Source organism: Plectrocnemia conspersa, unplaced genomic scaffold (genome assembly GCF_051122295.1).
Source record: "Plectrocnemia conspersa isolate PC_06_02 unplaced genomic scaffold, ASM5112229v1 ptg000005l, whole genome shotgun sequence".
Classification (NCBI taxonomy): domain Eukaryota; kingdom Metazoa; phylum Arthropoda; class Insecta; order Trichoptera; family Polycentropodidae; genus Plectrocnemia; species Plectrocnemia conspersa.
Window position 1 is genome coordinate 11,637,288 of NW_028277169.1, and position 144,179 is coordinate 11,781,466.

The 144,179-nt window shown below is 30.3% G+C and overlaps 7 protein-coding genes across 11 annotated transcripts in view; 4 read left to right on the forward strand and 3 right to left on the reverse strand.

Moving 5' to 3' along the window:
• Positions 1 to 4,610: 4,610 nt before the first annotated feature.
• LOC148234846 (uncharacterized) lies at positions 4,611 to 5,978 on the reverse strand. Of its 4 annotated transcripts, none has more exons than XM_088185483.1 (5): positions 5,895 to 5,978; positions 5,582 to 5,658; positions 5,453 to 5,513; positions 5,287 to 5,375; positions 4,611 to 5,220 (listed from the first exon to the last, which is right to left on the reverse strand). In XM_088185483.1, exons 3-5 carry the CDS (start codon positions 5,502 to 5,504, stop codon positions 4,663 to 4,665), a joined length of 699 nt encoding a protein of 232 aa, XP_088041609.1. In that variant the 5' UTR covers positions 5,505 to 5,513; positions 5,582 to 5,658; positions 5,895 to 5,978; the 3' UTR covers positions 4,611 to 4,662. The 4 variants fall into 4 exon arrangements, with proteins under 4 accessions (XP_088041609.1, XP_088041608.1, XP_088041606.1 ...); XM_088185482.1 differs by having other exon boundaries at positions 5,731 to 5,962; XM_088185480.1 differs by having other exon boundaries at positions 5,839 to 5,955.
• A 1,623-nt stretch (positions 5,979 to 7,601) lies between these two features.
• Positions 7,602 to 16,993, reverse strand: mle (dosage compensation regulator mle). The gene is made up of 17 exons (XM_088187123.1): positions 16,880 to 16,993; positions 16,223 to 16,497; positions 15,464 to 15,723; positions 12,531 to 13,050; positions 12,339 to 12,461; positions 12,128 to 12,276; positions 11,783 to 12,060; positions 11,456 to 11,694; positions 11,160 to 11,390; positions 10,945 to 11,100; positions 10,753 to 10,883; positions 10,505 to 10,674; positions 10,234 to 10,430; positions 8,629 to 8,892; positions 8,367 to 8,558; positions 8,148 to 8,306; positions 7,602 to 8,082 (listed from the first exon to the last, which is right to left on the reverse strand). The coding sequence occupies exons 1-17, from the start codon at positions 16,953 to 16,955 to the stop codon at positions 7,723 to 7,725; spliced, it is 3,780 nt and encodes a 1,259-aa protein (XP_088043249.1). The 5' UTR covers positions 16,956 to 16,993; the 3' UTR covers positions 7,602 to 7,722.
• Positions 16,994 to 17,829: 836 nt separating this feature from the next.
• Positions 17,830 to 70,229, reverse strand: unc80 (unc80, NALCN channel complex subunit). The gene is made up of 56 exons (XM_088186004.1): positions 70,063 to 70,229; positions 66,558 to 66,712; positions 61,901 to 61,927; positions 61,147 to 61,167; positions 60,719 to 60,864; positions 56,398 to 56,560; positions 55,732 to 55,939; positions 55,571 to 55,668; positions 55,272 to 55,367; positions 55,016 to 55,203; positions 54,785 to 54,961; positions 54,351 to 54,714; positions 54,137 to 54,288; positions 53,743 to 53,772; positions 51,080 to 51,218; positions 50,832 to 51,023; positions 50,580 to 50,765; positions 49,543 to 49,685; positions 49,242 to 49,480; positions 48,996 to 49,180; positions 48,783 to 48,931; positions 48,584 to 48,710; positions 48,318 to 48,534; positions 47,968 to 48,258; positions 47,717 to 47,907; positions 47,308 to 47,650; positions 47,062 to 47,242; positions 41,551 to 41,707; positions 40,851 to 41,109; positions 39,878 to 40,137; positions 38,034 to 38,153; positions 37,200 to 37,363; positions 36,032 to 36,158; positions 32,680 to 33,135; positions 32,429 to 32,615; positions 32,207 to 32,370; positions 31,623 to 32,145; positions 31,358 to 31,551; positions 31,146 to 31,291; positions 30,691 to 31,081; positions 30,408 to 30,626; positions 30,200 to 30,345; positions 29,959 to 30,133; positions 29,190 to 29,339; positions 28,917 to 29,120; positions 28,604 to 28,855; positions 28,191 to 28,539; positions 27,945 to 28,129; positions 27,405 to 27,594; positions 27,201 to 27,329; positions 26,996 to 27,133; positions 24,542 to 24,691; positions 24,275 to 24,471; positions 21,528 to 21,721; positions 18,816 to 18,925; positions 17,830 to 18,725 (listed from the first exon to the last, which is right to left on the reverse strand). The coding sequence occupies exons 1-56, from the start codon at positions 70,142 to 70,144 to the stop codon at positions 18,613 to 18,615; spliced, it is 10,539 nt and encodes a 3,512-aa protein (XP_088042130.1). The 5' UTR covers positions 70,145 to 70,229; the 3' UTR covers positions 17,830 to 18,612.
• LOC148234849 (glutamate receptor 2-like) lies at positions 19,709 to 21,534 on the forward strand. The gene has a single exon (XM_088185908.1). The coding sequence runs from the start codon at positions 19,709 to 19,711 to the stop codon at positions 21,521 to 21,523; it is 1,815 nt and encodes a 604-aa protein (XP_088042034.1). The 3' UTR covers positions 21,524 to 21,534.
• LOC148234850 (glutathione S-transferase-like) lies at positions 36,311 to 37,215 on the forward strand. The gene is made up of 4 exons (XM_088187124.1): positions 36,311 to 36,487; positions 36,557 to 36,724; positions 36,793 to 36,932; positions 37,001 to 37,215. The coding sequence occupies exons 1-4, from the start codon at positions 36,346 to 36,348 to the stop codon at positions 37,169 to 37,171; spliced, it is 621 nt and encodes a 206-aa protein (XP_088043250.1). The 5' UTR covers positions 36,311 to 36,345; the 3' UTR covers positions 37,172 to 37,215.
• Positions 70,230 to 100,568: 30,339 nt separating the features above from the next.
• Positions 100,569 to 104,244, forward strand: Mlc1 (Myosin light chain alkali). Of its 2 annotated transcripts, XM_088186888.1 has the most exons (7): positions 100,569 to 100,808; positions 101,028 to 101,055; positions 102,437 to 102,594; positions 102,660 to 102,810; positions 102,882 to 102,968; positions 103,238 to 103,308; positions 103,713 to 104,244. In XM_088186888.1, exons 1-6 carry the CDS (start codon positions 100,689 to 100,691, stop codon positions 103,261 to 103,263), a joined length of 570 nt encoding a protein of 189 aa, XP_088043014.1. In that variant the 5' UTR covers positions 100,569 to 100,688; the 3' UTR covers positions 103,264 to 103,308; positions 103,713 to 104,244. The 2 variants fall into 2 exon arrangements, with proteins under 2 accessions (XP_088043014.1, XP_088043013.1); XM_088186887.1 differs by lacking the exon at positions 103,238 to 103,308.
• Positions 104,245 to 139,729: 35,485 nt separating this feature from the next.
• The window catches only part of fray (oxidative stress responsive kinase frayed), an 11,998-nt gene continuing 7,548 nt past the window's right edge, over positions 139,730 to 144,179 (forward strand). Inside the window, exon 1 of the mRNA XM_088186836.1 lies at positions 139,730 to 139,894. The gene's annotated coding sequence lies outside the window, so the exon portion shown is untranslated. The remainder of the gene's footprint in view (positions 139,895 to 144,179) is intronic.

The window sequence follows — 144,179 nt, forward strand, 5'->3', positions numbered from 1 at the left end:
CAATGGTGGTGCGGAAATGAATAATAAAATGTCTGTAATGATATATATTAATTGGTGATAAAAGTAAATTAATAAAGAAAAATATAAATTAAGAAATTACAAATGTGACAGCCCTATTCGTTTATCAAACGTCTCAAGGTCATTTTGTCCGTCGGCGATCCAGAATACGCTACGTTTTTTAATATGCGTCACCTTCTCTACTTATTTCATTACTCTATGTATATAGTATATGTCAAGTGTCAGACTCGTAAAGGACCTTATAAACAAAAACAAGCATCTGAAGAAGTGTCTTTATGGTGCACTTGAACACCATTTTTGGCTGTTAAATAATTTTAATGCTTCAACAAGTGTGCAAGACGTTGAACCATTGGCCCAAATCGAGTGAAATAATTTTTTATAAAAACAAATTTCCAAATCCGATAGAAAAAAAATATTACGAATTATAATTGTCATTTATAATTTATAATCGACCCAATAAAGACATCCAATAAAAAAAGATAATTGTTGGTGTACATTTCAAATCTCAGATTTCATTGGCTAACGTATTCAAATGCACACTTATGAATAAGTGTGCGGCGGATTGTGACTGGACCTCGAAACAGTTACTAGTAAATTAGTAAGTTTCCGGCCGATTAAGTGTGAACTTGTAAATTGGACATTAGCTATTAATTAGAACATTTGTACTATTATTACAGAAGTAGGTAATAGTCTACTACCTATTTCTGTAACATAATATTATTATAAATACAATTATCGAATGTGTTTTTTGGATGCTAGTCGTAAGCAGATTGGAAAGAACGAGCAGATCTCATAACACTTACTTGAGCGTTCAGACAAATTGAATTCGTTGGTTCACAGAGACGGTCGTGTATCGTCGATGCTATAAATAGCAGCAGCGTCACCAAATACGATTTGATGCGACGCTTTAATGACAATTCCATTGTTTCTATTTACACAATGATTATATAAAATATTTAATTATATTTAAAAAAAGTTGTAAATTTTCTTAAAATGGGGGTGCTATATAATGTTGCAGCTCTTATACACCATAATAATTTATTATAATTAGCCATAATGTAAATAAAAGTATTTTGTCAAAGAGTTTTTTAGCCAGAAAAATGTAAAAATAAAATCAGCGTTATATAAAAAAAGCCAGAGCTTATTGATAAAAAACTAATGACACATATGAAATCAGCGTGTAATTTTACATCTATATTGAGTTTTCTTATCTTTGTGTCAAAAATCTTGTACTGATTCGACATTTTTAAATATTTAGCAATTACCTGTTTTTCCATAAGAACATCTGACTCCTGGAAAGATGAAGAAGTATCGTCCATATCCAATTGAAGCACGTCTTTAATGTCGTGAGTTTCTGAAAGTATATGTCTATACTTAGGTATGCAGTGCAAAATAAATTAGTACTGCTTCTAATCTATTATAATTTGTCTTACCTATTTCAATCATATCATCATTTTCGATAGCATCACTGTTTACGGGACGATCTTCTATTTTTATATTATTAGACTGGAAAAAATGTTTTTGTTTTTAATATATAACTATGCGTAATTTATATATAATATTAATTTTATACCTGTACAACTACAGACTGGAATGTATTAAATACATCAGATTCTTCATCCATAGATTCATTTTGTTCGTCTGGTTCTGAAAAATCCATTCACATTAATAATAAATAATTATTTGAAGCGCAAAGTACGATATTGCAAACGCAAAGGTGGGCGAGCGGGCGATTTTGGAACTAAACACTTATGCATAGACACTAGCGCCACATTATCATTGAACTACAAAGCAATAATTAACGATTATTTTTTTACAAAATCTTCAATATTTTTGATTATCGATTTGCGATGCGCACTTAAATACGGAAAAGAGGTAAATATGCAATATTGAATGAAACATTGCATTCTGTAAACCTGTCAAAGGTACTTGCCATTGTTTATTCGATGGTTAATACGCACATATTGTTAGCAATTATATAATTTTCATTTTATAATAATGTATTAGTGACGCCATACCGGTTTTTATTGCGGAATTAGACATTTCTCCGATACAGAGACAGGTCCCGAGCACGATTGACCGATCGTCAATTTTAATCTTAACACTAGTAATTCTGACCATTAATACAAGGGAATAATATCGAATAGCCCTTGAAAATTAAATAATGTTTGCAAAATTCTTATAAATAATAAAACTAATGTTTTAATTATTTTATATTATTATTACAAGTTGTTCATTTACAGATTGTCTATTTAGTTGAATTAGGAATACTCGCAAATGGAGCTAAACAGGAATATAAAAATAAACTAAACAGTCGATGCCGAAAGGAAAACAAAAATCATCTCATATTTATTAAACTTAAAAAAAAATAATACATTATATTTTACATAAAAATTATAAATTAGAGAAATGCATACAAAATGTTTTTTGCTCAAAACTAGACATATTTTGCTAGAAATTATTTTAATAATATCAGAGTGTAATTTGTTAAGCTAATATTGTCTTCAGTGTTGATTTTAAAATTTCAATTGTTAATCTCGACCTGTATGAAGTCTTCTTAATCTTTAAAAGAAAAAAATAATCGTTCACACAAAAAATAATAGTACATGTATGTACTATCAAATATTTCCAATATTTTTTCTGCAAACATAATCGTTTTAATCAAATGTTTTGGCAAGTAAAAGTCGAAAACAGTGCATATTTGTTAAAATTACAACTGTAATATAATTCATTATATTTTTTGCATGTAGGGAAATGAATTTAATTAAAATTTGTAGTCGATTTTTTCAAGAAATTTTAAGTATTATTTAAATGCTTTTATGCAGTCTCACATATAGTACATATGTATGTCAACTTTATTTTGACTCTTATATTAAATATCCAATGAAGACTAAATCATGCAATCAATTTGTATCTTCAAGTTATTTTACTGACTTTCCTTCCATTTCCAAAAACATTTTAATTTCATTATAAAGTTCCTAAAATTCTATCAAAATTTTATAACAGAAGAGCTAACGTTCTTCTATAAAAATAAGTAGAATCTCATATTCAATTTTTATTTTTGAAAATAATGAAGAAACAAACATTGATTAAAGTCTCGAAAACGTATAAAATTTATTTTCCTAATAAACTTTAGCACCTATTTAGCTTTTATAACTTTAAAATACACCACTTCGTTTTGAATACAGTAGTTAGGGAAAATTTGTTATTGGGGTAAATTTCATTCTGTTCAGTTCCTGTCATTGATTTTGTTCTGTATATATCTCACTCAGCGAAGCATGCTTGGGCCTGTGTTGTACCTGCTGCACACTGCAGATCACCCAAAGACAAAAATTACTATGGTGGCCACCTTTACTGATGACATGACGACCCAACCTTCGCTTCTAGTATGCTGCAAGAAAGCCTTAATAATTTTCAGTCGTGGCTCAAAAAATTGAGGATAAAGGCAAATGAATTTAAGTCGGTACATGTAACATTTTACCACGAGAAGAAAAACCTGACCAATAGAAGCGAGAAAAAACAATTCTTTTTTAGAAGTAAAAATCCACATCGCAGAAATAAAATCGTGCCATCGCAAGCGACGGTACGATTTTATTGCTTTTGACGTGGATTTTTGAATTGCCAAATTCAAGGGGGGGGAGGCAAATACGAACTTCCCCCCCCCCCAAACAACGTCCCTGTAAATCGCCAGAATTTTGAATGAAATTTTCGTAATTTTTCACTTTATAAAAAATGTTATTTACCACGGATGGTCACCCCCTCTTGTCGGGCCTGCCGATTGCAATTCTTTATATTTATCAAGTCTTTATCAAAAATCTACCAGTCGCTCTAATGTGCCTAGAATCACAAGTGCCAGCATTGCCAAATCTACAGCTGTTTGAATCACGACTTTTACGCAAAAAGATGTTATTATTAGATAAGTAACAGATGATATCATAGCATATTTCCGCATCGAAGAATTGCATTGTGCAGACAGTCTAGATCAGTAAGAAGCGAAGCACATCCAGCAGCGAAGTCTGAAATTCAAAAGTTTAACCTGATCTTTGAGACGCCTTAGTTTACGTGAAGCAGAGGGCTATGAGAATAACACGAATTTATTATATTGTACAAATCGTACCTGATTCTATACTGTTGCGAAAACAATAATAATCTATAAATTAATAGCTTTGTATTCTATAAAAATAACCGCAAATTATTAAGCAAGATAAGCTTAATTAGAATAGATAATTTTTTTACAAATAATTACTAGCTTATTCGTTTTTAAGTTCTGGAAATGATAAAATCAGCACATTTATTGTTGAAGACCTTGAAAGATTTATTGGCAAATTGTTTCTGTTGCGTAAAAGCTTAGAATAAATTTCGTAACAGCAGTTTTTTTAATTCACTTATTCAGATTCAACTAATGACTTTAGTTGATTGTTAACAATTGAAGAAAGACACCCGAAGCGTTCTTGAGCATTTTTGAAAATTAAAAAAATCTTATGAATTTTTAGTTGACCATCGTTGTTATAAGTGATACAATTTTATTATAACCAAATCATAAGTTTTATATTCTTTCTTCAGTGTCCATTCTTAGAATTAAAAGGCAACAATTTTCAACAAAACTTAATTTTATTAAACATAACAATTAACCACAACCACAATTTACGTTTTAATTTTAGTATTCTTCCAATCTCTATGAATAACCGAATGCTGCTGAAGGGCCTGTTTAGTTTTGAATCCCCTTCCACACTTTTCGCATTTAAAATCATATGTTAAGCTATGACTCAATATATGTTTCGAGAGATATTGTTTTGTTTTAAACGCTTTACCACAATTATCACATTTAAAGATGTACGAATCTCTATGAATAGTCATGTGCTGAGTTAGGCACTGTTTAGTTTTTAATACTTTAGAGCACATGGAACATTTGAATATATCTGGATCGGTAAGAGACTTGGCATGAAGACTGCTATGCATTTTTAGTGCGTTTTTTGTCTTGTAAGCTTTTTCGCATTGGTTGCATTTAAAGTCGCGTGCTATACTGTGCGTCTTTAGATGCTTTGCTAGGTACTGTTGAGTCTTGAACGCTTTACCGCAGATTTTACAGTCGTGCGTTAAAGAATCTCGGTGAATAATCTTATGCCTGGCGAGTAAGCGCCTATTTCTGTATAATTTACCACATTCGCTGCACTCTATTCCTTCAGATTCGGTATCGATATTCTGAAAATAATCACGATTGAGTTTTCAACGTTGTACTGAGGATTCGTCACAAGCCTTAACAATCACCTGTTGTCCTACGTGAAGCGTCTGTTCGAAACACGAAAAAACCATATCATCCACATGTCTATCGAGCGGATCTTTACCATCATGAATTTCTAAAAATGTGTATCAAACCATAATTAAGATGTTTATAAATGTAGTAGTTTATAGCTTATAATACTATTTTCCCCACCTGTATCGTGCATTTCATCAGTATCGTCACTACTATCGTTTTCTACTTTCATGTGTTCGTCCTTTGAAAGAACAAACAATGTTTATAAGTGTTGATGTTTCTTTTTTAGCATCGATTTAATATGTATACCTTAACTCCACACAGGACGGTGTTAAACGGAGGTATATTACAGGCATAATTTTCGTCCTCAGTTTTATCTTCTTTTTCTAAAATTTAATTAAAGACAAGATAGTAAAGAAGCAAAACAAATATCATTGTATATGTGTATGAAAATTTACGAGAATCAAAGTAGAATATCATTAATAGTCAACAAAGAGGTTTTAACGTTCATTTAGGTACTTAGTAAATATTTAAAATGAATATATAATTGATTATTAAACGCATACCGGCTTTAATAAAATGCGAAAATGACATTTGAGACCTAGAAAATAATAGATATTACCCAAACTTGACACCGTCAACAGACGGGCTCATATTTTATTTTATTTTTTGGTCTTAACACCGCGACTTTAATCCATGCTTTTACAGAAATAAATTTTTTTGACGTTTCGAGAAAAAATATTTTATATTAAAAATAAAGGTATGTTTTTATTAATTTTATCTTAACATAGCAAATAATTATAAATTTTACGTTAAAATACACGTAAAAATTAGTTTAACTTTTCTGATATTTTTAATAAGAAGGATGGGTAGTGGTGGTAGAATAAAAAAAGCTTGCCCCCGTGCAATACCAGTTACGTTTGCATAATTTTGTTCACTTCATTTAAATATTTTATATACACTTTATTAAGGTGACAAGAAGTTATTAAAAGTAAAAAGGCCATATCGGAAATATTGTTACGGGAGCTCAAATAAGAATATTTAAAAAAAATTGGTTCAAAGAGAAAAAAAGGACAACGATTTTGAGGAGTACAATTATTCTCAAAAAAGAACGTCTGGTTACCTTAATTTCGCTCATTATTTTTATTTACCGTCATTTTTGTACATAAATAGTCGCTAAATGTCGTTTGTCAGCATGACAAACATACAAAAAGTCAACAGTTTTATGATATATCTTGAATTGTATTTACTATATATAAGTTTTAGTCATAATAATGGGACACCCTAATAAATGTGGTTTATCTTATAAAATCGTGAAAATACAAATAAAAAACGGATTAAGGATGCTTAAAGTGTTTATTTTAAGCTTATTTTTAATATTTATTAGGCCCTTCCTTAGCTTTAATTCCAACCCCTTTTGGCATACTGTCAACTAATGACTTGCAGGTGGACGGAGACAATTTTCTCTACTATTTTTCTCGCATCTCAATTTTGGATTTGGAATTGTGTTGGGTAACCTTTCCTTTTAATTTTGCCCATAAATGCTCTATAAGATTTAGGTCTGGTGACTGTGCAGGCCATTCTAAAAGCGCCAAATCATTTGATGCAAACCAATTCCTGCTTTTTAGCGAAGAGACTTCAGCAGACAGCTTTGAAGATGTTTTTCGAAGATTTTTAAGGGACTTGTGAACCAACATTCGATCTTCCTGGGCAGTTGTTTTTCGTTTTCTTCCAGTTCTTGGCTTTGATTTGTACGAACTCTTTCACTTAATTCGCGTTTTTATGGCACTTTTTTAATGTTAATGTATAATAATATTCGAAATATAATATTAAATAAAAAAATTATAACGACAATGGCCGAAATCACGCAACCAAACATAATAGTCATTTACGTGAGACTAAACAATTAGACTTTCAATCCCTTTTTAAAACTCGAGTGAGCAATTAAAAACGATATATTCCTTTGTATAGTTTTCAGAATTACGGTTAAAAGTATGTGCTAAAATATTTCAGTCATACTAGTATGCTTAAAGTTTTACACATCATTTTAAGGGGTGCCCCATTATTATGGCCAAGGCTGTAAATCGCATATTAAGAACCTTAATATGCGATAAATAATAATAAATAATTTTGTACGCCTCAAATGTCATTATTATGAATCACTCATAAGATACCGCAAGAAAATACTAAAACGCTGAGGATGCCAACTATGAAATATATTCTTCAGTTCTTTAACCAATAAACCATAGTACATGTATATTATACAAAGATGCTGGAACAATGATTGATAACAGAAGTGAAAAGGACTTTAATGAAATAAAACTTAGTATGAGTATTCAGTATTGTATTTTCATTCCAATTCTAAAAAATCAACATCATAATCTTATTACTACCTTGTTATAATAATTAAATTTTAAATTAAGGGTAACATCACATGAAAGCAACAAAAACTAATAATTGGAATTTGGGCCGTAACCACCTCGAAAACCGCCATTGTATCCTTGACCACCTTGGAACCTGCCGCGACCACCAAAATTGCCACGACCTCCACCTCCGCCAAATCCTCCCCGCATTCCACCTCCAAAGCCTCCGAAATTGCCTCGATTGTTAAAAGGGCCACCACGACCGCCTCTAAAGCCACCTCCTCCTCTAGGATTGAAGCCTCCCATGCCTCCGCGATTAGTCCACCCTTGCGGAGGTTCAGAGAATCTTGGTCGTTTGGAATCAAAATGAGCGTTCACGGGCATCTCTCGAGCGATTTCAAAATCGCCAGCATTCATAAAGCACAGTTTTTTAACAACCGACAGTACCTGCAAAAACAAATTAATATGAATATATTTTTTAATATATAAATCATTTAATGATGTATGCTTACTTTACTATCTGTGGGGCTCAATTCTAGAGCTTGTTCTGGATCTTGAGCTGCGTGATCTATCAGCTGTTCTAGAGCCGGACGCAAAGCTAAGATAGCCGCTGCTTGATTAGGATTCATTTGAAAATTGATCCAGTTATCAATTCGAACTATTCCATCGACCTAGAAATATTGTTGTATTAGTTTAATATTCCACGTTGGTTATATTATGAATATCATTACCCATTCAACTTTACGGCAACCGAACAGGAGTAAATGTAACGGAGCGATCATGCTAGTCTGCTTGCAGCTGACGGCTCGAGTCCTTACTTTTTCGCCAAACACAAAGAACGGCGATGGGAACTTTTGATCCAAATTGCTGCAGTTCACAGACGTCTTGTGAAGCAGCGCTTCTTTGCCCTCGGTTGTTAATACCTACACGCATGAAAATAAATATGTATATAGTATGCATTAGAGAAAAGATATTTTTAAATATCACACCCACCTTTCTTTTGCCTTGATGATAGCAAACATTTGGATAAAGACCCATGCACATCAGCGCTATAACTATATCTAATTGCGGTTCAGGTCCACGCGCTTCCCAATTTCGTTGTGAAAAGCACTCTTCAGGAAAACCGGCTCCAACCAGAATGCTTCTTAGCTGGAACTTTGCTTCGCACGTCACTCTCATGGTGGGTAATTGAAGTCCTTTCCATTCACAGAAACGAACTTCGGCATCTTCACTTTTCTCCTTTTCACGCTCCCATAACTATAGTAAAAATGGTATAGTATACTAAAAAAATCTAAACGTCATTGGATGATCACCATCCATAAGGATGTTTTATTAGATTTGGGGATAGGCTGGGTTTAATAAATAGTAAGGCCGTTGGCATAAATTAGTCTTTTCTCCCTAAAACTTCTATAACCCTTTGTCACCACTAAGCAATATATTGTACTCATCGAGACGCATGGTTAAGAAAAAATACCTTCTCATTCATAACAAATTAACACTACTTACTGGTCACACCAATTGGCGTCCTGAGCGTGTTCGAACGTTAAATACCGCGGACGCCAATTGGCGTCTTTTATATATGATGGTCTCCATGGCAAATTAAAAATTTATGCTTAGTGTGTTATTTTATTTTTTTAAGACATAACTAAATGTATCTATAAATTTTAATTTTATTTAAAAAAATAAATATTTAATTATATTTAGACAAATGTGAAACTCCATTTAAAAAAAATAAATTATGTACATATATTTTATATTTCTTTTAATTTTGCCTTTTTAAAATATTCTTTAATTTTACAATCAGGAAATTTCGATATATGTACTAGCTATAAATATCAATGGCTTACTGGAAGTGTCAAATCTCAGAAATGACAGATTTTTTTTATCAATTAGCATGATGTACATAAAAACTTATGGATAAGATTTCAGTTTTAGTAATGCTGTTGTGTGAAGCGCATCTTGTTTTCGTGTGCTCGAGTGTATATTCGAAAAATACTGTTTATAAAATATAGTCTTACATATATAGGTACATATAGTAAAAACTGAAAATAATTAGTGTATGTTATATAACATAGTGTTAAATATATATCTGACGACCACACATATAGGCACATTTAGAAGGGCGATTGTCTCATTGTTAATGACCGTCACCAAAAACGTTCATTCATTATCAATGAGACAAACATCATGGCACAAGAGGGATTTCTTTTGACCACACCCAGCATGGGTTGAGAATTAAGAGAATCCCTTTTGTGACAAAACGGTACATACGCAATCAATCCCCACAATGCAAACCCTTTCTGAAGAATTCGAAAGTTTGGAGCCAAGCAAAAAACTCGCTTTCGAGAATACGCATCCGATTTCTCGAATTCTAAGAAGCCACTGCAGCGAAACTGCTGGTTAGTGAAGTGTTAATTTGCGTTGAATAGATATATTTTTGGATAACTACATTAGAAAAGTACTCATGCTTCATTAGTACTTCTCTAAGGTAGTTATCTAAATAAATCTTTTCCTTATTCATGCTGCCTGAAGATAACATATAAAAGGATTCGCAAGAATTCAATAGTAAATATCCTATTATAATGCAGTAAACATTACCTGATAAGCAATCAACATTGCCACGTAATCCGAACATCTATCTCCAGCCAAGGCTCTTTGATGGAACGACAGTCGCCGTTTACCATCCGTAAGTGCAAATATTTCAGGGAACGTACTGCTGTGTGCTGCCATACAAGCCAACGCATCTCCCACCATGAACATTGCTCCCAAAACCATCATTTTTCCGAGACGTGGCTCTGCATATTTTAAATTATATATAAATATATCACGAGGATCGAATTGAAATGAAGTAATGAAATAACAATAATACCGATGGGTAATTTGGCCAAGATTTTTCCGAGAGGAGTGAGAGCGTCTTCTGAATCTAAGCATCTGAGGTCTCTAAGGATGGCTTCGGCTTCAATTACGGCGTCCAATGGTGGAGGTTCGGGAGCTTTACTCAAGAATTGTCCGACGGCACCAAGTCGCAATAGTTTTATGCTATAGATTACACATGATATATGAAATAATTTCTTGATAATAGTTATATTTATGTATTTATATGAAAATTATATATACCTCAACGCTAATTCGTGCAGCGGAGTACGAAACATTTCTGGAGTTTGATGTTCATCCAACGCTTTGAAGCGAGCTTTCGAGCAAAGTGTGAAGCAGTATCCGGCGATGACTCGACCGGCACGACCTTTTCTCTATAAAATAATTAAGAGATAAAGCAATGATGCATTTTTTAAGTATATAATAATGGTATACCTGTTCTAAATTAGTTCTACTGGCCCATACTGTAGCGTAGCTTGTCATATTATTGTGAGAAGTGAACAGTTTCATGCGAGCTTTAGTAGAATCGATCACAAAGACGACGTCGTTGATGGTTATGGACGTTTCGGCAATGTTCGTAGACAGAATGATCTATGTATGGAATAGTTTTAGTATTGAGCTATAGAAATATATTTATTTGATAGAAGTACCTTTGTAATATGAGGTGGAGGAGTGATGAAAACTTTCTTTTGATCTTCTCGTGGAAGTTGAGAGTGCAACGGTAAGATTTCATAGTCTTGTCCACCGAATATGGAATGTTGTTGCAAATGTTTCATCATGGCAAAGATGAGACTCCAACCAGGAAGAAAGACGAGGATGGCTCCTTTAATGTTCAATGATTTTATATATTTCAAGATGGATTCCACAAGTTCAAAGCTGATCTATAATGAAATATTCATATGATTATTGTCGCATTATCTGTTAAATGTAATGTTTTTTTACGTACATCTCTTTCGTTGAGTAATGGCATCGTTTTACTAGTTGTTTCCGAGTAACCGGGACCTAGTGGCGCTTTGTTTAGATCGTCGTCAGCTTCATCGACAGGGCCGCCTTCTTCATCATCATCGTTTGCATTGTTAGAATCGCGGTTCTTTCTCTTTCTAGTATCGGGGGGCGGAACAAAGTTGCACAGCTCGACGCAGTCCTCCAAGAAATATTGCTTCACAGGATACATTCTTCCAGGTACTATAATTAATTGTTAAAAAAATGAGTTCCACAATACAATTAAATGGAGCCCGTAAGCTGCAGCTATACAAAGAAACAAATAACGCACTTTCAAGTACTGGACATCTTCCAAAATATTCGCTGAACAGCGTCGTGTCAATGGTGGCGCTCATCAGAATGATTTTCAAATCAGGATTCACGTATATCATGTCACGTAGGAGGATCAACATGAAATCAGTGCCAACGTCACGTTCGTGAATTTCGTCGACGATCACGTGAGACACTCCTCGCAGTCCGCCTTCCATGCGCCTCAAGAGCACGCCGACTGTGCAGAATAAAATGGACGCATACGGACGAGGCAGAACCGATTCGAAACGTACAGAATAACTATAAAAGCAATACATTATTAGTAATCTTATATGAAAAAAAAATCGTATTTGAAATATTTCATTACCCCACTGTTTGACCGATGTCTTCACATCTTTCATTAGAGACCCTCTCCGATACCGATATAGCGGATATTCTTCTCGGTTGTGTAATGCAAATGTTGCAATAAGCGCCCTGTCCACTCGCTATATAATCATCCAAGATGAATTGGCCAACCTGATTATATATTTATTAATACATATGTGAGCTCAGATATTATTTAAATTTAAAATACTCACTTGTGTTGTCTTTCCACATCCGGTGTTACCTCTGATGATTATCACGGAATTATCGTTGATCGCTTGCATGATCTCCTTCCTCTTATTAAAAACGGGTAGTTGCTCCCGTTCTCTTATGCTTTCCTGAATATAAAAAATAAAGTTGTGATCATATCTAAGGGGTGGTAGTTAATTTAATTTTAAGACACGTACCATGAGCATGGTGTTGTTTTGTATTGCGTCCCGATGATCCGAAGTGAGCTGCTCTGACAAATCATCCAGAGACATCGTAGCCAAGGGGCCTTCATCGATATTGCACCCCGTCCAAGGATTCCAATTTGGCTGTGGCGGTGACCACGAAACGACACCAGCAGGTTCTATCTTGCCGCCGATGAGCTGCTGAATGTTTGGTGGATTTAACAGTATTTGTGGCACTGAGTCGTCAGATTTTGGATTGACGCAAATTGGCTGAATGTTCAGATCTTTCAAAGTATCATGTAGCTCATCTTCTAGAGCAGGACTTATGGCTACTTCGTATGGCTTCATGTTTTCTGAGTTTTTGTCCTTTTTGAGCGTGCCAGAGAACGGCTCGATTATACCCAAATGAAAAAGTTGTCTGACTAGTGATAGAGCGCAAGATTTTGAAGCGGTCTGTTTATTCGATGCTGTCTCTCTTCCCGTGATGGATCTTCCAAGTTGTTTTATGTAAAGGGTCAATTCAGAGCAAAAGGTTCTGTAATGTAAAATATTTTTTTTTTAGTTATACCTATATTAAGTATGTAACTATTTCGTACATTTGCATTCTAGGAAAAAAATCGTAGGACTATTGGTAGTATGCCACTAAAGCTTGCAGATATAATTAAAAGTAATTCTTTATTTAAAATTTAAAGCTTTTCTACTAAACTATACAGTATACAATACATATGTATATGATTATATTTATGAATAGTAAATTAGCAACGCTTTGTCAATCTGCAAGATTTAGTTACAGCCAGTTAGATTACAATTATTCAAATATTGAATAGCAAAATTAAAAATATTCGAATAGTTTCTTAACTATGAAAAGTTAATTTTGAATAGTTAACATAATTTACGTTATTTATAACTATATTAAATAATTTATTGTAATTTTAAAAAATATAACGCTTTGAATGTTTCATATTTTAAATTGGTTCTAAACTTTGTCTTGATTGTTCCTACTATTGGAAACACATCCAGGAGTGTTTTAAATATTGTTGTTTAAATCATGATACTTTTGTCATGTACTAAATATTTGAGTATTGAATAGTAGAAAAACGGCAAACGTATTCGAACATAAAATATTTGGGTTGAAATTTACTTTAACAATTTAACGTCTATGGACTCATGTATAAGTACTGTGTCATGCGTTTTCTTTCATTAAAAACATACTGGGATATCATCAAGTTTGCCTCCAGATGATACTATTTCTATACATGAAATAAAAAATAAATTATTAATTTACTTCAAATTTTTGTAAAATAGTTGTCTTATATTCCACTGTGTTTCAATGCAATGAGCCGTCGCCTTTTTGAGACACGTAAATATTTTTAGGAAATCTATGAAACATAATTATTTTTTTCATCTAAAAAATATTATTTTATGTTAAACAGGTTTTCAGGGTCAAAACTATTTGGCTAGGTAACCATAAAATCAATCCAATCAAACAAAATCGGGACAGCAATTAACAAAGTTTTCCACTTGAAATTCTATATATTATTGCAAAATTAAAATCAAAGAAAAAGCATTCATTAATTTACAAACATTTTTACTGGGTGTTGGAAAACAACAACGATCCACTCGATTAAGAAACCAGAGAAAAAGTTACAATTCCGATAAATTATCGCCCAATCAGTTATTGCCGTCATTAAATCGAGTATTTGAAAAGAAATATTATTGCGCTTAAAATAATCATGAACGAATAAATATTTTTTTTCATTCCTAATATTCCATGTCAATTAAAAGTGGTTGCAATGGTTACAAACCGATACCTTATAATTTAATAATATGTATGTTTAAATACCTTTGTAAATTTATATATAACCTATTTATTAAAAATATCCATCTATAATATAATATAATTTGCACTCAGTAAATTTTTAGTTAAGCTGTTAAGTATGAAAAGTTAATTTTGATTAGTTAGCATAAATCACATTATTCATAACTACATTAAATAATTTATTTTAATTTATAAAATAAAAACACTTCATATTATAAATTGGTTCTTAACTTTGTCTTGATTGTTCCTACTATTGGAAACACACTCACAGTAATTGTAAGGAATGTTTTAAACATTGTTGTTTAAAACATGATATTTTGTCACATACTAAATATTTGAGTATCAAATAGTAGAAAAAGGGCAAATGTATTCAAACATCGAAGATTCAGGTTGGAATCTCTAGCAAATAGTATTGAAATTTTCTCGAACCTTCCTAATGTAATATTCAGATATATAATTTTTAAAAGCACTCATGCAAATAAATAAGTGCAGATTATAAAATCATTTCAGACAACTCTAAGATTTGATAAAAAATAAGTTACTTACCAAATTTCGACGAAGAATCGCCCCAGAAACAATTCCTGAATGGAAAGAAAAAACGAAAAGTTTGATAACAATGAAAATTCAATAAAGTCAAACACCTCAAATAATTCTATTGATTTTAAAAGCTCAATAAAATTATTTTATTTTCTATAAATCGTCAGAATTGAACTCAGTTCAATTTGAACATTTCATGCAAGTCAACATGATGCAAAATCGTTGTCTCTGTGATCAGATAACGTTTTTGCCGTCATTGAAGAATCAAAATGTGAATTTTCATTGCTACAAACAATTCGTTTTCTTTTCCATTGCTAAGAACTAAATATTGTGATAGAATTGCAGTAAGCAGAAGAGATGCTAATAAAATCATTTCTGTATTGTGATCATGCATTATACATGTTTGATATAAATAATTCAGTATTCAGAGATATCACTAAATACTGAACTACTTCATGCAGTTTTATTATCAACACAAATTCAGTATAAGCGCATCTCTCCCGAGCTTACTATACCATAATTTTCCATCACATCTATGCAGACATTGAGAACCTATTTTTTTTTTTACTGAATTACAGATAAAAAATCAAACCGTGTATGATGCGGTCCGATCGCTTTAAACACATAATCTGAATTAATTTTATTCGACTGCATGTATTGGTGTAGTTTTGATTTAGCATTCTCGATTGTCCAGTTTCCGTGGATAGCGGCGTTCACATCCAGATCTTCCGCCTCTTCCACTTGCTTCGCCTGCTGCATGCGATCCACGTATGTGAACGGTCTTTGGTTTTGATGATTGTCTCGGTTCCATGCGCGGTACGCCTGACCCATTTCGTTCGGCCCCATTCCATCCTAAAATTTACATTAGGAAATTAATGTATTAATTTATTTATAGTAGATCTCATAATAGGCAGTTAGCCCAATGCATTACAATACTAAGTAATTAGTCAGATTTTATTAAATATTAACTATTTTTACAGTTTACAATCAATAGATAAATTTAATTTTAATTATTCATCACGATATTCATCTTTTAGATTAGGAAAAATTAGAAAAACCTAATTTGTAACGATGTATAAAAATTGAAATTATATAATAATTTTAATTCTGATCTCCCTGACACGACACTAAGGTTCATATGGGATTTAAACTCAGGTCTTTCAGGTACATTGTGCTAGTTAAATGTTGAATACGGTTGGTACAGTTACTTTGAACATGAATGTTTAATTTTAAAACTAGCAGTAGTGCATTTAATAATGTAGGAAATGATGAAAAATATTTAGCAAAAAAAAAACTATTACTAAAAAGTGTTCAAAATCGCATTTATTTAGAAATTATAGGTTAATGATACCTGAAATACAGGTCGGTTTGGTTGGGATTGCTGTTGATAATTGTTGTGATTATCAGGCTGATCATTGTCGGTGGTCATTAATGGTTTAATATCCAAGGCAGTATCGATACTGGACAAATCCTTTTGGTCCACATGCTGATTTCGAACCAAGAAATTCACAAAATCTTTGGAGGCGTTGGCCTGCGCTTCCTTCTTTGTCGTCGAGTTACCTGCGGCGACATAGGTCAGCGAGGGAACGCGCACTTCGCATAAAAAGCGCTGTCGATGTTTAGGACCTATAAAATCACCAAAAACTATTAAAATATTGTTTTTGTTATTTCAAATCAATAAAACACGGTTAAGATTGCATTACAACTATTTTTTATGTACATTACAATTTTTGGATCAAGGATCAACATAACCATAAGAAATATATGTACATATATATAAAACAAACCGAAAAACTATAATAGCTAACGTATGTTTTAAGGTATCATTAAAAGGCAAATCAGTTTCGTAAATTAAGTTCAAATTTAAGGGTAAATTATGTTTTATATTAATAATTACCGGCGAAAAAGGGGTCGCCATTTTGAATTGGCATACAAAATCGATATGCCGGTTAGCAAATTCAGTTTTTCAGGATATAGGAATAGTGAATAGTTAAGAAACATTTCTTACCGGTGGCCCGCACCTCGAAAGTGGGCGTAAAACCTTTTTTGTTGCACCAAGCGTGCAAAAATGATTTTGCGTCCATTTTAAAACGTCAATTCTAGCAAGTCGGTGTTGCTATACGACGTTAGTGAATGAGAAATTTGGCCATAATACATTATATCTTAGTCAGGTCAACTATTTTCTTAAAATTTTATTTAAAAAGCATTTTTAACTAACTTATGATTTGGAAACTTAAGAATTTTTGATCAAATAAAAAAAATCGTAATGATTGTGTTATTATAACGGACCGTATATGAAGTAATTATAGAAGCATTCTTGCCGGAGCAGGATTATTTGGCGAAGTGCGAGGTTTGTTCATTGATTCGTTTCTTCTGTACGAAAGGCATCATCGCTAACTTGTTTTGGTTTATGGCTATGACATTTTGCACCCGCAAATTTAAAGCAGAAAGAAGTAACATTCACTATAAAAAAGAGTGGAAGATCATTCGTTGTCACACATAAAATCATTCAAAAAAATTAATATAAACATTATTTGTGAATAATGTCGTTCGTATTAATTTATAATATAAGCTATTTCGGGTTTTAGGCCGAAGGGGTGTGACTTTTCAGTCAAGAGTCGGAAAGCTGGTCATTATTTATTATGTTAAAGTACATACATATACCAAAGCAAAATATCGAAGAGTTGTGTATTATTTGTTCCGAGCGCTGATGAAGAAGTTGGCAGAGGAATGATGTCCTTAGGATGTCCCTCTGAGATCTCTCATTGCTCGTCTTAACTCGTAAGGCTGTCTCTAGTTGCAGGACTGTCTCTGGACCTTCTGGAGCGTCTCTTCGCCGAAGAAACTGTCTCTGCATTTGTCTGCATGTGGATGGAGGCCTCCCACATTTGTACATTAAATCGTAAATATAAAATTTATGGATTTTATAATGTAGATATTTAATAAAATAACAATATCGTTTATTCCTTTATTAAAAATTTGGCACTATTTACTTATTTATAAAGTAACAAATTAATATTTCATAGCAAACGATAAACATAACACATTTTCTGAAAATGATATAATCATTTTTTTTATTATTTTACAATGATACAAACACTTCAAAGATTCAACACGACTATCTAACGTTTTTCTAGGCACAGAATCATAAATACTTACGTATCGTAAACATTAAGTAACACCCATAATGTATATAAATATGTGTATAATTCATAATGTAAATAAATATGTATTTTTATCATATAAAAACATCAATTCATAAATATCATAACATCAACGTCATATTGACAATTTTCATTGCATAAGTACATTTTTTCCACTAAAGTTACAACATCCATTTTTATATTATAAATATATAATGTAATATTAGTAATAATATGACAATCATAATAATCATAAAATCATCTTTACTAGTGACGGAATCGTTCTATGCTATCATAGTGCACCGGTAACATTTTATCACATACTATCAGAATTTCATTATTAAAAATCTCAAAGACTACACACTGGCAACATTATGACGATAGATTATTAAATAATTCCAAAATGGACTTGAATACTTGTTAAAATTCACAAGAGTAGTATTTTTTGATAATAAACACAGTCTACCGATTGAAGAGCTATTTTCTTGATTTGCGAGAACTATGATATTTTAATACACAATTTTATTATTTAAGTTTGAATCGATGTTTAGGTTCCGTGTGCGCATTTTTAAAATTATTTAAATATTATTTATCCATTTTATATAAGGGTATCTTCGTCCCTTATGGAAGGGGGAGATCTTGGCGAGAGTCTTTGATCTCCCATTACAGCAGTACGTTCCCCTGAAGATGAACCATTGAAGCTGAAAGAGCCTAAAATAAATATTTTTTAATTAACGCGTGTTCGCGATCTTACAGAAATGTCGTCGACTCCAAACTTTTATTTTTTATATTTAATTTTACCGTTAGGACTGTGATGATGAGACAGAGTCGCTGCACTGCTCGTTGATTGATCGTGTAGTTCTGGCGATGCCAATGGTGGTGGGATTCGAGTTTGGAGACTGTAACTTTCTCTGAAAATATCAATGTTGCTATATAAGAAGCGATTTTAAATTTATCAAATTATTTAAAAGGGAAAGTAGGAGATATATGTATCATTTTTCTGGGCAAATGCTGCTTCCCTAAATAACGTCCCTGTATTCATGCACTTTTAAGCGTTGTAGTATACGCAGAAAAATATAGACTCACAATAGGCATTAGCATATCAGCGATGTATTATGAGAAGGGGAGTATAATATAATAAGTAAGCCTGAAAATAAATTTAAATCACATACATATATTGTAAATAATTACAATACGGTAAGATTATCATATGTTAAATACAATATAAAGCGTGTTGTGCATTTTTGATCAATGATAAGAATAAACCAGTATCCATTAGTGTTTGTATCGTTAATGGGACGTATGTTATTAGCTAACATTTGAGTCACGCTCTCATATATCAGTTAATAAATAAGGGTTGCATCAAATGTGAAAATAAATAAAACATATATGATCCTATAGCAAAATCATTGATATTAAAAATGTCTTACGACGATTTAGAAGTATGTTATTTTCATTAGTACATACATAGGAATAGTATATATATACTACACTATGGAAATTATTTGTATATATACGTTTCAGTTAAAATACACTGAAACGTTCAACCCTGTTTTTGTTGAATAGAAATATGCGAAAAAGTTTACCGCTTCACATAGTGTCGGGTTATCAAACACAGCGTTAAAATGAAGTGCTTAATACTTCTCCTCTTCGTTAACTATCTTCCAATATCGTCTTCTTCTCAGGATATTATCATGGAGAGGATATCGAGCGCTGAGAATTACTACGAAAAAGATAAAGAAGTCAGCAGATGCGCTTCGGAAATCGCAAGAATTTTCTTCTATCGCCTTCAATATGTTCCGTTGATAAAAGCATTCGAGAAAAAGTCAGATAGATGCAGAGTTAACGACGAATCCATATTTCAAGAATTAGTCAACTATTTAGTCGATTACTTGACGGAGTTCTCTTGTTTGACTATCATATGCGATGAAGGCGCAAACAAATTGTTGTCGTGCGAAAACTTTATCATAGTCACTGAGAACGTAGAGATACTGAAAGAAAATATGGAACTGGTACCCATGAAATATTTTGCGTACACTGCCAACATCGTGATTGTGCTCAAGACTGATACTTCCAACAGAGAAGAAAACTTAAAGATCATACAGAGTATCTTGAATTATTGTTGGGAGCTCAGAATGATCAACGCTTTGATAGTGACGCATTTCGATGGTTTTACATCCATATTTACATTCTATCCTTATGACGAATTAAACTGTGGCAAATCAGAAGCTGTGCTAGTAAATAGATGGATCAACGATACGTTCGAAAAGGAGTTGGATCTATTCCCTATCAAGACTTTGAACATGTTCGGTTGTTTGGTCAGAGTGACTACCTTAGACCGTTTTCCTCATGTTATCACACGTTATCTAAAAGACGGGACAATTATTTTGGAAGGCGTGGAAGGATTTTTGATACAAACACTAGCTAAGCTTCTAAATTATTCTATTCAGATAATGTATCCTTTAGATACGTATTCATGGGGAGGTTATGTGAACGGACAATGGAATGGCGCCACTGGAGATCTAGTGTATAACAGAGCCGATATAGGGATTGGTGTTTATTATCCATCAATTACCAAAAGCGAAGTGATTGATTATTCGTATGGATACGACACTTCTGAGATGATTTGGGCTATACCGAAATTGGAGAAAAATTCTGCAGCAATGAAGCTCTTTTTGCCGTTTAAAATTGTTGTATGGATATTGACGATCTCAACGGTCTTTATAGTTACTTTAGTATTATATTATTTAAGATTCAAGATTAGAAATAAAAGTTTGCAAGTCGATGAATTATCTATGTCTATATGGCAGATAACACTCGGTATGGGTATCAAGTACATGCCGACTGGAAGATTTGTCTGTTATGTGTTTTCCATCTGGATATGGATGTCTATGGTTTTAAGGAATATTTATCAAGGATCATTGGTAGGATTCTTAACTCATACCTATTACGATGATTCAATAAGAACCATGAAAGATATGTTAGATAGAGGTTTTGAATTTTATGGCACTCAAACCGTGGTAGATATTATGACAAATGTAGAAGATCCTGTTGTTGCCGAAGTATTGAAAATCTTAAACGTGATTGAGACGTCAGCAGAGTATGAAGAAAAGGTTGAAGAAATTGCTTCGGGAAGTATGCTGGCAACTGTACTATATTATAAAACACGTATACCTGAATTTAACTATAAATATAAAGAGCAAGGTTATTATTTGGTCGTTGTAAATGAAGTATATAGATCTCAAACGATCGCATTAGCATTACCCAAACACTCCCCGTTATTGAAAGCTGTTAATTATTACATACACAGAATATCTGAAGCTGGATTATTAGATAAATGGATAGACGATTATCAAAAGTTAACTGTTCCGGTTAAAGACATACCCAAGACTATCGAGTTGCACCATATCGTTCCGTTGTTTATAATTCTACTCTTTGGCGAATCGTTGGCATTGATCGTTTTGATTGGAGAGATTTTATACGACCGAAGAATTAGATTAAAAGAATAAGTACCTGTACCCGGATGTTGAAGATGTTTGCGACACTTGGCTTTCACTATCCCAAGACAAATCGGCAGGAGCAGGGGAGAATTGTGGATGTGGCAGATATTGTGTTGGACGTAGAGCTGGCGGAGCTGATAATGGAGCGGCTGGTATATCTTCATGAGGACTCGACCCGCCGTCTGACTCCAACTTTATATGGGATACCTAAAATTAATAAAAAAACATATGAAATAGCAGATTATTTATGTGAGAATTAATATAACACTGTCATGTAATAGGCGTACAAACGAGTTCTAGTATATTTTTGTTAATGTAAGTTCACTCTTTCTTAATATGGACATAGCGTTGTCGTGCAGAAAATCACCTCTTGATATGTAAGTGCTCATTTAAGGCATAGATTTATAATTCAACAGTTGTAAAACTCACTTTTTGACGCTTGTCTTTTGGGTGTTAGTTTTGATCATGGTATTTAATCTCCCATCACCTTCAGAGCTATTCTTCTGATAATATTAGTCAATGAAATTTACTACAAAAAATACTTTAGTGTATCTGTAATTCTTAAATACTGTTTTTTATTTGAAGAAAATGTCAAAACATATTTGGTTGCGTAGCACGAAATTTTTACATGTTTTTTAAACGGGGTTAGAAATTAAAAAAAAAATATTCTGTTTTTTTATTAAGAATTTTGTTTTACCTTTATTATGTTTTAATTTCTGTTTAAAAGTATTTTTTACTATGTTAATTTTTTCTAATATGTTTTTAACAAGGTTACGTTTTTTTAATTTTCATATTAGTTGGCATTTTAAAAAACGATAATGGATTAGGTAAAACTAAGTATTTTATAAATTACCCGATTAATAATTAGAATTTACCGATGTATTTTAAAAAAAATTAAAATATTAAACCAACAATTTTATAACTGAAAGTTGTAAGTTATGCATTCTAGATACATTTCTAAGTAATGTTCTCAAGTAATAAAACTTATTTGAAATAAAAAGATATGAAATTTTAACTTTTAAGCGTTTTCATTATAAATTTTTGTAAAGTACTACACCTATTAAATATAAAATTTTAAATTTGTTACAAAAATTTTCACTTGTTTCATAGTTAAAAAATATATGTACCTTGTAAATATATATTATTTTATATTATTATAGAATATATATTCATTTTTATATATAAATGTTAACATTTTGTAGGGGAGCGTTATGTCATGTGAACGTTTTGTCATTAACATTTTGTCGTTAACGTTTTGTCTGTTAGCGTTTTGTAGTGGCACCAGCTAACAAACTTAGACGAGATATTTGCAAAATCTAGTTCTTAACTCGCGCATTGATATTAATCGCAGTGAGATATTTTTTAATATAAAAATCTAGCTAAATATTTTATTTTTAAAGTTATCTGGTTGTTATTATAAGTCAAATATTCCCTTTCTTAAAAATTTACTCGCTGTTTGAAATTTTGATTAATAAATATAAGTGAATTTCTAAAACGAAATTTTAATTTACTCTCTTCGTTGATGAGAAAAGAACGGGATTTTCACCAACTAATAAAAAATGACCAAATGATTGCATAGAAATTATTCTTTCAGCTTGCTATTTTATCTAACTGTAAAAAACGTACAGAATGAGGAAATATACCTGCTATGTTTTTATTTATCCCCAAATTGCATGTTATTAGGAGTAGGATTTTTTTACATAGTTTTTTTATGTGCAGCTGTGCCTCGAAATTATTTTAAGTATATTTTAAGTATATTTTTCATGGCCTCCATTCCATTCTTCTCATGGTCGCGATTTTTAAACCTCTCCGACGTTCAATGGGCATTATTGGATGCCTAAAAAATTACAAAGCGACAAAAGTGCGCTAGACAAAATAACTAAGAGATAAGAAATATATTTTAAAAAACAAATTTTCATCGTCTAAAAAAGTATTGATAATATTTTGTATATTTGCTTTAAATTAGCTTCCACCAACAAAAAATATTTCAGTGCCTCAGCTGATCTGTAACTCTATTTTATACTCTTTTTTAATTTATTAATTGATAAACATTATATAACATAAAATAAAATTGATTTAAAGTGTTTGTTAGCTAAATAAGTATTGTTTTTTATTTGATTCGTAATTTAGTGATAAAAAATATTGGGCATCTGTAAACTATGTTTATATTATATAATAATTATTTTTATTACATCACTTTGCCCTTGCGCGCTTATGTGGAATCGCGTTTTTGTTTGCGCGCTTTTGTACGCTCTACGGGACGCCGTATTATTATAATGCACGCAGAGGCGTAACTGGAATGAAGAGGGGGGGGGGGGAGAGAGTGGACCGCCCCAGGTGGTGTATGCTTGGGGGCGGCATTTTCGCGATGGAAGGACCGAATGCGTTAAGAGCCAAGTTGAAATGTGAAAACAGTAAACAATAGTTTAACAAATGCTGATGTTATAACCCGGCCGGTCATAAAATACCACCCCTATAGAAAGATAAAAATATTTTTGGCCCGAAAATTTGAGTATTTTCTTAGAATCGGTAAAAGTTGAAGTTACATCAGATGTTTAATATTAATTGTAAGGTAGATAAACCAAAGAAAATATAAAATAAAACTCATTTATACGTCTAATTAATTCGCATATTAAGTTAGATAGTTGCAGATGTATTTTTGTGCCTCATATATCGTTGGGTTAAAACGGATTTATTATTCACAGATTTTCGTGCTATAAACTAATTTCATGTAGTGATTAATCAAATTAATCTACTTACTTCTACTCGATTGCGTCTGCTTCTTCTCAGTCTAAACGTGTTGCGAGATTGTGCTTTGCAGCGCTGAAGTCTGTGCTTTTCACCAGCTTCACTTCCGCTGCCATCTGCCACATCACCATCTCCGACCATGGTTTTGGCGTTGTTAATTGGGCTATCGTCTCCGCTCCCTGGAGACAATGGTGTATGTGTAGTTTCACCTAAAGGTTCAGCCACACGCAAATATATCACATTTTATTCGTCGGGAAAAGTACTATGTTTAAAACGAACCAGATTGATGTCTGAACTCTACCGAAGACACAAATCGCAACTTAGGTTGTGACGAAGCTTGCGTTATGTGTTGTAAGTGATGAGGGGTGCCTTGTGACTGGTGTGGTTGAGATAAGCTGTGCGGTAAGCCGTGACGTTGTCGTTGCACACCTGTATGTTTATATAATAATGATTAATGTGCATTGACAAGATTTTGATCCTAGATCTACTTTAATTAGATTGTTGAATACTTACCACTAAAATTGTATAAGGAAAATAAACATGTTTGCTAATATTTTACTGCTAAATAAAAACAATTATAAAACGCTTTTGATGGGTTTAATTTATATAAAATATATTTTCAGAAATTATACATAGTCTGATTGTTATTTTAGTACGGAATATACGATACTTTAATCTGTTGATATCGGATGAACAGTTAAAAAATAAATTAAAGGTGTTGATTCAAATAGTTTCATACAAGCCCTTTTCATTATTGTAAAGGAAAATTAAGATTTCGACCCTTTATTCATCCCTCCTTTGCCTCTCCATTACCTATTGGCAAAGGACCAGTAGTATAAATGTATATCGATGATTAATAACTGTGATTATTATATAATTACAATTTCGAATGATCATTACAGATTAGGTTTTCTTGAATTTTTTAATCTGACGAACATGTATTGATTTTAAGCTGTAATACTATTAATAAAATATGTCACTGATTTTAATTTCAATCTAGTGTCTCACTATTAACTCGTATATATTGCTTGTATTTACTTCGTTGTAATGCATTGGGGTAAACGTCTGTCATGTTACAATGAATGATTAAAAAAATCTCTAGTCACAAAGCCTTGTACTGTGATGTACACCGAGTGTACATGCATATATTTTTTTATTTAAATAATAATTAATGGAATGGGATGTTAATAACTTTCGTTTAGTTTTCGTATATGTAGCTTTAAATACCTACATATAAGCAGTTGATTCTGAAAGTGGTTCAAGTCCACTTATTTTATATATTGAGATATTTAAGGGTTTGAATTTGAATCAATCTAAAATATTGGCAAACGTTAATCAATTCGAGTAACGCTTTAAAATACTTGTAGTTATATTAAAATCAATAGATACTTGTAGTTATATTATAATAAATTTATAAATAAACAAATAAGATAACTGATAATAACAAAATTATTAATATTTCAATTTTCTTTTTTCTTTTACACTTATGGTGAATATGTGGCATGTGAGGTAATAAACTCATTCTACTTATTCATATTACATTTGCAATAAAAACATTTCAGTGTAACATTTTTGATTAATTAATATTGTGCAACATTGACTGTGATATAAAGATGATATTATTTCTCATTTTTTTTTCAAAAATGGACTTATACCACTTTAAAAAAACCGGCTCATATATATATTTATTTTTCCTTTTATCTTTGTATATAATATATAATAATAATAATAATACTTTTTAATTAAATATGATCATTAAATAATACATTTCATTGATTATACATATAAAAATAAAAAAAACGTATAAATTAAAAAAATACGAAATTTCGACATTTAAGGTATCATTCATTCTTTAAAGCAATAGCAAAATTTTAGCTCGTTTTGCAGTTAAACAAAAACATGCAATATGTACACAATTTTACAACTAAATACTTTTCAATAAATATAACCATCTAAGAAATGGAATAATATATTATTAATTAAATAACTGAGATAACATATTATACATATGTTAACATCGTTCATATTTCAATCTATATATTCATATTTAAAATCGATAAAATTTTGCATATGTGGCAACAAATATCTCAGGTAGCTCAAACCTAATACACATTAATAAACTACTTATTAATAACAGTAAATGCTACATATTATGTAAGTATGAAAATAAAATCAAAGCGTAGAAACGTATGTCATTTACATGTTTAGATTCGAATGTTACACCATGAATTTCTACGACATCAATCAAAGGATTAGGGACTTTACAATACTTTTACTTTACAATACTGACTAAGAATCTGATTTGATTGAACATTATTTGCAACTTTACAGGATAGTATTTTGCAATCAATCTAGGGGGCACTATCTATTATGTTTTTAAGTAAATGTAAATGAGCAGGGATACATTTATTAGATCGATTTAAATTTTCACACTTACATGGCTACAAAAAGCAACATCCTTTTGGAACAAAAACGAAGGATAGGTTTACAATAAAATAATCACCACGATAAATCATTGTATTTTTTAATAAAAATTAATCTTCCTATGGCGTTTTTGTTCACTGTCAATCATAATTGCAGTACTTCAAGAATAGATTAGATAATAAAACATGTATGACTGTTAAGCAAAAACTTCATAAGAATATACTATAAAGCACTCTTTTGATATATTGTACATGATATTATTACTTGTATTATCTATATCTACTTTTAGATCTTTAAAAAAATAATCACCTTGATTAAAGTGCTGGGAACTGAATATGGCTCCAGAATCATGATTTGAAGCCATGGAACTACCATTTATATTTTCAGTGGGTCCGTCGCTAACGGAAGCATTGGCTTGGTTTACAGTTGAGCCACTAGAAACTGATTCTAAAAATCCATAATATTTAGAATCTTGATGCATCTATTAAAATATATTTTAATAAACTATATATACCTCTTTGAGCTGGAAGGGTTTGGGCTCTGGTGGCACGGGGACCATGACCACGCAGGGATGCCAAAGATGCTCTGGAAGGATCAGGAGCTCTTCTGATAGCATTAGCTGCAGCTTCTTTCTCATCTTGCTCTGAAATGACAAAGATTAGTAATTTAAATACACAATGAAATTCTTTGGAAGATCATAGATGGTATATAAATGTACCACAACGCCCTTCATCAAGTTCTTCTCGCAGTTGTCTAACTTCTTTAGCTAATTCTGCTAATAATGCTCCACGACCTCCACCTCCACAGCCTCCAGTCATCACTCCTCCTTGAACTCCACCGCCTCTGACCTTTTCTCTTATCACAAACTGCATATGTCTTTCGTGATCTCCAATTGGTGGCTGAGATAGCTAAAAATATAATTTAAAGTTTAAATGATGTTCAACCCGAGGCCCGCGAGCCGCATGCGGCCTATTTTACGGCCGGATCATTACACATAAACGGCACAAAATATTCATAAATTCTAAATTTAGGCGCCGCTTAATCCCAAGCACGTTTGTTACTCATTAAGTGTTACAAACGTAATAATTTTCCTGGTTTCCAGAAATATTTTCAAATCGCAGATTCTTCAAATACTGGGAAGTAAAATAAATGATTTCAAACAAATTTAGATGTAGCATTAATTAAAAACACGATTAACAGAAAAACTGATATATACATAGAAATCAAATGTCTATACAGTTTAGTATATAATACATACTTTGTGAATAATGAATGGCAGTAGTAGTATATATAAAGGTGTTCTATTAGTAACGACGAATTCCATGAAGTTCCAAAGTACTGGAGCTGCTTCGTTCCTCTTGCCCAATTCACGCATTGCTCTTGCTATTCTACCCCATTCTGCCACCAGCTCACTTTCGAAGCACACCATCATTATCTTTAAGGCTACAAAAACATTTTTATTAGATGATATAGTAGTGTGAAGTATATATGATTAATATATCACCTAAGAATGATACTCTGTAGAGCGATACTGGAATTCGCACAGCTCTCTTAGCTTCTCTGCTGGCAGCAGTGAAAGTCAGTGATGGTGCTCTGACATCAGCAACTCCTCCGCCCTGTCCTCTGACTAATCCAGCAGCAGCGATAGCAGCACCTCCGCCTGGTGACATGGCTTGCAGAACAGCAGTAAGGGCGAATGATATATCTGATTGGCGCATCTTTGGAATGTCTTTCCTTCCACTTCCGACTCTCAAACACAGCGGCATAAACAAATTCATGAGAATGTTCTCTGCTTTCTCTTGAGTTGGAAATATAGAACTACCCCCGCATATTTGCTCCAAAGAATAGCTTTCCTAAAACATGAATTTGATTTTATTACCATATACATACACTAAAAGAATAATTTATCATCTATACCCCTGTATTTAGAATTTGAAGAGCAATCAATCTGACAACTGTGCTGCAGAAATGAGGAGGTGGAGGCTGAGCCATCAGAGCTGCTGTAGCAGAGGAACAACCCTCCATACATAGATTATCTGACACTATCAAAGTCTGGCAAGTGTTTAAAAGAGTTTTAACGTGCTGCCAATGCATTATGTAAGGACACTTTGTCATAGTCTCATAAACACCCTTCAAAAGTCCAGCTGCTGCATCCCAATCAGTATTTCTCTAAAAAATACAGAACCAAATAATTTCAAACTTCAAATGTATACTATTTTTTTCTAATTACCCTTATGCTAGGCTTCTTAGATATCTTCAAAAATAACTTATCTAGACGTCTCAAGATAGTTGTTAAAGCTGGACGCATAGCGTCATTAGACCATTCGGTGGAAGGTAGAATGAATGACATATATCTTTGCAGTCCTCTGCATGCCATAGATTCTGGATCATAAGGAGATACTTTGAGTAGCGAATGAGCTATATCAGCTAACCTCTGGAATTAAAAATATTTATAGAAATCAAGAATGTTATTAAATATGATATTTTAAGATCTAAGAATTACCACGTGAGATCTAGTATCTAAGAGTTCTACTGGTTTTCCATCTTGTGATTTTTTAGCCAATTCTGCAAGACGCACTGTACATCTACCTATAAACTCTCCAACTAGTGATAGAAGGACATCTCGGGGTCTTCTATATTCTGCTCTAACAACCTTAAATTGAATGTTGTTATAGAAAAAGATCTCAATAAAATATTCGAATTATTCGCTCGATTTTCAACTAATCAAATATTCGTTTATACTATCGCGAATAAAATTTAGAAAAATCTTATAATGAAACAATTTGTATACTTAAGCAACAACTTAGTCCTTTTTACTCTCAATATACTTGAATGACTAGTGCTGCTTCAAAATCCATGGTCCTTAAAACGCTTTTTTTGTTGTTTAAGAATTCGAGACAATAAGACGCTCCGTCATAACAAGACAATACTTTTTTTAAATATAATGGTTGCCGGCTGTATCTACTATGACCGAAATTCGCAGAATTCATTGTTGGAAAAATCCCACCATTTATTATCGTTTAGCACGTATCTCAAAAGCAGATGTGCGTTGCAAATTTTTATGAAGTTTAAATATTTGTGAATAGAATGTTTGTGGTGTATCTACTATGACCGAAATTCGTAGAAGAAGCAAAGATTCAATAATACTAACACGGTTAATTTATATAATATATTGGAATACTTCATCCATTTTTTATTAAATATTTGAATAGTTGAGAACTACGAATAATTGAGAACGCTAAACTTAAGTCTTAACATATGATTTCCTATACCTCAGAATCTTCATTGGTAGTATCAATCGGAGGATGCGCTCTAGAATGATCGCTAACATATTTGGAATGGGATTCTTCATCAAAATCATAGCCTGGTGAATAAGGTCCACGGCTGAAATTGCGCTGAGAAGAACCTTTATGCTCTGGAGAAGATCTGTAAGGTCCGTTGTAAGATCTAAAAATGCATGTGAGTTTTTATTTAAATTTCTTCTAAAATATTAGTAAAAAATGCAGCGTTTACTTTGAAAGTCCTTCACAGTTGTTCACTAGAGTCTTGATAGCAACAGCTAGTTGTTGAATTATTTCTTTTTCCGTTTTACCTTCTCTGTTATAAGAAGGACTTTGGATTTGCTTCACATAGCAAGGTAAGATTGCTTCCAAAATGATCTAAAAATTGATCAATCAAGAAAATCATTATGATCGACTGATTTTAAATAATGTCTACTTACAAGCATTTGATATCCTCTAACGCTTTCAGCTGAATAAGATACAACCATGACACATAAGCTTATACAGTCCAAGACAGTAACCATTTCATTTTCGTCATGATAGCAAAAATCGATTGCTTTTAATGGTTTTTCTTCCTTCACCAATTCAGCAATGTTTAAAGGATCTGGTGAAGGAGTCTCCAAACTTAATAGTAGATTAAAAAGACAGCTAGATTGCACCTAAAACATACATATTTATATTAGTATATTTATTACAGTACTTTTTCATGTATTTATTAGTCACTTTATGAGCATCTCCATATTGTCCTTCTTCATCAGTATCCAAAATTGCCGATACTGATCCAAACATTTGTAATATGAATGGCTTTCTGTTCATCATATAGAATTGCTTTACTGCATATTCGATGGTTGTGGTGATCAATTTGTTGGTTTGGTGATTGGAATAGATTTGTAGAAGAGTTGGCATTATCAGTAGATATCCATTGATTGAAAAAATATTTTTAAAGTTGAATGCAGCGTTGATGTAAGTCGCCATGACGTATCGCAAAATACAAGCATCTTCACTATGCAATATTACAGCACCATTTAGAACATTAAGGAATAGATGAATATCTCCAGAATAGGCAAAATTTCCAGCCATTGCTTCAAACATTCTTGCAATGAGACGAACCCACCTACATTAATAAAAATAAACATATAAACGACTGCTTATTTGATTATGATTGAAATAGATCTTACATGAATTTATGAAGAACATCTAATCCTAAAAGTTGTTCTCCAATTTCGCCACCTTCATACAAATCTAGATCGCATTCTAAAGCCTTTCTTGGGAATGACGGTAGTTTCATTAGTTCTTCATGCAGAAAGACCACTCTTTGTACGACCTAAATATAATATGATTGCAATTATATTTTTATTTTAAAGCTTTAAATCTAAAAATAAGATATTACCATGTCAACGTTTTTTAAGATTGCCCAAGTCAGATGAACTTTACCAATCTCTAAAAACTTATGAAGTAATTCTTGTCTTTGAAGAGCTGCTCTCGCTACTGAAGGTTTCATATAGACTAATTGCAGTTGAGGATATTGTGATCTCTTAAAAAAGTACACATCTCGGACGTATCTCAATGGATTGTGGATTGAATCTATATCATTAAAAAATATTTTTATATTAAATCAATTATAAATTAAGTTTGTTTAAAATTAATATACTAACGAGTTTTATAGTCTATCAATACGAACTCCTTGTGTTGATTTTCATCAATACCAAAAAAGTCCAGCGATTCTCTCAATATCTGACAGAACTGCGTATCTTCTTGCACAGGAAACTGAGAAGGTATTCCACCTTCTTCTCGGTCTTGTGGACCATGGACGATTATCTTCTTAGCTGATGGTACATTGGCAGTTAGCAGAATAGAAGCGTCGCACTGCTCCTTTCTAAGTATCTGCTTTAAATCTTTAAACATTATCCCATGAACGCTATGAACAACCATCCATAACACAGAGAGTGCAGTTCCTATTAGCAGCTGTCCATCTTCGTGCGATGATCTCACATAAAACATTATGTATCCGATTATGTAATTGTACAAAGCGAACGCTGCCTGTTGAGGTAGCTTTGGCACAAATCTGATCAAATGCCTCAACAGTTTGAACATCTGCTCTTGCTTTTCTCTAGTAAGTCTTTCTAATACGTAACGTAAAAATAGGGCGGAATCTTCTACCAGACAACACCATATCACCTGAAAAGTAGCAATGATTAATAATAAAGAAGATCTTAGTTGAAATATTATAACACTATACCTGATAAGCAACTTCATAAACAGCATTGCCATCTTGAGATACGGCAGCATCGTCTAGCAGTCCTACAATGTGTATCACAGCAGAGCATAGACAGGATGGAAACAACGAATTTACAGTTTGGGCATGGTGTGCTGTATTTCGAATGCCTTCTCCGGCTTCATCATCTATAATTTACACAAAGTTCAATATATTGATTGAGAGAAGATTTTTTAAAAACTGTACCTTCAACATGATCATCTTGAGGATGTTCCAAGCTTGGCTCCCATGCAGCCTGTCTAGTAATTGGTATAGTAGTTATCAAAAATCCTTCTCTCTCGGCTCTTCTTTTATCTTCGCGCTGCTGGAGAGCTCTCTTTATAGCTTCCGTCTGTTGTTTCTTTCTAGTTTTTGTAGCTGTCACTAATGATCGCTAAAATAATTAAATTAACATAACAATTAATAGAAACAGTTATATAATTAATAAATATACTAACGTGTCTTTCTTGATTCAAAGTCACTTCCATGTCTTTCGTCTTGACGTGTGGACTCCAAGGAGGATCGACTATAGGCAATGATTCAATTCCAATTTTCGGCGATGGTAGTGTGAATTCGATTCCTGGAGGTGGTACTTTGAACGATACTGATGCGCCTTCTTCCATCCTCGGCCAAACCTGATATCGCAACTTCCACATGACTTGGAATCTCAGGATGGCGTTGATTCTAATACTGGCATCGGCGTGTTGTAAGTCTTGAACCATTATTTCTGAAGCGTATTGAGGCGCTTTTACAGCAGCTAGGATAAAAAAGGAAGCTGCGCTGGCAGCTACTTCTTGGCAACTGTCCAAGAGCAAGGTCCAAGCGCTGGGTAGAGCTCCGGCGAAGTTATCTTCTGTCATTACCATAGCTCCTTTTATAAGCAACGCCAGAGGGGAGTGGAAAGCGTTCCTAACCTATGTTTAATTTTGTGATTAGATCATTGCTACATTTTATTATGGTTGCTTGAAAAGTTCTCGGAATCAGATATATGTAATTTGTTGACAGTGAAACAGTGAAAGCAATGGTTCAATTTATCTATTGTGAATATCAATCAGATTTAGAAGAACATCACAGCTCATAAGAAGATTTTGTATCAATTTAAGCAATATTAATTAATTATGTTTAAAAAAAATCGGTAAATAATACAGTTCTTTGATTTATTATTAACTGAAATATATTATAATACAAAGTTTAGTTATTAGACTTTAGATTAAAACTGTTTTTTTTTACAGTAGACAAAATAAAATAAAAAGTTTTTTTTAATAAATTATTAAGTTATTAGAAATATTTATTCTAAATTTTTGATTTCTAAAATTACTGGCAAAATATTAATCTGCTCTACTTGTCATTAAACGGTCGTGCGTAAACCCACTCATTGTCAGTAACGACGACGGTAAAAAAATATTTGCGGACCGCCCCGGGCGGTACTTGCTTGGGGGCGGCATTTACACGACGTTTGTGTAATGTGCTTCTTAAACTGAATGCGCTCAACGAATATACATATATACATGTTAAATTAAATATATGAAAACAATAACAAATGCTGATTTTATGACTCAGCTACTCATAAAATGCCGCCCCTATAGAAAAAATATATTTTCGTCTGGGCCGAAAGTTTGGCTTTTTTATACATTTTTTTATATTAATATAATATGTGAAGGGTAGCGTAACTGGAAGGAGGGGGGGGGGATTTTGCCTATTAAAAAAATTTGGCATATTAAAAAAATGCATTGAGTTGATTTTAAGAAAGATTAGATTTTGAATTAGATAAATTGTATGGGGGAGGGCAGGGGAGGCGGCAACGTTAAGGGTCGCCCCGGGCGGCACAAATCTTAGCTACGCCACTGGGTTATTATTCTTTACGACTTACGAACAAGTGTGTTTGTTATGATTACGTCCGTGACGATCAAAGATTCAGTCAGATAAGATAAATGCATCTTTAGATGGATCACTAATAAAGGTCGTTCAGTACTTTTACGTATTGACAAGTGCCAATTCAGTAAATGCGCTACCTAGATTACAGTTTACAGCGTTGCCAAATCTCTAGTTGCTCATATAAAAAGTAAAAAAATAACAAATCTTATTCCCCTGATTGTTTCATCGTCAAGAGTAGACAGAAAAAAAGGAACTTAATCATCAGATACTTCCATTAGGAATACACTTCCGCCAGGCACTTTCATCAAGAATTTCAAATAGATACTCCAGATTATTTTCATACACATATTTAATAAAAGTAACATCATTGCCAATTTTGCCAACTTTATTATTTGTAGTTAAACTAGGTATTTATTGTCCAGACAAGAGAGTTGTACTAGCTCAAACACTTCATTAAGAACCTGATAATGAACCAAAACATCACTTTTCAATAAGAGTAGACAATAGTTCATAAAAATTCGCACGAAGCATGAAGCAAAAAACATAAAAGGTTTCCACTTTCCACTTGATGTTGCTAGCTTAAAGGCTTCGATTTAAAAACAAGTGGCAAATTTTTGTGAGCTTCACTGGTGGCGAGCTCAAGCGCTAAATCTAAAGCATAGTCCGAGGTTGGAAATACCTTGTTAGCCGATGTTCTAACTTTTTAGAGAAGGGGGAGCAAACATCGTGGGCCCTCATCTTCATAATTTTAAAAGAAGCAGGTAGGAGGTATTGCTAATTTTTTTCACATAATTGCCCAGTTTAAAGTGTTAATTGAATAAAAGTTTTTAGCTAAGCAAAATAAACTAGAGAAATTGTCATTTTGAAACACACAAAAATAGTCTCCTGCGCCTTGCGTTTTGTTATAAGTATCATTTTGTCATAATCGAGAAGTGACCACAATGGTTTCGTTTATAAAAAGCCACTAAAACTAGTCTTGCTTAATTAGAGAGGTTGTATATTAATAGGTATGGTGTACAAAGTACTAGACCCTTGCCTACATCAGCATTTAGAAAACACTGCTTGAGTTCCGGCTCAGGAAAGACCCAAGAGAGCGAAAAGAGCAAACGATTCAGATCAGTTTTATACTTATTAAAACGCTAAATATATTTTTTTTCAAAAATCATCATTTTCAAAACAATAATATACAAAAAGGATTTTGCAAACTTTTAAAACATAAACGATTAGTTATAAACAAGATTCTAAAACTTACTGGTTAATCCTAACCTATAAACAAAAACAACAATTATTACGCCGAAACAATACACATTGTACTCTCGCAGTGTTGGAAAGCCCCAATAATAATAATACAATAATACAAGTATTTATGGCCACTTAGTTATTATCGCTGACCACCCATAACAATACCAATCAATTTCGAAAAATTCAGGGTTGATTTTTAGTGTGTGGATCTCTCTTTCTATCTAATTGGGCAAAATAAACGTGCCACATTGATCCCGAGCAGTTGCTACAACACTTTATGAATTCATTTATATTTTGAAATAAACTGTAAAGCATACAACTTTTGGTTCAATAATTTGGCAGAAAAGACCAAAAATTTCAATACAGACAAACATATTTTTTAATTAAAAACTGTAACATCATATTCATTCTTATTTATAACTGGTTTGCGCTAATAAACGTTCATCAAATTTGGGTGGAATTCCTTTGCTATTGCCAAACAATGCGTCGGATGGCTCGAAAAGCATTTTTCTTCCTTATAAATTCATCCGTTATCATGTGCATTAGCATAAAAATATGGTGCAATTATGATGGGTGCACTAAAATTAATGATGTACAGTGCTATTCAAAATAAAGTATATATATTTTTGTTAATATTTGTTTTAATATATCCGGCTCTTAGAACTTAGTTACTGTAAATATGTTTATGAATACCTGAGTTTTTATGTAGTTTAAAATTGGAGAAGAGGGTGTAACGGATTGTTGCTTTTTGATGTGACCAAATCTACCAGTTGTAAAAAAGTCACTTCTCATTCCTCCGTCGATGATTGTGCGATCCAACCTAATAAAATGTTAAAAATATATTATAAATAAATTTTAAAATACTCGAATCATCGCTGTTTACTTGTTCTGATTATTTTTTATTGTCAGACTTACATAAGTTATTTGCTGATAAAATTTAATCTGGTGTATATATAATACATAATAATTTTCAGTCTTAAGCGTAGTCTTAGATCGAACAGTCAAGTATGGCGCCCATGTATAAGTTGACTTATTTCGATATAAAAGGGCTAGGAGAATGTATCAAGTATATTCTGCAGTACAGGAAAATCGAGTACGAATGTGAAACAATAAAATTGTTTTCTGAATCGTGGTATAAGATAAAACCAAGTAAGTTCAATATGCAAATTTAAGCATATTTGCATCAACCGTCTTGTGTGATAACATTGTTTGTTATAGCATTCCCATTCGCCCAGTTGCCAGTTTTAGAGATAAAAGGCAAGAAATTGTATCAATCTCTAGCCATATGTCAATATTTGGGCAATGTGCATGACTTGAAAATTGGAGATTCTATGGAAGACGCACTACTACTTGCATTGGGCGGTTCAATGCTGGATTTCATTCATAGTAATAATTTATTAAAATATTTTACAAAACTATAATAATATTATGTAATATGTGTATGTGCTTTATAGGAGTGGCTAATTTTTTCTACAGTGAAGAACCAGATCTAAAAGCGAAGATAAAACAAGAGGTGGAGATTAACGATGTGCCTTTTTACTTAGATCGCTTCGAAAATAATTTGAAGGCAAAGGGAGATTATTTCGGTGGAAGAGTAAGCTCTAATTCTTACTAATATAGTATTGATGTATTTTTTTTGCCATTAACATGTTTATATTTCAGTTAACTTGGGTTGATTTCTACATTGTCGCTACTTTGGAGACTATAAACGGAATGTTGGACGCAGATTTGATCACAGATGAATATCCGTGCTTGAAAAAGCACATGAAGCGGATTTGGAATTTACCTGGGATTAAAGACTACATAGCGACTCGACCTCCATATAAGCGTTAAAATATAATGTATATTTTAAAATAAATACCTGTCTTTTTTGCCCACGCTGTCTTTTCTTCTAATTGGAGAAGTTTGCGAGCTCGTTTGATCGGAGACTTTTCTTCCTCTTCGATCCTTTTTCAGCTGCTGCTTGTCTAGTTCCAAGTCGAATGGCATGCTCTCTCCAAGAACTCCAAATTTCTCTCCATAAATCTATAATTTAAACTTGGGTATGTATCGAATTTCGCATTTTTTGCGTTGAAATTTAATAAAGTACAAATTTAAAAAAATACATTTCGCAAAGATGTTACGTTTATACAAAGGATTTATAAATTGTAATTGTACTCAGTGATTGCTGAAGTAGTTAGTTTTAAGTATAATTCTCGCAAAGTAATGCAACTAACAATTTGAGGCAAAATTATTGAATCTTCAACAAACAGCATCGTATGATTTGGAATTGCTCAAATTAAGTGTATGATTATATAATCTAAGAAAGATACAATTGATTCAAAGAAGGTGCTCTGGAGAGCCAAAATTAAAAAGTATGTCAAATTCGTTCGAATGTCAAGGTTCTCCTTGCTGCTTTCTTTGATTATAAATTTTTACGATTGTGTCATATTGTCAAAAATAAGTAATATCTTGCAGTTTTACGCCATCCATAGAAAACGACTATAATTTTGTGTATACACTGCCAAAAACGTTTTTGCACATAAACCAAATAGTGCATTCCACAAATGTTTTGTTGATTGATAAGAACGCTATTATATTTGATAGAAAATACTTTGGAAAAGACACGATATCGATAATAAATATTATTATGTAAACTTTTTTTGTTGTTTTGTTGTTTTTATTTTTATCACAGCTCGTATATTATCATACTGACCTTTCGAACTGATGTAATGAGCCTTGAACTTGCGCGCATGTTCCTCTTGTAGCAGAATGGATGACAGAAGTTTTGATGGGAGCAGTAATAATTGAAGGAATTGACGAATTGCACCACAACCTATTTATTATAAAACATTTAATCGTAGCATATTACTGAAAGTAGTTAAAATTATATTTAAAGAGCCATAAAATATATAATATATTGTGTAATATGAGAATTTTAATTACTTAATCGATGTGATTACACTGGTTTGTTTTTTTTGCTAACATTTGGCTGTTGTATCATTTTTAACTATTAAAGAGTAAACGTAGCTCATTTTCCCCCTTAGATTTAGCTTGTGTATACAAGTAGATAAAACAAAAATAAATATAATCTTTGTGTCAGATCACTCTTCGCTTGGCGTGCGATCATAATTGGGTGTACATTTTAAAATATAAAATTTTTGCATTTTTTTTATAAAAAAGTTTTTTTTTGTAATAAGCGATTATTCAATTTTAAATTATTCTATATTTACTGTTAATAATAATCTTATATACAATACAAATAAAAATATTTGATATTTTGCTTAAAAAAATTGGGACCTAACAAAAAAAAACACTGGATGTGTAATTTTACTTATTAATTGGTAATTTTATTTTTATGGCAAAAAAAGTGAGCATTTTTTTCTCAATTGTGCTTTAAAAAAACTAGCGACCATTTATGTAAATCGATTTTTTTTAGCAACTTTTATAACCAAAAAAATATTAATTATTTATAATTTTAATAAAAAAACTAAAACTCAGTTTTAAATGAAATAATTATACTTTTTATAATTTAATTATCAGGACCACTCATAATCGTTGCATCGATTTTTTGTTGGATTTTATAAGAAACGGAGTTTTTCTCTACAGCGTGCTAAAAAGTCGTGGTCGTTTTTTGTCGAATATGACGATAACTTTTAGCGAATTCTTTTTTGTCACTGTCGCTTTGTATTGGCTAAAAAAAATTTCGGCATTTTTCTTTAAAATATATATGTTTTTGCTAAATGATTTTTTCGAAGTAATTTTATTTGCGATCAATACAATTAACACCATTTTATTTTTATTTATTTGCAAGTATGTTGTTGCTATTTTCTTTACTTTTGAATGTACTATAGATGATAAAACTTATTTATATTAAAATTTTTTCAACGTTTTTGTTTTGGTAATAGACCTTTAAAACGGTATCCATAAGCATTTTCGAACAAATGCACAAAAAAATCAGTACCAAATGTGTATATGCATAGAATGAAAAACGTTTTTAATTTTGACTCCACTGTACGTTTTTATACCCGCTAGTGAGTTTATTAATATGTATTAGATAATAATAAAGAGTCTGGTTCCGTTCCGAATGTCTTACATTAGTCAGAAAGATGTTGGTCTATAAGGCAAAACACAGTCGCAGTGTCGAAAGACGAAAAACTATAAGATACTTCAAAGGACAATGCTGCGGCAAAAATTTTACAGTTAATATTAAGTAGTGAAAAAAAAAGAATTCGCTAAAAGCTAACGTCATATTCAACAAAAAAATGACCACATATAAACGCCGTTAGAATATTAGAAAAAAATATTAGAATGGAAGTGCAAATTAGAAATAATTGAAGTAAGATTTTGGCAGCTGACCTAATTTTCGGACGTGCTTGAGAGATAATTAATTAGTTGTTTAAGTTTGAAATGATAATAAAGTGTGTATCGTACAAGGTATATATAATTCCAATGAAGTTTTTGCTTAATTCAAGACATCACCAGAACGGAAGTTGACAAAATGTTTACGGGAGAAGGATAAGACTACTCTGAATGATTTTTTAAGAAGATTTTTTTTACCTTAATCCAAGGCATCCCTTTGCAGTTGTCATCTGTGTCATTGCTGTCAGGGCTCTCCGGTGGGTGATCATGATCATCGCTCAATACACCTGGGCTTTCTTCACCGCCGCTGCCTTCTGTCGGCGCTGCTATACCTCCAGCCATAATATTGCTGATGCCAGCTACACCACCTGTTCCTGCCGCATCTGAAGTGTCACTTCTATCAGACAATGAACTCACTTTCCGACGAGATTGGATCGAATCGGCTCTTTTCACAAGATCTAGGGGGAACATTTTACATTTTAACTCACCATGTGAAAAAAAACCACCAAGATTAATACGTCAGTTATGTCAAATCAGCGGTGTGCTAAAATCGCTAAAATATACTCTAAAGTCAATATCACAAAATACTATGAAGCGTTGGAAGAACAATCCTGGTGCACTATAATGTATAATTAATTCACAAGTCTGTCGATGAATTGTTGAATGGTATATATTAATTGTATTTGAGTAATAGTAGAATTTTGCTGAAGAGTGTTGGGAATTGTTTACGCGTATAATAGTCAGAGATAGATAGATGCAAGTAGTATGTTCAGTCATCCACCGAAAACGACTCTAAAAGGTAATTATTTGTCAAATATAAATTAAAAAATATTAGCATCTGTGAACTGTATAAGCTCAGTTCAACAATTTAATTCAAACTCAAATGTATCAAGAAGCTGACGAAGGATGACTGTTAAAGCAGAAGTAAGTCTGAAAGTTTTGTCATGCATCGTGAGTAGTGTCATTACTTTGAAGCGATAAAGAAAGATTATCTATGTTGCAAAGTAGTATTTAGAAGAGTTTCAAATGTAAATTAAATAGTATCTACGGTAATCTAGCTATGCTGTATTTTTATTTAGCTTTTTTTTTGTATACACACACAAGTTAGGCCCAACACTTTTAGCAATTTTCGGTTTCGTTGGTGGTCCGATTGGTTTTGAGAGCTACTTACATTCCTCAACTTCTTTGCCGTCTTTGGTGTTACGCCTGAGCTTGAGTGATTTGCGTTTAAATGAGCCTGTGGGATGCGGATGGACATGGGCATGGGCGTGTGCAGGCAGAAGGGGGGCTGGGGTGTGTGCAGGGGCAAGTGCGGGGGCCAACCCTGAACTTTGCTGTGTACCCCGTCTTAAGAGGAACGGTCTTCCTGCTGGTGTGACGACCCTGGCTCGGGGCTTCTTCTCTTCGTTGACAGGTGTGCCTTCTTCCAACTGGGCAAAGAAAATGAGAGCACAAGGCAATGTTAATATTCCAATAATAATTTGGGATCACAGACTTAAATAACCTTTGAAAGGATTCAGCTGATTGACAGACTATACAATAACATTTAGAGGTCTAGTCATAAGCACGATAAATTAATGGCATAGGTCGGTACGAATCCCATATGATTTTTTTATCCCAAAATTGAATAAGCACAAAAAATGTGGTGATCCAGCGCTTTTATTATTTACTACAACTTTATGCAATCTGATCAGTCGATTATAACAAATATCCACTGTAACCAATTAGATAAAATGATTAGGAACAGTTGGTTCTAATTTTTATTTCGAGATGATACGTTTTTTAAAGGGATCAGATAATCATTGTACATATAAGAAAAACACCACGCGCCGGGCCTCTACGTAGAAATAATTAAAGTACAAAATACTCACCGTTGCGTTGCTGCTTCCTTCAGATTCATTTTCGGGCTCATGCAAAACGAATGATATCTTTCGGTCGGCATCTCCAGCAATGGACTGCAGGCTCTGAGCGGAAGCCTGCGAATGGCCCATGCTGGAGAGGGCCATGCTCCATCTCCGGTTCGCCTCCCTGATCCAGTATACGGAAGGTGATAAATTAAATTTGGCTGTAAACACTGGCAAGGCGAGAGCCGTTGTTGCATGCTTTCCCCTTTGTCAGTATGTGTCATGTATCTTAAAAGTTTGAAAATTTGGGCAAGATCTATTCTGCAGAGGTGACCATGAAGTCACCGTTAGTGAAAATATCCAAAATAATTTTAATCTGAAGATTCGACTTATAGAAGCAATAAAGGGTTTTTGGTATTATAACAATAATACCTATTTTGAGTAAACATATTATAAACATAATATACCCTAATGCATTTTGCTTATTACATTTAATGTGAAATTATAAAAAATATTGTGTATAGCAAGATACTCAAGTTCTTAATTAAAATCTTTACTTGAGTAATCATCGTAGATTTTATGTAGTACAGATTAAAATAAAACTATGTATATTTGTATTTAATAAATAAGCAAAATATTAAATTTAACTACTGGTAAATAGGAAAAGATCGCCTGTCCCTATCTACCAATGAATGTGTTTCGATGTGTGTATTTTATGGTAATACATCATATTGTTATGTTTTATACACAGTGTGATAAAAAATGATTTGATTTTTATATTGGACGCGTAGTTTGTGTTTAATAGAAGAATTTTGTCACGTATAACGATTTATTTTGAGAATGACAAAATAAAGAATTTTAATTAAAAATAGAGTACAGTCCAGTGGAGTGTTGCTATGTTAAAACATAATCTAGAAAATTCACTGCCAGCAATTAATCGCTAGCAGTTTACCGCTGCGTCAATTGGCCACATGAAAAATTTATAACATACAAATGATCGCTAGTATATTTTACTTTCTAGAAGCAATGAGTTGTGCTTATATAAATTCGCTAATTCATATGGTTTATTGATGGTGTGGCAAGTTCATAGTTCAAAATCATATTTTAAGAGGTTTAAATTATATGCTGTTCTAAAATGTATATGAAACTCAATTTGACAGTTAAAACCCAAATCTAACATAAACGAATTAATCGAATGGAAGTTCAAAAAATATAATTAGGTTAGGTTTGGGTTTGAACAGCAAATATACGATTTGCAATTGTTACAGTGCAGATTTGCAATGGTATGAATATAATTTTAATTACTAGGACAGTTGAAATGTATCAAACAATTGATTTATAATTTTAGTGGGTTCTAAACCTTATAAACATTATTTATAATTCTAAATGACTGATATATTTATATAAATTATATGTATTGGCTGGCGATAAAATATGCTATCAATTATTTGTAAGCTATAAATTGTTAGCGATAAATTGCTGGCGGTGAATTGCAGGCGATAAATTTTCCCGACCTCGTTAAAACGAAAGGTGAAAATTTTTAAAAATGCTTAGTTTTCACTGAAACACTATTAACGAGATTGCTTAAAAAGTTGATATCTCGTTAATTTTCAATTTTAAACAAAAACGGCATCGTACAAAAATTGTTAAGCAATGTCTACGACGCTGTTAAGATAACATCGTTTCAATCTCAATACAAAAAGCACGTCAAGTTCGATTGAATATAAAAGTTCTTCTTACTATTTTTATATATTAGTCAGTCGTATAGTCAATGAGGAGTTTTATCTTATTTTTTTACGTTGTATGCGTTAGGAAATTAGAAGAAAACGACAAATAAATCTTAGATTTAGCGCCAAATTTTTGGCCAAATCGTAATGTTGCAGCTTCTGTGACTTTTCCTGTTTTAGAAGATAAAGAAGACATTGAAAAGATAAGAAAAGCGAGCTTAAGACTATATTAAATAGTGCAGTCTACAATTTTTGTTGCGGATTTGAAGTACAACTGGATTTAGTATTTTATATCTAATGAGGATTACTTTGATATAAAAATAAAAGTTTTCATAACTTTTTGATCACACTTTGTATGTTTAAGAAATGATATGTGTTTTATATGTATGTTTTGTGTTATTTGCATGTGTTTTTTTAATAAAATGTTAAAAAATAAATAAAACATGTCAAAATGCAACAAACAACGCGACTTAATCTATTGGAAGCATTACAAACCTGTTATCCTCGTTAGTCATCATATGCTGTACAAAATTTTACAATGGAATAAACATTCATAAAACTATATAAATAATATACATATGTAAGGTATATGTACATAAAATTATGCCAAAAAACATTGTCATTAGGCTCAACATGTCGATGATTCATTCCGATGATTAATAAATAATGATATCGTATCATACAGATGTTTTACAGAAGCATCACAATATTTCACATTCGCATTCAAAACATTTTTTTTTCCATTCTAGATAAATATATAACATATTTATATACTGCGACACAAAAGTTCGTTGATTGATTCTAAAAGGTGCATTTTTTAAATATAAAAGCCATGACCGTTGCAATATGAGAGTGAGAGAGTATACATGGGCAATTTATCAGTCTATATACTCGTTCTCTAAATATTACGACAGCCGCAATATGTATTATTTAATATATATAATATAAAGGAACAGTCATCGTTTTTTGTGTCGCACCGTATATTATGGGCCTCGAACGAACTTCTATCCAGGTTAATGGTTTGGAGTTTGAAAGTTTCGCTGATAACCTGGATATAATGGATGTGATAGGTGTAACAAAATTACATATGTTTATATGTAAATTTCCTGTCTGTTAGGAAAGTGTTGATGGTGAATATTTGTCTTTTTATTTATTGATTAATATCTTTATTTAGGCGATTTTAATTTAGCAGGATCGGTCTATTTTATATGTAAAAATGTGATATTTATTGTTTAATCATAATTTATTTATATAGTCCGAACCTGTTGTTAGTTTAGGGTAGTGTTTGCAGAAAAAAAAATATTTTTTTGTAATTTTTTAATATAGTTCCCACGGGTTATTGGATTTTTATGCCATAAAAATATTTTTATTCAATTTTATTATTCGCTCTCGAATTATTCTGTCTGATATTATTTTAATATTTATAATGATATTTATTAAATTAAATAAATATATAACTAATTAAGAGCTAAGCTTTTCAATACAAATATAGGTTTTAAACTACAAGAAACTTATGTTTTACTAGTATGGAAAATTTCGTTACGATTTTTGTTTTAAGATTTAAAATTATCTAAAACATTTATGGCAAATAAATATAATTTACTCATCATATTATTGTATATAATCAAAATATTATATTATATTTTATAAAGTAGTAACTTTTCTAAAGAGCAAAAAATATACATTATATTTTATAATTTAGTTAAAAAATTCTAAATTATCTTCATTGATTATGGTAAGCGTGAATAAGTTGACAACTCAAAAATATCATTTTTTCAGGGTTTGAAAATTCGTGCAAATGCATTTGTGATGTTTATATTATTTATTTGTAGGAATTATCCGCAACCGTTGTAAAGAAATTAGTTCCAAATATTTGCTATAAGCTTATTTTTCCTCCTCAAACATTCTATGAACGCATTTGTTTATAAAAAACGATTGCATATATGAGAAAAAACATGTTAAACAGATTTATAGTATTTGAAAAAAAATCTGAATAAAGTCGATGTATCGGTGCATAATACGAAATAATCTAGATTTACATTCAAATCACCAGATCTTAATCAGATAATAACAATTAGTCTGGTTCTGCCCCGAATCATTTCAATATCCAAACAAATAATAACTAGTAGGGCCGATGGACTTCATTTATGAAGGGTTTATAAACCAAAACAAAACAATTCTAAATAATTTTTTTTAATTACTTTATTTAAACACTACCATAAAAGGCAAGGGCAGTGCTAAATGAAAAATAATTCAAGCCTTTCTCGGACTCATATGACAACGACGTTTTTCGATTTTACGCAAATATAAGGTCGTAATCAAACAACAACAAATAGTCTGTTTCCACCCTGAATCGTTAAATTAGTAGGAGTACCGATGACGACAAGGGGGATTTCTGAAAAACGTTTAAGCTAGAACACGGCAATTCTGAATCACTTATTTCAAGAAATTTATACAAAATCTAAACAAAGTTCAAGGCCAGTGTCTAGTGGAAAAAAAATAATCATTTCGTGGACTCATATTTCATATAATGCCGGTTTTGCCAATTCCATTGATTTTCAAACAACCGTTACGCAAATACAATATCTTAATCAGACATTATCAAATAGTCTGTTTCTGCCCCGAATCATTGCATTGGCCAGACGAATAAAAACTAGAAGGAGCGTTGAAGTTCCATTAATTATTAAGGAAATATATGCCAGAACATGGAAATTATGAATCACTTTTTCAAATTAATTCAAACTTGCGACTATCTTAACAATAGGCAAGGTCAGTCGAATTTCCGTTACGATTCAGATTTTAATAAGACAATAACAAATAGTCTGATTCTGTCCTGTATTATCGCATTGGCCAGACGATTGAGAACTGGAAGGGCCGTTAAAATTTTCCCAATTCAGAAAGTTTTATATGACAGAATCAAGCAAATATGAGTCACTCTTTTCAGGAACTTTCATTTAAGCAAAATTTGCACTAAGCGGAGCTAAGGCGAATCGGCTAAAACGACACGTAGCAGCTTTTGCATTGAATTTCCGATTCAGATAAGCAATACTTTAATCCAAACTACGATACGATTGAAACACTACGTGTTAGAGAAAGATGTTCAAACTCATACATCTCGAGTTGTCAACTTATTCACGCTCATCTAAGCTAATATCGTATATTAAACCAATATTTAATGACCTTCGAGATTATTTTCAAATAAAAGTAATTATAAATATCAGTATTTAAAAAAAATATGGTTTGTAAAAAAATGTATTTTTTTCTGCAAAACTTTTTTTAAATTATGAATGATATTTAGATGCAAAATAACATTTATTAACAATGCAAAAATATATTGCATTCTTTCAATAATGAGATAAAAACAAATTGCAATGCAAAATGTCAAATAATAACAAGATGCATACAGAGTTTTTTCTCATTTAGATTAAAGTAACATTTTTTTTTTATGTATTTTTAACATTTTATTTAAATTGTATTTTATTTAATTTATTTTGTTAGGCAAATGTTTATTTAATCTAAATCATTTTGGAGACGGCACACAGAAACACACGGTCAATCCATAATACGACATTTTTCAACCATCTCAATGTCAGACCGAGTTCCCTAAAATTTTTCCGAAATACGTCTCGTAAATGTGCCTAAATGTGTCTAAAGAAAGTAATAATAACTGTAAAAAATATTTGTGTATTTTTTTGTATATATTTTTGAAAAAAGGTCTGCGTCGGTTTAAGGTTGAGAAATGTTTTTGAAGTAATAAGGGGAGAAACATATAACATATATACATCTATGGCTCATTTTATGTACCAACGACCTGTAAATTCGCTCCCATGGCGCTGGCCTCTCCTTCACTGATGCTCTCGAACTGATCTTCGGTAAATTTTGGTAAGTCTCTCTCAAAAAAGCAGTTATTTCCAATAAAAGCATACAAGCCACGAGACGCAGTGCCATTGGGCATTCTGCTCCAATCGGACCACCAGGCAATCGAATACTTGCTATAAATAAAAAAATACAATAAAAAATAACTTTAAAGCAATAAAACGTAATAAAAAAATCTTACCTTCATCTAAGAAGTCCTCCTCTTCTTCTTGTTTCAGTAACTCTTTTGCCTTTTCAGGATCAGTAACTAATGACACAACCTGTTGCATATGTTGCTTATCTTCTTGCATCATCTCTTCGAGTCTTCCAGCAATTGCTTCTCCCCATTGATAGAACATCTTTCCGGCTGCCCTCAATCTTCTAATACCAGGATGAGAAGAAACTCTTCCAGGTATTGGAACCGAGGGTCTCAAATTCGGAAGATCTACCTTCATCCACTGAGGCCACTGTCCTTTATTACAACTATGCACCAAATGGGCGCATTCTAATAACATACAAGCTCTGGATACTACAGGTGTGTGTGGCTGCAAAATTTATTTAAAGCAATTTACAAACTCGACTAGTAAAATATATTATATATAAATATGTACCAAATCCAACAGTGCTGCCATCAAATGGGGATCAGGAATTGAACCAGGCTGACACGTATCAAGCAAGAACGAAAATCTCAACATCCCGCTGTAAACTGGCTCCAATTGCACCAATCGTCTTTCTTTTAAGACAACTACTTCAGATTCTCTAGTACTGTCTCCCATATCGAATGAATTCTTACGACTCACCACTAAAAATATATTCCATTAGACACACCATGATTATTAAAATGGAAAATAATTATAATTACAATTTCTTGGTGATTCTTCTAAGCTTCCATCGCGTTTTTTGCCCATCTTTCTAAAACCAAGTCTTCCTAATCTATCTTCCACTCTTCTTTTAGCGCTTTTTAACGTTCTTCCAGCTTTAGAACCTCCACTGCTGGCTCCACTAGCACTAGAACGTGTCCTGACACCCATTTGTCCTAATGGCATCATCGAAGCCTGTCGGATAAGATGAGGTGGTGCTTCACTTGGAGGAGAATCTGAATCACCATATGAAGTCGAAGAGCTCGATCCGTATGGTTTTCGAAACCATTTCACTAAAATATAAATACATATAATACTAAGATAAGATTCAATAAATATGTTTATCCTTTACCTATGCCTCCAAACTTTTTTGATTTAGATGAAGTAGATTTATTTGATGTCGTAGATTCTCCCATGGCGCATAAAGTACGTTCACTGTGCCTTGGTGTAAGTGCATGATATGGATGAGGATGTTTTTTTCGAAGATTTCCTAAAGGACTTTGACTAGCTTTGCTACTATCATCACAAGCATCAGTCTCCAATAAACTCTGTAAATGAATGTAAATAGCCTAGTGTGAATTAAATAATATACTTGAACGTTATATTTGATTTACTTACAGCACATGTAGAAGAAGTGCTCCTTTTTTTGAACAAAAACTTTCTGTTAGCCTTCTCATCTGTTACAAAACTAGAATCTCCTCCGGTATCAGACTCCCTTTCTTCAATATCTGAATGGTGAATGTGCCTGAATATGATTTAATAATAATTTTAATATGATCCAGAAGCAACAAATAAATTAAGAATCTCAAAAACATACTTAATCACTCTAGTTGTTTGTAAATTACTCTCTGGTTTATTGTACGCTTCGGCTGAATCCAATAATCCGCTCAACGCCACGATCCGGAATACACCACCATGTGCTTCTTTTACGTAAGTCATCAAGTGTCTGATGTCTCTGTATAGAACCTAAAGATAGCCAGATGATTTTATAATTTGCTCTATTTGAATCAGATTTTTTTAAATTTCTTACGACATCTTCTTGAAGTTTCAACTCTTTGCTCTCATGGACCAGCCTTGTGACGAGAATTTTGAACATGCACTCTATAACTTGACCCTCTACGCTCGGACCCCCAGCAGATCCAAGACCAGCGCCAAAATTTGTGGCATAGCCTCCGTGAGTCGCATCTGGTGATTTGACATTATTCCTTTTTTGATCTGAATCAAATATTTACGTTGTTATTGATTGATGGGTTTAGTTTTTATAAGATAAGCATACTTAGAGGGGATAGAAGTGTACTAGGGTCCACGCAAAATGCGAGATAAGCGTGTAAGAAGGGCATGAGTTTGGTTAGAGGTTTTCTGGCGGCCGCTGCTCTCAACAGTCTCGAAGTAGCCGCTGGAGCTGCTCTTCTTGCTCTTCCCAACAAACATCTGGCTTGAACTCTCAGGCACTCAGCAGGAGGTCCACGAGCTGCAGCGCCACATCCTTGACTGCATCCGAGTTGTTGAATCACCCTAAAATATAGGAGTAGTAATCATATATTTTGATTAAAACTAAACTATATTATGAAGCATACCTCATGATGATGTTCAAGATCAAATAATGAGGACAAGCAATGGTTTCAGCTGTGATTTTGGTAGCATCTTTCTGTTGCTCTGCAGATCTATCAGTCGTTGGAGATTCTTGACTTTGGCTCATCATCAAACTAATCTCTTTGATCTTAAAAATATTTTGAATCAATTTCTGTGTGATTTATTATTAATATATAATGGCTTGACCAAAAAAAGTGGAACACCTAAATACGTACTGTTTTTATCGCAATACTTAACAAATATTAATAAAGAAACTACTATTTTTGGTATATTATTATACTGATTAGGCTGATCCAAATCCTTTATCACATTCGAAGTAAAGTTAGAAATATTTTATATTTATGCTTTACTAAACACAAATGTTTAGTAAAGCATATTTAGGGAACTATTTGGGCAAAAATATGTCTGAACGAAGATAAAAATGCACAAATAGTAGAAAGAAATTCGTTTATGCAATACATGATTTTGTTTTTACTTCGCCAGCCATCCCTATCATATAAAACCGGTGGCGCGGTCATTTATCTGTTACGTAACTGGAAGCTTCTAGGTACCGTTAGATTTGTCTGAGATACAGAAAATGTATTCCCTTTATGTTGACACTCAAAATCACCCAAAATGCCATTATTGATTGCTGCGGTGAATTGACCACAGAACTTCCACTTCGGTTCCGAGTTCAGTAAAACTGGCAGATGGCGGAGTTACGCCGAAACTACGAAGACTTACAAGCCTGAGAAAAGAGGTTGTCTTCATTTCGTACGTCTTATCTGGTCCAGCCAAGCTGTTACAGAGATTCTTTAAGAGTTCAACTCAATCTTTGATACGATTTAAAAACTACAATGAGAACAAACATGTAATTATAAAAATGATCATGTAGCACACCTTTAATTACATCACAGTTTTTTTTTGCATATTTAAAAGCAAACATATATCATTTTTTTGCAATCATTCCGTAAGATTATGTGCGCTTTAATGGGTGCCCCACTTTTTTTATCATACGCCTATATATTATGTATTCAAAAACCTTTATTTCTTTGCAGCAAGAAAATTCTGTAGAAGCATTTGTGTCTTTGTCTCCGTGGTTTTTAGAATGGCAGCGACCTAGTTTCAGGACTCCGACGTCTAAGAGCACTTCAACTAAATTCAGCATCACTTCAATGACTCTCACTGTCCAACACAAGTTTTCTCGCATCGCCGTAAAATGTACAGCCTTAAAATAATAGCACGTATATAGTACATAGTGTAATAATAACAATAAATAATGACACAATCTTACTTTTAAAACAACCAAAAAATCGATATCTCCTTCTTTAGTGATGTAGCATAGTGATCCAGGCGCTTCTTGTATCTCATCAGTAACGTAAGTGATGTTAGAATCAGTCTGGGATCTGGTGAGACTTGGTTTTCTTTCTGGTGTGATGTGAGCACCTTGCATGCTCACTGAATCCAATTGTGACTCAATGGAACCCTATAGATTTAATGATATTGTATAGTGTTTTAGTAACTCTAAAGCAGCAAACTCACCTGTCTTGTTTTCATATAATCTGGTGAAGGTATCGGCGTATGCTCTGTGACAGTGATGATCGGATTTTGGGTTGAAGATGGTTGATTGTATTGAAAATCGAACTGTTTTCGGCGCTCGCCTCTAATTTCTCCGATGTACCTAATGTCAGTACAATAAGCTTAGATTATTTTGTTAAAATTTAATAATAATATTATAAAATAAAACATGCTCAAAAAGCATGACTCATAATATTTTTAATAATACATGCCAAAAATACATTGATTATGTACAACTTATTTTATTAAAGTAACTCAACAAATATTTGTGTAAAGTACTACAAAGAGATATTTAAAATATTAGTAAATTCCAAATTAAAGTTTACCTACTTAAAAATATGTAAAAAATAGTAGTAATAATTATATTACAACTTAATAGTAACGAAGCATATTAAAATATTTAGTGAAAAACGTAATAATATTGTATTATGTGTGTAATATGTAACGTATAGTAAAAGCCTGTATGTGTGTGTGTAATGATACTAATTGATTCGTCAGTCGGTGCTTGTTGTGACACTTTTGCTTTGACTAAAATACTAGAAAATCAGTTTAAGTGATAATATATGATACATTTTATATGTAAAATTTAAAATTTAAATTAAACTAAATAGTTTAAAATAAGTTTGTCTTAGTTAGTATTTTTTTTGGAATATTTGACAATTTTGTGTTGGCCATGATAATGTGTATATATTAGATTCATTAAAACACATTTTTTTGTCTGTAAATTAAAATTATGATTTTTTAACTTATGTTTGCAATAGTTTAAAAATTTTACTAAAACTAAATATTATTGAGTTCCAAATCATAAATATGATTTTTTAAACTAGAAAATTTTTTGTATAAAAATTGCTTCACGTTTTTATTATTTTGTAGTGATGTTACAGTGAACGTGAATTTTTTGTTAAAATTATATTTTCACTAGTAAAAATATAATTTTATTAACTGTTTTAGTGATATCATATCCGATTACATTTACACCGTCAGATATATATTTATATTAGCGAAAATATAATTTATATAATAGGAGCTAGCAAAATTACATGCTGCTCTACTATGCCTATGAAACTTAATTTGACAATTCCGAAACGTTTATTTGGTGATTTATGATCCAAAATAACCTAATGAAAGTTCAAAATACGTATTAAAACTTTCATTAAGTCAAGTTGAGTAAATCTGTTTAGTTTAGGTTTGGGTTTGAACAACAAATGGATGTTTTGCCTCTGTTATATTTTCACCAGTATAAATATAATTCTAGTTAAAATTTATCTAAATTTCACTGGTCAATATCAGTAAAACTGTATTTATTTACCGCGCGGATGATACACGTACGTTCGAAACAGTTTTGCATTAACATTTTATCTACCGGTCACACAAGTTGGAGTCTTGAGCGTGCGGAACGGTAAAGACCGTGAACGTCTTTTGTATATTAAGGCTTCCATGATGCTTAGTGTTTTATTATTTTTTTTAAAACATGACTAAATATATGTATGAATTTTTATTTGATTTTGGAAAAAAAAAATTTAATCATATTTAGACAAATGCGAAGGTCCAATTAAAAAAATATTTTTATACATATATTCTTGCGAGTATATTTATCATACCATTAACCATTAGATAATGTTGATTATATTATAGAGAATAGCAAAATTGTCAGATTAGTGAGATTCTATTGTATTTTTTTCTGTCTTGTAATAAGAAAATTTCTACATATTTTTTGTAAGTAAATATTATCTACCATAAGTGCCGAATCTCAGAAAGGATACATTTTTTAGAAAGTAAGAATTTTTTTCAAGGTATCAATTAGTAAGTTGTACATCAAAATTTATGGATAATAATTCAGTTTCAGAAGCACATTTTGTTTTTATGCGCTCGAGTAAAATTCGAAAAATATAGTCATATATATAGGAACATATCCGGGACGGGCGGTGAAATACTTTTCCTCTCGATCGCTCGCGTGTTAAGTAGCGAGAGTGAATGAGCGATAAAGGCATGCTAACCGCATGCTCTTATCTCTCACTCACTCTCGTCACTAAACACGCGAGCGATCGAGAGGGAAGTTATCTCACTGACCGCACCTGATATTTTTATTATTATATTATAAACGATTGTGAATTAGCGCATAATTTTACATATAAGATTATTGACTATTAAAATTTAATTTAACTAAAACTATTCTTAGCTTTACGATTTTTAAATCTACTATTCACAGACAACATCAAAGCGTAACAATAAAATCTCAATATTAATAGGAAGGTATATTGAAAACTTTGAAACTTTATCTAAGGTATTGAAAAACGACCTTCAACTAACTAATAATAAAATACTTTGGTTTAAAAAATAAGAACAGACCTTTAACAAATATAGAGCTCAACCTTTCAATGGTTTTATTGATTAGAAAAAAATCTATAACTCTGTAGGATACAAAAAAGATTAATCCTCTCTCCTATGCTACTTAAAATCTGTGATGTTTTTAAATATGTATAAAAATATTTTTTTAAATGAATACCGACTGACGTTCTAATTGAATGATGATGTGTTACTACTCGGCAAGCTTTCTACATTAAAATCTGATATTAGTTTTAAATAGGTATTTTCTATATAAGCGTTTTTCCCATTGTGAAACTTACCCGCCAGCAGTCAGTTCGTCTATCAGACAGCTGTTTGTATTCAAGAGGGAATAAAGAGTGACGATAGTAAATAGAGTTATATATACAGAAAAATATAATATAGACAAGAGTTTGATATGTACATTAAAAATGCTTCTATATAATAAATATCATTAGAAATTTATTCATTGTGTAAATAGATAAATATAGAGAGAAACCAAGGAATTCAGATTTAAACTCTATAACATAGACATATAAAATAGACCGCTAATAGACGCACCTAGATTTGAAATAGGATACATGCTTTTAGAACATGAAACTAGGGACTAACACTGTATTTTAATATGACCTGATTTTATCCCTGTTATATTTCGTTTTATCTTATATTGGTGCTGATAAAAACACAGTTATTTACCTTAAACTTGGCATGCTTTTCCCTTTTACAAGATTCGAAGGCATTGCCATAACTTTATTCCTATTGACAACTGGAGACAATGGTGGGAAATTGCGGCTTAGAACTGAAGAAGGCCTATCTACATCTCCCGTGTCCAAGCTTCTGTGATATTCCTATTAAATACATAACAATTATGAATTTGCAATAAAAAAAAATAATCGTAAAAATATCTTACTAATTGCTCATAAAGCTTAGAATCGTCCTGTCCAATCTTTTCTAGAGCTTTTTCGGATTTAGACATCAACTTTGTCTCGACGAATGCTTTCAAATCTGCCATCTTCATTCTCTTCTTGATTTTTTCGCTTGCTCTTCTTGTGATGCTAACAGGTTCTTCTACTACTTTTGTGGTACATAAAGGATTTTCAGAGAGAGGTGAAGTGTCTTTTAATTCGGGAACTTCCATGAAGTTCTTCAAAGACTCTCTCTTCTTAGACTCGGGACTTTGATACAAAGAAACTTCAATTTTTGGTATCGGCAGGGAATTGCTTCTCTTTCTTGGTTGGCTTTGATTCGAAACATCATCACTGATATCGCGTAATCTGCAAAAATATGTATTAAATTAATATAAATATATTTTTAATTATATGTATCATATAAAACCTTACATACCTATTGTAAATATAATGTAAAGCCCAATATACTCCTTCTTCTTGCCACTGTGATACGAAAAGACACCTCAAGACAGCGACATCTAAGAAAGTTGCAGCTAAGACATCTCCTCCTTTAGAAGAAGGTGCGGCGTGAGGTGATTTTGCGCAACTGTCTACAGATTCTTTATCTGAAGAACTGTAAATATAATAATTAGATTGAGAACTGATTTTTCTGTATGATATGTTTTACCTTAATTTTTGCATTAGTGGAGTAGTTTTAGCACCAGACAAAGGCGGTTTAGAAGTTTCATGAGTTGATGAAGGAACTGAAGCTTTACCAACGGGTTGATGAAGAAGACTAGCATCTGCTGTATATATAGATGGATCTCGGAGCAAGCCAGATGTGTTGTTATGTACAGAAGGCAGACGGAATATGACCTTAAATAAATATATATAGCAAAGAGGTAGAGCTAAGCATTTTTATTATGATATGAAGTAGCTCTTACGAGATGTTCTTCTTCGGTACTGGAGCTTTCTTCTGGTATAGTTTCAGGAAAAACAGTGTCTTTTGGCGATGAAACCCAACTCTGACTTACATGAACCTAGATTTAATTATAAATAAAAATACGTCAGTATTAATATAATATTTTTCTTATCCTCTTATTTTTTAAAGACTTTACGCGTGTACCTATTGTTTTACGCTTCCTTTTGATTATCAAACAATGCACGAATAAAGAGGCATAAAAGAAAAGCGTTGCTTTGCAAAGCTTTGAATATAACAATACATTTTTTAAAAGGTACTCACTTCTTCTTCGGCCTTCGTTTGTTGCTCGGAAAATGTAACGTTGACCGTTTGACTCGGAGGACTTTCAGCCGTCATATATTCGCTTTTGGTTGTTTTTGCTGATGATTTTAATAATACATAAGCATTTATTTAAACTATATAATGAGTTTAATCTACAATACCTATAAATACATCTCCGCCTCCTCTGTGAGCCACAGCAGAACCCAAAGATTTGGGTCTCGGTTTGCATAGAGCTGTGAAGCAAGACGTTTCAGGTCTTCTAAACTCCCATAGAGCCTGCCATATTTTGAGGCCATTTTCTAGACGGAAGTTTTGAAAATCTGATTCTTTCAAGTGTTGAGCGATCGGTGCGAATAAATAGATGAACAACTGTAGATATAAAAAATAAATGACATTATACACTTAATCTGCAAGGTGTCGTGGTGGAGTGACGCTAGATCGTATGAGTCACATGCTGTACGTAGATGTTTATAAAAATGCTGCACTTTGACACCTTGAATGCGTTGTAACTATCTTAACTGTTTAGAATTAAGCCTTTCACATATTTTTTCATTGATTGACAGAATAAGTATGTGCATGCGTGTGATTGAGTCGTTTAGTCGCGAAACTTGTGATACAACGTTCAATAAAAGTCTCGTAGATGTATTAAAAATAGGTTTTAATATAGCAAAACATGAGTCACAACTCTCGAGACGGTGCTTAAAAAAATGTTTTTAATGTCATAAAAGATTAACTGCGAGTCTTCGTGCGAATGTCGTTACGAAAAATAACTTGGGTGCAATAAAAAAAATGATTAAAGCGCAACACAAAAGGACGGCATTACTCACCGATAAACTGGGTATGGAGAACAAATAGTAGAATGGGTTGTTGTGCAAAATTCCATTATCGTAATCAGCCTCAGCACATTCTTCAGCCGCGTCCAGGATGATCCAATGGAGAGTGTAAAGAAGCTTGGTTTCCACTGCTCCCAAGCCCTGCAAGTCTTTGACCCTGTTAAATTTAAGCGTGGTGTAGTGATATTTAAAGGGTGGAAGGCTGTTAAAACCGCTGGGCTATGGTCAAGGGGAAATGTGGCATTTGGTAAGTACTTTGGAAAGGGTGAAGGCTCTTCATGTGCTCTTTAACACGTTGGTTATGTTTAATTTAAGACGGTTGAGGTGGTGTATACAAAATCAATTTTATATTGATGCATTTATTATGCAATTATTATAGTACTTTTCATAAGCGTTATTGTGAATCTATCACTTCATTATATGATGGAATTTGACAAGGAATAATTGTTTTATACAATGTACTGGTTCATGCTGTGGTATGAACCGATGCATTATCGCTAAGAAGCAGCGGGTGTTATTTGTATTGCTTCAGTTTACCATTGGTGATTTTTGACAATTAAATTGTTGTTGAAGTGCAATAATTACTACACGTTTAATTATACATATATAAGAAAAACATATTTTTTTTAAATATAGCCATTAATAATTTGCGTTATTTGATCCTCTTTGCTGATTATTAAATAATATTCAACACTGATTTTGTTAGTCTACTTTCATATGCCAGTAAATATATATATATATATATATATATATATATATATATATATATATATATATATATATATATATATATATATATATATATATATATATATATATATATATATATATATATATATATATATATATATATATATATATATATATATATGTACATAAGTGCTTTGAATGCTATGAAAGTTTCAGATCTCAAATAAATTCTAGTCACATTGAACAACTTTTTTGACGAATCCCGGAATTATTAAAATATAATTTCAAGATTTCGGAATTGTTTTTTTTTGTCAAGAATAATCGAGTTGCTCTTTGAAAAAAAAAATTGAATGTTCGATACACCTGCACCTGTAACGTGCGGGATCGTCAAATACTCAATGGTGCAAATCGCAATTATGTGAGTAATTTAATTTTTAAAATTAAAAGAACCATTAATATTGAAACGAGAAACGATAGCTCATTAATAACTGACATACTATTAAAAAATAAAATTTTGTATTTTTTTCTAAACGATTTGCCATTATTTTAATATTACTCTATTCTTTATCAAAAGTTTAGGTACTTAATTAAAAAACAATGTCTTACATATTGATCATTTTGCCTTATTTTATAAATATTATTCAGTATATATTGTAGTATACACATGTATAATACATAAATATAACATGAAATTTCGATTAATTTTTTTGCATGACTAATTTTTTTAGGATTCTCAATCGAATATTGGAATTATTTTCAACTATATAAATATTTAAATTATTGATTGAATATTATTTTATACTATCTCGAATGAAATAAAATAAATCTTTGCATACTTGAGCAAAACAGGTAGTCGTTTTCTCTCAACATACCCAAGTGACTAGTGCCGCTCCAAAATCCATGGTCTTTATGCGCCTTTATTTTGTCTCAAAATGCGAGACAATGAAACGCTTTTTTAAAAAAATGCATTAAAGCCATCGAAAAACATTTGTGAATGGCGGCATTAACGGCCGTATCTACTATGACCAAAATTCATAGAATTCGTTCGTTGAACGAAACAAAACGTAAATAGGGCGATCCTTTATTATTATTTAACTATCTTTATGTATATAAAGTTCATTCCAAACATTATTGGCTGTATATACAATAAATTCGATACATAAAATGTTCCATCAATTTTGCTTAATTAATTCAATAGCAGCGGACCTTAATTCTGATGATTTAAAAAAACTGAAATGACGTCCATAATATGCGAATATGAAAGTAATTAATAATTAGTTAAAATAATTATTATTATGCAATATTTTATTTTATTAAATAATATTTTACAGGCAATAAATTGATTTTTGCATTTAGTGGTTAAATAAAAACGGTAAAAACCGAGAAAAAAAAATTACGAATATTTCATACATTTTTTATTTAATATTCGAATAGTGCAGAAATATTAATAATTAAGCACCTGAATTGTATTACAGTAGCAGTTAAAATGCAGTGAGAGTAAAATATGGTTAGTTAAAATATGCGATATTCTCAAAAATCATTTCATATTGTCTTTAAATATTTATTTTACTTTCAGCATATTCATATTATTTATCAAAGTAATTGGGTAAGGTTTGGATAAATAATATCTAAGGTCTATAATGCACCTTTATTTTGTTTTGAAATGCAAGACAATAAGACTCTTCTGCTAAAAAAATGCTTTAAAGCCTTCGAAAAATATTTATGAATTTACTGTTTATCAGCCGTATCTACTATGACTAAAATTCATAGAATTCGTTCGCTTAACGTAACAAAATATTTAAAAGGTCCCCCTTTATTAATGTTTACTAATATTTATGTGTAATAAATACGTTCCAAATATTATTAGCTATTGTATACACAATAATTTCGATAAAATTATGTATTTAAATGTTCCATAAACATTAACCAATTAATTAAAAAAAGTTTTTTTAAAAAAAAAAAACAGTTTTCAATGGTTGAAATCTATAGTTATTACTCACTTTTATACATATGTATGTGTTTTATTACGTATATTACAATTTGCACATTTTAAGAACGCATGACACAGGCAAATAAATCGATCTTTTCAAATATGCACATTTAAAAAAAAACTTTTAAGAAACGATTACAATAATAAATTAGTTGAAAAGTGTATGGTAAGTTTTTTAGTGATAGTGCATCGATAAAATTTTAAATTTATGTTTACTGACTCTGATTTCTGAACAGAGTGTAGTATCAACTGTGTAATTTTTTTGAAACATATTACAATTAAAATGCATTTTATTTAAAGCATTAAATTATATGTAAATATATGGGATAACAACATCTTTGCTGTTTCATACTGTATGGTATAAATAGCTGTTGTGTGAAAAAGTCCTTAGTATTATAGATTATTTAAATTAAAAAAAAAGTGGCAAATTTTTGCATAATAGATTTTTTCAATGGCAAATCACAAATGTTTAATAGTCACCACAGAAAAGCAATTTGACAAACATATTCATGAATGATGATTTTTTTATCTTTCTAAAGTAAAAATATTATATGTTCATGATAAAGGATAAACAAAGGATAAATATATAAAAAAATATATAGTTTTTTACAGGAATTACTTTAAATATGCCGAGGGTGCTTATGAAAAATATAATATAAATGTATACTTATATTTAAACACAATATGTGTCACTATTTTCTGGACAAAGATAACAAAGATTTTAATACTTTTTTTTACGATTTTCTCTGAAATTTTTTACAAGATTATATGAATTTTGATACAAGCAAAATCTTAAGAAAAAGGAAAAACCCGCAATTGAAATCGAAATTAAAAGGTAAATAAGACTAAATAAAAGAGACGACGTGAAAGCAGTTTCAAATACTTGGGAACTGTTTTTAAACCAATTTAAAAATGAGTGCACATGTGCAACAAACAAGCAAACAAATTGCAAACTCATTAAGTCCAAGACGATGATCCCATCTCGGTGGTCGAAACGTTGACAAATAAGTGCAAGTAAGAAAAGTATGTACCGATTTCGAATCGATCACACGCAGTTATAATATATGTATTAGACAATAACAAATAATCTTGTTCAACACTAGTTCGATAATAGAGGATTAGATGAATCATTGGATTTACCCCTAATTCTCAAGGGTATTTATGTCTGTAATATCACTTCACTTCCGACTTGGAATCATGAGAGTTCAGTTGCATTCACACCAGTCAGAGCTACGTGTAATCTACAAGAGTTTTACTCGATATTCCATACGACTTGTACAGCTACTTTTCAAACTGTTATAAATATATATTACCAAAGATCCTAGCTTAGGTATCATATCCTTGCAAAGCAAAATTCGTGTTTGTTTAATGGGTATATATTCTAATTTATCAAATCAGCGTATAGGGTAGACTTTTCGTTGTCGTTGTGAAACGTGCGTGAAAATTATCGTGTTTTCACACCGGTCCGAAATTGACCCTTAGGACCCCTAATTTGCACGAACAAACGCGGGATCTCCCTACTGTGTTCGTATATCTTAATTTTTGCCACGTATGTCAATGTTTTTAAATTTATGACGCACAAACACCATACAACGTCATTCTTAATACATAATTGATATAATATTCATTGCATACCTGTTGTGTAGAAATGTGGCTGAAGCGTGCATCACGTGTGGAAGAGCAGCTTGAATCAATCTCCATCTTGGTATAGATTGGATGGCTTCGGTGAGACTTGGTGACAGGCCGAATTGAATATTTTGCACCAAGACCTTCTCGAAAGACTAAAATAGACGCAGAATATATATGTATAAAAAATAGCCTTAAGGGAGCTCCATGGAGTATATTCCCATAGCAATAAAATATCAAAGAGCGAGAGATAAGTCGCCAAATTGTCCCTAAAATGTATCCTTCGTGAGACACAATTCCCTATACGAGATGATTATGTTTTATGGAGCATTCAGAGTTGTCTAATATAATGTTATATGATTTTAATCCTATATAGATAAATAAAGTGGTAGTATTATTGATATTTATAAATTAAAACAGTATAAAACAATACTTACTTTGCATGCCTCTTTCGTTTCCTTTGATGCAAAATATAAAACATATTTATTAATGACATTATAAATACGATGTATTATATATGTGGCTGGTTTTTTAATGATTCGTAATTGTACATTTTTTACAATAAAAGCGTAAGCAAAGCATAGACTTTATGCTAATATACAAAAAGCATAGTGATAAGGATTCAAGCTTCCAGTGATTAGCATGCATTGTTGTGTTTATAATACACTTATGCATATAATGTACATTTAGAGCAGATTATTGTAAAATTTATCCACTGGTCTTTTTGATCCTTTGATTCAATTATGTATAAACATAAAAGCGAATAATTTGTCCCAAAATATTGCATATTTAATATTCGTTTAAAGCATTTCGTCGTAAAAAATGATTCGAGGCAACACCGAGGTTTCATTCGTTAACCTTTTACGCTCACGCATTTTTTATGAGAAAATTAAATTAGCAGTACGTAGCATTTTATTTATTTATTTTCCACCATCCATTGCTCTGATTTCGAATCTGTTAAATATAAAATATTACTATCGTTTTCTATGAATTTGAACATTAACAACATATATTCTACTGTTTATTTTATTAAGTAAAGCAAAACAGAAGAATGTATATGATACGCTTTTATTTAAAATCGTTGCTACATGGAACATAACCTAGATGTGTAAAAAAATTTCCGAATGAAAAAACCTCAATGTTTCAGCGAATCGTCGCTTATAAGGACAAAAGCAATTAGTTGTTACTCACGTGATGTCCAGGAGCGTGCTGACAGAACTGTGTCACGGTGACAAAACACACAAAACACAACAGCCAAACAGTTGGGATGAGACATGGATACAGCGACGAGACATGGCAACAGGATAACAGCGATTGTGGGGTAAAACAGTTAGAACATCATGAAACATGTACATATAACATGAAAAAACACATCTAACCTAATACATCGTCATAACCTAGAAGCGTGATTTTTTACATTTTTTTTCAATGAAAACACAGCACACATGAATATTTTTGTATATAATATATAACATTTATATTTATATAACGTATGTATTATATATGGCATACATTTAACATACATCTATTGCGTTGCAAAGGCATCGATTTTGAGGTTATTTTATGAAGTAAGTTTGACAAAGTTTACTCGGAGTGGTGCTTTAATATTTCATTATAAATTAATTTAGCTTTATACATACATACATTAATACGATTTGTACGCATTTATTAATGTATGTATCCATAATATTATATTAAGATTGTATAATGATTTTACATATTTTTTACATAAAGATAATATGACTTATATATAAAATTACATACCAAATTAATTTGACAATATAATCAACAGTATTTAGTATTTTATTATTACTATTATTATAGATTAGGATAAAATTATATGCTTTCATAATTTATAAACTATGTGGTAATTTTTAGTGAAGAAAATGCTAATTTTTTGGTAAGAAATCACTATTTTAACAATATTTCATATTTAATATTTAATTTATTTGAAGTTAAGTTTCTAAATAATATGTAAGATTTTTATAGATTATTGTTAAAAAGTTTTTGCTTAAAAAAATCTTTCGATACTTTATTGAATTAAATATTTTATATTTAATACATATTTTTAGAATTTTTCTGTTAATAATACTATCATATTTTCTAAAAAATCGTCAGTTTTTGTAAATTAAGTGATGTATTATATTTTATTTATATTATACAATTGAGTTTAGAAAATATATTATTAATGTTTCTAACTTAAATTTACGGTAATTAATAATTTAATAATGTTGTAAATTTTCATTGTAAAAATACTTTTGTTAAAAAAATCGCCTAAAAATAAATGAAATATTTCAAATATTTTTAAGATTAGTATCTAAAATAATAAGTAAGATTTTGAGATTATTGGTAGAATATTTCGAATCGAAAATATGACGCTTTTAAGTAAAATCGTAATTTTCGTTATGGAAGTGACGTATTCTTTTTTGTTTAACAAAATTTAATACTGCAGTTAAATTATTAATGTATCTTACTGAAATTTTTAAAGTATTACATAATAAAATATTGAGCTCTATATTAAATTTTTTTATTGTAGAAAAAAGTAGACTATTTGCTAAAAAATACATTTTAGTATTTTTTGCGTTTTTATTTTTACGTATTTAATTAATTAAAAGTACTAGTCTCTTAGATTATAAATATGATTTTTAAGTTGTTGATATGTTTTTGTTCTGTAGAAAATATATATTATATTAGGTTATTTATTATATTCATTAAAAAAATCGTAATTTTTGTATTTGTAGTGATGTATTTTATATTTATTTATTGCAATTATTTATTGCAAAAGTGGAGCAAATTTTTTATTTATTTTCTGAATCTGAATTAACCAAAGTGGTAACTAATTTAAAAATAAGTCTTGAGCTCTATGGTTAATATTTTTATTGTAGAAAAACTTTTGTTAAGGAAATTGCATTTTTGTTAGTTTTTTCTGAAAAAAATATAATGTTTTTTTACAAAGTTTTTTTGTAACTATTATTTTATTTGCTTACAAAAATTTTATAGCAAAAATAAACTATTTATATTTTCAACTATTTTTTTCAAAGCACTAACTGATTTACAATGGGTTTTTGCATTTTTATTATTACATAGTTTTAGTATCTGCGAATAAAAGAATGATTTTTATTGAATATTTGTAAAAAAAAATCTGCAGAAAATATTTAGTATGTTTTTTTTGTAGAATCTAAATTTTTGGGTTTCTATGTTGGAAATTTTTATCAAAAAACCTTTATTGAAGAAATTGAATTTTTGCTGATTTTTTTTAGTACATAATTAATTATTAAATTTTAAGTTATGTTTTAGTATATAAGAATAAAAGTATGTTTTTTATGGAATATTTGTAAATTTTTTTTCTGCAGAAAACATTTATAATGTTTTTTTTTACAAAATCATCATTTTGTGTATCTGTAATGATGAATTATTTTTCTATTTGTTTAGTAAAATTTACTAGCATTTCAACTAATATTTTTAAAGACATAACTAATTTATAAATGAATTTTGACTCTATAATAAACATTTTTATTGTAGAAAAGATCGATTTTTTGTTAAAAAATCGCGTTTTTTAGTATTTTTTTCATTTTTATTATTTAATATATAAAATTTTTAGTTTTATTATTTCGTATTTAGTTAATTTACGTTTTATACTAATTTACATAATCAATTACATTTTCTTTTTAATTTTGAATAATGAAAGCAATAATCTGATTTTTTTATAGTAATAAAATAATAAAGTAATCTTCGATTTTTTTTATAGTAATAAAATAATTAATATAAAATACGCAATGATCTAATTTATATTAATAATTAATGGTGAACTAGTTTTTAATTTGTTACGTATAGCTTTTTTTGTAAATGGCAAATTTAGATTACCAAACTGATTAACCATAACTAATAAAATATAAATGCATTAAAAACAAATAAAATATCAGAATTGTACATATATTATAAATCAGATTATTTAATATTTAGGGTAAAAACAGGTCAATCTAAAACATTGTTATATTAAAAATATACCAAAATTACAGTTTTTTTAATGATTTTTATACTCAAATATTTATTGATATACTATCTAGGTATCTTATCTTTATGACTGAAATATTATTGTACATGAAATAAAAATAATATTTAAAATTTTATTTATACAAAATATATATTTGAATAATAAATATAGAAAGCTGTTTGTATTTTTAACTCAATAGTCATAATATTTTTAGATTTTAATTAACCCTCCACTTTGACCTTTTAAACTTATGTATACTAACTTACATACATATGTACACAGTATATACATTTGCATACATCTCGTGGTTAAATCTGGTACATTATCATGGTCCACTGGGACCCGTACGTTACTTTAACAACCAAACTCTGGAGGTTTAAGGGAAATAGAATGCAAAAATTTCATCCGGAGCTTAAAGCGTAATATTATAAACTTACTTTAATTATTATTATTCAAGTTTAACTTCGTTGTATTTAATAGTGATAATAATGTATATATTTTTAGATGTGTTGGATACTTTACATTTTTCCAACAAAAAAGAGACCCTTGCGATTACCTTTTTTATTGTTACACTCGTATAAAACTGTCCATCAAAAATATATTACACACACATAAAAGTTGAGCGAAAGCTTTTAAACACTCATGATGCGAAAATCCGCGGTTATGACAGGTTTCGGTCGCTTGGCGATTATTTACAAGCCATATTTACATTTACACTTTTATTTTATTTACACTCCACGTATTTCCACCAAATTGATTCTAAAGCCCATAAAAGTCGCATCGGAGAGATAGCCTCGCCTATATTTCGTTATCGAAAATATCAACCGACTCCATTATCGGAATCGTTTTCTGAGAGACTGTCCTTTGAGGTTTTTTTTATGTTGACGACCAATTACTATAATTGTGTCATAGTGCTATATACACCTATATCTATCTATACACACACACTGGGTGCAGGGTAAACAATGCCAAGCACAACAGAACCCACCCCTGTTTGTGAAATGGCAGGGTTCGACATTGCGACGCCATTCCCTTATCTTTGTAGGGAAATGGCTTTTTAATCATAATTATTGTTTAACAATGAAAATGGCACACCTTTCAATACTTAGACACAGGGTGAGAAAATTACGATGTCGTATTAGATTTAAATAATGAATTAATCCATATTTAACCGTGATTTATCACATATTTTTAAACTAAATTGTTATTGGTTTTGTGTAAATTGTTACGAATAGATGTTTCATCAATTAAAAACGTTAAAAATATGGAGGATAGTTATTTAAAATATTGATGTTTTTATGAGGCGTTTACTAGCTTATCTAGTATTAACAATAATGCGTAAGCTTTTTTCATCTTTTCATTATATTTAATCCGATATTGCCGATTTATACAAAGTGAAGGAATATAAAATTTTGAGACAATTAATCATAGTATTTGAATAGCTATTTATAAAGGCAATTTCTATCTTATAAATCGTTTATACGACTTGATGCGCATTGGAAATTTGACTAAAAATGGTCTATTCTATATCTGTGGATTTATATAAGAACAACTGATATCAAAAGACTTATGCTTAGCTATTTATTTTATGCTGTACAATGTTGTAAATTATTTAAAGCAATATCATTGATTGTTATTACATGGATTTAATCATTTACAGTATGTATTATTATACAATATCAGAAGTCTTTTACAATTATATTACTATTTATTTCAGATCTGATGATTAGTTATTTAGTTTGATATTTTATTTGCAACACGTATCGTTTTCTACACACCCTGTATCTCATATTCTATCCCATATGATTTTTGTAATCTTGGCACGTAAAGTTTAAGTGGAACATCCTAACATACCATGCACGTCGCTTCGTGTAGCTTTCCAAGCTTCGGCCTGATGAACGGAGATATCTGCCTCCATAGGAATATCTGTATAGGAATTGGCAGGACTTGGTCGTTGAGGGTGTCTTCTTGTGATGAAGCATCTTTTTGCTTCATTTTTTGGCTTTTATCTGTAATAAAAATGGCGGAGAAGCTATGAAACGAAAAAATAGACAAGCAGTAAACGTACATCAAAAGTGTTAATTTATAACATTAAACCGTTGGAATAATCATTATTTATTATTGTTATATGAAGTGTGTTAAGCATCTTGCCAAATGCATAAAGTTCATATATGTGTTTCTTAAGATAATTAAATGTAACTAAATTTTCATTATATAATAATGTATGTATATCGTTTCACAGAAGAAACAAGAAATCAAGTTTTATTTTTAATAAAAACTTTTTTTTAATAAGAAAAAATATTTTATTAATCATATATGACATAAATGTGAACCCAGTGAAATAATCAGATATTTTAACTTTAATTGACTATATTATAAAATAAAATATGGAGGAATTTTTTATTGAAAAAATGCTATTTTACTTTATGAAATTTTGTGTAACTGCTTTTAATTGATACATATCTCATTAATGTTTAACATATAAATACCACACTTAAATTAAAATTACTATAGGTTTTTGGAGAAATGCTGTTGAATTTTTGATTCACTATCAAAATATTTTAAATATTTTTATTAATTCCTCACCTTAAATTGAAAAACACTGCAGCTTTTGAAATTTTATTGTTAAAGTAAAATTCAATAAATGCATTTAAAAATGTTTTTAACCTTAGAAACACATAATTTAATCAATAATATTGTACACAATTTAACCAAAAGGATAGATCAGGGAATTGAATTCGAATCATACAAGAAGCTAGTGGTTTTCAATTTCTATCTATATAATTATAATTTAGATCGATTATCACATATTAAGATTTTTCAGATTTACCTAATCTTAAAGATGAATATTCTGATAAATATTTAAAATAAAATATAACTAAATCGTGCAATAGTTGATTATTCATAAAATAGATCATTCAACTTTGTGTTGATTGTATTTTCCCCGTATTAGGCTAACGCCTATCGAGCTTAATTGTGCAAATGTTACAGTAAAGGTATAGTGTTAATATAATTTCACTAACTGTTTCAGTGAAATCATATGTGAATACGTTTATACCGGTAGATATATATTTCTACTAGCGAAAATATAATTTAACTGATAGCTAAGAGTGAAATTATATGCTGCTCTTAAATGTCAATGAAGCTTAACAATCAACAACTATTTGCTGTTTAAGCCTCAAATGAATTAACCTATAGAAAGTTCAAAAATTGTTGTTATTTAAAAAAAATATTATTAGTTTGGTTATCAAATGGACGTTTCGCAACTGTCAAATTGAAATTTTAAAGCTGCATATAATTTCACTAGCGGCTATCAATTAAATTATAAACTAGCTAAAGGAAAGTTTTTTGGTTAATTCATTTATACTATATTTGCGTTAACACAGTCAGTTCGAGAGCTATCCATTTCATTATTATACATAATTGAGAAAAATATTGCAAGTTTGGGTTTACGCCCTACTGTTACTTCTAAAGCACACGATACGGACATACGCTCGATATTTTTATCATTATTTTATCATATAAAAAATAATGTTTTCCCTTATTAACCATTTGGCTGCTTTCAAAAAATTTCATACAACATCCGGCTTCCCCCTCCTCCCCACCAGAAAATGACGTCCCTGTTTAGAATCCACGTCAAAAGCAATAAAATCGTAAATAAAGTTTTATATTAATATTAAAAATTAAATAAGGAACATATAAACCAAATTTTGTGCAGTGGAAACGACAGTGACGGCACGATTTTATTCCACTGCGACGGCGCCGACACGATTTTATTGCTTTTGACGTGAATTTTTGACTTTTGAGGAGTGATAATTGTTTTTGCGTACACCTATTGACCAAAATTTGGTTTGAACATACTTTGAGAAATACATTCATATCAGAAGTTTTTATACTCTATTTGCGTTAAGACAGTCAGTTTGAGAGCTATCCGTTTCATGATTATTCATAATTGAGAAAGAGATGGAAAGTTTGGGTTTACGCCCTACATTAGCTTTATAGCACACGATACTTATCATTACTGCGATTGATTGATAAATATTTAAAAAATGTAGTAATAATTTTAATTTTTATTAATTTGTTAAAAATATAAACAGAAGTTTGCTTTAGAGCTATTAGTAGGGGCGTAACCCAACTTGGCAAATCTTGTTGGCATCTCAAACTCTGTTAGGTTAGGTTAGGTTAGATTATCATATTACAGCAAATAGACGTTTTAAATCTGTTAAATTGAGTTTCATTGTCATTTTAGAGTCGAATATAATTCCACTATCGCCTATAAGTTAAATTATATTTTCGCTAGTAGTAATGTATTCGGGTATGATTTCACTGAAACGCTACTAAAAATATAACTGTAATGGTAATACACATTCACTGTAACATACATACATATGTAATACAGCCCATAGAATATATCATATATGTATTAAAAAAAACACTTGATAAATATATTATACCTATACTATTTTTTAGATACTCTTAATGACTCAAATTTAATATAAGGAAAATAATTACGATTCTGTAAAATATATATAAAAATACAAGTCAAGCTAGAAGAAAATTATGCTGTTTGAAGATATACTATATATACATATATGAAAGAAAAATAAGTATATTGTTTATGTTTATCAATAGTTTTAGTTTATTTTATATAAAGATAAAAGGTCTTAGATATATTAACTTTATTCAAATCTTCTATAGAAAAATATAGGATAAAACTATAATATCTAAATTTTATACTGATCACAATATTCGGTTATTAAAAAAACAATATGAAGTAATAATTTAATGATTATTTTTTCTCAAATTCATAAGGATATTTTTTATATTCTAAAGCTATATTTCTGTTATGAAGTTCTATCCTTAAATTGATCTAAAGCAATCTTTCATTAAATTTGAAGTAAATAAATATGTTACGGTAAACATATAAATCCATTAACAGAGTTATTAATAACACATAGAATATAAAGCTTAGTGAAGCATCGTTAATATTAATTTGCATCACAACACAATCAATAGGTATGATCACCTTTAGATTACGTAAATCACAGTAGACACTGTTATTATATAACTCGTTAAATATGAATGTCTTTTTAAAATATAAGATTATCTACACAATCATATTAACGATTGTTTAAAACAGAAGATTATTACAGTAAAAAAATATTAAATGTATAATTAAGTTTATTTTTTGCTGAAAAATACTGAATTTAATAATAAAATAATAGTTTTTCCAATACAAATAAATAAATAATAAAACAATCGCTAATTTGATTGTGTAAACACACGCTATAATCACCCACAGTGATAAATCGCCACGCTTACACTTGCACTTAACGGAAATCCTATGGATCAGACTCACGTTTTTCCCATGGTGTATTAGCGGCAGTCCTCTCGGCTGGGTCTTCAATCTTAGAGGGGGCGGCGGCTACGCCCCTGGGCATCGGGGGGCGTCATCCCGGCGGAACGGGACCTCCGAGCGGGATCCGGGACACGTCTGTCCCGCGCAGCCGAAGCCTCCGTTTGCTCTCTCTCTGTATACTCTCTACCCATACATAGTAGGGGTAGACGAACACACACACACACATACATAAGGGTGAGTTCACACAGCCACCCGGGCCCGTTCAGCTGAAAACCTGTAATCTAGTACGGCTGCGCGATTTTCAGACATTTCGGAGTATTTGACTGGCAGTGGTGTTTTTGATGGATATTATTTTATGGTTTATAAAATTTGTAATATTTTTGTATAATAAAATATATAATATATGAGCTTTTGGATTATTTATAAACAAACTGGCAGTACCTGGCATAGCATGTGCTATGAGCTTATCGGCCGAAATATTCGAGATGATATTTTACACATTCAGCCGGTACGGACCGTTACAAAATATTCTATACTGGTTGTTAGTGCCGTTATTTATTTTTATCTCAATGTCGTTAGTTAAATACATACCCAGCTTTATCGATTTTAAGATTATAACTCTCTGACATCAAATATGGGCTTAGTAAATTTAATCTAAGTCTAAAAGCTTCTTACTTCATATTTGATTTTATTTTTTTAATACAAATCTGACCAACATGACTTGATTGTACACACCGCTAAGATCGAAGAATCTCCAAAACCTTCCGGGATCACTGATATGAAAATTTCCACATTCTCGGTAGCATGAGATTATCCTTATCTTAGATTGGACCCGTAAGGCTCGAAACTCTGTTAAGGCAAGCGGGCTTCTTGATGCTTTCCAAAATTTGTGAAGACATGTTTCCTTTTGAGTATTATGATTACGTTTCTAGAAAATCATTTTGGGTATACCTTACATCCCGTGAGCTCGTTTCCTGTGGAAGCATTGATCGAACACACCGTAAATTTCGTCATATAAATCGGTAAGGGTTTCATCCAAGCTGTCCTTATTTTCTTCCCTCTTTTTTTAGGTAAATAATAAATATTCTGCAAAAAATAAAATTGTTATCCTTAGAACATTTACTACAAAAAACAGTTTTTTTTATAATAAAATAATATTAATATTAAGCAATATAAATCGAAAATCCAGGACCCATCCTTAAGCGGTCAAGTCAAATTTGATATCTTTAAAGGGTAGTGAAAATAGTCTTGCACATACTTGGCAGAATTTATACGTGCAGTTTTTATCGCCGGGTTATCTTAGTTCCCACTTAGTTCGTATCGAGTTGAAGTCTTTGTAATTTGGGATAACTATTAGATTGGACCAGATTGTACGGTCAAAGTGAAAGCGGCTGATATTCTTGGGCTTCTAAGGGTCGTATCGATCGATTTACCCTTGCTCCCCTTGGTGCAGGTCGGCTTCACTTTTGTTTATTACAATTCAAAGTGAAGTTCTGCTTATATTGTATTGCGAAAAGGAGAAGTTCAACGTCTCTAATATATCTCAATAAATTTATTTTTGGAATGTTACAATTCAGCGACACATCTGTTCGGTAATGATATCCGTAGCTGACCGTATTTTGTTAATTTTTTGTAGATAGTTTCGAATGATTCAAATTAATTGGCCTACACAACTGATATCAATGAAATGATTATAGGTCATCTTGGATATTATTGATTTCGTTAAAAGTTTTTAAGATTTTTTCAACACAACGGTTATGGGTAGTTCCGACACATTTTATTAATATATTTATTTTTATGAAAAGATTTTTTATGCTTACCGGTAATATCGGTATTGAGGATAAATTACTCTTCGATACTACCGTTATTACAAAAGGAATTAGTTTTTTTTAAATATTTTTTAGATCAATGATTGAAAAACAAAAAATTGCATATGTTAAGGCAAATTGTTTAGGACTAAAAATTGTCTAGGACAATACCGGTAATACCGTTATTGAGGCCAATATTACCGGTATTACAAAAAGAAATACTTTTTTATAAGAATTTTTTTTATATGCTCATATTGCTTGAAAGCAGAAGGGAACAATAAAATAAAGTTTATTGTAGGGGATTAACCTAATTAATATTGAAAGTTTTTTATTAAAGCAAACTTAATTTATATTTTATAATTTTAAGTAAACGAATATGAAAAATGCATTTTTTATTGCTGTTGTAACAACTAAATATTATTGCTTTTTATCACCTTATATCATTGATAGTACATACAAAAAGTTTCAATTTTTTAAAACACGATTTAAAAACAAAAAAGTGGATATGTTAAGCCAAAATATTTAGAAATAAAAGGGCTATGCAGTATTCATGTCACTTTTACTCTATAATATTTTCATAAACATTTATATCTCATGTTACTTTTAACATGCCTAGAAATAAATAAGTATACGAGAGATAAATCATTCGAAATTAAATATAATTGAGATATTCTAAAATAAATATTTAATATGCAATAATATAAATAAATCATCGATCATATAAATATGTTTTTAATTAAAAATAAGTCGCTTTGAATAAACGGTTAATCGTAACTGACAAAAAATAGTAAGTAATATATTTTATTGGAATAAATTGGCAAATAATTCTTTTGTTGCCCTAAATTTATTGTTCCAAGTCAACAAAGATTTGGGGCCATAATTTTCTAAAGACTTTTTTAGTAAAAATATATTTGTGCCGTTCTGTTTTTTTTAGATCACGTCGGAAGTCACCATATTTTAGAAAAAAAGTGTTTTAATTAAAATATTCGAATGATTTGATTTTTATAATCAATAAGCACAATGAATCATGCGAGCGGTATTAATTTTTCGAGCGATTAATTAAAATAATAATAATAATGTCAATACCGGTATTGCCGGTATTGAGAGGTCGAAGAATTTTTTGTCGAGGAAAATAAGTGTATAGATAAAAATATGTATATAAATTAAAATAAAATATGTGTACCACGATACTATATGTAAATGAGCAATTTTTTCGCTCCCACAAAAAAAATTCTGCCTCAAATTTTATACTTATGAACTCGATAGTTATTTTATGAATGTAATGTTATTAAACATATGCTTACATTTCAGAATATTGCAATTGGCAAGGGTGCTCGCAACCTGTTCAGTGATAATAAACAGGACTGACCGCTTTTTTTTGTAGTACGTTCTGATGGTTTTAGGTGAATGTTCTTTCGGTATTTGTGTCGACAATATTGGTTTCGTTATTGGATCTCTGAGCAGAGATGTTATACTTTCCGCTAAAGTGTGTTTTTGATATAATATGTACATATTTCGATCAAGTAAGCTATTAAATCATAAAAACAAATTTATAAATCGCGGATTTTTCGCGGATAAGTTAATGTTTGTAATCAAGTGAGAAAACGCTGGAAAACAATTTTAATAGATAAATTGACTAATGATGAAATTCGGATCGCATGAACTATTAAAACGAACACTAGTACTTTATTATAAAAATTACTATATCACTAAAAAAGAAATGCAGAGAATTTCACCAGTAAAAATTGGAAAATACACTGGTGATAAAAACCAAGGCAAGGCAATATTAGTTAGCATTTTTTGTCTTTATAGTGTATCATATGAGCTCACTTACTATATAAATACAAAAGTAATAAAAAAATCATAAGGATAAGAAACATATAAATACGTACAATATCTATGTGAACAACCATAGGGTTTCAGAGAAAACCATTCCACTGAGACTGCATTTCAAGTATTTAGTTATAAATAATTGGTTGTTAGCCAAAGATACAAACAAAATCATTGAAGCAGTTTTCTTGGATTTAAAGAGAGCTTTTAAAAAATTAACAAAAGAATAATATTGAAGAAATTATAATTTTAATGGTTTATTGATTATTAAAAAAAAAGAAAGCAAAATGTTTATACAAATAATGAGTATTTCAAAGAGAAAATAATATCTCACGGTGTACCTAAATTAGGACCATTGCTGTTTATTTTATATAATAATGATGTAATTAATAATATAAAAAAATGTAAAATACATCTGTTTATGGACGACACATTAATATATTGCATAGGTATAATAAACATATGGTTAAAAAAGTATGTACTTGAATTAAATGAGAATAAAACTAAATGTATGCTTATTAATTATAAAAATATTAAAATAGTTATAGATAACTCCAGTATGGAAATAGTTGATAGTATAAAATATTTAGGAGTAATTGTATATAAATAAATAAATGTCAAGGAACATTGTAATTACATATTAAAAAAAAATAAGAATAAATTGGTATATTATCCAGAATAAAAAATAAGTATAAACACACAAAAAATACATTAGTATTATATTGCCCCATTTTAATTATTGTGCAACAATATTAGATATGTTTAATAAATCAGATAAAATGATGTTGCAAAAATTACAAAATAGGGTAATGAGAGTAGTTTTAAATAAAATAGATTTACTACTTGTAAAAGTATAAATGGTTAAATGTTCAAGAAATATTGAAGATGAAGTTAGTAAATAATATGTTACCAGAGTATTTTATAATAAATAAACATGTATATAGATTTAATACCAGAAATAGGGACATAGTTAAGTATAATAAAATGAGTACGGCCAGGGGAAATATGTACGGAGGTGTGAATTTGTATAATAATATTCCTAGATCTTTTTTCATATTCCTAGAAGTTCTTTGATCAAATTTATTAATTATTGTTCAATTCTACTATGTATTATTTAATAGTTATTTTTATATTTGTGACTCTCCAGCATCTCACACTACCATATTTTTATGATACAACACTTTCCCACAACCATAAAACATCCAGTCGCATTTATTTTTCTTGCTCCAACAAAAATCCCCCGAGTTGATCGAACTTCCCCAAAGGTCCTGAATAATGAATGCAATGTCCGACACGCGCCACTTTTCAAACCAAACTGTCACGACAGCAGGACCTTTGGACAAATTCCAGGGGTGAATAATTCAAGGGCACGTTCAGAGTTTTCCACATTCGGCAACTTCGGGGCAACCGTCTTGGGGCCACTGAAAGACACTCCTCTCTCTCGCCTTACCTTTTAACCATCGCGGTAGGGAAACGGCGATGTGGCTCTCAAATATTCATCGTTTAAGGTCCAAAGCGTTTAGCGAGCAACAAGTTGGGTCTCGTAAATCGGAAGTAATATTGGGTGCTATTTTGAAAATGTGAGCATTCATATTTTAAAAGAAAAACACGGAGGGGTGTTTTTTGTTTGAGAAGAGACAGAGAAATGAAAATGTTTTCCAAATTTGGGAAGTTGCTGCTCGCTTTGTTGGTTGTATATAATGTAAAATCGTGCCAGGAAGGGTAATAAAAGCGAAATCGAATGCCAATACTCGTAACGGAAGCGTTACGAATAACATGATTGAGAACGAAGTTAAAATGAAACAATGTAATATAGAATATATTATAATTGCGACCCACTTTTAAGGACAACATACTTTTGTGACCCAGGCTTGAAAATATTTTTTTATTGCTTAGTATTTTTTATACTAATATTCTGTCATTCTTAAACAAACACTAGTACTGTGTTAAATATTTTTTTCATAACTTTTAGATTAAAAGCCTTTTACAAATCAATATTTTAGTCATTCATAAAACACATAATAACATAATATATGTATTACAACAAGTCTGTTTATATTATTATTATTGTAGAGATACAAAATAATATTTTAGTATTATTTTTAAAATACTATCAAAAGTATTATTAAATTTATGTTTGTTTTATTATTATTAATAAATATAATAGATATATTTTACCATACCTTGTTATTTTATTACAGAAGGATAATAAGAAGAAGGAAGGTCGGAATAGCATAGTCCGTAAGGTTTAGACTGGTAACTCAGAGGCCACAGGTTCGAGCCACGGCAGCAGACTCAAATTTTTATTTATAAAAAATGCGCTTTTATTAAAAACAAGCCGAATTATACTTAGGCTTATCATAATTTTAAAGCTCTAAACCAGGACCAATGTTCAAGTAATGATATGTAAATTGAACGTATATCCGTATCGTGTGCCTTAGAGCAGTGGTCTCCAACCTTTTTATCGCCGCGGACCGGTCAACGTTTGATGATTTTACAGCGGGCCGCTGAGGAGCGGAGGTTGATTTTTTTATATTTTTCTTTTGATTTAATAATTTTAATTTTTTTTTTTTTTTTTTTTATAAAAGTTTATTTCTTAAATAGACATAGGTAAAATAGCATACAGATATATTAAATGCACAATACTGGTTCATAACCATTTACATTGTTTACAAATTGTTAAGTTATACAATAACATAAAAAGAATAATAAATTATACGAGAGTATACTAAATTAAGGGAAAAATACATAAAACCTTTTACAAATTTAAAAAAAATCAAAAAAAAAAAAAAAATTTTGGAAAAGAATGAAGCAGATGAGAAAAACAAATTATACAAAATACATAATATACAAAATAAAACACATACAAAGGTAAATAAACCTAGCCCTGTAGACCTGAAACTGATGACACTGCGATGAGCTTAACTGCATCAAAGCAATATGTGCTTAGGCATTTTATGTTTGTATTTAAATTTAAGTTTTGCTTTGTCGTAATCACCGATTCTTGAAATTAGTGGGTTTGCGTGGTCTCGCGAGTTTTCTTATAGTATTTTTCGGTTTGATAATAACAGTATTCTTTAATGGTAGGAATTAAATGTTTGGTGTGGAGTTTTTTAAGGTTAGTATAAAACGGTGTATTATAAATTATTTTTATGGCTTTATTTTGGATTACTTGAAGTTTATTAAAATTACTATTACTCGCGTTACTCCACACTGAACAAGCGTAAGTTAAAACAGGTCTGATTAATTGTCTATAGACTAGAATTTTATTTTTTATTGTAAGCGCACTTTTTCTATTAAATATTGATTTTAGAGCCGCAATGGCGCCGAGCCCTTTCGACCGGAGTTCAGTTATATGTTTATTGAATTTTAGTCTGGAGTCCAGGTGTATACCCAGGTATTTAACGCTCGCTCTCCATTCAATGTTATGCCCTTGTTGACTTTTAATGGGTGCAGGCAAGGGTTGTCTACGTTTAGTGAATATTATAGCTTCTGTTTTGTCTTGATTAATTTTAATTCTCCATTTCATAAAATATTTTTTTAAGTTTTCAAGGGATTTTTGAAGTTTGACTGCAATAGGTTTAAGACCATAAGAACTAGTAAGGATTGCGGTGTCGTCAGCGTACATTGAGAGTTTAGTATTTTTTAACATTGGAATATCATTAGTATATAGAATGAAGAGAAACGGGCCAAGTATACTTCCTTGAGGAACACCAGCTGAAATAATTTTAATTTTAATTGTATTTAACACTTCCTTTAATGTGCAAAAAAAACTCTAGCCACTAGTAATTTGTGTCCAATTTCTGTAGGTGTGAGTTAATTACTTTAACGACATCAATCAATACGCTGTTAAATTTCGGTGACATTTTTCGGCATGCCAGCATTTCCCTGTGAATGATACAATGCGTAGATTCACTCTCAGGTACAATCTCCTTAATCCAATCAGTTAAACCAGACGGTCGTCCGGTCATGGCAGCAGCTCCCTCTGTGCATAGGCTAACACAAAAAGACCATTTTAGTTGTCCTGAAATATAACTATCTAGTGACTTGAACAGTTCTGCTTGTGGATAAAAATTTAATTTTTTATTGGATATGTTCGGTTATTCGTTATTTTGATTTTTAAGCAGGGCCCTGGGCGACCACTGCCTTAGAGCTAATAAGTAAGGGTGTAAACCCAAACTTGCCATCTCTTTCTCAATTATGAATATTGATAAAATTAATAACTCTCAAACTGACTGTGTTAACGCAAATATATTAAGGAACAGGGTTGCAATATCTACAACTGTTTGAATTATGAATTTTATGCAAAAAGTTAAAAATAACATAAGATGAAGCACTTTTTATAACATTAAAAGAATATACAATGGCAAACCTATGGCACTCAAAACATTTTTTTAACTAAGGTATTCCATCTGGTATCTCTAAAAATTATTGACCTGGCATAAAAATCATACATAAGAAGCCAGATGAATTCGCAACAAGAAACGCTACACCGAGTATCGATCAAAAATACCAAGGAAGCAGCTGCTTTACTTTTTAAGTCAAATCTAGACTAGCTACAAAGTTATGAGATCCTCTTGTATCTCATGACTTTGTAGCAAGTCTTGAACTCTTGAATTCTTATTCAATAAAATTTTCTAGACAACTATGCAATACATACAATGATATTAAAAAATTACATCAACAACTACTTATAAAAAATATAAAAAGTGTTAAGAATATACCCATAATTACATAGACGGTTAAACGTATCTCCTTTTCGACTTTCATTGCAATAAACTTTTGATTAAAACACCGAAAGTTTTTGAATCGGAAAAAGTATCAGAAAGATTTTGAAGAAGAAAAACCGGGGGAAACCAGGGGATGATCGACTCGATGCGTTGGGGAAAAGTTTAATGCCGAAAGCTCGGAGATTTCGTACTCGACACCCGGCTTGGCCCCAGGCCAAAAGTTCGGACGGGCAAAAAAGTGTCTCGAAAGTTGTGCTCGGAACTCGACGCGATGTGTGAATTTTAATTTAAAAGGCGCATAAATCGTTTCGGTAATTTGGTAATGGCGCTAAAATTGGCGTTAACTTGATTTGAGTTGTCGGTTATGAATTTGGACGATTAAATTATGCGAATGGTTAATGTATAATATAACGGAGAGGAGCTCCGAAATAATTGAATTTAATAGCATTGGCATGAACCTGTTATAATTTAATGTTCTTTTTTTAACTATCATAAAACAGATAACTCATCCGAAAATTCAATTAAGCTATAGCGGAATAATATATCATTCTCCGTTTCTGGCATTCTAGCTATTTTTAATGTAAATACCAGTATTTGGATATTAATATAATAACCGACGATATAATCTCTAATAGGAACATTCTTTTAAATATAAAGAAAACGCAATTATAAACAACATATTTAATTTTAGATGTGCTACATTTTTCATGTTAAAAAAGTGGCGGCTGACATGTGTCATACAGACAAAAAAATAGACGGATTTCCAATGGTGCAAAGACTGGCAAGAAAGCGCTCTAGCAATAAAATATGCAGCAATAAGATCAGTCATCCAAACGGCCATATTCCATTCTTAACCCTTTGAGTAATGAGTTAATTTTACGTATTTTTCCAGAATTATTTAATTGCTTTTCAACGTTTTATTGTTTTAATTTATTTTAGTGCTTTTTGTATTGGTATGTTTCAATAATTTGTTTAAACACTTTTCTATTATTAAATTTAGTAAATTTATTTAATATATTTTTATATATTTTGTGAATTTTTTATATTCATTCAGAGATTATCAATATTTTTATAAAATATATTGTTTATTTTTTTATGCTCTTTAATTTATTACTATTATTTTCTATTAAAATCGCTTACATTAAATCAAATTAAAAAAAATATATTACAAATATAATATTTTCTATTTTTCAGTTCTTTAGTTATATACGTCAATATATAACTATCAATGGTATCCTAAAACAGTGAAAGATCGACCACCGTACATGTACGGCAATACCGCTCAAAGGGTTGAACCATCTGTTAGAAGACACCAATACCAAAAATTTGGTGCTCCGCCTTTATCCAGTTTGGCTGCTAGAATTATTATAAAGCACCATTAAGCAGACTATTCAATAGAGTGCTCTTAAAGATCATAACTTCACAGAGAGCCAGTCTTCCTTGATCAGTAGTCACCTGAAGCAGCTAGCCTTCGTTCAATAGTTGCATAAGGCTCAATAGTTTTGACCCATTAGTCGGACATTCAGACCTCCTACCTGGGCCGTTATTAGTGACAACTGTAGTCGGGTAAATTGGGAAGAAATTATGACTGGTCTCTAGTATCCTTAATTTATCTAAGGAGGCGGATATAGGATATCTGAGATAATCCTGATCTGCGTATCTAATAAATACTCATGGATAAAATCTGACAATTAAATAATTAATTCTAACAGTAAAATATAATAAATAATCGTCTACTATTTTTTTCAATTTCAGCAACTCTAAAACTGTTCTCTAAAAGCGTGAATGATAAAATAAAATTAAAAAATAAATAAAATTAAAAAATAAATAAAATAAAAAAATAAATAAAATAAATAAATAAATAAAATAAATAAATAAAATAAATAAATAAATAAAATAAATAAATAGAATAAATAAATAAAATAAATAAAATAAATAAAATAAATAAATAAAATAAATAAATAAAATAAATAAATAAAATAAATAAATTAAATAAATAAATAAAATAAATAAATAAAATAAATAAATAAAATAAATAAATAAAATAAATAAATAAAATAAATTAATAAAATAAATTAATAAAATAAATAAATAAAATAAATAAATTAAATAAATAAATAAAATAAATAAATAAAATAAATAAATAAAATAAATAAATAAAATAAATAAATAAAATAAATAAATAAAATAAATAAATAAAATAAATAAATAAAATAAATAAATAAAATAAATAAATAAAATAAATAAATAAATAAAAGCCTGCCTCTCATAGAATTTTTATTGATGTAGAGAAGACGCATATGCCTCTCAGAGAATAGTCACTACTATAGCGCGTCACCAGAGAGCCAACGCCCCACGAATACTACGTAGAATTATTAAAAAAAAAATGTAATTAGGAATAAACATAAATTAAATTTTTTTCTAATTGTTCTAATTGTTCTAATTGACAAAATTTCTAGCTGTTAAAAATTTTTACGAATTTTTAGAAAAAAAATTAATCATTAGACGATGAACTAAATATTCTAAATGATTCAAGTGAAAAATATCTTTACTTACAAAAAGTTTACATTTTTAATAAAGGTATACCTTTATTAAAAATGTAAAATTTGTAGCAAAACGACGTTGAAGTCGTTTTGCTAGAAATTTTGCCAGTTTTTGAGTAGGTGCGTTAATTGTATTAATAATAGGTCTTAAATGTATGTTTTGTTTATAAATTTTCGGTTGATTAAACTGAAATTTAAAAATAGCACCATATTTAATTTAAATTTAAATGGAAATTAAAGTAAAAATAACAATAAATAAAAAAGACAACGCGAAAGAAATTACGGAAATTTGGTTATTACATTTTAAAATAATTCATACGAATAAGAATTCATTTGATTAAACCAATTAGAAAATAAATTCAGTTGTTGGTCGCTTAGTAACAAGCAAACGTAAAAATAATAAGACACAAGATCGAAGCAAAGACAAAACAGCTGCGGCGGCTGAAATAAGTGCTAAATTACGCCCAAGATGATGACCCCAACATTGGCGGTCGAAACGTCGGCGAAAGAGATACGAGAAAGAAAAGGCGCGATACGCAAGCCCTCTCACTGCAAAAGTTAAGTAAAGTGTTGAATAAATCCGATAAAAACTTAAATAAATTTCATTAATAGGTTAAAAATTCTATTTTTAATTACTAAGGATAGAATTTTTTTAAATAACGTCAAATAAAATTAAAAAATTAAATTTCACTTAAAATTATTTGCACTGCGCGGCTAACGTATTTCTGAAAACAAAATGGTGGTATTTGATAAAAATACTTTTAAAAGCTAAATTAAATTATTGGTTTTTATCTACTTGGCAATCAGCAAAGCAAAACACACGACCAAGCAATCACAAAAAAAGTTTTATGATATGAAAATTTGCTTTATGATATTCTCGCACATTTATCTCAACTTGTATACTTTTTACCTTACTCATTACTATAAAACGCGGTTCTTGTACATTTATTTTTATTGAAGTACCCTTAGAAGGGAACTAAAACTACTATAAACATTTTCTGAAAACAGAAATTCATATGAAAATGTTAATGATAACATATCAAAAATAATAAAAATTTGGCAGTTTTAATCTTTCTTTGAAATATTTTTTTTATATTTAATAAAAAGCTAGCTTAGAGACAACCTGTATATAATACAGCCAAATCTAGTTATAAATATAATTTGCAGTAAAGAAAGACACCCGCTGTGATAATTTCACATCATGTAGTTAATAAAACATGAAGTATTGTGATACAATCTGTTAAATTGTAATTAGTCTCTTCTAAATAATATAGTAACTTAATAATACAAAAATATTATATATAAGTTACCAAATCAATTTTATAATTATAATTATTATATTGAAAATATTATCCATGTAGTTTATCGACAAGTAAATAAATTAAGCAATGAGTATATGTTTATATAAGGATCGAAGAGGCGTAATACGGTTAGCTAATAATCAATAATCATGGGTTCGATTCCCTCAGCAGAATCGAATTTTTATTTATATCTAGCTTTCGTATTCGGTTTCACTCGCGTTTTGCTCCAGTTATGTCGTTGATTTATTTTCATCTGCTAGCACCTATAGGTGCTTTTGATTATCCACACATGAAGTTGAATAATACAATTGACAATGAGAGAATCATTCATATAAAAATAAATATTAGGCGAATCTTCTTATATATAACCATAGCGAAAATAATGCGTATTATGGAATATATATATGGGATATTTTGATCTGTGATGTAATAAGCCACTAGGATTCAGTGAATTTAAAAACAATTAGACAGTATTAACATGAATGTGCTGCAACTGTCATATTTTTTAAATCGAGAGATTGATTACATTGACTCTTACATTTTGCTGTTTTTTTGTTAATCGTTTTTTCTTCATCATCCCAAAAGGAACATTTCAATCGTGTAGCAACCAAACATAAGAAAAATATGAATGACTAATAATAAAACATAGTTACGATATTGCACTCCATATGAATTTTTAAAGGAAGTAGTGCAACTACAGTGACTAAAAAATATATGTTTAATATAGAGTGAAGGTATGTTAAAAATTCATACGTGTCATTTTTGGTTCAAGCAGATTGTTTCCGGTAATTCATTATTGAAAGATAAACCCAGAGCTTGACATCTTAACCTCCTCAGACCCAGTGCACATTGCAATTCTGTTCACTAGAACCTCTTGTACAAGTGTACACCATATAATACACCATATCATTGTTACATTACATCATTGTCGGTGTCGATTGATACTTAGTTGTAACGTAGTAGACCAGTTCCTATTTGAATATATCAATATTATTATTGTATATCAAGACACTCAAATCAGCAACTCAGCACACTGGTAGTAATACGATACCAGGGCCTCATCGATCACTCAATCTCCCACGCGCCCATTAGCTGAGGGTGATTTTTTAATACACGCTTATAATATCACCTTGGTCATTAGCCCAAATTGCCCTCATATGGAACGTTCTCTGTTTGTTTTTGAGCCGTGACAATGACACAATTAAATTGGCCAGCATATACGGGATATGTGAGATTACAGAGACGCGCCGCGTGCCAAGTGACGCTGGCACGTCATTCTAGCACCTCTACCACAGCTAGCTGGCGTTCGAGTTATTTTATTTTTTTAACAAACCCCCACCCTATTACGCGGGCAAGACGAAGGTCGCCGGCAACGTGACCCCTAGGGCTTCGCACCGAAAGGGGTCGCCCCGTCAATGGGGGCGCCCACGTCTCTTTCTCCCCGTCGGCGCGACAGGGAGGGAAAAACAATGAAATGTTTTGCAAAACTTGTCGGCTACTCGATTCTGTCGACGCAATTTGTGAAATGGGGTGCCACGTGGCATCACGTGTCATCACGTGGCGTGGAAAAAATAATATTTATTCAATTATGTATTCAAATATTTGTTTACTCAAAAAATAATAATTAGTCAATTGTTTTTCCAATATACAATATCATTTTTTTATTGTATAATATAATTATAAAAGTAGGAAAAGAGTCATGACGGTGCTTCTATATTTAATAACTCATATTTTTTTATATTAAATTTACAATACAGTATGAGGTATGAAAAACAAGAATTTTGTTGCCGTCCGTTGGAAAATGGCTTCTGTTTTTCGATACGTAATGACGTAAAAGATATATTGGATATGTATGACCTTCTTAAAAGCCAGATTAAAAAAGTTTGTTTCGATTATTGATAAGGTTCCAGCAGTAAGAATCACTGAACTAATACCCAATTCTTACTATTCACCACGTCATCTATTTTTGAACCATAAAATACCTGAAAAACTTTTTATTTTATTTTTTTTGACAACCAGCTAGATTGTGAGGTCATATTGTCTCCATTGTGATCGAGAGCTTTTTATAGTAAATCGTTTTTTCTCTCAATATACCCGAGTGACTAGTTCCGCTCCAAAATCCACGGTCCTCTATGCGCATTTGATTGTTTCGAAATGCGAGACAATGAGATTTCCCTAGATTTTTCTGATCTTACTGATTATTATAGATCGTTCGTATATAGAATGAAAGTTCTCTTAGAATGAGTTAAGTAAAAATGTTACAAATATGTGTTTTAAAAAATATATTAATAATCACTAATTATTTTTTATTTAAATCATATTTTACAAGCAATTAATTGATTTTTCACACTAATTTTGCACTACATTAATATCCTTAGAACCGAGAAAAAAATTTATTTGAAGATTCGAATACCTTATCTATTTTTATTCAATATTCAGATAGTTAAAAATTAAGAATAATTTAAAACCTTAGTTACATCATTTTCAATCTATCATTGTATATATATAAGAAATAAATTGACAATTATTCTCATTTCTACTTTGTAGATTGAATGATTTTTACAGTATCACTTAAGTATTGTTTTTCATTTGTTAAAATGTCTAAGATTTCTAAAAACAAACTTTATTTGAGATGGGATAGAATCAGAAGTACTCAGATTTAGAAAACGCGATGGTTTTTACAGCTAAAAATTTGCTTAAGCATTTGGATTTTTTTTCTTGCATATGTTCATCTTGAATTACTAGGAGTAAGATTTTTGATGTATTGTTAGTATCGTTGTTAAAAAGTATGGACGTTTCTTCACTTCTACCAAACTGCCTTAGTTTTTTTTTAATTTCCGCTAAAACGAGTCACGCTCGCCTGCATCGATTTAAAGGGTTGTAATTTGTGACACTTGTAACGCTCGCTAGCTTAGAATTGCTGACAATGTGCTTTGCTTTGCTTCTTTCGTAATAATTACGATATGGTATTCACATAATTTAAAAGAAATTTTTTTTATCTTATTTATACATTAGTTTTTACTAAGTAATTCACAAAATTGAGAGTAATATTAAATTGTAAGATGTGGCTAATTAATTCAGTTCAAGTTCCTCATCAGAAGATGAAACATATCCTAGTCAATATCATGATTTAGTTGAATGTACAAAGATCAACATCCAAAAATTCTTTGAATTGATACAAATCAATTGTAAAAATGTCATACAATTTAATTTTTTTTTTTTATATTTTTAAAATAAAAACATGTTTAAATTGATATATTCCATACAAATAGTGTATATACTTAAAATATAACTTGGCTTAGTCCTTTTCAGTGATCTTTGCTCATTGTCTACGTTCAAGATATTGACTGCCTCGATGTTGACGTGCTGTTGAATCCTTATTGCTTGATTCACGTGTCGTAATTTGAGTTTAAACTTAATAATCATTCTAATATGGCACTGTTTGGAACATCTACAGAGCTGTAAACCATAGACCTAAACTGGTTGTATATATTGATTTTGTGGTTAATTGATAGTGTATAGTCTTTTCTCACAAATGCAATATAACAAATATTAACAAATGTCGAACAAGATATATTAAAAATATGCTTTGGTATTAAAAACCATAGTGATTTGTTCAGATAATTTTTGTCAAAGATTTGCCTTGATTTGGATTTACAGAAATACAGATTAATATTTTGTTATGGATATTTTTAATATCTTTTGTATGATATTTGTTAAATTAAATACTCAAATACCGGTGTTAATTTTACAATGGAACAATAATTAAAGTATGACAAAAGTGATTTGATATATTTGGAAATTGGACTGGCTTAGTCTGTAAAAATAATAATGTTCAAAAATTTATAAAAAAAAAGAATCAATTAAAATTGATTCTTTTTTTTTATAAAGAAAGAATCAATTTTAATTGCTTAAAATATATATTTCTGATATTTAACATGTCATATTCAATTTGTGAGCTTCGAGGAAAATATAAGCATATACTCCTAATATTTTTATCGATAAAAAATAATATTTGTTTGCGATAGTTTGTTTTACGTAAGATGTTTGCTCGATTATTCAAGACATTCTAATATAAATTAGCAGTGATTTGTTACTACTTTTTAATATAATTAGTTTTGAGTAAACATGATCATAATAAAATCAATTTATTAGCATTTCCAATGAATAGGCAATAAAAGAGTTGAGCCAAAAATACCGGAAGAATGTCAGAAGCCAGTCGATTTATTTATATTGTTTTTTACAACTTTAGCGAGAAATTAAATTAGCCACGTGGCTTGTATTATTTAATAAACTATTTTACTATACATATATATATATTTTTAAAGGAATATTTAAATAGTGGATTTTACGATTTTTAATGTTGCATTTGGAAATATCCTTATGACAGTAATTATCAGATATGATCGAAAGGTGCTAACAATATTTTAGACAAACATAATTTCCGAATCGAAAAATAGTCCAGAATAACAGTACTTAGTTATGGAACATTTAAATGTAAGGCTTTAAATTTAGAAGTTCTGATTGATCAGTTGTTGAAGACCTTACTGTAAGAAGTTGTCGAAATATTTAAACTCTTGTGAGTATGGTGGATGGGTAAATATTACATTGCTGTTTGCTTAACTTTTAGATTGTGATTTTGAATTTACTTACAAAAGAATAGCTTCCAACTGGAATGAACCATAAGTCACAGTTCTTACTGAATTTTATCGATTTCAACACAATAACTCTTACCTATGTGGTTTTGCCGAGTTTCAAAAATTATTTTAAAATATACTAAACGCAGATCAACAATAGTCTTTAGGATTAATTGTTGTACATTAATTGTATTGTTAATGATTTACTATTCGTTCTATAACTCATTATAATACGATCAAAAAATCTTCGATTCTACTTGCTCTATCTTTCAGCGACTTCTACTTCTTTTTATTTACCGTTATATAAACAAATTTTAAAGACGTTGATTAATCCTTATATGTTTATTTAATAATGCTTTGGAACTTATTTTTAATAGATAAAATCAAATTAAAATATATATCACTGATTTTATTAAATGCAATGTAATCAGTGTCGCTAAATCCAGATACCTGTATAATAGCAAGATTTATGTCTCTACATAATCATTCGGCATACATATTTATATCAAAAATGCTCATAATAACAAAGCATAAAACCCACATTTCGCCACATTCTCAACAAACCATAACGCCGCGCTCTTAATGAGCGCTTTCTATATAATATTCATAAGAATGGCGTGAAAACGAAGGGCTTTTCGCACCTGAGAGGCTTTACGTGTAAATATTTAACGAAATCCCATCATACAGCGGACGTGGACAGTGGACCGAATATTACGTTTATACCCAACAAAAACCCGCACAATACGAATAGGGTTTCCCAGTGGTCAGTAGCAAGGAATTACAACCATTAGCCCTCTTTCGTGCCTTTTGAATAAGTGAAATTTGGGATTAGGAAGCTGGGATTAAGCAATTAGAACGCTAGCGGTATTTTCTTGTTCCTTCATAACTAAAATAGCAATCTTAGACATTTTAACTATCTACAAATGTTCTATCAAATTAGCAGTTGAAAAATCTTGAGTGCTCATTTATTTTGTATGAGTTCAAAAAGTGATATAAAATAGTAAAATGCAATAGTGATACATATTCAGTCGATAATGAGAAACTAAAAGTGATAATTTAATCAGAACCACATATAACTCAAGAGCTTGAACAATAGTTAGGTGTCAGTAATTCAATAATTCTGTACTACTTAAAACAGATTCAAAAATCAACTCTTCACTATCATATTTTTAGCCCAGTTAGGTAATTACAGACAAATTTTGCAGATTTGCTTTCAGTTGCAATAGAATTTTGGGATTGGTAGCCAACTGTAAATTACATGACGAAAAAGCTGATAAGTATATCTGTTGAGTTGTCGTCAGTTCGAGAGTTATTGTAGTCGTCTATGATTCAATTGGTGATGGATGATTCATGTATGAGAGTATATACTGTTGCCGTCATTGGTGACTATGTGTCATATATTCTATAATGGTCTTTCAAATAAGCTTAGACGAATAGAAGACGAGGCCAATAATGAGCTAATCGCATTAGTGTTTAGTACAACCACAAAATAATCTTCTATAAAAAATTATATTTGACAACATTAAGTAACCGTCTGATGCTTAAAAAATAATTAAAATAATGCTCATTTGATATAGAATCAATAGCGTTTTCTAAACAAGTTTCGAAGCTGATGTAAAAAATAGTTTTTATTGTAATTAGTGTCTTTCGAAAGTCTGCGTGACTATTGTGCAATTCTGGTGCTCTGCGGATTTTTAAATCATATGCAAATTTAATGTAGAAGACAACGATAAATTAATACTCTAGTCGATTAGCAGAAACTTGTATACATTTTTGTAATATAAAATCAATATAATTACATAAACCTTATTAGAAATTTATGGTAAAATCAGAATGATTGTTAATTGATTCAAGATTAAAAATAAGTTATTCGTACTGTTTGCATTTATTTATCGTTAGCAACATAAAATATTTAAATAGCTGCAAAAGTTATTACTAACAGTATCCTTCAAGATTTTTAATGTAAATCTAAAATTTTATTTTTTTATTTTTACTATCTTTTTAATTGATTGAGCAGTAAGTTTATTTTTTTTTATAAAGTAGCTACATTTTAATTATGGTTTTTCTTATTGCTATGCTTACAATTTATTTTTTTATAAAATATGCTGCGTAAAAATATATATTCACTGGCATTTCAGTGAAATCATATCGAAATTAATTTTCACTGGAAAAATATATTTTTACTAGTGAAAATATAATTTATCTTAGCGAAATTATATACTGCTCTAAGCTGTCATTTAACAGGCGTGTAAAAAGTGTAAAGACGATGTTAGTGGTCTTTAATTGACAGTTAAAGTTACTATAGGTTACCAGCTAATTTAGTTTAAAAAAATAGTTGTGTATTATCTGAGCAGTGAATAAATACAGTTAAACTGATATTGACAAGAGAATTTATTTATCAACTGTTTGATAACTTAGGAAAATTATATTTATACTAGTAAAAATATAACTTCCCTAAGAAATACATATTCATTGTAGAAGTGGCGAAACCTTCATTTGTTATTCATACCCAAGCCAATTTACTAATCTTAACTTTACCCAATGGAAGGTTTGGAACTAAATATAATTTTTGAATTTTCATTTTGTCACATTGGGTTTAAATAGTTTATATTATAAACGTTTCAAAACTGTCAAATTAAATTTCATGGTAAATTATCCATTGGAGGAAATAGTGTAAGTAAAATTATAACAAAGAATCAAGTTAAAATATATTTATTTGCCAGTAGATAAATTATATAGATGGAAATATGGATCTTCTAATTTTAGGGGTTGATTGATTAGTAAAAGTTGGAATGAGTGTTTTGAATTGAGCAATTATAATTATTATTCTGGTATGTGTCCGATGTTGTCATTCGATCGGCAATATAAATATTGTAATTGTGTGGAGGCCATCTTACACTCTCGTTGTCAATTTGGCAATGGTTCAACGGTCGGCGGACCGAAGAAAAGCCGCGACCCATTTACCTACAGGCTAACATTAGGTACGCTCTCCAGGTTATAAAGGAAGTCTAAGAATGTGGGAAGAAATGAAAAATATTTGTTATTGTTTTTTTCATTAGTACTAATGTAAACATCCCACTGCAAATAATTAAACGTATTCGTAAAATTATCCGCAGCTATGTATATTTACAATACTAAAAATTATTATCAACAGTATTGATCGTTCTATAAGGTTCTGAAAATTATATTATTATTAAAATAATATTTTTGTGAAAAAAAGTTATGATATGTCACTGTGACAGCCGGGTTAAATTTACTCGTATCGTCTAAACTTTTTTTTACCCCTTTGACCTTTCACGGTTTAAGCGCGTTTTTACCGCTTTTTATTTATTTAGCCTCCCGTGGGGAAAAGCGTATGAGCGATAATGCCGAGTTTAATTATTTAAATCAATTGTAGAAGAGATTTTCCGGAAGATAAAAAGCGACGCATAAAAGATTTTACTCCCAAAGATATGATCGTCGAGCGGTGGCTCTCAAACATTTAACCTGTTGACGTGATCCTTGCCTTTGAATCATATCACACGTTTCAATCAAATATAATATAATTTACATTGTGATTACTATAAAATATAATATAAAATTGATTATTTTGTTGTCATGATATTTAAGCGTGAGATTAGGAAAAATTAGTAAAGCCTAATTTGCGATAATCTATCGGAGTTATAATTATATATTAATCACTAATGCCAATCCACAATAAACGATAGAAATTGAAAAAAACGCACGGTTCCATATGGAATTCAAACACAGGTTCTTAAGGTATTAGTTACTTACTTATTCCACTAGTCTTTTTTGAAAGCCCTCACAGTGACTTAAGATTTGGATATATAATAAAGTTTAGCCCTGAACTAAGAGATTTAGCCCTGAACTAAGAGATTTAGATGAAAAAAGGTTATAGGATATTAGTTAATATTAATCAATATTAGGCAAAGTAGTCAATATATTATTAAAAGTAAGAGCAATATTAATTATAACAAAATATTAAAGGACATAAGATGTGCTTGCTAAATACAGTATATCGTGATTAAAAGATTGTATAAATATATTAAAACTGTAAAACTTTAAACAATTATATGTTTATTAGAATAAGTTGAAATTTTTGAGAAAATAGGTTTAGGTTTATTATTAAGATGATCATGACGATCTGGTAATAAAAGTACATGTTAAGTAATAACAAATTTCATATAAGTAGAGTATATACTTATAGATTTTTTTATAGCGAAATCATATAAGTTTGTCAGTTACATTGCACAAAATGCTTTTAGAGCAGACAACATTTAAAATTAATTCAAGACATTTCCTCTGAACAGTTTTTTTGATTCCGTAAACAACTTTTCCATTCCGATCGTCTGATTTAGTTCATTCACGTCACCTTGAGTTTTCAGATGTAATAAAAACATTAAACATAAATTTATTGCCCAATTTTTTTTGCTGATATATCAATTATTCTCTACACTAATAAACTTGAATAAACGTGTATTACTAGAGTATTTATATTTTATGTACCACAGGGTTGTTTTGGACTAGTTATTTGTTTTTGTGGTAGTTTATTAATTCCATGAATTAATAAAGCGAAAGACCGCGCTTAAAGCATTTAATATGTCATATGCAAGAATGGAATTGTAAGCAAATACGTACATATCTTTACTAAAGTAGCACTTACCAAGAGACAGCAGCCATTATCAGTTTTGGGGAACGGGCTAAAATAATAGCATAATAGTCGTAAAAGGCGTTTGCTTTAAAAATACTATATGTTTTATAAATAGGCGGATAATTGCTAATAGATTACTCATATGTGTAAATCTTACTTGAGGCAAAAATACATACGGAACATTTTAAACTTCTTTAAAATCTAATGGGTTGTCGAAAACTATACACAATTTTATAAATAGTTTTGTTTATTTAAATGAACACGTCTTTCAAAATACGCAATATCATAATGTGCGTTTCAAAGAATCGAATCTATTTTTAATCATAGGTATCGTTAATTACTTTTATTAATTTTGATAGTGATATATAAGGCTTTACTTTTAATAATTAGTGATACATTATAGCTAAATTTGAAACTGAACGACTAAATTAGTAATTCGTTGAACTCTTCACATTTTTTGTGTGATTATCTGCATATATTCCTATATTAAGTAATTCGGCCAATTGCCAAGAATCTAAATACGCATACGTCGCGTATATCTTTAACGTTTTTTTATGTATGTATATATATATATATATTTAATTCACTAACTTTTCCAAGATTGGTATCTAAAAATAAATCATCGCGTATGCATAATGTACAACACTCAAGTACGAATAATCATTTCCTTCAAGCCGGTACTCGTAACGAATAATGGTACATGGAACATAACACTTCCCACGTGGTTTCTGCCGAATGAATCACGCAAACATCTGCGATGTTATTCTCGAACATGTTCTCCGATACGAATCTGAGGTAAATAGGAAAATCTGAGGTAAATAAGGGAATAAAATCCGTCGCATGTCAGGTGAGCGTTTTCGGCTCGTCTATCTTCGAATGACGATGATGATGTACGAAAGTATTGTTTGAGTGGAAGCGAACGTGTCGCGATGGCGGGTGGGATGTAAAAAGTAGGCCAGGGGTGAACTGGGATGAGAAGCCTCCCGGGTCACCATGACAACCTGGGGGCGGGAATCCCGCTCGACTGGGGGAGCATCTGGGCGCTGCCCGATCGATCCACGCGAAAGGTACAACGTATCGATATATACGCGCACTTGCATGGGTAATGTGTACATAAATGTTGTCTATGATTTTCTATTAAACTTCAAGGCTGATCTGTAGAAAGTGGATGTTTCTCAATGAGTGATCGAAACCAATATTAATCGTTAGAACACCCAACAGCTGTTAAGACAGCTCGTTGAATATTCATAAATTTTAATCAAACTTAAGCTAACCTTATTGATTATTTATATTTACATTTAGAGCTAGATATGTATAAGATAAGAGGTTTTACTGTCTCATCCAATCTGAAGTTTCGTTATCTCATAACTCATTCCAGCAGAAACAGTATCTGACGCGACTTTAACCTTCCAACATACACCTAATCGGTAGTGACATGGTGTCATCAGCAAAACGGACGATAAAGCAACAAAATCTGATCGTTAACTAAGCAATTCTTGTGATACAACTTTTTTTAAGGAACGTATGGTGCAATGGTGTTTCTAAAAAATCATGTTGGACACGAGCGCTTTGAAGATGGAGAAGGTTGTGGCCGTATTTTTTTAGTTATTATACCAGGGTTCTCAATCGAAAATTTAATTATTCTTTATTATTATTATTGAATTTTTTTTTGTATATTTGAGCAAAACAAGTAGTCGTTTTTATCTTTCTCTCAATATACCCGAGTGACTAGTGCTGCTTTAAAGCCTTCAAAAAAAATTTGCGAATTGTGCTTACTATGACCGAAATTTGTAGAATTTGTTCGTTGAACGACACAAAATGTTAAAAAGGCCCATGCTTTATTATCTTAACGCTTATATTAAAAACAGGTGCGTGTCGCAAATTTTTGTGATGTTCGTGTTACGTTTTTGTATTTGTTGTTTTAATATGCAAATATTCAATTAGATCAATAATTCGATGGTGGTTAATTTATTTCTAGTTATTTAATTTATATGCAAATCTGCACAACACAGTCACCAATGCGGATCTGATCTTTATGTATATATATATCAAACTCGTTCCAAAAATTAATAGCTATTGTATATAGGCATTGCAATAATACCGGTATTACCGAGATACAAATAGTAAATACCGGTATTACCAATATTATTAATTTAAAATTAATTGACTAAAAAAATTATAGCATTTGAATACCTCGGCAACTATTGTTTCGATATATTAATATTTTAATTACAAATTATTTTAATTAAAAGACTTTTATGAATTGTAAAAGAAAATATTTTCGAAAATATGAAGGAAGTCTTTCTCCTATTGGTACAATAAATCTAGGACAACATCGTCTTTGACAAAATATCGTCTTTGATCAACCGCTTCTGGGTGCCTCCTAAATTTACATACAAAGGGTCAATTTATTCCAATAAAATATATTACTCCTTATTCTTTGTCAGTTATTATTATTCTTATGAGATAGGAATGTGTAGTTTGTTTATTTAAAATACGACATATTTAAAAAAAAAAACAGATTAATATGGTGTGATTTATTTTATTTTAATTTTTGCACATTTAATATTCATTTTCGAAAGATTTATCTCTCGTATATATATATTTATTTCTACTAAAGTTAAAAGCTAATTTTAGTTTATGTAAATATTATAAAATAAAAATGCATATATTCTGCATTTTTTAGTCATAGAAAATGTGGCCTAAAATATGCGATTTTTTTCTGGAAAAATCATTGATATGCTTTTTTTTAAATAAATGATCTTATATGTGTTTTAAAATATTGAAACTTTTTTTGTGTGCTCTCAATGATGCAAGGAAATAAAAAGCAATTATATTTAATTATTACAACAATAAAAAATAGGATTATAATTTTCATATTTATTTATTTATTTTGATTATATCGTCTAATACAACCTATTTTTAGTTAGTAGAAGAAAAAATAATATTTTCCAATGAAAAAGTTTGTTAAAAAAAACATTTCGCACATACTTCGCCAGCCATCCCTATCATAAAAACGTAGCCGACAAGCGGTCACTTCTTTATTACATAACAAAATTACTTTGAACTGCTAGATACCGTTATACTTGCCTGAAATAAGGAAATGTTTTAACGTTATACTTGCCTGAAATAAGGCACTTTTTTATGCTATTTGTTTTTATTACTTGACTAACATAGAGTAATAGTATTTTATGGGTGGTCAATCATAATGACTAAGCGGCCATAAATCATGAACTTTGTGGGTTAAATAATTAATTATTGGGAGTATAGTTTATTTATATTATTTTTCAAGAATATCTTTATGATTTTAATAGCAGTTAAATTAAATTAATTTTGACAGATATTGGCATATTCGTATCAGAAAAAGTAATATGTATGTATGGTACAATAATGTTTATTATTATCATTATTTTCTCGCTAAATTGTCAATAATATTTACAGCATTTTGTTACAATATGAACCTCGTTGATTCTTAGCTAGTAAATAAAAATTGTAGCTTGTAGTTGACTTTCTCGGAAAAATATATTTGGCTTAGATTGTTACAGTGTTGTTTTTTTTCAAATTTTAATAAAAAATATGTTTGGATAAAATGTTATTTTTGGCTGAAGCAAATATCTTACAGTCAAATTTTTAAATGACGAGAAAAATATGATATATAGGATTTCGGCAACAAAAAGGTTAAAAAATTAATTTAAAGTTTTTTAAATGTAAATTTTTCAGTTTGAATATTGAAAAAAAATGAACCTGACAATCAGTTGAATTCAATTTCCTGATTAATTGAACACAACGTATTTTTTAAAAAAATAAAAAAAGGTAAAAGATAAAATAAAATAAGCGGCGAAAACGTTACGATTTGCATAATTATGCTTTGACTTAATCCAGATGTGTTTAAAGTTTAATTTTGTTAATTTAGCATATGTTTAATTAAATGAATTGTCAAGTTCAATGAATTTCACTTTCGTGTTTCCGAGATTCGTACATTTTCTTGGATCGTATCCATATTTCTTTTAGACTAATCGAATCACAGGCCATCAGTGGAATTTTCATTTATAAAACCATCTTGGCTTCTTTTTAATTTTGTTGACTTAGGTTATGAGCGATAGCTGATAAAGTTGATGCGATTCCGATACAATTGGTACTTCATTGAGTGTTTCGGCGCCGCAGTCCGTTCAATGACTAACCGCTGGTCGAAATTAGCTCAGAATCATCGCATCTGTGGTTATTTATAAGCGAGCCTCACCTTGGCGTTGTGCTGTTCGTCTAAAAGTGAAATAAACTATTTTCTTCATCTTAAACATCCGATTGTGTATTGTTGAATAGCAAGGCAAGGATTGGATTTCAACACGATTCGCCGATTGGCACTTTGGGACACATTTCTCAACCGCAATGAGATTGCGTTTAAAATATTAACTTAGACATGTCCACAAAATTTAATATATGTACCCACTAATCTGCTAAATCTATATATTATGTATGATTTATCACATGTGAAAGGAAAATTATTCATGAATTAAAGATTATCCGCATTAAATGATTCCATCCATTTATATGGTTTAGTTTAAAGTTAAAGTAATTTGAGTATAAAGTTTGTAATCACAATTAAAATATTGATAAGATTTAAAGCTGTTAAAAGTTTGACTATTGATTTTCTAAAATATTATTTATTAAATGTTCTTGAACTATTGTTCAGGAACCAGCTTGCTTTTAACAATAGCTTAGCTATTAATATATGATATAACTATATTTTCATTAAATAGTTTTTTTTAATCGTTAGATAAATATAGAAAGTTAAGAGAAATTAGTAAATGTAACCCATAGAACAATATTTTCGCCACAGAGATAAAACTTGTGTGTAAAATTACACGTTCATTCCACCTGTGTCATTTTTTTATACGATTATATTTTTTATAATGATGATTTCAATGATTCTCAACACTTTTTTTAATAAAATACTCAAAAAATAATTTTCATTAGATTACTACATTGCATAAATTTATAATAAATATATTTAGATTACATTTGAGATAATTATAAAAAATATATTTATTATGAATATTTACTCATACCTAGAAATTATATAAAACTGTTTAAAACAACTATACGCAATTAATACTTCTTTTTAAAAAAATCGCAGATTTAAATTAATAAAATATGTACTATGTATCATTGTAATTTATAAAATCAATATTTTATTGCAGCCTCTTCTAATCATATTATTTCAATACGCGGAATAAATATCTTTAAAATCAGTATTTTACATATTAATTCCGCTAAATATTTCCACAAATAATTATGCATCAAATCCTGCAAAGCGAATAGGTGACTCAATAATGCATCGCTCTGCAATATGCAGTCGGTTAAATATCAAATCGCCGCACTAAAATAGCGCAGTTAAATCCGCACATTAAAATAACCACGAATATTTAAAGACAATTATAAAGTGATATTGAAATTGAGCCAAACTTAAAAAGTTAAGGGCGCAAATTATTGCCATCGACCTTTGGACTAATTACAAATATCTGTTTGATTGAACGAATTAACTGCCAAGTGATTAGCGATTGTTATTTACATCCTGAAATAATCGGTTCAGTGGGACGCGTTAATATTGAACTATATTTGGTTTAATGTCAAAAAGTATTTTTGGCCCATTGGAGGATTCTCTTGACAATTGGGTCAATTCGTCACACGGATTGTAGGTCAATAGTTTCAAGAACAATCGGTGCTAAAACGGACCGACAAATAAACAATCCAAAAGTGAAACTGTTGATTGATTGATTGTTAAATATTATTATTTTTAACTATTTAAACAAATACAGATTGATATGCGATTGAATAGAAAGACTGTTATTTTTCAAAGTAATGAATTCTTTATAGCGGTAAACGAATTTCGATGAGCGATTCTCAAAATATGTAACAGGCATCTTTAATTTTAAAATATTATTCATATGAAATTCATATGTGCAATGTTTACATTATAAATTAATTTGATTCTTAATATAAATACTTGATCTTCGTAATACACTTGTAAAGTTAGCTGAGAGTGAAATAATAATGGTTTTAAAGACAAACAAAAATATAGTCAGTAATCTCTTGACATTTGCATATGATGGTTTATATTTTTATTTTGTAAAAGATGTCTACATATATCTATTAAAAAAAAATACAGTAGAATTCTATATTCATAATAAAACTATAATTATGAAAACATATTCTCTGTTTTATTATTTATATACTACACTTATTCCAAGCAGATAATACTTTGTAAATCGATATTGAAATTCAATATAATCAAATAAAATATGTACAAGATATAATTACAAAAATTTCACTCCTATTTTAAAAGTAAAATACTGATTTTTTACTAGAAATATATAAAAAGGTGTAAGTTTTAAAAATAGATTCTAGGGACATATCACGAACTAATCAGTATTATTATTATTTGTTATTTTTATTAAGATGTTTTTAAACAATTATATATAGATTGTTAATGGACGCTCTTCAAAGTTACCTAGAATTTAATTTTAGCACTAAGTATATTTACTTGTCTACTAAATTTTTTGTGATAAATTTATATAGTAGTGAAACTATGGTATATTTTTATCGAAATTATATTTTCTGTATACATATATATTAAAATATATTTTGTTGTAACATGACAGGGGTTAGACCATAGGTTCTCAAAATGGGCCACATCGCCTACCGATGGGCGATGTAGGAGTTATGGAGGGCGACGGAGAAGAGGGCAAAAAGTTTTTTGTTCAAAAAATAATGTTGTGCAAACATGTTTCAGTCATTTTATATTTATAATATAATAAATATCTTTTGAAAGTGGCCGCTGTAATCGTTTTTTCCATAAACTTATTTACTTTTTTAAATTGCGAATACTTTTTTTATAAATAGCAATTCTTGTTTTTATAAGTAGCATTTATTATTTTATAAAAAGCAAATGTGTAATATAACTAATAAATATTAATTATAAAAAGCATTTTAATGTTATATTGTGGGCGATGAAAAATTTTGTCGTTGAAAAGTGGACGATGAGTCAATTAAATTTGAGAATCAATGCGTGAGACCAATACATTACAACGGCGTAATGTAAGCAACACAATCGTTAATATCCATTTTTATTATTTCCTAATAAATAAAAATAAAAATGGATGGTAACGGTGGTGTTGATTGCATTACATCGTTGTAATGCATTGTTCTAACGCATGAATTCTCAAACTTAATTGCTTCATCAATTGCTTTAAATCAACTGTCTGAAATATTGTTTTACACATTGTTAATACACTATTGTGCTAGATCGGCAGAGTAACAACAATGCATCAAATTGCTATCGCGTAAATATTTATATTAGAAATTCAGTGGTGTAATTAAATAATTGCGATCTGAAAGATTTGGGCTTGAATCTCATATGAATTTTAGTGTTTTTAAATTAAAGTAAATCTACTTCTAGATTTCTGAAGACAGTGCAATTTGATATTTAAACGATTCATTTATCAAGCACGATGGTGCAAGTCGCTTTCTTGAACGACCTGAATTCGTGTTAAGGTTAAATTAAATCTACTCCTGGATTTCTGGAGGCGATATTCTAACGATTTAAAACGATTTTATTTGTACGGTGTAAGTCGATAACTTTTGTACTATTTACATATAAGGTTTCTCTAGATTTTTTTGATCTAATCTAGTAAAATGTATTACTTTGTTTCGAAATTCTAGTCAAGAAGACGCTTCTCTTGAACAATAAAAAAATGCTTTAAAGCCTACGAAAAACATTTGTGAATATAATGCTTATTGTCCGTGTCTATTATGACCGAAATTCGCAGAATTCGTTCATTGAACAATATAAAATATTGGAATCGCCCACCCTTTTTATATTTGTTGTTTCAATTAGTTCAATAATTTATTTATATTTATTAAATTTATATACAAATCAGCACAAAATAAACGCCGATACGGGTCCAATCTATATGTATATCAGATTCGTTTCAAACATTATTAGATATTGTATATACAATAAATTCGATAAAATTATGCATTTAAAATATTCCATCAATTTTGGTGAATTAATTCAATCGCAGCTGATCTTAATTCTGTTGATTTGAAAAAGTGACGTGCCTGAAAATAATAAATTAAGCATTTTCATTTTGAAGTGCTAATTGCACAGCATTGTATTATGCATATTTTATAAAATTCAAAAGGTTTAACAATTATGAAACTAATTAATTACTAATTAAATTATTTATTATGAACTGATAATTTTAGAGATAATTAATAAATTAAATTAATATCAGTAAAAATAAGAAAAAAATATATTAGAATATTCGAATAGTTAAACTTTACTTAAAACGCTTTTTTAGGATTACTTGATACTTTACTTTGAGATGTGAGATTTTTATAGTATAGATTTTTTTGCCTAAAAGGGATATTATTACATATTTTATCGATAAATCGGTAGTAGAAGACGTAGATTCACTTAATATATTTTGTTATTATTATTAATAAACTTATACTTTAGTATTCAAATCAAAATCTACAGTACATGAGTAAATGCTCATTAAAAACGGATTCAGTGTTTAATTTGCTGACTTGAAAAGCTTATGAACAATATTACTTATTTGTTTAGATATCTGATGTCATAATCTATAGGTTTTTCGCTTTTCTTACATTGGTTTTGGTTTCCAGAAGGAAAATGTGCGCGTTTCGTTATTTTTGCGTGGCTTTCGGGGTCCGCCCGCTTTGGGTCGGCTTAAAAGTAGTGGTGCTACGTCGGACAATCGCATTTTCCACATATATTCGAAAATTTTCCAACAACTCGAAAGCGGTAGCTGACGAAAGAGCTCGGCTCTCCTTCGCCCATCCGCCGGCCAAGGAGACTCGGAGCGAGAAGACCGTGCGCTCGGACCGTTCTCAAAATAGCAGCCAAGCGGATTCCTGGGCCAAATCTCAAATATCCGGACAAGAGCGCCATCTAAGTTGGATAAAACCGAGCAGTCGAAAGTCTCCGGGTCCCACTTGTAGTCTGTGTTTCAGCGAGTGTACTAGACAAAGGAACCGCGCACGCACCGCCATGGTGAGTTCGCCATCATAGCCACTTCATCGCCGCCATAGATAGCAGCACACACGATGGCGCCCAAACAGAACAGCAAGTGCAGAAATTATTGCAAACAGTGTTGTCCCGTGTTGGAGCCATCGTTTGTGTCCGCATTCAAATATTGGAAGAGCAAGCTCAAGCGTGCTTTGATTGTAATTCGACACCATTCGAGTTGTTTGTGTGAAAAACGTTGATTTTTTGTGCTACGCGCCATCTCAATAATTATCTTATTGCTATGACAAAAACGGTGATTACGACCAAACGCCGGGTGATGCTTGCGTGCCTCGATATTATTCATATAATACAACATCTTGAAAAACATCAAAAATCAAACATCTAACGGACGTCTCTTTTCTTTTTTTGATTTACAGGCCGATCTTAGCGCAAAGGACGTTGAAAGTGAGTACAACTTTTTATTTTAACACTACATAAAACATAATTCAAGGTCAATCTTTAAATGAAATCGATTATACAACATTCATCAGTATTGGCACATATCCACTAGAATGAAATTTGATATGATACTTTGAAAAAAAAATATATTTTACAATTCAATAACTTTTTTTAAAGCATTATATCAATCAGAGCATTGTAAATCTTTACGTCCGTGAATCAACAGGTGATGATGTGGCAATGTGGGTCACGGTCGTCTTTGACAGTTACATTTTTTTGTCCAAATTTTGTGTGATTGTGTGAATTGCGTTTTTTGGCATATTTCGGGTGACCCCCTTTTTTCGTAACGGGATCGCTTGGATATCGGGTTGTCTCAATTTCGGGGGGTGTGCCCAACACCCACGTCGGGAAGTGTAAAAGCAACAGTAGCCGAGCACGTTCTAAGTTTAGCGGCGGGTCTTATAAGGCGCGCGCGAGAGGGGCGCCTCCGGACCACTAAATATAGGCCAGACCCCGGCCCTCCCGGCCTTCCCGGCAGACGCCACATTTTTACTTTATTATATTTACATCGCGCCACAAATAAAACGCGCTCGGGCCGCAAAATTCCTCAAAATACCCGCGAATGTGGGTTATTCTAACGCCGACGCCGCGACATGTTGAGTAACATTGTTATTTTACACCACTTATTGAGATACATCGACGATGCAGCAATAATCAATTCAATTCGAATAATTAAATAAAAATATTAAAACCCACAGTTTGACATTTGCTACATTCGAAGCTGAACATCCGCCATTGTTGAATGGCGGATACCGCCGATACAAATTTGAATTAATTGATCATTTAATAATGAGGTTCGAGACTTGACTAAATATACTCGCGCCTCCGATAGATGTCTCTACTGCGCACCATATATCGCACACTTTCACTCCAAATATGGATTGTATATCTACCTCTTTTTCGCGCTCATAGACATGCAATGAAACAAACGTCGCGCCAATGCTTCAGCCGAAAAATAAATTGTAACTAGAGATGTTCTAGGCATTAAATATTATTATTTTTTAATTCAATTACAAAACAGATCCGGATCGTTGCTTTTTTACGTGTCATAAAACATAAACCGCTATTGTTCCAATAATGTCAAGAACGTCGAATTCGAATACAATAACCATTGCGTTTTAATTATAATAATGACATCACTGTGACGTGCGATGAGGTGTTGCATAAACGATTTTTGGCAGATGTAAATGGTACTTGACCAATCGGAAGTCGGCTAATTCGACGCGTGACAATGACGGACTCGGCTGGATGCCATCCAAACGATCTATTTCACAATAATCCTTTGATCTCTTTAGAGCAATATTTTAAAATCTACATGAATTTTCAGGAGCCAACTTCGCTTTCTCCATCTATGACTTCGATGGATCAAGCCAGGTCGATGCCTTCAACCTTGGCGATGTGTTGCGCGCCCTTAACACCAACCCAACCCTCGCCACCATTGAAAAGTTGGGAGGCACCAAGAAGAAGGGAGAGAAGAAGCTGAAGGTGAGCTATTCGCCGATTTGTTTAAACACAGCATGATCTTGTTTTTACAATCTATTCATTTGCAGATCGACGAATTCCTTCCCATCTACAGCCAAATCAAAAAAGACAAGGACCAGGGATGCTACGAAGATTTCCTTGAATGCTTGAAACTGTACGACAAGAATGAAGACGGCACGATGCTCTCAGCTGAACTCACCCACACACTCCTCACCCTCGGTTAGTACAAATCATTAAAAACACGCATCAAACACACATAAGCGTATCTAATACATAAATTACAATTATAGGAGAAAAACTTGAAGACGTACAAGTCGATGAGGTTGTAAAGGATTGCATGGACCCCGAAGATGACGAAGGCATGATCCCTTATGCGCGTAAGTATCTAAAATAATCAAAAACAAGGAACAGCATTTGTATGAAATATAGATTTATCCCTTTTACACATAGATCATTTTTCAGAGAATTTGTACCAACATAGCATGTTGAATCTAGTTGAAACGTTTTTTAGAAAGTAAAATTATTTAAAAAAAATGATTTGTACAAAACTAAATATTTTATAAAACCAAATGATTGCCCCTAAGTAGATTTTAGTGTCCTATATTGTCCATGCATTCACCTTCGGTTTGTACCCATCTATTTTCAGCATTCTTGAAGAAGGTCTTGGCCTAAGTTTTCCATCGTCATAACTAGTCCAACAACATAGTTGATAAGATCGTAAGTACAAAATTTGGTCCAAATAGCTTGGACTTGAAACGCTTATTTTGGCTTATTAAAACTAAATTATATTTATCGATGCAGCAACGTCTTCTGTCGTCTCTAATATTATTATTATATGAAACAAGCTGAATATTTCTTCATGTTTTTACATATTTGGTCAACCAGGCCAAGTTTTATTAATTCATCATTGTGTATGTATTTTTAACGTGTTATTATCTATTCTCACAAAACTATTAATATGTTTTTTTTTATTTCATTAATAAATTGTATAAAATGTGAATTTCATATCGGATCAATCTCACATTTATTACAAGTCGATTGATACAAATTAAAACAAACTAATTTATTTAACTGTTCGTTGAGTATCGTTCCTTATTTTAATGTATTTTTCTGTTTTATAGCTTTCCTCAGAAAGATGTGTGACGGTTGGGGAGCAAAACCAGCAGCCGAGGGAGAAGCTGTAGCTGAATGATAACATCTATTCCAGCAACATAAACTACAACTCAGCCCACAGCAACGAACAACAACAAAGTTGCTACTTCCAAAAAAATATCAAACAAATAAAATCTCAACCGACTACATCAGTTAACAAAAAAATCTACAAAGAATCTTTAAAAAACTAAGGGCAAACAAACATTTCTTCTCGTAATTATTTTTTTAAATAACATACTGAGAACATTCACATCATTCTTATTTATTTAATCATTTACACAAGTCATGTAAATAATAATGAAAATATATAGTTAAAAACAGATTTCAAATATAACATATATTTTGTGTTATATATTTATTGTAAATTAATTTATATTGTATTATATTAATATTAGGTCTCGGAACATCACCACGAGACCTTAACTTTCTCCATCTTTCTTTTGTTATCTTATATTCGGTAAAGACAAAAAATAAATAAATTATTTTATAAATAAAACTGAGTATGTTTTTGTTTTATTTCTTCAATCCAATGATTTTTAAAAATTATTAGCAAATAAAATATTTATATTTAATTTAATCAAATTTAAAAAAATAAAAAAATAAACGCCACATTTATTGTTTATTATGGTGCATAACTATGCTTAATATATTATATTACAATATATTAATTTTATATTTCAATTATTTATAAAAAAAAAATATTATTTAGTAATATAAAAGTATAAAAACAGTTTTTCTATAAATTTTCGTATACATATTTAGAATAAATATATTTTTGCAAATATAAACTATGTTGAGGTTTACACAAATATTTTAAAATTAAAATCACATATGGTAAATTAAGCTATAAATTAACTTATTTTATATGAAAACTTTTTTCTAAACGCTATTTAAGACATAATTAAACTAAGAGGCTTAATTAACATTTTTACTTTCATTAAATAGTGAAAGTACATGAATATGAATTATATAACAGATTTAAAAAATCTTGCTACGCGGCCAAATATATCATCTCTATTTACATGGGTAAAATAAAATGTTGTAAAAATACTGTGCATTTAATAAACTGACTAATCAGTTTTTAAGTGAATATTTCATTTTAGACGCTGTTCTTCCGCATGTAATCTGTTGATAAATGTTATGTAAATAATTTTGTGTGGGTATAAAGTCCATTTTATCCGCCCCCTCTGTTTTACTTCGCAAAAAAATACAGTGGGCTTAGAAAGTATTTTAAGTTGTATTTAAATATAAAATATGTAATGTATCTGAGCAATATCTTTTTTTCTATGTCGTTTAAAGCATCTTCATATTTTTTATGGTAATATACACATTGAAAAAATAATTGATCATTTTATATATATTTTTAATTTATTATCACAGAAAATTTTAAAATAGTGATAAAACATATATTATTTATAACCCATGCAATGGATTATGACGCGTAAGAATACTATTATGTTATTATATGTGTAATTTTAGTAGCGATTTAAAATTAAATTAGTCAGTACCACCTGTAATTGTTGCAATGAAATAAAGACATGAAGGACGTCCTAAAAGTTTACAATTTTCTATTCAGCAGATATAAATTAAACGGGATTCATTAACAGTTACAAAAGCATTTACATGAACACTTAAACAAGTACCGATTTTCGCCTTTGATTTGAATTTAAAGTGAACTCGCAAGAAGCGGAACTACGCCGAATCGATCGCGATGACCCTCAAAATCACGAGAAAGCAGCAGCTTCACTTTCATCGTTAAACAGTTCAACTTAATCTTTAATATATATATTCATTATTATTCAAATTGTACGCCCAATTTCAAAATATAAAACATATGCATAAATAAAAAAATAATAAATAATTAGTAAATAAATGAATAAAATATTTATTATTACACTTGCGCCAACTTTATTCGCTGCACAAAGATCAGTGTTTCTATTGCAGTAAGATTTATTTAAAATATAAATTCCTTGTGGCTCAATTCATTTAACTAATTTTTTCCCATTAATGAAACAAAAAATATTTTTATTAATTTTAAACTGATAATTTAGCAGCCGCGGATTCGGGTCTCGCGACAATCATGTTGTTTTATTTTTAAAAATCAGTTATTATTAAAACCCGGCTTCAGATGCAATGTGACAGTTACAGTTATAGGCTTTTATAATAGATTTTGATTTAATCCTAGTGATTTTTTTACTCAGTTGTAACGTATTGGGCTTACGTTCTTTAAGTTACAGTGGAAAGAATGATGTTTTATTCGAGTAAATAAGCAGTTTTTTTATTGAGTGAAGAAGTGTTAAAAAATGTTTTTAATTCGCATGTAATCAACAGCATCTTTATTTGGACCAAAATTATATTTACAGTATTATTGTGACGTCATACATATTAGGGCTAATGAAGGTGAGTCCACCAACGTGCTCATAGACCAAAATATAAACTATTATACGCAACATCCAGTTTCTATTCGTCATTCTCTAAGGCAGTACTTTACAATGAATAAAATAAACAAATATAATAAAACATAATAAATAATAGAAAACGATAATAGAAACAAATATAATAAAGAAAAATCCTCGTCCAAATAATATTTTTTTATTTTAAATTGTAAATACTTTTGCCATTGTCTTTTTGTGGCCTTTATTTTTTTCTAATGGAAAATAGTTTATTCAACTTGATTATCCCTATACTGGATGACGTCACGCGCGAGCTCTTATACTTTGTAGATAGAATTTGCTAATGTAATCGGTTTATAAATGGGTTTTAAATAAAAAATGGTTTGCGTTAGTTAAAGTATTGTTGAAAAGTTGTTTATTTTTATTCTGTCCCCTCTTTTTTATGTCTATTATTTAATAAAGTTTCTCACTAATAAAAAATGTAGCTAAAATAGGTTAATTTACTATTTTGTCGTTAAAGTATCTTAATACTCACATTGATCGAAAACAGTTTGAATGTATCAAAATTACATTTGTTAGTTAGCATGTTCTTATTGCGTGGTCTTAAGATATTAAAAAACATTTTAAAACAAAATCTGTATTTGAAAAAAACAAAATGTCATGAGCTAAATATCACAACAAAATAGCAAAATAATGGATGTATATGTTCCGTTGCAACATGACAGGAGTTAGCCCAAAGTGTAACAACAAGATAAATCAGTGGCATCTATTCAATTAATTATAAATCATTATTACAGTTTAAAATCGATAGATGTCACTATGTACGATCTAGATTGAATTAATTTTAATTATTTATTACGATATATATGCATTCATTAGATCAGGAAAATCTAAGAAAATGTAATCCGTGATGATAAATCAAAATTATAATTATTATATATAATATTTATTAAATTAGATCTCTCAGATACTAAAGAAATTAAAAAACACGAGTTTGTGAGGAGTTTAAACCCAGGCCATTAAGGTTTTGGTCACTGATTTATACTAGTGGTATATAATGACAGAGAGGCAAGTCTTACAAAAATATATTGCAGCAAAAGAATTATTTTTACATTATAGAAACTGTTTTTTATAAAAAAAAGTCAAGTTATCACTTGATTATTAGCCCTGTCATGCGAATTAAGATAATTATTTTATGATTGAGATGGCAGAGATTATTAGGGCGTTAGAAAAATAATTGTTTTTTTTTTGTTTTTAGAAACAGTGGGGGCTAATTAATTTGTTTATTTTTCCCAAAACTAGGCGACACTCTTATAGCACTGACGTGACGGCGGCGGTGGGCAGCATATCCTTTGGCGGACCGCGACGGGAGTTTGTCGACCGGCGGTGCCTCGTCAGCTGATTACTCACATCGATTAAACATGTAATATAAATTGTAAACTTTTTGTAAAATATTACTGCAGCGGCTCAATCTGTGTCTATTTGCTACCCCTCACCATCCATGCGCCAAGAAACTTGTCTTTATTTGTTTTAATGAAATTGCCATTTATGTTAATATATTTTTTAGTCTGTATTTTTGTAAACTTGAATTCGGGTTTATTATTTATTTTGAGTCAGCAATTTAAAGATGGCTAATAAGCAAAAAGTTTTAGATAAGTACTAAAAAACAGCAAAGCATTTGTAAACTTAACACCGCTTTTGATGTGAAAAATATCGTGGGTGTGTTTCTTACAGTAACAATTAGAAAGCTTGTTTAACTACCTTCCGATGATAGAACTTTTTTTTTAAATGTTTCAAAAACATCTGGAACGGACCCATCTTTTCCTATGCAGCGGTATAAAAAAACAACAATATTTTTAATGTCTTACAAGTTGTAAAACAGCAAAAATATTCGTACAAATTTAATTTTTAATAAATAAAGCTATGCTAATTTTCTCGAGAAAATTGCTGATTTTTCAGATACGAATTTCCAGTCGTGTGCGAGTTAACTGGGCATGACCGGGAAGGGGTAAATATGCGTTTTTAATTTAATAGTCCTCGACTGCCTTTAACAGTTAGAAAAAATGATAAAAGCTTGATAAATGGGTGCCGCAAAAAATAAATGAACGAAGTTTGATCCAAGATTTTTTCACGCAACGATTGATTTTTATAGTGACATAAAAGCTACATTTTATGTTTACTACAATATTATTTATTAAGAAATAGTAATTTACTAACGATTTAATGATGAATACATCCCTTGTGTATAAACATCTTTATTTTAATGTCACTCTAATTAATAAATTTCGTATTTCAAAGAAATAGATCAAATATTAAAAAATGTGATAATCTGTAGGGAAAAGGTCAAAGGAGTAAGAGGGATAAGGCAAAATTTCCAATTCAAATTCATTAAATTTGCAATAGTAATTAGTTAAGTAAGAGTTTTCGCATTATCATGGAGAAATATCGCTTTAAGTCTGTTTATCAAGATCGGATGTTTAATGGCTAATTTTTTATAAATGCTTTAAATTGCGTATACTATGGTTCAGCTGTATTAGTCTCGCAAAGTTGAAAAAAGATTGATTATTAATTACCTTAGGATAACACCATACGTTTTTTCGAGTGAAAACGTTTTTGCTATTCAACCTTTATTTATTTATTTCTAATTGAAGGTAACAATTCTCTTCAAGAATAATTAACAATTGCTTTGCCGAATTAATAAAAAACATATTTTGAAATGTTGTTTTTGCAATTCTGTCAGTTCGTGCGGTACCCAATTATTATTTATATGGCATCCAGAAGAAGGAACTTTATTAAGGTCTTCCATAAAGTATATTTTCAAGGTTAATATCGCTTCAAACTAACGCTTTACATTTCTCTGACTAACAGTACCTGCGCCAAATCGCAAAGAGGTATTTCTTGTGGGCTGCCCTGCGAAGTGTTTCAGTTTGATCTCGTACAATAAGAGATACGTAAATATTTTGTTGACACCAAAATGCCAGGGACGTCATTTGAGTGGGGGATGTGGGGGTATTCAAAACATGTCTGATTAAAAATTCAAATTAAAATAAAATAACACAAAATTTCTAGTAAAATAAATAAAAAATATGGGTATTTACTACTAACGTCATATACTAATTACGGTATGTTTTAAGCGAAGAAAAAATCGGCTATTTGATATTAAACAACCTAATTTAATTGAAAACGACCTACCAATGGTTGCGATGTCTGGTTCTAACACTAGGAAATAAAAAAAGGTTAAATTTTTCTGCACGACAGTTAAATAAGTTGGGCTATAAAATAAAACATTGCCTCATCTAGCATCTAGACATCTGGATGTAACATATTGTAACTTGTTTGAGCATTTCGATAACTTCTCACAGGGTAAGATGCAAAAAGTACATTTTGAGAGCCTACAGAATAAATTAGCTTGTAATTAATTATCAATGTATTAATATTAATAGTGCTTATTTCGATTCTTAGACTTAATTATTAGCTGAAAAAAAGTGTTTGTATTTTATGGTATTATTTATAATATATAATTTAACTGAGAAATTATCTGGAACATCATTTGAGTGTCACTGATATAAACCGACTCCGTAGCCCTGTTTCATAAAGCAACCTTTTCAACTCGCCACCCTCCGGTTGCCAGCCGCTGCACGCTCCCCATTTCCTCGTCGTTTTCCTGTCGTGCTCGCTCGTGCTCACTCGGCCCTTCCCGCCATTCACACTCGGCGCGTGTGTTTTGTTTTTCTCGCATCTTCGCCGTGTTGTCAGTTTACTGTCGTGCGTCGTGCGCGTTTCTCGTGTGTGTCGTGCGCCCTCGTTTTCGCGCAGTGCCACCCCTTTTCCAGCCATCCGCCGGTAATTGTAACCCTTGATCCTTCTAGTCTAGCGCCTTAAGCGTCCATTGTTTGTTGCGTCTCGCGTCCTTTTGGCTAAAGTCTGATATGAAATGCGAGCTTTTGAATACGAAGGAGTAATCGATAATTCCCGCGTAAAGTACACCGTAGTACACACGTTCATTGTTCAAGATAATCATTTTTGGTCCTTTCGACTGTTCCAATGAAACAATAAACAAAATTTAAAATAATAAAATTGCTGTCTATATTTTCAGTATAATTTTACAATTTTAAGTTTAAACGTAAATATTTAAACTTGAGTAAAATATAAATTGCATATGCGAAATGTTGGGAATGGGAGAATATTTGAATTCATCTTAGTTAAAATAATAAACTAAAGCTAACAATGCTTAAGTTACATATATATATATACAGACAAATGAATAATTTTTATGATAAAAATATGCATTAACTAAAATTAATAAAATGTTAATTTAAAACTATTATTATATTATATTATAAATATAAATGAACAGTAAATCGAATGTATTTTAAATTTTAGCTATAATTCGTTGCAAAGATATTTAAATGAAATACATTTTTATTTAAAAATAAAAGATTAAACAAACAAAAAAATGGACATAAAGTAAATTAAAATCTGGAATTTGAAATAAAAATTAAGACACGAGTACTTAATCGAAAAAATAAAGTAATTGTTCAAATATATGTTATTTAGAATATATGAAAAATATCGCTTGATTTTATTATTCTTTGTATAAAATTAAAATATTAAGATCAAGTCATTTATTGTAAGTAAGTGATTATTGTTTTTACTGATTATATGGTATTTAGATTAAATGCAAAATTTGCTTACTTGCATATAATTTTAAAATTTCAAAAAGGTAATTTATTGCTTTTTTTTAGTAATTTTTGTTATCAGGAACAATTTAAAAAAAATCTTTTAGATTGAGGCTAATCTATTTTTTTGTTGAATAAGTTTAAATTAAATGTCTTTAACGTGTCTCATATTAAAATAAATCTTACGACATTCATATTGCATAAAAAACTAACTAGCCTAAAGCAACAAATAAAATAAAAAATGGCTCCAGATAACAGTATTGTTTATTTTCATAAAGTAACAATTTTAAACATGTTAAAATATACGATAATGCATAAGCAAATTTTTGGCGTAAGAGATTTAAATATAGAATCTAATTTAATAACTGAGGGTCAAATGTTGCAAAGGGAAAATAAGCAAATTAATCAAATAAACTTATTTAATAACTTCATTTAATTTTAAGTAATGATTAAAAAACATAAGTTTATAAGATTTAGATAAAAATTAAAAAATAAATAATTATTATTTTTATTTTTAAATAAAAAAAGTACAATCTGCATATAAGAATTATTTTAATTTAAAATTAAGTAAAAAAAAGTGGCATAAACATTCAAATAAACGAAAAAATATTTTCTTTTTTGTTCTAAAATATATTTTAAAATATGTTGGAATAAAAACATTTTTATTTATAAATAAGAGATAATATACAACCAAATTTTGAGGATGAAATTTAATTTAACAACTTTAAAAATTTTTAATTAAGCAAGTATTTTTTAATTAAAAATAACAGCTTTATGATTTTTTTGCTTTTTATTTTAATAAAATACCAATTTAAAATTATTTTGAATAAAAACATTTTTATTCAAAAATAAATAATGCATTAGCAAATGTTTGGCGTAATAGATTTTCATTTAAAATTTAATAAAAAAAACTGAGAGGCATACGTTACAAAGAGAAAAAACTAAATTGATTGTAAATATTTATTTAAAAAATGAGATTTTTATTAAAAAAAATCATTCGATTTTTTTTAATAAAAAAATTGCAGTGTTATACAATTTAAGTTAAAAAATAACAAACAAATAAATAAATAATATTTATATTTGAAAAAAATAATCGCATATTTTATTTTATAAATATGGTAAAAGAGTGGCACAAACATTTAAAACCAAATCTAGAAGATTTTTAAAAATTGCATCAGATAATAGAAAAGTCCTGTTTTTTGATTTTTTTTATATATAATACATAATAATTCAAAACATGTTTGAAAAAAAACATTTTTGTTAAAAAAAAAGATAACGTATTAGGAAATTTCAAAAGTAAGATACAGATACAGAAGTTGATTTAATAATTATTCAGAGAAAATAATAAAATTATTCTAAATTATTTATTTTTAAAATGGTAAAATATCAATTGACTTTATTTAAAAAAAAATTTTAATTATTTTTTATAGTAAAAAATAGCAGTTTTATAAAATCTAAATAAAAATAATAAATATTAATTATATTTATAAATAAAAAGTGATTCTAACATTTAAAGCTAAACCAAAGAGAATTTAAAAAATGGATTAATATAACAAAAAAATATTTTTTTGTTTTATTTTTCATATAATAACAATTTAAAATATGTTTGAGTAAAAGCTGTATTAATTAAAAAAAGTTTAAGTGAAAGAAATTTGAATTTAATTTAAAAACTAAGTAGAAATGTTTATAAGATTAAAGTAGCAAATTAATGTAATATATTTATTTAAAAATAAGCAATATATAATTTAATTTAATTTTACGTAATATATTTTTATATTATTAAAAAATTGCAGTTTTTGAAAAAAATATTAAAAAACTACAAACAAATAAATAATATTTCTATTTAAAAATGAAAAGAAATGCATTAGACTTTATTTAGAAAATTTAGTGAAAAAGGTGGCACAAACATTTTAACTTAAGTCTGAATTAACTAAAGTGTTATTTTATCACATTTTAGATATAAAAAATAGACTTATTTATATTAATAAATTTACATAATAATAAAATAAATAGCAGTTTATTTTGTCATTTCAAAAATAGTAATTCTATTTACAAATTATCAAAATTTAAAAGTATAAAATAAAAATAAGATATATTTAAAAAAATGAACACACGATTTTCAACTAGAATATTAAAAAACTTGGCACACTTATTTTAAAGAAAAAACAAACAACATATAAAAGGAAAAAAAAACACATTGCAATTTAAAAATAAGTACAATTTTTTTATTTGTTACTTAGATTTTGTAATGAAAATGTAACTAATTAATTAAATATATTTAAATTTATAAATAGGAAGTACTGTATAAGTTCAAAGAAAAAGATTTGAACCAGAATTGAAATAAAAATCTGAGGCAATGTTTGATTATAAACAGGTAAATCGATAATATTATTTCATAAAATAATGTATAGTTGAATATTAATTTTGTATATTACATTGAATAAAATATTAAAAGAGTTTAATTTGTAAATAGTTATATATTATTGTACTTATATTTTTTAATCTGTAACTAAAATAAAAATTTAAGCAGAAATGTCGAATGAAGAATAACAAAATGCCACAAAATATTTAAATTCACAATTTACATAAAAAAAAAAAAACAACTAAGCCACTAACGTTTACATAGAAAAGAAACGAGCAAATTAAATCCATTGTTTAATATTTAGATACCTGATTTTTTAAACAAATAAAAAAAATGTAGCCAAATGATTATATTATGCGTTTAAGCACAAATAATAATTAGGTTATTCCCTGAAGAATATTAAAATTTTGATTTTTAGCCTTATTTTTAATTTGCCTAAAACAGTAAAAAAGATGGTATTATGTTTTTTATATATACTACTTTTAATTAGCATGAGAAAAAATATTTTTTTATTGTCAAATAACAAAATTATGAATATATTTTTGAGAATATCCTTGAAAAAAAAATTTTCCGTGAATTTTTTGTAGGTAGATAGTAAATACTGATAGCAGCATACAGTTGTTATTATTGATCATGATTAAAAACAGATACTTGGATTGTTCAAGTGTTAATTATAACACACATACATTGTACCAATACACCTAAATTTATAGCACACATAGTAAATATTGAGCAACATGATTTGCAAATTGGCTTCAAAATATTTTTCCTTATTGATCCTTTTTAGGTATAAAAGCCATTCCATCGTAAAAAATAGTATGTTATTTGTTTTATTCACATATAATGTTGGGTAAGGGATTCCAAATATCACTCTGCAGGCCCTGCCAAATTAATGTGCGAATCCTTTGCACGAATGGTGGGGTGAATTCAAAATGAGCCTTTGAAGTGCGTCATATTTCATTGGAAGCAAGGAAAATGTTTTATCTTAACGATTACACCGATTTTGGTTCAATGAAATTTAACTGAGAGCTTTCATGCATATAATAAATTTTATTTTAATGACTATAACTACTTCTTAAATTGTTCATGAAAAAGATTTTATCGCTACACATTATTTTATTTACCGAATGAGATAATTCTGGTACATGGCTTAATTTGTGGTATTATCTCTAATTTTGGTTAAGGCAGCATGAAAAAATGTTTACGAGATAACAGAACACAGATATGATCTGGCATCAGATTGGACGGCAAAATTTGGGGCACTAAAGCTAACACCATAATCGCCCTTATTATTAAACCATTGTATTTTATTGGTATAACAAGTGAGCATATCTGTCAAGTGATTAGACGTGGGATGATGCTATTTAGTCTCAGTTGATTGCAACAATCGAACACGAAAAAACATTATTTACTGTGCTTACATACAATTTTTATAGTTATAGGAACTTAGTACTTCATTATTAATTTAATTATCGTAATATACTTTAAACATATTGCTATTAACAATTTAATTGATAATTTGGTTCTTTGCCCAGAAGTTTAGTGGCAATAACAAATATGTTGATGCTATTTATATTTTACCTGTATGTTCTGTGGCTTCCTGTTTCTAATATGTATCATATATTTGTAAGTAAACACAGCTTCAGACAGTTATTTAGGAAGCTTCGTATAGAGGTTAAGAATCACATCTATGCTTTCATTTAGATCACAGTCTTCAAAGGTCGTTTGCGCTCGTCTCTTGGCAACTCTTTCTATCCGCCCAGCTGACTCACTATTTACTCTTACTGAATGCCAGACACTTCCATGCTTGATCTTCGAATCTAACCGATGATGACCAGTAGACGAATCTACCTTATCTCAACGGGGGATCTCACCGGGCCCATCAAAATTTGCACCGTGTCCCAATTTAGATCGGCAATTGACCCAGCCCGTAGACGAATTGTCATCACATCCTCAATAAATGTGACCTCGTGAACTGAAAATTTTATGTATGCGGTAGCTACCTAACAACACCCACGATTGTTTCTGGAAGGAAAAACGCGCCACTAAATCACCGCCTTAGTGCGAATCTTCATCTTTCGGACAGGTAGATGCGCTAGCGTTATTTAAGATTACTAATTGTGTATTATGATGTAATATAGAATGAAGTGAATCTGGCATATCCCGAAATAGTGTGCCGGTATTTCGTTTCTCTTCATGATAATATTTTGACGCTAAAATTGTCACTGTATTTATATATTGAATTTGTATGGCTATAGTATGTCACTTAATTAAACATTATAAATCGATTTCAAAAGACAATCAATTATAATTATATAATATATACATTATACAAGCTAGGTATTCAATGTTGTTATCGTTATTGCTAACAAATACGTCTGGTTAGTGAAATACAGTGGGTTGCCATATGAAAAAATATTTTTGCTTCTACTATATTCATAAAAAAATATATCTATGATTTTAGGCACAGTAATTATTGATTATTAATAAGTGTAAAAGTTGTATGTTTTGAGAAAATATACTGTTTTAAATTTAATTCGACAAATTAAATTTTATATAAGATTATTGATAAAAAATTGAAATTTATTCTTAATTAAAAAAATGTATCTTGATAAATCTAATTCACGTGCATATATTTTATGTGAATTTAAACCATTTTATAAGTTACATTTGAATACACATTTTTTAAACAATTAATTTTTCTTTTGTTTATTATTTTATTTACTTCGTTAGTAACGCGTTTTATAAGGATTGTACATACGTAAAAATGGAATACTTCTTAAAATTAGGTAATTTTCGATTTATTTTTAATTTAATTAACAATTAATGGAAATATCATTCTTTTAATAAACTGTATTATGATTTTTTAACAATTCTATGTGTTGTTGTAACGATTAATACGTATATTAATCATTTCCCCTACATTTTAGGCTTTCCACAATATGAAAATTGTACGTTATAAAAAAATTTAATTCTGTTCATTTTTTGGTTTAATTAAATATTAAACTTATTGAAAATTTAAAGTTATATATGTAAATATTAAATCTTTATTTTTTTGGAATTGTATTTTTTGATAAAAGTATCAATATGTATTCTGATTTTTTGAAATTTTTTTTTTGAAATTTTTTTAGATTCATTTTGTACAATTAATACAATTTTGGTTTAAAAATATTGCTTTAAAAATTTATAAAGTAACCGTGCTAACTTAAAAAATTTTCATCCCCAATCCGGCTGTCAAACTGTTTTCTCACCCCTGCTTTAGACCAAGTCAAATTCTTAAGCCCATTTAACGAAAACTAACGATAGCCTCAAAGTATAACATTTACACCCACCCCCTCATAGTAATAGGTACGAGTTAACCCTTTCTTTTCTACAAATAAATATATAAATTAGGCACCATTGCAACATATTGTCTGCGAAAATATGTTGCAATGGTGCCAATGACTCATAATATTTACTTGATAATTAATCGCGTTTTCTTTGCTGCTCAGTGTTGCCATATAGTGAACTTCCAGTCAAGATCAAAAGCAATAAAATCGTGCCATCGTGGTGAAAACGCTCGATTACCAATTAGTTTATATTAAGATTTTTTATAAAAATATTAGGAGTGAAAATCGAATAAAGCACATCTAAACTGAATTTTGCCCAATAGGAGAGCGCAAAAAACAATTATCTCTTCTCAGAAGTCAAAAATCCACAACAAAAGCAATAAAATCATGCCGTCGCCGTCGCAGTGGGAACGCTCGTTACCGAGCGTTCCCACTGCGACGGCGCCGACACGATTTTATTGCTTTTGATGTGAATTTTTGCCTTCTGAGAAGTGACAATTGTTTTTGCGCTCTCCTATTGACCAAAATTCAATTTGTATATATTTCGATCAGCCCTCTTATATTAGAAGTCCATCGTTATATTGGTAATATACATTTTAAAGCATAGTGTAATATCTAAATGAAGACAGACTATGGAGAAAAATGTGAAATACGATGTCTGTCTATACTTATTTTTATTTTCCCCTGGGAAATGAGTTAGTTAAGTTTGTATTTTGCACTTGACCTTATTAAAGTTCTAAAATCGTAATTAGTTTTAGAACTTTCATTAGGTTAGGTTTGGGTTTGAACAGCAAATGTACGTTTCGCAATTGGCAAATTTTCGCTAGTATAAATATACATCTACTGGTAAAAATGAACTTTGCTATTGAAACCCCCCTCCCTTCTCGGCAGGCCTGCTTACACCCTCTTGCTTTATTGCTTGTATAATGCAATTGGCATTAATATTTTAATCGCAGAAGCAGAGCACTAAGACAATTCAAAACTAGTTAAAATAATTACGGCGGCCACGTGTGTCACACAAACGAAAAAATAATCGTATTAACACGGATTTCAGTAAGGGATGACTCATAAAAAAATTATGGTTCATCTAAATCGCTGAAATTTCACCCCCAGAAACTCTAGCCCCTTAAGCTGTGCCACTGCATATATGCCTTGCAGAGAATCCACACAATTAAGGGCCCATACGCACTGTCGGCTAGCCGCCGGCGACTAGGGGCCGCCAGCTCAAAAACGCAGGTAGCTAGGCTAGGCGGCTAAGCCGAGCGACTCGAGGTCGGGTAGTACATTCGCGAAGAAATTGCAATATTAATTTTAAAGAGAAAAAATATTATTTTAATTTCAATATAATATTCAATTTCCCCGTATGAAATATAAATGTATATATCTCACACAATTTTTTAGATGCTAAATTCATTAAATAAATCGAGAAGCAAGAAATAATATAATATAATTATGCATATTATTTCACAATATTTTTTTTTCGTTATCAATATTCATATAAAATTATTGTAAACAATTCGGGATTATATTTCTACGATGAGCTTTTCTGTGTCGAAGCCATTTTGTGTGAATGATGTATAAGTCGCCTCGAAAGTCGCTCCTCGTGCGAATGCACTCATCTAAACCCATGCTTTTATAGGTTGCCGCGACAGGCAAGTCGCCTGTGCATCACCTCTGCGCAGGATCGCGCCTGACGCTCCGGCGACTCGGCGCCTGCGTGCGTATGCACCCATTTAAAACCATACAAAGTACAGTCGCCGGGCGGCTAGTCGCCGGCGGCTAGCCGACAGTGCGTATGGGCCCTAATACGTCTTTATTTAGGAGCAGTGAGATTGTGTCTCCGTTGGCAGGCAGCATAATTAAAGCGTCAAACCCTTCGACGCAAATCCACCTATGATTTTTCGCAGGTGTTGTCTTGCATGAATCGGATTGTATCTTGTACGTAAAGATGATTCCTATCCCTACTATTGCTGCAGTGCAAGATTAGCCCATAACGCAATCAGTGAAATATTTTTATCCGACTCTATTGACTCACAACAATGGCTCAAAAAAAAAAATACATTTTAAAACAACCATAATGATGCATTCAATTAATAATATTACAATTAGCAAAGTTTAGTTAGAATTAATCTTATCCGATAAAATCCGATTTTTAATATCTAAATATTCGCTCAATCTTCAAGTGTCTATTCTCGGCGTTGCTGAGCTCATCTAATTATTTTTTATTTTTATTATTTTTTTTTTCTAAAAATCATAGTGCTTTGCAACTTATTATTATAATTAAAGATCAAATAAATTTGCATATATTTTATCAATCAGCACTGAAGTCATTTCTAAGAAACTCGCGATGTAACACAACTATATTTATTCGCAGTTATTCGTTTTCTTTCAATTCCTGATACATTGAGCCGTTGTAATGTATTTTTGATGGTGTGACGTAAGCAATAAATTCGTTTATTGTTGTTATTCTGATTAAATCCTTCCGAATCCAATCAAATTATATTTGATTAGATTCTCAACCTTCACTCAAATCTCGGTATATCTGATTTTACGAAATATTTATACAAAAATGAAAGGATCTTTTTTTAAAGTTCGTATATATAAATACAAGTTTAAAATGATGAAAATACCCTACTATTAAAGCCAGGGCTGTATATTGGTTTCCGATAATATGTGTAATTAATTGTCTGTTATTTAACCTTGGATGTCGCTAAATACATTAACAATAATTGCCAATCGATTTAGATCAATTCAATCTGATAAATAATCTCATAAATGTATGAATCTGCAATAGTAGATATTTCACTTTTAATGTCTCATACAATATTACATCAGTAGTTTAATAATAGTTTAACTTACAGTACACGAAGTTCAAGCATTTAATTAATTTAATCGTACGGTCATAAAAAAAATTTGAGCCTATCATTTTTCTAAATATTTTTGTACCACATCTTCACACGTTAATTCGATTGGTAGCAGCATCTCGTAAAAACTAAGTAAATTATACGGCGGTTTTGGTCATAATCAAAAGACTCCATGATTAATGACTTGTCGAGAAGCTGTCACTTTATGACAATTGTAACTAATTGAATCAACGGATATACTTGTATGTAAGTTATGTAAAAATTCCATTCGCTCTCATTGAGCGATTGGATATGCTAAACATTCCGCAACGCTAATCTTCTTATCATTCCTATGTGTGTATGTTATTGTATGTACATATATTGTCAATACATGTATAGATGTTTTTGGCATTGTGTATGCAAGGCCTTGTGAATGAAAATTAATTTAGCACTTTATTAGCAATTGCGAGTATTATGTCACGGTCTCTTTTTCTTCTCCGTCTTATCGTATGATGAAATGTAAACGTTTACAATTTAAACAAGACGACAGATCATTTCATATGTTGAACCTAAACCACATTGGTATCTTTATAAAGATTTTCTTTAAATATTTTACGTCATCGACATGCAAAATTTTGACCTTTTTTTTGACATTTGAAGAGCAAAACGTTTATGGATGTGTATAAGAATATTTTTAGCTAACGTCATATGCATAAAAAAAACAAATTTATGCAATATAATTAGTTTTTCCTTATTAGGTTTCGATTTTACCATAGTTTTTTTAGTATTTATATTTATTAAAATACTGAAACACTATTTGTAGATAAATTTATTTTGTTTACTTATAACATATACATGTATATATTTATGTCACACATTAGTTTTGTTCTTTAATTTTTGTATGTGCTTTAATATGTTATAATTTGGAATATTGTAGTGATATATCGTTCAGGTCTGTAATTAAATAGACAATTTACATCAGAATGATAATTTTGTAATGATTTTTCTTATAATTTTTTTTTATATAATTAATCTAAATTGATAATTTTTGTAGATCAAAAATTTATAAAAATATTTTTTAAGTGACCTTTAGAAAGTGACATATGCTCCAATGTGGAATTGCGCAACGGGAATGTTGTCGCCTTACAGTGGTAATTGTCTTCCGGTGATATATTGTTTCCCGTGACCGTTTCGTAACAAAGAAATATTCATTCAATGCACAGGAGAGTCCTTGCGTGTTGTTTATGAGAAACAGTTATATTTTCAATTCGTAACGAGGGCTTTTGCGATCTTACTATTGTCTTATTTATCATTATTGATGAATAATCCTATCTACGTGGTTCGCGACAAATTAAAAGTATTAAGCTTTTAATTAAAAACGTAGTGTGAATCATTGTTTATAAAAAGTGTTTTATATACACAGTTTGTTTTAAAAATAGCTTTATTTAATTATTAAAATATTATTTTGTAATAAATACTATTATGTAAAAAATATTTTTAATGTTTGAGAACTATAAGGTTGTGACTTCGTAGCCAGTGATACGCTTAGTGGAATCTAGTTAGAGTCTTAATACAATATATTTACATATGTTGCGACAAACGATAAATGGCGAGATGTTTTCTCTGAGCGGTGATATCAGTGGACGAAGGTGTGGCAGTGACAGTATATTATCCGAGCGGTGGTGGAGAAGCTGGCGGCGGAATGTGTGTCCCCATGATCGTATGTTGTTAGTGGGCGGCCGGAATCTGATAGGCGGGGTGAATCTGCTGGTCTTACAGTGGCGGTTTATGACTGCTTTCTCCTCATTAGAGTCCAGGCTTAAGTATCCAGGGCTTGAAAGTTTGCTGACCTATTACAATTATGCAGCGATCATACAGTCAATCGCTGCAGTCACTTCTAATCGTTTTTAGAAAGCGACTTTCGCCTGATGGGCATTATCCAAGGTCGTATTGCATTTCAACGGGAATCTTGTAAATCCGGTAATTTATTATATCCGTGACCGTTTCGCAACAAATAAATATTTACAGTAAGAACACAACTCAGTGTTATTTATGGGATTTTTTCTGGTCGTAACGAAGGCTATGTGTGGTCTAAATCCTATACGCTATTGTCTTGTTTGCTTGTTGATAGATGATCATTTTGGTCACAGTAAATTAACGCAAGTTTTGAGACAAAGATTCTTTCAAACGTGTTCATCTGCGCGTGGTTGCTTGCTACATATTATATTATTTTATGAAAAATACATCTAGCAATTGTATTTGTGAAAATTTAATCTAATCAAAGTAAAATAATCATTATTATCTAAAACCATTTTAAATGACTTTAATATGTATTTTGTGTTATGATTTATATTTTCAATTTTGCTCTCATAAAAACTAAACACGTTCTTTTATAATTGATTTTGCTAGATTTTATTTATATTATATAGTAATAAATTAAGTTTAGAAGTGAAAGTAAATTTTACGAGTATAAATGAAAATTACAAAAATCGCTACAAAAAATAATCTCTAATTCTGTTACTTACTTTTATTTTTAATATTTTAATGCTTAATTTATTATATACTCTGCTTCTGTTTTTAACTTGACGCTTTACATTACTATTTTTATAAAAATGATGAGTTTTATATAGAAAATTAGATTATTTTAAGAAATCATGATTGTAGTCAAGCTCTAAATTATTTTTTAAAAGTCAAATTATTGATAAATTATTGCATTTATACAAGCAAAAAAATCAGAATTAGAAATATCATATCTCGAGTCTTCTTATTTTCTTTCTTTTTAAAAGCTATTTATTGTTTATATTATTTTTCGTAGAAAGTGTTATTCTCTTTAATCACAATCTACAATGGGCAATTATATATTATTTTCTACTTTCATCTTTTACATGAATGTTTACATACAAGAATTAGAGTTCAATAATTACTTAATCCTATATTGTCACACTATATATTCAACGTATTAAACCATATACTGATTAAGCTTATCTTATCAAAATTTGTTAATCAATCGGTTACTCTTTTTTTACAGATTAGACGAGCTGAAGAACCGCATTATCTATATTTCCTCTTCGTGATATCAGTGACAGTGTGTGAAATTCTGTGATCAGTGTTAATTAAAACCCCGGAATAACCATGACGGACGTCCAAGGATCTGTCGCTGCTCAAGGAGTCGAGGATTTGCACTCCCACAACAACACAGGTGAGCTTTTCCAATCCACACAAACCATCTAACATCCAATTAACCAAAATTGTGAAGGTTAATAAAAAGAGGCGGCTATAAATTCATTAATTTATATAGACAGCCGCCCACATGTCGCATGTACCAATTTTGAAGCATTGTAATAGATTAAATTGCATTTTGGTATACAAAGGGTTAGGAATTGGAGATACATCTCTACAATATCGAATAATGGTTCTATAACAAAAAAAGATTAATGGTTTGAGTTGTCATTGTGAAGACAAATTGTGTGTGTATTTTTATTATATCGATGAAGCCAAACCAGTGTTAAAGCGTAATGTGGTTCATCTTATTGATTAAAATAACGGTGGTTAGGTTCAGTGACTCTTATAATTGTATGTGTATGTAATTTCTGGAGTAGGTGTATTAGTTTTGGGATAGCATTGGCAGGGTTCATAGCTAAAGATCTTTCAAAACTGAGGGTGAGTCATTAGTTGGTGAACTGCATTTGTATTGCCGTGGGAGTTTTCTACGTATGCTTGCCAATGTTTCGAAAGAGAATTTACAGAATAATATAGAATAATGTTATCCGTTTGGCACATCGTAACTGTAGTAGATATCATAAAGTGTCTGTTTAATAAACTACGCTAGCCATCATTATCTTCTGAGATTGTGGCAATAAGTAAATATTAAAAATAATAATGTCATTCTTTATCATCTATAATAAGTTTGTTGAATTGGTGTAAGAAAATCTTGTGGACAGACCACTTGCTTAAAAATAAATTATTTTTTATTCAAGTTTTTCGGTCAAATAGGTAGTAGTATATAATACCTGTTTTTAACCACAGAATTAGCTTTTATGTAAAAAAAATTGAGATTACTGTACATATGTAAGCTTTTAGTTTGCGGTTTAAGCTCATGCGGCACCCTCTTACCTTTAAATTCGAACAAGAGTTACTTTTGCTTTTGTATATATAATATTTTGTTACTAGAAGGAACAGCAATGTTGTTTATGTCAATCACTAGATAATGAAAGACTTGAGTTTGAATCCTATATGATGTCTAGTGTTTACATATTTCTATTGCTTAAGAAATGAAAATTAGTGATTATTATATAATTAAAAATCTGATCGATGATCATAGATTAGGTTTTCTTAGATTTTGTAGAATATTGTTATGAATAGCAAAACAAAAAAAAATTAGCTAGATTGTGCATAATAAATAAATAAAATTGATGTCACTGCTTAACAGACTTTGATTTTAGTCTGATGTCTCACAATGTAACGCATTGGGTTAACATATGATATGTTATAATTGAAGATTAAAAAAATAAATATTTAAATGTTGTAGTAAATTTTATATTTTTAACAGCTAGAAATTGAAATTCATTTTTAGTAACACATTTAAAAAAAATGATCTTTAGTAACACATTATAAAATCAATGTGAAAATTTACATATTTCTAAATCGAGTTATCTTATCTTTGTGGCAAAAATCTTATTGTGCTCATTATTGACTTTGAGAAGAAAATGTTTTGATTAATTTTCAGAGCAAATAAATAAAATTAATGCTTCCCTTTTTTTTCTCCAAAGCGATGAAACCAAATTATTCGTGCGTAAAAATTAGTCAAACTTGTGTCGACGTTTGCGATTCAAAAATAACCTATATCCCAAAATACAACTCTGCATCTAATTTATACCTTGTGAGTGGCAATTAAGTCACCTTCCCCTCGCAGATAGTTAATTTCCTTCGACGTCTACTAGTCCTAGACGCACAGTAGACTATGCGCTTCCGGCCACGTCTATTTCTGATTCAGGGCCAAACTTTTTATCCCTAACACACTTTTTTATCCCTTCAGGGAGTGCGACGACAACGACAGATTGATATATGCGCACAGCTTACTTTTTGTGATGGATCATAACGACCGCAAAACCGTAAAACCTAACTTAAAAATAATCCTTGCTCTCATCAGCATTCGAACGCCAAGATTTTTTATGGCTTTACGATGTAAACACAGATCAAAAGGGTTATACATACATATATCAAAGAATTCTTTGCTTTAAATAATTTTATCTATAGTGTTGTATAATGATAAGTGGTGGTTAGCGTTCTACTTGCCATTTTTGCCAATATACGTTCAGGATGACACGTCGAAACAGTTCTATTGTTAAACCAACGCTAACAAATCCATTAATCAATACATGCGATTTATAAAAAAGACGCTCAGTCATCCCCACAATTAAGGGTGCTTTGATAAAAGAACAATGCGCTTTTTCGCCGGCATTGGAAATTGCATGCAAAACCGACATGAAACTGCACTTATTTGGGTCAATTTGATTAACTGCACAAACTGCTTAGTTAGCGATGGGTTCCGTTGGCGTTTTACAGCCATTCGGAATGCTCTTTTAGTAGTTGTTCTTTATGGTTTGTAATTAATTTTGTGAAGGTGTTTTTGGATCTACTAGTTCTAGTCGGTTGTTGCACTGCGGCACGAGTCGGATTTATTATTATATCGGTCTTGAGCTACTATTTATAGGGCGATACCCAGCAAAAACTACACTACCCTTTCGTTGTTAACTTCTGGGTATTTAATTACAATGACTTATCTGAAAGTTTCTTTTAATAACTCAATCTAAGACTTAATGGCGATGCATCTATAATAAATACTCTCCTAGCATATGGCGGTAACTCGAGATAAAAAAGACGACGCGTTGAAAGTTTAATACGAGAAAAAAGATACCACAGACAATAGAGCATTATTTCACTTTGTTTTATCCGTTAGCAGTTTTCTTGTTCCCATAGAACGAAGCGGAGTTCCATTCCGACTTTTTTACAACTAATTATCGAGGGAAGAAGCCATTAAGTCGATGAATGGAAACTGTTAAGTCGAAAAGTTGTTCTTTGAACTATTTAGCGGATTTTCACCTCAAACATACAAATGTTATCAGCATCATACATTATATGATATTAGATAAATATAAACACATTCTATTAATACTTTTTAGCATACATTCTTTTACACGACATTCTTTATTTTATCTAACATGCTTCGCTATTGCTAAATTTGAGTATACATATATTAATTAAATAAATACAATTAAAGTTTTCCGTACCGCTCAACACTATGGATGCCAGTTCTTTTCTTAAAGTTATCAAACCATCCTCTACTCGCTTTAAATCCTTCTTCATGTTCTGTCGACAGACACAGAATCATTTGTTAGCTACCTCTCGTTTATCCACACCAAAATCAGCTTTTCTACAGTGAGAGTACGCAATACATTGCTCGTTTATCAAGTCAAATTTTGCATATCGTATTACGAAACATTTGTAAATCAAGTTACTCGCAATCCGAGGTTCTTCTATACCAATATTTCTTCATAAATTCACGAGCCACCCCTGACTTATCCACCTGTACCGCCCGCTCCATGATTTAATTTACGATTCCATTAACTGTACATAAAAACGTTGCGAATGCCAAACTTTTTAATTGATTCTAATAAGTTACGTCGGCTGTAATTGCACGTGGGCGTTCGTAAAATCGAAAATTACCATATCGGCTCTTTCACACGACCGCTCTGTTACCTCAAAAATTGAGAGCCTTAGCACCTGGTGCCAGGCACGGTGTAAAGGTGGCACTTTCGGTATTTCTCACCCCGACCAAAAATCACTCAAGTGTGCCATTTAAAGGGCTATCAATCGATTACCAAACGATTTGGTACTACGCAGAATCGCTGAACTTTCCAATGCGCTGTCTACTCGCATTGGCTTGGATTTAGTACAACAGTTAAGATTTTAATTGTTCTCTCTAGACGTGTAACGGCTTTAATTCGATTGTTCTGTGGTGAGTATAAGAAATTAGCTACTATAATATTATATATATACATATGAGATAATGTAATTAAAATTAAAAAATAATTAACTAATATTCTGATGATATGCTAAACAATATGCAATCCTATGAAATATGGTAGCTTTTACAGATATGTATAAATGTAGTATATATAATACTTACCAGAATAACTTTTCTGTAAAAAAAATGTGATTATTTCACTCCAAAAAAATATAAGCGATGGCTTCGTTTTGTATTAGTAACGATTTTCATAACGAAAATATGTTCACTGGTTAATTGGTTTATACATAAATCAAAGGTCAAAGTATACATACTTGGGGTACTTTGAAGTACGCCATTTATAAGTATGCTTATTATTTTATAGTTATTTTTTTTTATGTTTAACACTGTATAAGATTTTTGGCACAAAGAGCAAGTAACTTTATTTTAAAATGCGAAGGACTGATTTAGCAATTTCTGGTGATAATCTTAATTAGGATATATATATATATATATATATATATATATTTTAGTGCATTTAGGGTTAAGTACCACACTAGACGATCCCATCGCAAATATGCCGCCCCCAAGCAAGTGCCGCCCGGCCCGCCCCTTACGCCCCATCATAGCTACGCCACTGGTGGTTATAATTAAAGGGACAGTGTTCTTTAATTGTTGGTATTTGAAGGGTAATATTAAGTATAAAAATGTGTATTATATATTATTTTAAAATATTTATTTTGAATGACTTGCAATTTAGAAAAAATAGTGTTACTGGTATAATTAAGTGTTTATAGATTCAAATTTTCTTTTTTATAATTAGCGTACTCTTTCTATTAAATATCAGCCTAAGGGTCGCAGTGGCGGCAAGCCCTTTAGAGCGATGTTATAAAACATGTTGATTTAAATCAAGCTTTTTACGTTACAGTCCTGTTCATTTTGAAGAGGTGGTGGCAGTGTTTGTCTACGTTTTGTGAACATAGCTGCTTCTGTTTTAATTCGATTCATTTTAATTTTCCACCTTTAAAAATATTTATTTAGGATTCTTAAATTTTTTCATAGCTTAATCGCGATTGGTTTAAACCCGTAAGCACTTATTAAAATATATGCATGCATCATACATATATCGTTCTTATACAAGATAAAGGGAAACGGCCCGAGAAAATTTCCGTCAGGAGCTCCAACTGGAATTTTACGCGGTATCGAGTGTTCATTATTTTGTGAAACAACATAAGTTCTATTTCTTAGGTATAAGTGTATTAAGCGTAGCAGATTAGATCAGTAGTTTTGTATATGTATAGCTTATGAATAAAGCTGTCATGCCATACTGTGTCGAAAGCCTTTTCTATATCTAACATTAAAATACGCGTACTCTTTTTCATATTAATATTAGCGCATATATGTTTCGTCACACTATTAAGTTGATGTATTGTCATGTGATTTTCGCGGTAGGCAAACTGTTTAGAGATAATTTCAGATGCATGAGGATTATTTTTTCAAATATTGTATAAAATCTACATACAAAGATATGACGATAAAATATGTATATACATACAATAGTAATTATTAAAAGGATAAAAAAGTTTTCTTTCTTCTGGTTTAGTCTCACAATACCGCGCTTCACATTCTCATAAAAATTGATACTACATATTGTTCTAATTGCTTTTAATTATTAAGTTTGTAGCGTATAATTAAAATCTATTATATTGCCATAATTCAGTAGAACCTTTTATAATAATGAAAATAATTGCAAAATTTTATTTTATCTACCACAATATATTATATTAATCACATACATATTGCAATTATTGCATTGTTTTAATTCGCTTCATATTCGATGGAAACTATTGTTAATTTTCGGTTAGTTAAAACATACATACATTCCTAGTTCATTAAATTGTAATGGCTTTCTCATCACGCGATTGTTCCAAGACAGCAGTAATGGTATAATAATGCCTTAATTATTTTTTCCCAACGTAATGTAGTTATTTTGCATTGAATCATGTGCCATTCATTACATTTTTGCATGTCTGACATAAACAGCGGTAACCTTTCGTTAGGCAAACTTTACATAATCAGGTTTATTGGTTTGACTTTTACGGAGCGATTTGCTGACTTTATGTATCATATTCTGGAATGGTATCGTCGAACAGGTCTAGCCGGTCTGGAACAATGGGAAAAGAAACAATGCGCTTTGCTATGTGGCGTTTGCAATTCTTTCGCGCATTGTGACGTATGTGGCAAGGTTAAAACGACTGTACTACGTAATAGATGGAAAATGTACATAAACTATAAAAAAGTCATGTACTAAATCATTTAATAAGTCACAATTAACAATGATTATAGTTCATGCGAGTACTTAAAGTAGCAGTTTAACATAATACTGAACTTTCTACGTAACAGTATTTTGTTTAGTATGTAATTTATCATAATTTAAAAGGCACGTTTAGCTCTTAAACCGATGGTAAAGTTCCCCAGCCGTATTATAGTTAATCCAAAAGCGACCGGGGCTTCTTTAGCCTCGGCGAAGTTTACTAATTTGATTATATAATTTACTTTCAAGTTTAACCGCGGTTCAAATATATTATTAACCGGGTAGAACGTATAGTCGGCTTTCTTGTTGTTGTTTAAGATTAAAACAATGAGATTTTTTCACCTATTGTTTCTCAAACTTTATTCTAATGCTAATCTACTAATTAACTGCCGCTTGTTTTTAAAACTGACGGTATTATAATATAATTATATTTTATAAAGCTAAATATTTAAAAAAAATCATCACGTAAAAAATGTACCATATCTTAATATATTGTAATAATAGTCAGAAGAGATTCTGAGATAACAGACCGTCTTCTTCAATAGCCTAAATAAATATGAACAACACATAACTAAGCCAGAACATTGTTTATTCAATGATCATAGTTTAAAATTATATCTTAAGTTATGCTTTAAAGAATTATTTAGTAATTGACTTTGTACAGCAAATTGTATAATTATTTAGATAATCGCTTACTAGCATTGAATATATTTACAATATTTTATCGATTTTATAGGAAGACCTATATTATAACATTAATTATCTATTAGTTATATAGTTTAAATTGATAATATAAATAAATGGATATTCTGTTTATAGAATATTTATGTGCTTCAATGAGTTTTATTATAATTATATTAAGTAACATTTTTATTTATCAACTTTAACGATATTTTGACGATATAGCGATTCTTTACTATTTTTATTTCTAAATAATAGTCTATTTTTTAGTAACGTTGTATTTTTTTTAAGTTTCAACAAATTTTCTTAATTGGTTTTTGATTTAAAAAAATAATTAATGACACTTCATTTTAGATAAAAAAATTCTAATAAATATATTGATTAGATTTGGAGTCAATTTTTATGGAATATTTTATATATATATATATATATATACAATTATTATATAATAGATATGTATATAACATATAATATTATTTTTGTGGACTAAATTATTTTTATATATGAAAATTTATACCCAAAATAACTATAGATGAAACATATTTGATTCATGTTTATTTGATAAGATTTATCTTAATAACTAGATACTAGTATTCGAATATTGTTTCGACTTCGAACTGATTTTTAAGGTATAAGTATTTTTTATATGAAAATTTATAACTTGAATGGCACTTTTTTCACTATTGTACGATAAAAGTAGAAAATTAAAATATTGATTAAACATATGTTTTGATGACACTAAAAATTCTATAATTATTCTACAGAAAATATTAAAGAACAGTAACATTTCATAAATTTATTTAAAATAGTAAATATCATAACATTAGAGAAAATAATAATTAAACAATATATAGCTTAAATTTATTTTACCCAATAAAGTAAAAAATATAAAAAAAATAATAAAATTACGTAAAGGTACATAAAATATTCGGTAAAATATATTTAGATATGATAAAAGAAATAAAAATCCTAGCGAATTACCTTATTTTTAAAATATGCAAAACAATATTTTTTAATTTTTTTTTACGGAAAAGCGCTTTTTTTAAGTCACATATTTATAAAAAGTAAATCATTATTAACTTGTTAATTACATACATGAAGCAAACCGTATTCCGATAATTCATTCAAATATTCTTAAGCAATTGTGTTGTGTATTAATCACTTAGGATTGATTCCACCTTTATTTATGACTTAAACCCGCGGCCCGCGGCCCGCGGGCCGCATGCGGGCCCGCCTTGAACATTTTTCCGACCCGCGAGATTCATCACACTTTCACAAAATATATTTATTTTATAATTGCCAATACATTATAGACAAATTTTCACTCCAAAAAATGTCTATAGTGTATCTAAATCTAATATGGGGATATATACTTTTATATACTATAATATATTTTTATGCATTTCCAAAGTGGCCCGCAAGATCATTTGGGTTGGCCACCCCTGATTTATGACCTTGATATATTAATGAAAAAAAACAGTATGTTTTTCACGTTAATGTTGATGAGAGATTTGTTGAATTCTAATCATAAAAAGTAGCATCTGTTTTTTTATATGTTTGACGTGCCGACACACACTATTTAACATTTAATAATTAAAAATTAAAAATAGGTACTTCCATTTTTTGTTTTATTTTATTAAGAAGCATTCTAGTTTGGTAAAAAATCGAAATAAAAGGCTAAGTAGTTTTTAGGTTCTAAACAGTTTGGTAACAATTTTTTTCGTACATTTCAAAAAGAACTACTGGAATATTGCTTTCATATTATTTCTGAATAATAATTTTCCTATTTATTATCCTGATCCTTGAATTTGAAAGAATCAGTATCTGTATTTATATATACATATATTTAACGTTAACAGAATTACCGATTAAAGACATATAATTGAACTTATAAATCACTATCGCTTCTGTTTTAAAAAAATGTAAGTGTAGCTTAAGCTATAAATAATTTGTACAAATTCAAAATTTAATATTATTTTAATTAAGAATATAAACCTATAACATATAGCTAAAGACACCGCTTAAAAGTTGGTCTTTCCCTATTAACATATTTTTCTTTATAAAAATACAGTTCTCATGTTTTTTTCTTTGTCTTCCATATATGTTATTAGAAAATTGTATATGCAAATCTAAATCCATACATACACTCATGAGATACTCGTTTATTTTATAAACAACCTATCAACTAGTTCAACGTACTCTCATATTCAAACAGCACTCGTCCAAATAAAAAAAAAGTTTTCACTTTCCCACTAGCCCGGGGTCACATCCAAACACGAGCAATTCGTAAACGAATCGGAAACGTACACTTTTCCTCTTATTCTTCGCTTTCTATCGATTACTGTAACAGTTCAATTTGCATACGATTACGCGAAGATTCGAGTTTTTTTACCGCCTATCTCTTTTTTGAATGGACAGCTTAGCTAAAATATATGGCTGAGAGATCTCCCTGATGCGATGAATTGATGACATGACGGCATGTCATGAAGGATACCATTACGAGTAATGGAAGCATAATGGGCGATTATTTCAATTTAATCGCGGCTGGTTAACGCTCCATTTCCCAAAAGAGTTGCTGATGGATTGAGTCGGGCTACGATGTTTAAGAGTTTGTTAAACGTTTTTGTTTTGTAATATACTAGCGTAATATTATGTCGATTATATTATTAAATTTCATTGTTATATGATACAATACTTCAATTAACTATTGCTCTGAAGAGATAAATACATATTTGATTAATGCAGATTTTAGAAGTATTAAATGGTAGTTAAAATCTATTTTAAACCCTGTGTATTAAAATAATAAACATCCAAATCCGAATAGAATTTAATACAAATTTGGTGTAATAAACAATATTTTTTAATGGTTTTAAAGTTGGCTAAGTTTATTTATTAATTATTAGTATTTTTGCTCATAGATGTCTACATACTATATATATATAAAAAAATGTTTAATAATTAAAATATATTTTGATAGTAAATTTATTTATATTAGTTTATTGCTAATTGTATAATGTTACAACAAAAACAATGGTTAATAATATTATCATTTAGGTCTTAATGTACGAAGCTGTTAATTTATTCCTTAATGGATGTCTTATGAATATTTTTAAATAAACTCAAATCTCTGTTATTAATTCTTTGATCATACACATTTTCTTAAGCCTATCAACCTTTACATTAACTTTATTTATAGTATTGAATATCTCTATTTCTCATTAGAATTCTCTGCTAACATATTATTTTTTAATTTATATAAAATGTTTGTTTTTAATATTTTTAGAACATTTCTCGAACCATCCCTTCCAATCTTTCAATCAAACATCTACAATTAATAAATCAATTTTTATTTAAAACAACTCTCATTGCCCTATTTTGTAAATATTATATTTACAACATCGTCTTTTTTTAATTACACTTTTTTTTAATTATAAATTTTTAATTTTTATCACAGATAATAAAATTATTTTTTACTAATTTAATATTTGATTACATTTTTTTACTTATTTATTATTAAGATAATTTTTAATAGAAAAGTTTTTTTTTTAATATTTATCTACAACTATTTAAATATTATTATCTGTTCATTAATTAAACAACCCTTTCATTTAAAAATTAGAGTCGAGAATAGCCTCTTATATACCATTAGCAACCACTATTATCCTGTAGGCTTCTCATAGTCAACCGGGTTTCCAGTCACGATTCTGCAACTTTAATACACATTGTACGAATTTTACAATGCAGAGGCTGACCTAAATTCTTACTATCGAATATCGCAAAAGCCACCGCTTCTCTCTTCGCTTCAGTGACGTCTGAAGCATTCGGACGAACAAAAATGAAAACCACTGACACACGAAGGACAAGCCTAACTTTATAATTAATATTCTTACATTTATTTTAAATATTTTATTCTTAAACTACCTTTTGTATATTATATTTTATTTATTATTCAGGCTATCTACCACATTGTAAGAACTGCAAAAATATATATTTTACATGTTTCTATATTAATTATTATATCATTAATAATGATCCTAATTTATACCAGGTTCTCACTCTTTGCTTTCTATTTTTTAAATAATTATATATACAAGTCGAGAACTACTGTTTTAAATTGACGATCGTTACAGAACATTCATAATGTTGAAGCCATCTTTTGTGACAGGACACGTTGTTCGCATTCCTTACTAATGTCTTATACGCTCGTGATATACGATCCATTAAAGACTATACAATGTTCCAAACATAAATTATTACACAAACAATTTTTCAGAAGGAGCTTAGCATAACCAAAAAAGTATAATACAAGCCGAGAACTTACTAGTCGAGGGTGGCCTTTAAGCACCCCTTGTTTGTCCAAAAATACCACATTTAAAACACCCTTGCATGAAGGATGAGGGGAAGTTGATGAAGTCCGACGGCTTAGGGTTGTTAGCAATGCGTAGAAGGGCTGGAAGGAATCGCCAAAGGTGTCTTTCGTTTCTCCCAAACGAGACATTTGCAGGGCATTACTCACGCTCTTCCGCTCCGTCTGCATCCCGGAATGTTTTGTGATGCAAATCACAGTTTAGCAGCAGCTCTGACGGAGGTCATTTGTATCGTTCAATTCGAACGGGTCATATGCATAACTTTGAAAAATGTTTTTCAAACACGTCGAGTTCGAACGGTAATGAAAAACACTAGGATGTAATCTGTCTTCTTCAGACAGCTAGCCTATTTCAATTCTGACAAAAGTGGAAAACAAGCTTAACAAAACACTTTAGCACCAAAATATACAATACATATCGTTGGCATGGAATAAGGCAATCACAACACTATTTTTCTTTTTTAAATAAACATTTAAAACTAGTTTAGAAATAATTGGTGGTTTTATAAGGGTCGCGATTTTATTGCTTTTGACGGGAATTTTTGACTTCTGAGAAGTGATAATTGTTTTTGCACCCTCCTATTGACCAAAATTCGGTTTGGATATATTTTGAGCAATATTCTCATATAAGAAGTCTGTAGTAATATTGGCAAGGATAGCTATCATATTTTAAAAGCATATTGTAATATCCATGTACTTCTTCTTTTGCTTATTTCCCCTTGAGAGATGAGTTGGCTTAGTTTTTATTTTGGATTTGACGTAATAAAAGTTTTAAATTTTAATCAGGTTAGGTTTGGGTTACTTGTTATTTATTATACAGATTTACCCCATTGTAACGCATTGGGTTTTACGCCTGTCAGGTTACAATTAGAAATTTGAAAAACTATTGCTGAAACTACTTTAGATAAATCGTATAAAATATTAACAGTGATTTAGAGATTTGGTCTCTCGTGTCATCTTCGTAGTCTTTCTTGGTAATGTTTGTACCATTTATAGACACTTTGTTTTGACATATCGTAATCGTTAAAAGTATTTTTCAACATTTCTACTTCTTCACTGCACTTTATTCAATTTTTAATGCAAATTCTGAATTATATCATTGTCAAAATAAAAAATCGCTGAGCGTGACATAATGCGTTATTAATACCTGTCTTTCAAAAACAAACCACGCATGCAATAAGGGTGAATATGGACTCGTTTACAATGTTTATTAAAAAAATACATGTTTATTTAAAAATATTTTTTTGCCAAGTTGTACTATGTAGGAATACATTAGTACTTAAAAATAATAAATAGGTCACATGTCTCTTCATGAAAACATCCGTAGTACATTTATCCATTTACTAGTTTGACAAACGCTTCATCTCGCGTGTATCGTTCGCAATTTTTCAGTTTGATAAGAAGAATAATAATATGTGCTTAAAGACTTCCCTTTAGCGATCATGGCGTTGTTCAAATGGCGTGACTCGTTCGTTCGGAAATTGGATAATAACGCCGAATTGTGTGGCTGTCGTCCAATTAGTCAGAGTGGTTCCGAATTGAAGCTAACCGATTAAGATATCAAACTGTAAAACGGCAATTAATCGATAGTGAAAGCGACCACGGTTAAAAAAGCAATATAATTAAATATGTTTTAACGACACGCCACTGGACGAAGCGGCTTTCGAGCGCTTTCTTTTTGATTTTATAATTATTTGATTATGAAAGATTAATGACATTAATTTATGAACATATTTTATATTAAGGCAGAATCCAGTATAATTAAAATTCTTAAGAAAACCGTACTATGTACATGGGAATACATATTTATTCACGTCAAAAACATTCATCCTAAATAATTAAAATATCAATTAATAAAGACCTTTTTAATTAAAATGGTAATATAATAGTTTAATATAATCTGTTTTTTTGAATTAAAATTGTATTTATGCTTAACATTTTTCTCATCCTAGATAATATATCTATTTTTATACTAATTTTTTTGATTATATTTATAATTACAATGTTCCTTAAAATTTCCTTTTTGATCTAAAATTACTTCTAAATATTTTATATTATCAACTATTTATATAATAGAGTTATCTATAAATATTTTTATATTATTAAGTAACATATCTCTATAATTAATAAGCATACATTAAGTTTTATTTTCATTTAGTTTAGGTACATTATTTTTTAATCAGCTTTCTATTATACTTGATTCGTATTTTAAGCTATCTGCAACTACTTTAACATTATCACCTATGCAATAAATTAAAGTTTCGTCTGCAAACATATGTATTTTACATTTTTTATATTAATAATAAATAACAATGGTACTAATTTGGACCCCTGTGGTACACATATTATTTTCTCTTTGGAATAAATTTGAACTTTTTGCTTTCCTTTTTTTTAAAAATAATTATCACAATTTCATTTTAACCTTTCTAACGCCGAAAACTATTAGTACGGCCGTACACTACATGCCGGAAATTTTCTAGCAAAACAAAATCTAGTAAAATTAAATGATATATTATTACGATATATAAAATAAATATACAATATGGGATTTTTACTGTCATTTAACCTGAAAAAACACAATATTTTTTTCTCTCCTAAGCCACATTACAAAATATAAAAATAAAATAATTAAAAAATATTGTAAAATAGATATGTATAAAAAAAGTACAAATTCATTTAATACAAATGTATAAAAACAATTGTCATGGTTGTCACATAGCTATTAAAAATAAAAATAAAATTTCGTAAAAAAATATTTACATATTTAAAAAATAGTAAAATACAAAATAACGTCAAATACATGCCAAGCGTGAGTTGCAACTGTAATTATTTATTCTGTTAGTTGTTTTTTTATTATCTTAAAAGATGTCACTATGTTTTAAAACACTTTACGTCACACAAAACCTTTGATAATAGCTACTAAAATAAGTACAAAGTGAAGCTTATTTTTATGTGCATTAATCTCTAATTACTGTGCATTAATCATTATCCCATTTACAGATTCGTGTTTCCCATGTGAAATTAATTTATTTAGTTGCTATAAATGGTTTACAAATTCGCAACATAAAACCAAACACTCAAAGTTTTGGTTATCAAGTAAACCTCTTTCGATTTTATTTTATAGCTTTTTTGGGCGTCGCCAATCATTTTTGTTACATTTGTGTTGTTTACTACTGTCCTAAATAAAGACCCAGTGCTCTTTCCAAACCACTACCGTAAGTTCTTTAGTTAAGAAGTTCTTCCTAGATCTCTTTTTTCGTGTATCTTGCCTTGAATGATAATGAGTTTACTTGTATTGTACAATTTTCACTTTTTCATCTTTATATTTACATTTCTTTCTTTCTTTCAGAAATCTGATCTCCTTCTCTGTGGACATATATTTTTCCCTGCGTATAGATGTACAGAAAAAATGTAAAACACTACCATTCTCATTCTCAAAAGAAAACTAAAATCGAACCCGTAAAGAACATTTTTCAACCGTGTCAAAGTTGTCATGGCTTTCTCGATCACATATTTTATCTCTAGTGGGTGGCTCTACTCTTCATCTGGAGCACCGGTTTTCGACCATTCAATACCATTTTTTATAAAAGATTCGATTTCCCAGGCACGATATACCAGGGATTCAGATCAATAGTCAGAAACTTATACTACAAGTTTAATAATAATAAACTTTATCTTTTACTTCTATATAATATAAATCTTATTTTCATTTGGCTGATAAATTGTATTTTTTTTCATTATCAAGATTTTTCATATTAAAATTTATAAATACTTTGCATCGTTTTTTATTACTTTATTTATTTTAATACATTCAAATTTTAAGTACTATTTATAAACCGCTTTATTCATAAATAAAAACGATTATTTTATTCATAAATAAAGCCATAAACTGGTGAATGTTTTCTTCAGGCAGTAAAAATATTCTTAAAGCAATATAATATTTTCTAATAAAAATCGTTGTTATTTGAGGTTACATTTTAAGATGGGCTAGATTAATTATCTAAAATTAAAAGCAAAACCATTTCAACATTTACTTATTTTTATAACATACGGAAAATACTAATACAAATAAATATAGCCCAAGCCCATTATATAAATAGAAATGAGCAAACCAGAATATACAAAAAACATTTATCTATGCAGCTTGATTTTTTTTATAAACCGATTTTAAAAATATAATTTAAAAAGTATGGTAAAAACAATGGCTTTTTGGATTTTATTTTGGTTATAGATTTAGGTAATAAAAATATATAAAATGATTAATATACATACCAATGACCGAAAATGGTGTGCAAAATTACAATATACTTGTATGATTTGGTGCATTGTTTTAAAAATATATTATATATTGTTCCATTTTAAAAAATTAATAATTCTTTTGGAAAAAGTATTTTAGTAGAACCAACTTCTAGTTTTAAGAAGCGTGCTTGACACCACTGTTTCAAGGAATCGTTTCGCAAATCTTAGAGTTCATATTGTAATTCAGAGAAAAGACTAATGACTTCTTATTCTGTCAGCTTCATTCAGTCTATAGTCATTTTTCATAGAATTAGAGAAAGCCAGTTATCACATCTTTTAAATTGTAACTTCACCTTCAAATATATCTAACACTGCAGAGTTTCTCAAACATGGCAATGTTTATAGGTGCATTTCTTGAATGATATACAAAGCCGATTTCACTGACATTAGTCCAATCCTAATCGTTTCCAGATTTCTAAATCCCAAAGTTAATGCTTACTCGACTATCTTAATATTATTTAAAAGGTTTTATTTTAAATAAAGCAAAACAGTTTTTAAAAATAAATTACATAAACATTTAATATTTATTTACAGAAAATAAAATCAGATTTGGTTCATTCAATACAAACATTTTGTAACCCTAAAACGAACTCTTCTTTTGATCATACCGCACGAATGTAAATGGTAAATCTATAGTAATTATTACATAAATTAATTAAATATATTAAAAAATATGTTATCATAATAATTTCATCAATAATTAAGGAGATACACTAATTGTTAATGTAAACATATTAAAATATATGCTTAATTGGATTGATATTTTATATTTTAGGTTTGCAAAAAATAGAGATTGTGCAAAGTCAGTTGTCATATATTTTTATATGAAAAGCACTTAATTGTTTTATTACATAGTATAAATTCATAAAAGTGTTATTTTTATGAACAAACAATAACTCCAAAGTAGCAACTTCGTTGTATTTCTTTTATCAGATGTTTCTTTATTTTTGTGATCTTACTCCTATAAACAATCAATTTTCAAAGGCAACAAATTAAATGGTCAGAATAAAAATTAAATCTTGGTCAGAATTTTATTATGCTGACCATCTGTCAACATAAAATTGATTTTGAGGTTAAAATACAGATCATATAATATAAATTCTGGCTTTTCTTTATAAGTACTGACCAATGAACTGTAATAATGGCATTTAATATAAATTTTACCCAATTAATATGAATTCTAACTATTTAATATTTATTCATGAAATATAAGTTTTGACCACAAACGTATTCAGATTTTCACCCAAAAAACAGGCCATTTTTAACATAGAGTTTTAAACAAATCGACGACAAAAAGTACATTATTAAAACAGTGCAAATACACAAGATTATTTTTATTATCAAATAAGTTGGTACAAAATCTATAGACTACTTGACAAAATAATTTATGATGTGATGATTAAATAATATATTCGAGATTCACTGTTTCTTTATTTGTATTTGAATTATTTAAGATTATTTTAGACATAACTTTACTATTAAATTTAGAATTCCGGCTGCGAAATAAAATACGTTTAAAGAGAGTGCCCGCCATTTTGAAATTCAATTTTTCCGCTTCGCGCGCTTTGACTCCACACACTGGGGTTGTTCTAATTGTGCTCGTTACATCGGGTGTGCATTTTTAATTGACAGAGCTGCCGCTGCGTTTAGCCGCTTTATTAGCGCACCGCGCCCGTGGTCGGTTTACACTATTGATATTCACTGTTTACGCTCTCGCCGCCTGTTTCGCAAATGCAAACAGATAACGCCGTGTACAAACAAGAGACGAAATCGCGCGTGTCGTCGACCGTGTATTTACAGTTTAGTAATTCACACCCAAACGCAGTTCGGCCCCGGGCTTCGAATAATCCGGTCGGCGGCGGCCTAGCCCGAAAAAATGGTAATGATAATATGTATAAAAAATATACATCTCAATTCAGATTTATTAATCTGACGTCAAAAATCCCCGCCCCCCAATATAAAATGCTTATTAATTAACGATAAAGCAAAATATACAGTGCCTCTTTATTTTTTGGTATATCCATCACCTCTTTAAGCCACACATCTTATTTATCAATCAATTTAAATCAAAATGTCCGCTGGGGTTATGTAATTATTATTTTTTTATATTCCGCATTTCACGTATCACAATAGCTAGTATAAAATTTATATTAATAAAAATTACAGCAAATATTGAATTAGTCTTTCACAATTTAAAACGTATTAAAAACCCATCAATGGTAGATTCATCATATTTTTTTTCTTGAATAGAATATAAAAATGATGGGAAGGGGAGATTTATTTTCAAACGGAAGTTTTTACGTATTGTGTAAGACGCCACGGGCGTCGCAATACCCCGGGTCATACGTGAGATAATACGCCGACATTTGGAGATGCGCCAGAAGAAAATCCGCATCCGTTTTTCTTTCGCACGTTTCGCTTATTAAACTGATACTCGATCTTTCCTCATATTTTTTATATACATATATATTTTTATCCAATTAGAATGGTTTCTTTGACATTTTTGGTTTAAATAATTTAAAGGGGGAATTAAATGGCCGTCATATTTGAGATTTTAGTCCAAATTTATAGCGTGTTTGCCTCGTTTAAGTTGCATAATGACCGTTTGGTCGCGCTTAGACAATCAGGATGATGTCACCGGGGATATCTCCGAGCCGATGATGACCTAATGACAACGTGGGCGGAGTGGGGGCTCATCTGCTCGTCATCTATCTGTTCTTCCGCCGAAGATGTCGGAAGTCACCAAATTGATCCGGGCGTAACGCTTCGCTTACTTTGATGACAAAAATTACACTGCGCTTACATTTTATATTTATAAATATAATATGCGTTGTGTAACATAGTCGCTAGATATTTAGCACTTAGTGGCTAAATGTTATTTTTGTGCATTGCAGTGTGGCCAACTGTCAATGTGACAGATTAAATCTATTTCTCTTTTATGATTCACTTTATTATATTGTAAAATATTTTTGCACTATTTTGCCGCATAAATAAAATAGCACGCTAATTACAATTTTACTCATTATAATTAAAAATCTATTATAAAAAAAAAATGAAAATTCGAATAAAACTGGTGATGCAACTATAATGAGCGTGTAATTTTAAGTTTAAATCAAGTTATCTTATTTTTGTGGCAAACATGGTGTTGTTCAGTAGTTTTATTTTACTATTGCTATTCTAAAGACTACATTAACGTATCATCAAGTTCAATTATAAATTCTATTGAATTGTAACTGTAAACTATTAACAGCTGTTGTTGGATATGAATGTTATTTCCTCGTTGAACTAAGCATTCATAAGTTACAATAAGAGTGTTATATACGCTTGAAGCTGACATTAGGTCTTCATGTCGTATGCAAATTCAACCTTTTCATTCTCATTTGCGACCGGCTAGCTACATACACGCCATGCAGAAGTAGCACGTATACCCAGCCTGGGAAAACGATTTCCGAGCTAAACTTTGCCGAGCACATTAAGATGTCTCGTCAAAGTTTTCGGAACTATTCGACCTTGTTATTATTATCTCACCGGGTTATTGTCTCACGATTGACACACACAATGGCGCTATTTCAGTCAAAGTCTTCGCCAAGTCACGCGTGCTTCCTGCGTAGTCGTTCTCATACAATTATACACAATTATAATATTGTAATATAAAAATTCCAGTCTTTCTCCATTGTTCGGGAGCGTAGACGGATATATTTATCAATTAACTGTCAATAGGTCTTCATGCTTGATGTAAAGGTAGTACGCTAAAAAAAAATTTCTTCATAAATGTTATCCCCTTCAAAGTAGCGCCCCGGACATAATACATTTATGCTAGCGTTACTTTCAATCCGCAAAACATTTGTGGACTGTATTATTTTAAACATATGTCTTTATTTAGTCATTTTGCCTTTAATTACTCGAAAAATTGTGTCATTTCAATGGTTTTTTTATCGGCTGAAACAGTAAAAAGTCGCAAAGGTGGCTGCGGCATCACGACGCTGTCGCTTTTAGTCAAAAAATCATGAATTAGTTTGATTAAAATTCATATTGTCTTTTTTGGTTTATCACACGCAAATGAATAATACTTTATATTAGTGGTTATAATTTGTAGTATACTATACCGTTGTGATCGAAAAAAACGGGAAGAACTATTCAACTTCTCCCCTCGAGAAGTAGTCAGAGATTTTATCTTCTTCTGGCATGAAGCCTTCACCTTCGCGAGAAGATCATTTTATCGGGTTTTAAGAATTAGTGAAACATTTTTATTGTTATTTGAATCACTGATTTCATTTTTTATAATGCTAAACAACAAATAAGCTTATTCCCGCGTCCGTACATCACTATCGCCAGTGGTATAAAAACGAGCATAAAATTCCAGTTCGGCTTGGTCCAAGCACATTGGCCATGATAGTAGTCTTAGTGGGCATGTCCCAAAAACTTATCGTACATTTTTGGTCCTGGATCTTTAATGCGCCTCCATTGAGTTAATTGGACCATTGTAAAGGGTGTTCCAACTTCAGTTTCTGAACTTTTAAAAAAAAAATTTTAAGGATATTTTCAGATTTTTTTTATTAATCGAATATTTGACGTATTTCATTATTTATGGAAAATAATATCAATTAAGTGCCCGCTTCTGGACCTTTTCAGCAGCCGATCTTTACAAAGTGCTTTTCGTACATTTCGGACGGTATCTCGGCTATAACTTGTCGGATGTTGGTTTTTAGGTGCTTTAACGTTTTGGGTTTGTTGGCGTGGACGCGATTCTTAGCGCAACCCTACAAAAAATCCAACGGCGTTAAATCGCATGGTCTTGGTGGCTAGTTGACGTCACCAAAACACAAAAATAATGCGACCTGGGAACTTTTCACGCAAAGCGTCCAAGGTTGCACCCGATGTGTGGCAAGTTGCACCGTCTTGTTTGAACAACATGTCTTTCACATAAATATCTTCGATTTCGTAACAAAAATAATCGGTTATTTCGGTCCGACCTTTATCGTTTTCAAAAAAGTAAGGCCCAATGACGCCGCTTGATCACAATGCGCACCAAACAGTCACTTTTTGGACATGTAATGCTCTCTCGTGAATCACATGAGGATTTTACTTGCCCCGTATGCGGCTAGCTAGCTGTGTTTCTTAAATACTTTTGGATTATGCCATACAATACTTTGGATTATGCTTATATTTTAAAACCCCTATTCAGTCACTGCCAACTATATTCATACGAAGCTTGCTAATGTGTCGCGTGTATCGCAACCATACAAAAAACTTTGGAGAAATACCCGGAAGTAGACTCACAAAAGGCTCAAAGATGAGAAAGGAGGGGTAGGAGGGAGGGTGAGATCGATCCTCATGCCGTTTTTATGTGGCTTGTTGACCTCCCTTCGGTGGCTGCTGAGATCGTTGAGACGGCTCAACGACCCCAGGCTTGTGCGATAAAAAAGGGAAAGAAGAATCCGCTGTATTACATGCGTCGAGATTAATTTTTCAGAGAGAAATTACGCTTTATTACAAAAATACTAAATTCGCTGAGGAAGAATATGAGTTATCTCAAAGTGGTTGGGGTGAACGATTGGGAGGGGAAGCCCTAGTAGGTCGTTAGTGACTCATAGGGGTGGGTATCCATCATCCGGCGGGACAAAAGAGGAATGAGTCATTGTTGTGATGAAATATTCAATGACTTCATATTATACTTGGTCATTCATCTCAAAATTAAAATAAATATAATATTTCTTATATAAATACATATTCACGTTATTTCAAAAGACGGATTAATCATAGTCATGATAGCAATCGGTCGAGCACCGAAATGCCTGGACCGGAGACAGATATGATTCAAATTCATTTTTCGGCAATTTTTCTTGCGGTTTACACTAAATTCTGCATTGTTATACGAGACAGTTATTTTTTACCTAATTGATAATTATTTATAGTAGCCTAAATGAACAGTAATAATCTATGCTTTTACAAACTGTAAATTTAAAAATATTTTTGTTAATAAAATAGAAATCACTACTTTACTGACCAATGTCAGTTTGATTGTGTTTACCCCGTTGTAACGCATTTGACTAACGCCTGTCATGTTACAACGAATGATATAATATAATTAAAAAATATATACAATATCTGAATAAATAGACATATTTAATACAGACAGTTGGAGAACATTCTAATTGAGCATG

Coding starts and splice junctions, on each gene's coding strand:
- LOC148234846 (XM_088185480.1), bottom strand. CDS start 5,866: ATGTCATTTTCGCATTTTATTAAAGCCG. Junction 5,659..5,838: donor TTCGCATTTTATTAAAGCCG/GTATGCGTTTAA, acceptor ATTAAATTTTAG/AAAAAGAAGATAAAACTGAG. Junction 5,376..5,452: donor TGATGAAATGCACGATACAG/GTGGGGAAAATA, acceptor ACACATTTTTAG/AAATTCATGATGGTAAAGAT.
- mle (XM_088187123.1), bottom strand. CDS start 16,955: ATGGACGCAAAATCATTTTTGCACGCTTGGTGCAACAAAAAAGGTTTT. Junction 12,462..12,530: donor AAAACAACACCATGCTCATG/GTACGTGTCTTA, acceptor TTTTATATTCAG/GAAAGCATAAGAGAACGGGA. Junction 11,695..11,782: donor AAGATGTCCAGTACTTGAAA/GTGCGTTATTTG, acceptor AATTAATTATAG/TACCTGGAAGAATGTATCCT.
- LOC148234849 (XM_088185908.1), top strand. CDS start 19,709: ATGGAGAGGATATCGAGCGCTGAGAATTACTACGAAAAAGATAAAGAA.
- LOC148234850 (XM_088187124.1), top strand. CDS start 36,346: ATGGCGCCCATGTATAAGTTGACTTATTTCGATATAAAAGGGCTAGGA. Junction 36,488..36,556: donor GTGGTATAAGATAAAACCAA/GTAAGTTCAATA, acceptor TGTTTGTTATAG/CATTCCCATTCGCCCAGTTG. Junction 36,725..36,792: donor AATGCTGGATTTCATTCATA/GTAATAATTTAT, acceptor TGTGCTTTATAG/GAGTGGCTAATTTTTTCTAC.
- unc80 (XM_088186004.1), bottom strand. CDS start 70,144: ATGCCCAGGGGCGTAGCCGCCGCCCCCTCTAAGATTGAAGACCCAGCC. Junction 41,708..47,061: donor CCATGGGAGCGAATTTACAG/GTCGTTGGTACA, acceptor ATACTGGATCAG/GGAGGCGAACCGGAGATGGA. Junction 18,726..18,815: donor TCATCATCACAGTCCTAACG/GTAAAATTAAAT, acceptor TATTTATTTTAG/GCTCTTTCAGCTTCAATGGT.
- Mlc1 (XM_088186887.1), top strand. CDS start 100,689: ATGGCGCCCAAACAGAACAGCAAGTGCAGAAATTATTGCAAACAGTGT. Junction 100,809..101,027: donor AGCTCAAGCGTGCTTTGATT/GTAATTCGACAC, acceptor TTTGATTTACAG/GCCGATCTTAGCGCAAAGGA. Junction 102,969..103,712: donor AGGCATGATCCCTTATGCGC/GTAAGTATCTAA, acceptor TCTGTTTTATAG/CTTTCCTCAGAAAGATGTGT.